The 143,749-nt window shown below is 46.5% G+C and overlaps 2 protein-coding genes and 1 pseudogene across 2 annotated transcripts; 1 reads left to right on the top strand and 2 right to left on the bottom strand.

Annotated features, from left to right (window-relative positions):
* The first annotated feature begins 54,076 nt into the window (after positions 1-54,076).
* CAMK1G (calcium/calmodulin dependent protein kinase IG) lies at positions 54,077-80,351 on the top strand. The gene is made up of 12 exons (XM_060088414.1): positions 54,077-54,143; positions 61,219-61,339; positions 66,953-67,081; positions 70,757-70,831; positions 72,929-73,067; positions 73,703-73,826; positions 75,403-75,478; positions 76,548-76,660; positions 77,420-77,498; positions 78,947-79,034; positions 79,254-79,678; positions 80,261-80,351. The coding sequence occupies exons 1-12, from the start codon at positions 54,077-54,079 to the stop codon at positions 80,349-80,351; spliced, it is 1,527 nt and encodes a 508-aa protein (XP_059944397.1).
* Positions 66,197-66,573, bottom strand: LOC132483166 (small ribosomal subunit protein eS25-like; annotated as a pseudogene).
* Positions 80,352-82,753: 2,402 nt separating the features above from the next.
* Positions 82,754-122,139, bottom strand: LAMB3 (laminin subunit beta 3). The gene is made up of 22 exons (XM_060088413.1): positions 122,112-122,139; positions 121,148-121,302; positions 109,018-109,132; positions 108,420-108,493; positions 101,900-102,091; positions 100,803-100,866; positions 100,260-100,453; positions 98,198-98,318; positions 97,236-97,424; positions 96,045-96,200; positions 95,483-95,679; positions 95,064-95,175; positions 93,949-94,327; positions 92,597-92,757; positions 92,276-92,496; positions 91,797-91,994; positions 91,331-91,475; positions 87,455-87,662; positions 86,910-87,051; positions 86,356-86,532; positions 85,488-85,641; positions 82,754-82,890 (listed from the first exon to the last, which is right to left on the bottom strand). The coding sequence occupies exons 1-22, from the start codon at positions 122,137-122,139 to the stop codon at positions 82,754-82,756; spliced, it is 3,519 nt and encodes a 1,172-aa protein (XP_059944396.1).
* Between the last annotated feature and the right edge of the window lie 21,610 nt (positions 122,140-143,749).

The raw sequence follows: 143,749 nt of genomic DNA, 5'->3' as shown, positions 1-143,749 counted from the left end.
TGTCCATTTTATTGGCATATAGTTGCTTGTAGTAATCTCTCATGATCCTTTTTATTTCTGCAGTGTCAGCTGTTATTTCTCCTTTTTCATTTCTAATTCTATTGATTTGAGTCTTCCCCATTTTTCTTGGTGGGTCTGGATAATGGTTTAACAATTTTGTTTATCTTCTCAAAGAAGCAGTTTTTAGTTTTATTGTTCTTTGCTGTTGTTTCCTTCATTTCTTTTTCATTTATTTCTGATCTGATCTTTATGATTTCTTTCCTTCTGCTAACTTTGAGGGTTTTTTGTTCTTCTTTCTCTAATTGTTTTACGTGTAAGGTTAGGTTGTTTATTTGAGATGTTTCTTGTTTCTTGAGGTAGGATTGTATTGCTATAAACTTCCCTCTTAGAACCACATTTTCTGCATCCCGGAGGTTTGGGTCACTGTGTTTTCATTGTCATTTGTTTCTAGGTATTTTTTGATTTCCCCTTTGATTTCTTCAGTGATCTCTTGGTTATTTAGTAGTGTATTGTTTAGCCTTCATGTGTTTGTATTTTTTACAGATTTTTTCCTGTAATTGATACCTAGTCTCATAGCGTTGTGGTTGGAAAAGATACTTGATATGATCTCAATTTTCCTAAATTTACCAAGTTTTGATTTGTGACCCAAGGTATGATCTATCCTGGAGAATGTTCCATGAGCACTTGAGAACAAAGTGTATTCTGTTGTTTTTGGATGGGATGTTCTGTAAATATCAATTAAGTCCATCTTGTTTAATGTATCATTTAAAGCTTGTATTTCCTTATTTATTTTCATGTTGGATGATCTGTCAATTGGTGAAAGTGGGATGTTAAATTCCCCTACTAGGATTGTGTCACTCTCAATTTCCACTTTTATGGCTGTTAGCATTTGCCTTATATATTGAGGTGCTCCTGTGTTGCGAGCATAAGTATTTACAATTGTTATTTCTTCTTCTTGGATTGATCCCTTGATCATTATGTAGTGTCCTTCTTTGTCTTTGTAATAGTCTTTATTTTAAGTCTATTTTGTCTGATATAAGAATTGCTACTCCAGTTTTCTTTTGATTTACACTTGCATGGAATATCTTTTTCCATTCCCTCACTTTCAGTGTGTATGTGTCCCTAGGTCTGAAGTGGGTCTCTTGTAGATGGCATATATACGGGTCTTGTTTTTGTATCTGTTCAGCTAGTCTATGTCTTTTGGTTGGAGCATTTAATCCATATACATTTAAGATTGTTATCAGTATGCATGTTCGTATTACCATTTTCTTAATTGTTTTGGGTTTGTTACTGTAGGTATTTTCCTTCTCTTGTGTTTCCTGCCTAGAGAAGTTCCTTTAGCATTTGTTGTAAAGCTGGTTTGGTGGTGCTGAACTCTCTTAATTTTTGCTTGTCTGTAAAGCTTTTGATTTCTCCATCAAATCTACATGAGGTCCTTGCTGGGTAGAGTAATGTTGGTTGTAGGTTTTTCCCTTTCATCACTTAAATATGTCCCACCACTCCCTTATGGTTTGCAGAGTTTCTGCTGAAAAACCAGCTGTGAACCTTATGGTGATTCCCTTGTATGTTATTTGTTGCTTTTCCATTGCTACTTTTAATATTTTTCCTTTGTATTTCATTTTTGATAGTTTGATTAATATGTGTCTTAGCATGTTTCTCCTTGGATTTATCTTGCATGGGACTCTCTGTGCTTCCTGGACTTGATTGACTATTTCCTTTCCCATGTTAGGGAAGTTTTCAACTCTAATCTCTTCAAATATTTTTTCAGTCCCTTTCTTTTTCTCTTCTTCTTCTGGGACCCCTATAATTTGAATGTTGGTGCATTTAATGTTGTCTCAGAGGTCTCTGAGACTGTCTTCAATTCTTTTCATTCTTTTTTCTTTATTCTGCTCTGCAGTAGTTATTTCCACTATTTTATCTTCCAGGGCACTTATCCATTCTTCTGCCTCAGTTATTCTGCTATTGATTTCTTCTAGAGAATTTTTCATTTCATTTACTGTGTTGTTCATCATTGTTTGTTCACTCTTTAATTCTTCTAGGTCCTTGTTAAAGGTTTCTTGTATTTTCTCCATTCTATTTCCAAAAATTTGGATCATATTGCTATCATTACTCTGAATTCTTTTTCAGGTAGGCTGCCTGTTTCCTCTTCATTTGTTTGGGCTGGTGGGGTTTTACCTTGCTCTTTCATCTGTTGTGTATTTCTATGTCTTCTCATTTTGCTTGACTCACTGTGTTTGGGGTATCCGTTTCTCAGGCTGCAGGTTCGTAGTTCCCTTTGTTTTTGGTGTCTGCCCCCAGTGGGTAAGGTTGGTTCAGTGGGTTGTGTAGGTTTCCTGGTGGAGCGGACTTGTGCCTGTGTTCTGGGTGGATGAGACTGTATCTTTTCTTTATGGTGGACAAGACCACGTCCAGTGGTGTGTTTTGTAGTGTCTGTGAACTTATGATTTTAGGCAGCCTCTCTGCTAATGGGTGGGGTTGTGTTCCTGTCTTGCTAGTTTTTTGGCATAGGGTGTCCAGCACTGTAGCTTGCTGGTCGTTGAGTGGAGCTGGATATTAGCATTGAGATGGAGATCTCTGTGAGAGCTTTCGTCATTTTATATTACGTGGGGCTGGGAGGTCTCTGGTGGCCCAATGTCCTGAACTCAGCTCTCCCACCTCAGAGACAGGTGTGACACCCGGCCAGGTCACCAAGAACCTGTCATCCATTTGGGTCAGAAGAAAAGAGAGGAAAGAAAGAAAGAATAAAAGAAAGAAAGAAAATAGTTATTAAATTTTTTTTTTAATTTAAATATTATTAAAAATAAAAATAATTTTTTAAAGAAAGAAAGAAGTGAACAACCAAACCAAAAAACAAATCCACCAATGAAAATAAGCGTTAAGAACTATACAAAGGGCTTCCCTGGTGGCACAGTAGTTGAGAGTCCGCCTGCCAATGCAGGGGACACGGGTTCGTGCCCCGGTCTGTGAGGATCCCACATGCTGTGGAGCGGCTGGGCCTGTGATCTATGGCTGCTGAACCTGCGCGTCCAGAGCCTGTGCTCCGCAATGGGAGAGGACACAACAGTGAAAGGCCCACGTACCAGGAAAAAAAAAAAAAAAAACTATACAAACAAACAAACAAAAAGGACAGATAGAGCCCTAGGGCAAATGGTAAAAACAGAGCTATACAGACAAAATCATACAAAAAAGCATACACATACACACTCACAAAAAGAGAAAAAAGATAAAATATATATATTAAAAAAAAGGGGGCCTCCCTGGTGGCGCAAGTGGTTGAGAGTCCGCCTGCCGATGCAGGGGATACGGGTTCGTGCCCCGGTCTGGGAGGATCCCATATGCCGTGGAGCGGCTGGGCCCGTGAGCCATGGCCGCTGAGCCTGCGCATCCGGAGCCTGCGCGTCCGGAGCCTGTGCTCCGCAGCGGGGGAGGCCACAACAGTGAGAGGCCCACATACCGCAAAAAAAAAAAAAAAAAAAAAAAGGAAGAGAGCAACCAAATTAATAAACAAATTTACCAATGATAGTAATCTCTAAATACTAAACTAAAATAAACATAAAACCAGAAACAAATTAGATGCAGAAAGATACAGAAAGTCTACAGTTGCTCCCAAAGCCCACTGCCTCAATTTTGGGATGATTCATTGTTTATTCAGGTATTCCAGAGATGCAGGGTACATCAAGGTGATTGTGGAGATTTAATCTGCTGCTCCTGAGGCTGCTGGGATAGATTTCCCTTTCTCTTCTTTGTTCGCACAACTCCTGGGTTCAACTTTGGATTTGGCCCTGCCTCAGCGTGTAGGTCACCTGAGGACATCTGTTCCCTGCCCTGACAGGACGGGGTTAAAGTAGCAGCTGATTAGGGGGCTCTGGCTCACTCAGGCCAGGGGAGGAAGGAGTACGGATTGCAGGGTAAGCCTGCGGCAGCAGAGACCAACACGACATTGCAACAGCCTGAGGCATTCCATGTTTTCTCCCAGGGAAGTTGTCCCTGGATCACGGGACCCTGGCACTGGCAGGCTGCACAGGCTCCTGGGAGGGGAGGTGTGGATAGTGACCTGTGCTTGCGCCCAGGCTTCTTGGTGGCTGCAGCAGCAGCCTTACCATTTTATGCCCATCTCTGGTGTCCGTGCTGATAGCCATGGCTCAGCGCCCATTCAGGCGGTGCGCTGAATCCCCTCTCCTCACACACCCCAAACAATTGTCTCTTGCCTCTTAAGCAGTTCCAGACTTTTTCCCAGACTCCCTCTCAGCTAGCTGTGGTGCACTAGCCCCCTTCAGGCTGTGTTCACACAGCCAACCCCAGTCCTCTCCCTGGGATCTGAACTCCAAAGCTGAAGCCTCAGCTCCCAGCCCCCACCCGCCCTGGTGGGTGAGCAGTCAAGCCTCTCAAGCTGGTGAGCACTGGTCAGCACTGATCCTTTGTGCGGGAATCTCTGCTTTGCCCTCTGCACCCCTGTTGCTGCGCTCTTCTCTGTGGCTCCGAAGCTTCCCCCTCCCCGCCCACCACCTGTCTCCGCTAGTGAAGGGGCTTCCTGGTGTGTGGAAACTTTTCCTCCTTCACGGCTCCCTCCCAGAGGAGTAGGTCCCATCCCTATTCTTTTGTCTATGTTTTCCTTTTCTCTTTTGCCCTATCCAGGTACATGGGGAGTTTCTTGCCTTTTGGGAAGTCTAAGTCTTCTGCCAACATTCAGTAGGTGTTTTGTAGGAGTTGTTGCACATGTAGATTTTTTTTTTTTCAGCACACAGGCCTCTCACTATTGTGGCCTCTCCCGTTGGGGAGCACAGGCTCCGGACGCGCAGGCTCAGCGGTCATGGCTCACGGACCCAGCCACTCTGCGGCATGTGGGATCTTCCCAGACACGGGGCATGAGCCCGTGTCCCCTGCATCGGCAGGCGGACTCTCAACCACTGCACCACCACGGAAGCCTGTAGATGTATTTTTTTTTTTTTTTTTTTTTTTGCGGTATGCGGGCCTCTCACTGTTGTGGCCTCCCCCGTTGCGGAGCACAGGCTCCGGACGCGCAGGCTCCAGACGCGCAGGCTCAGCGGCCATGGCTCACGGGCCCAGCCGCTCCGCGGCATATGGGATCCTCCCAGACCGGGGCACGAACCCGTATCCCCTGCATCGGCAGGCGGACTCTCAACCACTTGCGCCACCAGGGAGGCCCTGTATTTTTGATGTATTTGTGGGAAGGAAAGTCCACCTCTTATTCCTCTGCCATCTTGAAGGTCCGTCACACATCACATTTTAAATGTTAAAAAAAAAAAAAAAAGGCATTAAACATTAGAATCACACTCCAGGTCTTTAGTCTTTGCAATCTGTGCTACAAAGCACAACACATTATCGTATACACATGTGTGTATACACACAAACACACATTGACAGCAAGGAGTCAGTGGCTTAAAAGTGGCAACTTCCCCTTGAAAAACAAAAATATAAAATGTCATCCCTCTATTCTGTCCTTCGAGTTAGAAATAAGGCAACCAGATTTGCCTACTGCAGAGTGGGATACTAGAAAAGACATTCTAACGTTTAACTTGAGACATGGTTAAAAAAGTACAACCATAGATCCCAGCTCGGACTACTTAAATTTCAGTGTACATGCCTTCAGCCTTCATTTCCACTCCTGCCCCAGTAGCACCATCCAGGGCCTGGGTCCTGATGGCGACCACCCCATGCACTGGGGCTGCAGGCATCCGCCAGGACTGCCTGCTCCGGACAACCAGGCACCCGGCTCCCAGCCTACTGCGAGGCCCTGGTTGAGGGGTGTCCAGGGCTTCCGATGCCCACGACTCTGGCAAGGTGTAGCAGCAGGGCTGTGGACTCCGGCATTTTAAAACTACTGAAAAGTCTCACTGCACAAGTGATGCAGCAGAGGCCGCCACCACCACTCATGTCGCCCAGTCCCTTTCCCCTAGGAGCAGGCCAGGCACCCCAGGTGACCCTCCAGGAGATCAGGGTCAGCTGCTGGGAACATGGAAGAGCAACCAAAGCCACCAAAATGCTGCAGCAAGTCCCGGAACAGTGAGCTGCAGCTTTCCCTTCTCTCCTTAGTTACAAGTCCCCCGGCAGTTTCTGGCACTTACTCCCGGAAAATGAAAAAAGTGAAAAAACATGGAGGTGCTAGAAGTCACTGACGTTTTCCATCGAAGGAGATCCCCTCAGCACCATCCCTTCGGCAGGATTTCCAAACTCAGATGCATCCTCAGCAGAGGTATTCCATGTTGACAGATCTCTCGCCTCCCACAAAATGGGGTGGACAAGGCTGCTACTCTCTCCTCTATGGGTGCTGCCATTTTGTGAGGTGGCAACTCAGTCGCAGGAGCCAAGGGTGTGTGTAATGGTTTAATAGAATGACCTTGATTACTGTAGCTTTGTAGTGTAGTCTGAAGTCAGGGACTCTGATTCCTCCAGCTCTGTTTTTTTCCCTTATGATTGCTTTGGCTATTAGGGGTCTTTTGTGTCTCCACAGAAATTGTAAGATTTTTGTTCTAGTTCTGTAAAACATGCCATTGGTAGTTTGATAGGGATTGCATTGAATCTATAGATTGCTTTGGGTAGTAGAGTCATTTTCACAATATTGATTCTTCCAATCCAAGAACATGGTATATCTCTCCAGCTGTCTGTGTCATCTTTGATTTCTTTCATCAGTGTCTTATAGTTTTCTGAGTACAGGTCTTTTACTTCCTTAGGTAGGTTTATTCCTAGGTATTTTATTCTTTTTCTTGCAGTGGTGAATGGTATTGTTTCCTTAATTTCTTTTTCTGATCTTTCATTGTTACTGTATAGGAATGCATGAGATTTCTGTGCATTAATTTTGTATCCTGCAACTTTACCAAATTCGTTTATTAGCTCTAGTAGTTTTCTGGTGGCATCTTTAAGATTATCTACGTATAGTATCATGTCTTCGGCAAACAGTGACAGTTTTACTTCTTCTTTTCCAATTTGTATTCCTTTTATTTCTTTTTCTTCTCTGGTTGCCGTGGCTAGGACTTCCAAAACTATGTTGAATAATAGTGGTGAGAGTGCACATCCTTGTCTTGTTCCTGATCTTAGAGGAAATGGTTTTGGTTTTTCAGCATTGAGAATGATGTTTGCTCTGGGCTTGTCATATATGGCCTTTATTATTTTGTGGTAGGTTCTCTCTATGCCCACTTTCTGGAGAGTTTTTTATCATAAATCAGTGTTGAATTTTGTCAAAAGCTTTTTCTGCATCTATTGGTTGACCATATGGTTTTTATTATTCAATTTCTTAATATGGTGTACCACGTTGATTGATTTGTGTATATTGAAGAATCTTTGCATCCCTGAGATAAATCCCACTTGATGATGGTGTATGTTCCTTTTAATGTGTTTTTGGATTCTGTTTGCTAGTATTTTGTTGAGGATATTTGCATCTATAACATCAGTGATATTGGTCTGTAATTTTCTTTTTTTTTTGTAGTATCTTTGTCTCATTTTGGTATCAGGTTGATGATTGCCTCCTAGAATGAGTTTGGGTGTGATCCTTCCTCTGCAATTTTTTGGAAGAGTCTGAGAAGGCTGGGTGTTAGCTCTTCTCTAAATGTTTGATAGAATTCACCTGTGAAGCCATCTGGTCCTGGACTTCTGTTTGTTGGAAGATTTTTAATCACAGTTTCAATTTCTTTACCTATGATTAGTCTGTTCATATTCTCTATTTCTTCCTGGTTCAGGCTTGGAAGATTATACCTTTCTAAGAATTTGTCCATGTCTTCCAGGTTGTCCATTTTATTGGCATAGAGTTGCTTGTAGTACTCTTATGATGCTTTGTATGTCTGTGGTGTCCGTTGTAACTTCTCCCTTTTCATTTCTAATTTTATTGATTTGAGCCCTCTCCCTCTTTTTCTTGATGACTCTAGCTCAAGATTTATCAATTTTGTTTATCTTCTCAAAGAACCAGCTTTTAGTTTTATTAATTTTTGCTATTGTTTCCTTTGTTTCTATTTCATTCATTTCTCCTCTGATCTTTATGATTTCTTTCCTTTTACTAACTATGGGTGTTGTTTGTTCTTCTTTCTCTAGTTCCCATAGGTGTAAGGTTAAATTGTTGATATGAGATTTTTCATGTTTCTTGAGGTAGAATTTTACTGCTATAAACTCCCTCTTAGAACTGCTTTTACTGCATCCCATAGGTTTTGGCTCATCATGTTTTCATTTTCTTTTGTTTCTAGGTATTTTTTTGATTTCCTCTTTTATTTCTTCATTGATCTCTTGTTATTTAGTAGTGTATTGTTTAGCCTCCATGTGTTTGTGGTTTTTTATGTTTTTTCCCTGTAATTTATTTCTAATCTCACAGCGTCATGGTTGGAAAAGATGCTTGATATGACTTCAATTTTCTTAAATTTACCAAGGCTTGATTTGCGACCCAAGATGTTATCTATCCTGGAGAATGTTCCATGTGCACTTGAGAAGAAAGTGTGATCTTCTGCTTTTGGATGAAATGTCCTATAAATATCAGTTAAATCTATCTGGTCTATTGTGTCATTTAAAGCTTGTGTTTCCTTATTTATTTTCTATCTGGATAATCTGTCCATATGTGTAACTGAGGTGTTAAAGTCCCCCATTTATTACTGTGTTACTTTCTATTTCCTCTTTTACAGCTGTTAGCATTTGCCTTATATATTGAGGTGCTCCTATGTTGGATGCATATACATTTATAATTGTTATATCTTCTTCTTGGATTGATCCCTTGATCATTATGTAGCATCCTTCTTTGTCTCTTGTAGCATTCTTTATTTTAAAGTCTATTTTATCTGATATGAGTATTGCTACTCCAGCTTTCTTTTGATTTCCATTGGCATGGAATATCTTTTTTCACCCCCTCACTTTCAGTCTATATGTGTCCTTAGGTCTGAAGTGGGTCTCTTGTAGACAGCATATATATGAGTCTTGTTTTTGTATCCATTCAGCAAGCCTGTATCTGTTGGTTGGAGCATTTAATTCATTCACATTTAAGGTAATTATCGATATGTATGCTCCTATTACAATTTTCTTAATTGTTTTGGGTTTGTTTTTGTAGGTCCTTTTCTTCTCTTGTGTTTCTCAGTTAGAGAAGTTCCTTTTGCATTTGTTGTAGAGCTGGTTTGGTGGTGCGGAATTCTCTTAGCTTTTGCTTGTCTGTAAAGCTTTTGATTTCTCCGTCAAATCTGACTGAGATCCTTGCCAGGTAGAGTAATCTTGGTTGTAGGTTCTTCCCTTTCATCACTTTCAATATATCATGCCACTCTTTTCTGGCTTACAGAGTTTCTGTTGAAAAACCAGCTGTTAACCTTATGGGAGTTCCCTTGTATGTTATTTGTCATTTTTCCCCTGTTGCTTTTAATCATCTTCTTTGTCTTTAATTTTTGTCAGTTTGATTAATATGTGTCTTGGTGTGTTTTTCCTGGGGTTTATCATGTATAGGACTCTCTGCTTTTCCTGGACTTGGGTGGCTATTTCCCTTCCCATGTTAGGGAACTGTTCATCTATAATCTCTTCAAATATTTTCTCTTGTCCTTTCTCTCTCTCTTCTCCTTCTGGGATCGCTATAATGCAAATGTTGGTGCTTTGAATGTTTTCCCAGAGGTCTCTTAGGCTGTCTTCATTTCTTTTCATTCTTTTTTCTTTATTCTGTTCCATGGCAGTGAATTCTGCCATTCTATCTTCCAGGTCACTTATCCTTTCTTCTGCTTCAGTTATTCTGCTATTGATTCCTTCTAGTGTATTTTTCATTTCAGTTATTGTATTGTTCACGTCTGTTTGTTTGTTCTTTAATTCTTCTAGGTATTTTTTAAACATCTTCTTGATCTTTACCTCCATTCTTTTTCTGAGGTCCTGGATCATCTTCACTATCATTATTCTGAATTCTTTTTCTGGAAGTTTGCTATCTCCACTTCATTTAGTTGTTTTTCTGGCATTTTATCTTGTTCCTTCATGTGGGACATAGCCCTCTGCCTTTTCATCTTGTCTATCTTTCTGTGAATGTGTTTTTTTCCCCTCAGGCTGCAGGATTGTAGTTCTTCTTGTTTCTGCTGTCTTCCCTCTGGTGGAGGAGTCTGTCTAAGAGGCTTGTGCAAGCTTCCTTATGGGAGGGACTGGTGGTGGGTAGAGCTGAGTGTTGCTCTGGTGAGCAGAGCTCAGTAAAACTTTAATCCACTTGTCTGCTGGTGGGTGGGTCTGAGTTCTCTCCCTGTTGGTTGTTTGGCCTGAGGCAACCCAGCACTAGAGGCTGCAGGCTCTTTGGTGGGGCTAATCATGGACTCTGGGAGCGCTCATGCCAAGGAGTACTTCCCAGAATTTATGCTGCCAGAATCCTTGTCCCCACAGTGAGCCACTGCCACTCCCCACTTCTGCCGGAGACCCTCCAATACTAGCAGGTAAATCTGGTTCAGTCTCCTATGGGGTCACTTTTCCTTCCCCCTGGGTCCTGATGTGCACACTACTTTGTGTGTGTCTCCCAAGAGTGGAGTCTCTGTTTCCCCCAGTCCTGTTGAAGTCCTGCAGTCAAATCCTGTCAGCCTTCATAGTCTGATTCTCTGGGATTTTCTCTTCCTGATGCTGGATCCCCAAGTTGGGAAGCCTGACATGGAGCTCAGAACCTTCAGTACAGTGGGTAGACTTCTGTGGTATAATTGTTCTCCAGTTTGTGAGTCACCCACCCAGCAGTTATGGGATTTGATTTTATTGTGATTGCGCCCCTCCTACCATCTCACTGCGGCTTCTCCTTTGTCTTTGGATGTGGGGTATCTTTTCTGGTCAGTTCCAGTGTCTTCCTGTTGATGGCTGTTCAGCAGTTAGTTGTGATTCCAGTGCTCTCTCAAAAGGGAGTGAGCACACATCCTCTGCTCCGCCATCTTGAACCAATCTCATGTAGACCATTTATAATTCAAGTGATTATTGACATTGCTAGATCAATATCTACCACAAGTTAAACTGCTGTTTGTCACATGTGTTCTTCATTTCTTTTTTTTTTTTTTGCCTTCCCTTCTTTTTCTGTAATCTCTGGTTTTAACCAACCATTTTATATGATTCCATTTTTTCTCCTCCCTTCGTATGTTAGTTATACTTCTTTTTAAAAAAATTTTAGCAGATGTCCTAGAGTTTGCAATATACATTTACAACTAATATAAGTCTACTCTGAAATAACAATATATCACTTCACAGGTACCTTATAACAAAGTATTCCCAGTTCCTCCTCTCATCTCTTATAACATTGCTATCATTCACTTCATGTATTCATATACTATAATCACTCAGTACATTGTCACTATTATTACTTTGAACACTTATCTATTAGATCCATGAAGGATAAGAAATGATTTTATTTTATGTTCACTTGTTCCTTCTCTGATGCTCATCCTTTCTTTTTGTAGATACAAATTTCTGACTTATACCAGTTTCCTTTTCTCTGAAGAATGCCTTTTTCTCTCCTTCACTTTTGAAGGATAATTTCAGTGGTTACAGAATTCTAGGTTGGTGGGTTTTGCTTTTCAAGTAATTCACTCCTCTCTCCCCTTGTTTGCACGATTTCTGACAGGAAGTCCATTGTAATTCTTATCCTTCTTCTTCCATAGGAAAGTATTTCCATCCCTCTAGCATCTTTTAAGATTTTCTCTTTATATTTGACTTTCTGCAGTTTGAATATGAGATGTGAGACTTCCTTGGTGGTCCAGTGTGTAAGACTCTGCACTCCCAATGCAGGGGGCCCAAGTTCAATCCTTGGTTGGGGAACTAGGTCCCACATGCATGCCTCAACTAAGAGTCTGCATGCCACAGCTAAAGATCCTGCATGCCACAACGAAGATCCCACATGCCACCACCAAGATCCAGCACAGTCATAATAAATAAATAAATAAATAAATAAATAAATAAATAATTTTTTTTAAAAAAGGAAACCAGGTAGATTTATGAAGTTGTCAAAATAAGTAATTATAATTTTTTAAATGAGATGTACAGGTGTAATTCTTTTGGTACTTAATTCTGTTTGGTATTCTCTGAGCTTCCTGAATTTGTGGCTTGGTGTCTGTCATTAATTTTGGCAAATTCCCAGCCACTTTTATTTCACATATTTCTTCTACTCATTTATCTCTTTCTTCTCCTTTTGGCATTCCAATTATGTGTGTGTTATACCTTTTGTTCCAACAGATCAGTGGTTCTCAGAGTATGGTCCCTGGACCAGTAATATCAATATCACTGTTAGAAATGCAGTTGTCAGGCCCCACTCCAATCCAGATCCTTTTATTTAGAAACTCTGGGATGGGAGGAATGTGTGTTTGATTAAGCCCTCTAAGTGACTCTTTTGCATGCCAAGTTTGAGAACCATTGCACTAAAGCAAGAAAATGACCATCAGGACATCTGAAAGGGGTGATACAGAGGAAAGGGAAGTACAACAGCTGGAAACATTTAGTGTGTCTTAGAATTTTGCCCTTAATATTCTGGTTTACATATCATTGGTACACTTATTGGAGAGTTTCACAGCTTAAAGGAGACCTAAAGGAAAATGTGAGACTAACTCCAAATGAACTGCCAGCCTCTTTTCCTCCTTCACTCAGCTCCCAGCTAGTGGCTCCCAAATCAGGCTGCATCTCACCCTGAGAGCTCATTTAAAATGAACTCTAGGCCTACTGAACCAGAATCTCCCAGGTTTGAAGCCCATGAAACTATACTAATAACACGACTCCCTGAGTTTTCTGACTCAGCTAGCCCATGACCTGGCAATAGAGGACCACTGCTAGAGCCCTATAACTGAACCTATTGGTTTCTCTTCATGAAAGCTCTGCCTTCATCCAAAAAATAACCCTGATGTGTCTTGGGCCATATTTAAACAGCCTCTGCCTCACCCTCTCTCCTTCCCTCTATCTCTCCTTTCTTCAGGTTGACCTGAAGTCTTCCACACCCTCGGAGATGGCTCCAGAGCTCCAGACCTGAGTGTTGGGCCTCATGTGACACCCCCACTCTCCTTTGGTGCCATCACACACAGGGCATAGTGCTCTCAGTACATAGGCTGACTGTCCTCACTGTCCCCACTCCCACCAGGATGTAATTCTTCCTGTTCCTTCTACCCCATCCAACCCCACTGAGCCTGGCCCATGGAAATATGGTGCCACTCATCAGTTCTAATTATTTAGCTTAGTACCTCAAGTCCCTGTAGGACCTGATCCAACCCTACTACCTAGGGACCCTGCTGGTCTACATGTTTTACTGGCTCTCTATCTTAAGACTGTTACCTGGTTCCATGCCTCAGCCCACAGGCTGGTACCTTGCTCTCTCTAGAGAGGCTGCAGGTGAGGGCTATCCTCCTGCCTATCTCTAGAGTGTTCCAAACATCAGCCATTCCAGATTCCCTAGACCTTCCCATCTGTTGGGACCCTGTCACTCACTGGGTGCCAGTGGGCTCTGGAATCATGCTGGGAGTTCTGTGCCCCTTGGACATGGGCTCATCCAGACAGCTCCATGTGTTAGTGTGAGAGGAGGAACTGGACTCTGGAATCGGGCCTGTTCCTGTAGATGGACTCATTCTAGATCCCAAGACTTCTCTGATCCCTCCCTCCTGCCAGAGCTCTGACTAGGGTGAGGCAAGGAAGGCACCTAGGAAGCACTCACTCCCAGAGTAAGGCAAGTGCAGGGTGGGCACCTGACAGTAAGTGTCTTCTTACATTTTGCACCCTAGACTCCTCACTCACTCTGGTCCCAGCCCTGCCTCCCCCAGGTTGCCATGACTGTGCCAGGCAGGCTCCTATGGAAGACTAAAAATAAAATACTATCAATCCCAAAGCCCCCAAGGAGACACTCAGCCAGTATTTATTATACATCCCTAGGTTACAAACACAAAGAAAGCAGAGTCCCTGCCTATAAGGAATTCACAGCATGTTGGGGAAGGAAAACAGGTAAACAAGAAATGAGAACACAAAGTTGGCTCGCACAGGTGCTCAACAGAGGTGTATGTGGAAGGGCAGAGGAGCCTGGGATGAATTACAATGACAGACAGAGGAGAAGGCTTCAAGAAGAAGGCAATAGTTTTTTATGAGCTTGGAAAATGTACAGGCTCATCTAAGGGGAGAAAGTGGGAAGCTGACAGCAGGTTAAAACAGCATGAGTCAAGATGTGGTGTGTTCTGAGACTAGCAGGTGGTCAGCATCATTAGAGGGTTAGAGACTTGGAAATAATGATAGGAGATGAGGTGGGAGAGGAAGACGGCCAGATTGCAGAGAGCCTTGAAGGGCCTGTTAAGGAGTGCTGAGCCTCCATCTATGGAACATGGGCTCTTGGAAGATTTTGAGTCAGGGGAGGAAAGTAACTGGATTTCAGCATCACAAATAAAGACTCTTTATTTATTAAAGAGGCTGAGGGCAGTGAACAAGATCATCAGGATGGGAACCAGTTGGGAAACTGTTAAGGACAACTGCCAAGTAGTCCATTACTGGATGATTTTCTACATCAGGTCATCAAATACTTGAAGGTCTGTGGGCTGGAGGCACGGGCAGCACCAGGGAGCCAGCCTTAATAGGCACCCATCAATTCCCAAGCATCTGCCAAAGCAGTGACCTCTGCAGAAAGAGAACTTAGTGCCAGGCCCAGATGTTCTGGGGGACAGCAGCTTCCAGAGCCACCTGTTAGAGATGCAGGCAAGACTGGCTTAATGGATTTTGTAGCCTGTCCCCAAGAGGCACTCAAGCTGCTGCTGCTTTGACAAACCTCCCTGAGGAAGAAAATCTCCTCTCTCCAGCCCAGGAAGCAAAGCACCTACCTGTTGTAAAGTTCTTCAGGTTTGGGATTAAACAATTCATTCTGTCAGAAGCTTTAAAGAAGAATGCCCAGATAACTTCCAAGCTACCTTCCTGCCCTGTCAGTCTGTGGTTTGAGGATTCCATGACTATCAGATGCAAAAGCTGAAGATTTTGGTTCTTGTAGCATTCTTTGCTGAAATGATTCTGTGTCTGTAATAGATGTACTCGTATCAATGGTTCCCTTCTCTCCATCCACCCTGGGAACACCCAAGCCCAGCCACCGGCTTCTCTCAACTGATCACTGTTAGAACCTTCTGTGTGGTCTTCCTGCTTTCAGTTTTGCCTCCACTTCTTATTCCATTTTCCATGAAGAAGCCAGAAGAGAATCTCTAAAGCACGTCAATCTGCTCAAGGCATGTCCCTGCATAAAATCCTTCCTGTTGCCTTCAGTGATGCTTTTTTTAATTTTTGGCTGCACCTCGGGGCATGCAGGATCTTAGTTCCCCAACCAGGGACCAAACCTGTGCGCCCTGCAATGGAAGCACAGAGTCTTAACCACTGGACTGCCAGGGAAGTGCCCTTTAGTGATACTTTTAAGGGGCTCACTGAACCCTTCATGTTGCTACCCCACGACCTCTCCCATTCTCACCAGCTGAGCAATGAGAAATCTCTTCCAGTTCTCCAAACCCCTTGAATCTCTGCACAGACCACAGAACATCTGAGCCTCTGCACAGACCATTCTTGTTGCCTAGAGCAGCGCTGGCCAGTAGAAAAATGCCAGAAGAGCTCAAGCCACTTATGCCATCTTAAATTTTCTAGTAGCCACATTGAAATAAAAGTAGAAAGAAACAGGTGATCTTATCATTTATAATATATTTTGTTTAATTCAGTCTATGCAAAATGTTATCATTTAACATGTAATTAGGGTAATTTACATTCCTTTTCATACTAAGTCTTCAAAACCTGGTGTGTATTTTACACCTACAGCACATGCCAGTTTTAACTCGTCACTTTGTTCAAGTGCTCAACAGCTACATATGGCTAGTGGCTACCATACTGTACAGCACCGTCCAGAGCATTCTGCTTCTACTCCACCAGGACCCTGAGCCCACTATTCAGGTCTCAGCAGGAAGGACACTGCCTCTAGTTGCATCCAGGTGCCCTTCTCTGTGCTCCCACAGTCCCTAACAACCCCTGTGGTAACTCACACAGAAGTGCTAAAGCCTGTGTTCTAATCTGAATTCAAAACCATAGGCTCCATGAGGACAAGGACCACGTATTTTCTGGTTTATCATTGAACTCCAACGCTGAGCCCAGCAGCAAACGTATATTGTGTGTACAAATCATTATCTGTTGAAGGAAGTAGAATAATCTCATGTGTCCTCACTCATTACTGGGTGATACTAAGATGCTTTAAGATTTCTTTAAAGATTCCCTACCAGCCTCATAGCACAGGGAGATCAGCTCAGTGCTTCGTGACCACGTAGAGGGGTGGGATAGGGAGGGTGGGAGGGAGACGCAAGATGGAGGGGATATGGGGATTATATATATACATATAGCTGATTCACTTTGTTATACAGCAGAAACTAACACAACATTGTAAAGCAATTATACTCCAATAAAGATATTTAAATAAATAAATAAATAAAATAAAGATTTCCTTTTGCCTCACCCTCCCTTTCTACACCATCTGCATGTACACAAACACATACTCATCACACACTCTCACAAACCTTCACACTTACAAACACTCTTGCATTGAAATACACATACACTCACATACTCCCATACACACACACAAACACACGCACGCATGCCATATGTTCTCAAACTCTCTCACACAAACTCACATTCACACACATATCCACACACTCACATTCATACACTCGCCTACATTGCATACTTACACTCACACATACTTACACCCACACATATTGCAGAGGTTGGTGGGAGGACCAGAGAGGTGTTTTACTTGCTCCAGGTCACACAGCACAACTGGGACAGGCATGGAACCATATCACAAGGTGACCATCTCCATTCGGGCAACCATGCTGCTTCTCTCTGGACAAGCAGGACCACAAGAAGCACAAGTGTATCTGGGTGCATCAATAATGATTCCTGTTTGCTGCCAGCCAGCGAACTAATGCCAGAACCAATCATCAATTAGGTACATTCTTGGACTTTTATTCTGTTAGGACAGATCTCCCTGGATGCACTGTCTCTGAGAGAAACGCTACTGATTCCCAGAGCAAGCAGAGCTTTGCTGACACAACACTGGGCAGTCAGGGAATTAGGGTGGACTTGCCAAGACCTGGCATCTTATCATCCTAGCAGAGCAAGGGGCTGGACATCTCAACAGAAAATCAGATCACTCCCATTCTCCTAGAAGAAAAGCAGGACTTGTAGCTGGGGTGAGGGGAGTTATAGGTGATGTCTTAGAAAAGGAGTCTTAAAACTGGGGCACACAGTTGTGCTGTGTGACCTAAAGCAAATAAAAGACCTCTCTGGGCCTAGTACCAACCTCTGTACTGTGTGTGAGTGTAGGTGTGTGCAGATGTGTGTGGGTATGTAAGGCAGTGTGTGAGTGACCATGAATGTGTATGGATGTTTCCGTGTGTGTGTCTGTGAGTATATATGTGTACAAGTGCAAGAGTGTGTATAAGTGTGAAGGTGTGTGAAAGTGTGTTTGGGAGTATACAAAGGGTGTGTGTGTATGTGTGTGTGTTTGTGGATGGTGGAGAAGAACATTCCATACGTGAGGACTTTCCAAGGGGTCCACAGATGTGGCTAATTCTATCAATTTCAGGTACTCAAATTCTACATACACTACTCCCTGGTGTCACGTGGGTTCCCTTTTTTCACTCCCCCCCTTTTTAATCACCCTTCTCCAACTTTACAAAAGAAAGGTGTTTCCTTCACCCATTCCCAGGCCTATTATGGTGTACTCTCCAGGATGTAAAATCCTTCAGGGCACCAAACAAAAAGGAAAAATAAAAATATTATTTTGGGGTGGGTCTCCTTATTGATGAATTAAGGCACAATAACTCCTTTTTAAGACTTCCATTCCTTCCCTGTTTCATCCATTCTTTAGGTAAGAGAAAGCCACATCCTAGGCAATAGACCCTTTTAGAAGTGGCCTTTAATCAGATGTATTATGGAGTATGGGCGGTGGGTGTGTTGGGGTAAGGACAGCAGGTCTGCGCTCCTCAAGTCTTGTCAAAGAATGCATTGCTTTTGATGGGGTCTGGGGAGAATGAAGAAGAGACAACATTGTAAGGAATAATGAAGACTAAAAATGGCTTTCCTTCTCCCTCCATATCAAAGAAGAGCAATTCTTTTCAACTCTTCTCAATATTCAATCCTAGGATAAGCCAAAACCCAAACAGCAAAAAACAACAAAACCTTTGAACAGCCACACCAGCAGAGGTTTGTAACACTGATTCTTTTAAACACAACTGAGACGTTTTCAGGGGCTACTAAAGTTGCTAAGTTGTACTGGATATAACCCACAGATAAAAGTTTTATGTGATTTCTTTTGAATGCAGTGTGCATTATTCAGTAGGTTGTTAAAATCTATTTTATCAAGTAATATAGTGAGCTATGTATTCCAATTACAATCAATCCTGAGACTACTTCATCTTATAAAATGTTTAAATATTTTCCCTCCTACACCTCCTATTAATCAAGAAAGAAAATTAAATGCTAGTTGCTGGACAAACTCATTTTAAGCAATGTATACCTTTCTCCCTCATTAAAGTGTTAGAGAATTTATCTCAATGTTTAATGAAATTAAAGGAGTTACTTCTGTGTTTTCACACAAGATTCTTTTTTTTTTTTTTTTTTTTTTAATTTTTTTTGCGGTACGCGGGTCTGTCACTGTTGTGGCCTCTCCCGTTGCGGAGCACAGGCTCTGGATGCGCAGGCTCAGTGGCCACGGCTCACGGACCCAGCAGCTCCGGGACATCTGGGATCCTCCCGGATCGGGGCCCGAACCCGTGTCCCCTGCATCAGCAGGCAGACTCTCAACCACTGCGCCACCAGGGAAGCCCCAAGATTCTTATTTAATTTTTCCCAAAAGCTAATTCCAAAGTTCAGTAAATACACATTTACTCAAAAAATGCCACACCTTTTATCATGCTTTTTGTTTCATAAATAACTTCACTTGGGGCATATAACATTGAATTATGACAAACTGATGAAAAACAGCATATAGATTTATTCCTGTTTCCACAATTTTTCATGAAATAGATTAATTATATTATATTCTTCATGATCTCCATCTTGCTTTTAGTAACATTTTTTTACAAGATTAAAAGTAATCCTTCATACTGTGGGTTTCATAATATTCCCCAACATGTATTGTAATGTTGATTTGAATTAAAAATTTGTCACACTTTTTCTTAGAGAAAGTCTGCTTTGCAGACTGGCTTGACAAGAAAAACAGGCTTTGCTAAATAGATTATGCATTTTCCATAAACTGAAAGGACTAAATCTGAGCTCTAAGGTTTTAACCAAAAGGTAAAGCATGCAATAAAATAAAAGCATTTTATTTCTTAACAATGCTTTGGGAAAAGTGGATTAAAATTAACAATGTTTTAATTTTCCAATCTTTTTTAAATAAATTGAACAAGAAAAGGTGAAAAAAATAACAGATGTAATTAATAGTCATTGAATAAATTTTAGAAAATCTTTTGGATATTCCCAGAAATTGAGAAAGTGAATGGTTCTAATTATGGATAATAAATCCCTTAGAAAGCTTTTTCTCTTTCAACAAAATTGAAGAAGAAAATAATTTTTGACGATAGGTCACTGTGTGATTTGGGGCGTTTAACCCAAAATGATTTCAAATAATTAATGAAGTTATCAAAATAAAACATCTCCTGTTCCTATCAACTTATTCATGTTAGCAAGATTTGCCAGTGTTCACATCTATAAAAAACAAAACAAATAGTTTTCAAAAAAGAATAGAATTGACGAAGAACCCTTTGTCACTCTAGCAATAAGTAATATTTGTTATCCAATTGGGAAAATCCCATTAACCTCATTAAGAAATGTACTCACAATAAATTTTTACTATTTAACTTAGTACTGACTAAGTTAAATTTATGCTATAAATTTATGCTATATTTATTTTGTTTTGATTATTTGTACACTGATAATAATTATAATGATCACCCATTAAAGAAGTAATTTTAACATTTAGAACTTTATGAAAATATTTGAATATTAAAAACCTTTATTATATATAACAATGTGTGTATACTTAACACTACTAAAAACAGTTAAGATGATAAATTTCATGGGTTTTTTTGAATTTTTGAATTCTATTTTATTTATTTTTTTATACAGCAGGTTCTTATTAGTCATCCATTTTATACACATCAGTGTATACATGTCAATCTCAATCTCCCAATTCATCACATCACCACCCTCACCTGCCACTGCTTTCCCCACTTGGTGTCCATACGTTTGTTCTCTACATCTGTATCTCCATTTCCATCCTGCAAACCGGTTCATCTATACCATTTTTCTAGGTTCCACATATATGTGTCAATATACAATATTTGTTTTTCTCTTTCTGACTTACTTCACTCTGTATGACGGTCTCTGGATTCATCCACGTCTCAACAAATGACCCAATTTCGTTCCTTTTTATGGCTGAGTAATATTCCATTGTATATATGTACCACAACTTCTTTATCCATTCATCTGTGGATGGGCATTTAGGTTGTTTCCATGACCTGGCTATTGTAAATAGTGCTGCAATGAATATTGGGGTGCATGTGTCTTTTTGAATCCTGGTTTTCTCTGGGTATATGCCAAGTAGTGGGATTGCTGGGTCATATGGTAATTCTATTTTTAGTTTTTTAAGGAACCTCCATACTGTTCTCCATAGTGGCTGTATCAATTCACATTCCCACCAATAGTGCAAGAGGGTTCCCTATTCTCCACACTCTTTCCAGCATTTGTTGTTTGTAGATTTTCTGATGATGTCTATTCTAACTGGTGTGAGGTGATACTTCATTGTAGCTTTCATTTGCATTTCTCTAAAAATTAGAGGTGTTGAGCAGCTTTTCATGTGCTTATTGGCCACCTGTATGTCTTCTTTGGAGAAATGTCTATTTAGGTCTTCTGCACATTTTTGGATTGGGTTGTTTGCTTTTTTAATATTGAGCTGCATGAACTGTTTATATATTTTGGAGATTAATCCTTTGTCCATTGATTCATTTGCAAATATTTCCTCCCATTCTGAGGGTTGTCTGTTCGTCATGTTTGTAGTTTCCTTTGCTTTGCAAAAGCTTTTAAGTTTCATTAGCTCCCATTTGTTTATTTTTGTTTTTATTTCCATTATTCTAGGAGGTGGATCAAAAAAGATCTTACTGTGATTTATGTCAAAGAGTGTTCTTCCTATGTTTTCCTCTAAGAGTTTTATAGTGTCTGGTCTTCCATTTAGGTCTCGAATCCGTTTTTTTTTTTTTTTTTTTTTTTTTTTTTGCTGTATGCAGGCCTCTCACTATTGTGGCCTCTCCCATTGCGGAGCACAGGCTCTGGACACACAGGCTCAGCAGCCATGGCTCACGGGCCCAGCCGCTCCACAGCATGTGGGATCCTCCCAGACCAGGGCACAAACCCGTGTCCCCTGCATCAGCAGGCGGACTCTCAACCACTGCACCACCAGGGAAGCCCCTCGAATCTGTTTTGAGTTTATTTCTGTGTATGGTGTTAGGGAATGTTCTAATTTCATTCTTTTACATGTAGCTGTCCAGTTTGCCCAGCACCACTTATTGAAGAGACTGTCTTTTCTGCATTGTGCATACTTGCCTCCTTTGTCATAGATTAGTTGACCATAGGTGCATGGGTTTATCTCTGGGCTTTCTTTCCTGTTCCATTGATCTATATTTCTGTTTGTGTGCCAGTACCATATTTTCTTGATTACTGCAGCTTTGTAGTATAGTCTGAAGTCTGGGAACCTGATTCCTCCAGCTACGTTTTATTCCCTTAAGACCGCTTTGGCTATTCAGGGTCTTTTGTGTTTCCATACAACTTTTAAGATTTTTTTGTTCTAATTCTGTAAAAAATGCCATTGGTAATTTGATAGGGATTGCATTGAATCTGTAGATTGCTTTGGGTAGTATAGTCATTTTCACAATATTGATTCTTCCAATCCAAGAACATGGTATATCTCTCCATCTCTTTGTACCGTCTTTAATTTCTTTCATCAGTGTCTTACAGTTTTCTGCATACAGGTCTTTTGTCTGTCTAGGTAGGTTTATTCCTAGGTATTTTATTCTTTTTGTTGCAATGGTAAATGGGAGTGTTTCCTTAATTTCTCTCTCAGATATTTCATCATTAGTGTATAGGAATGCAAGAGATTTCTGCGCATTAATTTTGTATCCTGCAAATTTACCAAATTCATTGATTAGCTCTAGTAGTTTTCTGGTGGCATCTTTAGGTTTCTCTGTGTATAATATCATGTCACCCAAAAACAGTGACAGTTTTACTTCTTCTTTTCCAATTTGTATTCCTTTTATTTCTTTTCTCTGATTGCCGTAGCTAGGACTTCCAAAACTATGTTGAATAATAGTGGTGAGAATCGACATCCTTGTCTTGTTCCTCATCTTAGAGAAAATGATTTCAGTTTTTCAGCATTGAGAATGATGTTTGCTGTTGGTTTGCCATATATTGCCTTTATTATGTTGAGGTAGGTTCCCTCTATGCCCACTTTCTGGAGAGTTTTTATCATAAATGGGTGTTGAATTTTGTCAAAAGCTTTTTCTGCATCTATTGAGATGATCATATGGTTTTTATGCTTCAATTTGTTAATACGGTGTATTACATTGATTGATTTGCATATATTGAAGAATCCTTGCATTCCTGGGATAAATCCTACTTGATCATTGTGTATGATCCTTTTAATGTGTTGTTGGATTCTGTTTGCTAGTATTTTGTTGAGGATTTTTGCATCAATATTCATCAGTGATATTGGTCTGTGATTTTCTTTTTTTGTAGTATCTTTGTCTGGTTTTGGTATCAGGGTGATGGTGACCACCTAGAATGAGTTTGGGAGTGTTCCTTCCTCTGCAATGTTTTGGAAGAGTTTGAGAAGGATGGGCATTATCTCTTCTCTAAATGTTTGATAGAATTCACCTGTGAAGCCATCTGGTCCTGGACTTCTGTTTGTTGGAAGATTTTTAATCACAGTTTCAATTTCATTACTTGTGATTGGTCTGTGCATATTTTCTATTTCTTCCTGGTTCAGTCTTGGAAGGTTATACCTTTCTAAAAATTTGTCCATTTCTCACAGGTTGTCCATTTTATTGACATAGAGTTGCTTGTAGTAGTCTCTTAGCATGCTTTGTATTTCTGCAGTGCTTGTTGTAACTTCTCCTTTTTCATTTCTATTCTTATTGATTTGAGTCCTCTCCCTCTTTTTCTTGATGAGTCTGGCTAATGGTTTATCAATTTTGTTTATCTTCTTAAAGAACCAGCTTTAATTTTATTAATCTTTGCTATTGTTTTCTTTGTTTCCTTTCATTTATATCTGCTCACATCTTTATGATTTCTTTCCTTCTGCTAATTTTGGGTTTTGTTTGTTCTTCTTCCTCTTGTTCCTTTAGTTGTAAGGTTAGATTGTTTATTTGAGATTTTTCTTAGTTCTTGAGGTAGGCTCGTATAGCCATAAACCTCCCTCTTATAACTGCTTTTGCTGCATCCCATAGGTTTTTTTTTTTTTTTTTTTTTTTCTTTTGCTGTACGCGGGCCTCTCACTGCTGTGGCCTCCCCCGCCGCGGAGCACAGGCTCCGGACGCGCAGGCCCAGCGGCCATGGCCCATAGGCCCAGCCGCTCCGCGGCACATGGGATCCTCCCAGACCGGGGCACGAACCCGTATCCCCTGCATCGGCAGGCGGACTCTCAACCACTGCGCCACCAGGGAGGCCCTCCCATAGGTTTTGATTTAACGTGTTTTCATTGTCATTTGTCTCTATGTATTTTTTTATTTCCTCTTTGATGTCTTCAGTGATCTCTTGGTTATTTACTAATGTATTGTTTAGCTTCCATGTGTTTGTGTTTTTTATGTTTCTTTTCTAATCTCATAGCGTTCCTAGTGGTCTCATAGCGCTCATAGTGGTCAGAAAAGATGCTTGATATGCTTTCAATTTTCTTAAATTTACTGAGGCTTGATATGGAACTAAGATGGACCTATCCTGGAAAATGTTCCATGCCCACTTGAGAAGAAAGTGTAATCTGCTGTTTTTGGATCAATGTCCTATAAATATCAATTAAATCTATCTGGTCTATTGTGTCCTTTAAGCTTGTGTTTCCTTATTAATTTTCTGTTTGGACGATCTGTCCATTGGTGTAAGTGAGGTGTTAAAATCCCCCACTATTATTGTGTTACTGTCAATTTCCTCTTTTATTTGCCTTATGTATTGAGGTGCTCCTATGTTGGGTGCATATATATTCATGATCGTTATTTCTTCTTCTTGGATTGATCTCTTGATCATTATGTAGTGTCCTTCCTTGTCTCTTGTAACATTCTTTATTTTAAAGTCTATTTTATCTGGTATGACTATTGCTACTCCAGATTTCTTTTGATTTCCATTTGCATGGAATATCTTTTTCCATCCCCTCACTTTCAGTCTGTGTGTGACCCTAGGTTTGAAGTGGGTCTCTTGTAGACAGCATATATATGGGTCTTGTTTTTGTATCCATTCAGCAAGCCTGTGTCTTTTGGTTGGAGCATCTAATCCATGCACGTTTAAGGTAATTATCGATATGTATGTTCCTATGACCGTTTTCTTAATTGCTTTGGGTTTGTTTTTGTAGGTCCTTTTCTTCTCTTGTGTTTCCCACTTAGAGAAGTTCCTTTTGCATTTGCTGTAGAGATGGTTTGGTGGTGCTGAATTCTCTTAGCTTTTGCTTGTCTGTAAAGCTTTTGATTTCTCCATCACATCTGACTGAGATCCTTGCCAGGTAGAGTAATCTTGGTTGTAGGTTCTTCCCTTTCATCCCTTTAAATATATCATGCCACTCCCTTCTGGCTTGTAGAATTTCTGTGGAGAAATCAACTATTAACCTTATGGGAGTTCCCTTGTATGTTATTTGTCATTTTTCCCTTGCTGCTTTCAATAATTTTTCTTTGTCTTTAATTTTTGCCAGTTTGATTACTATGTGTCTTGGTGTGTTTCTGCTTGGCTTTATCCTGTATGGGACTCTCTGAACTTCCAGGACTTGGGTGGCTATTTCCTTTCCCATGTTAGGGAAGTTTTCAACTATAATCTCTTCAAATATTTTCTCTTGTCCTTTCTCTCTCTCTTTTCTTTCTGCGACCCCTATAATGCAAATGTTGTTGTGTTTAATGTTGTCCCAGAGGTCACTTAGGCTGTCTTCATTTCCTTTCATTCTTTTTTCTTTATTCTGTTCTGCAGCAGTGAATTCCACCATTCTGTCTTCCAGGTCACTTATCCGTTCTTCTGCCTCAGTTATTCTGCTATTGATTCCTTCCAGTGTAGTTTTCATTTTAGTTATTGTATTGCTCATCTCTGTTTGTTCTTTAATTCTTCTTGGTCTTTGTTAAACATTTCTTACATCTTCTTGATCTTTGCCTCCATTCTTTTTCCGAGGTCCTGGATCATCTTCACTATCATTATTCTGAATTATTTTTCTGGAAGTTTGCTATCTCCACTGCATTTAGTTGTTTTTCTGGGGTTTTATCTTTTTCCTTCATCTGGTACATAACCCTCTGCCTTTTCATCTTCTCTATCTTTCTGTGAATGTGGCTTTTGTTCCACAAGGTGCAGGATTGTAGTTCTTGCTTCTGCTGTCTGCCCTGTGACAGATGTGGCTATCTAAGACGTCTGTGTAAGTTTCCTTATGGGAGGGACTAGTGGTGGGTAGAGTTGGCTGTTGCTTTGGTGGCAGAGCTCAGTAAAACTTTAATCCCCTTGTCTGCTGATATGTGGCTGTGGATTCCCTCCCTGTTGGTTGTTTGGCCTGAGGCGACCCAACACTGGAACCTACCCAGACTCTTTGGTGGGTCTAGTGCTGACTCTGGGATGGCTCACATTAGGAGTACTTCCCAGGAGTTCTGCTGCCAGTGTCCTTGTCCTCATGGTGAGACACAGCCACCCCCCACTTCTGCAGGAGACCCTCCAACACTAGCAAGTAGGTCTGGTTCAGTCTCCTATGGTCTCACTGCTCCTTCCCTTGGGTCCCGATGTGCACACTACTTTGTGTGTGCCCTTCAAGAGTGGAGTCTCTGTTCCCTCAGTCCTGTCAAAGTCCTGCAATCAAATTCCGCTAGGCTTCTAAGTCTGATTCTCTAGGAATTCCTCCTCCCATTGCCGGACCCCCATGTTGGGAAGCCTGACATGGGGCTCAGAACCTTCACTCCAGTGTGTGGACTTTTGTAGTATAAATGTTCTCCAGTTTGTGAGTCACCCACCCAGCAGTTATGGGATTTGATTTTATTGCGATTGTGCCCCTCCTACCATCTCATTTTGGCTTCTCCTTTGTCTCTGGATGTGGGGTATCTTTTTTGGTGAGTTCCAGTGTCTTCCTGTCAATGATTGTTTAGCAGTTAGTTGTGATTCTGGTGTTCTCCCAGAGGGAGGGAGTGAGAGCACGTCCTTCTCTTGTTTTCTCTTTCTGAATGAAGCAGATTGGTCTGAAACATACTTTCATGTCACTGGATGTTGCCAGGTAACTTTGGGTTTGCTGTAGAGATAGCACCCAGTTGAGTTGCCAGATTCCTCCAAACCTCATTTCAAGAAAGTTTAGTTATTGGTGAAGGACTTCCTGTGTGCTTCCATGTGCCAGAGCAGAGCAAGTCTGATCTTATGTGCTTTTTTAACCAGAATTTAAAATAATTTTTTTAAATTTCTGATACATACATTTTACATAATACATAATATTATTCAGATTCATAATAATTCATAATAATTCGTAATATTATTCATACATAATATTATTTCAGAAATGCATATTCAGTAGTCAATAAAGGATTATCAAACATAAAAATATACTACATTAAAATAAATTTCTGTGAGAAACAAAATAGAAAGACAAGTTTAAGAAAAAGAATGAAATAAAAGGTCTCAGTGTTAAAGAAACAGTTTGCTCACAGGCTTTTCAAATGGACGATGATGGATATCAAGTCACTATGGTATTTAGATTCCACTGAATACATTTAATGAGTGATTATAGTTTCTTTCTTTTTTCTTTTTTTTTTTTTTTTTTTGCTGTACGCGGGCCTCTCACTGTTGTGGACTCTCCCATTGTGGAGCACAGGCTCCGGACGCGCAGACTCAGCAGCCATGGCTCACGGGCCCAGCCGCTCCGCGGCATGTGGGATCTTCCCGAACCGGGGCATGAACCCATGTCCCCTGCATTGGCAGGCGGACCCTCAACCACTGCGCCACCAGAGAAGCCCTATAGTTTCTTTTTAAAGAGTTTCATAGTTTCGTATCCTCTGGAATGATTTCAATGTATGTAGAAAAATTGTAAATAATTACTTAAGGATGTTTGAAGTGCTACATAGATTTTAGGATACATTGGAAGGCACATGAGCAAAATGGAAGGGCACTGTCTTTGAGCCTGGAGGTGAGGAGGGGTCCTGGCAGCAGAGGCCAGTTCCAGGCTTCCTGCAGAGTTGTGATTTCCTAACTTTTTCTTCTACCTGATCCCTTAAGGGCCATTCTTTCTCCTAGAGAAAGCAGTGACCCTGTGGACCAGAGCTATAGAAGGCTTGGGACCCTCTGCATCTCTGTCCACTCAATGTTACAACAGCCTTTCTTTTCAACAGGAAACCCAGTTTGGCCACGTTTTTAATGCATAGTCTGGTTCATTCGTTTAGGAAGGAGAGAATGTGGGGAAACTTTATTTATTGAACATCTGCTATGTGTCAGATACTGTGCAGGATGCTTTATATACATAATCTCATTTATTAATAAAAACAATTAAGGTTATGATATATAATTATTGTTACTATGCTGAATACTTACTATGTACTAGATACTAAGCTATAACTTTATATGAATGATGGTAATCAGTCCTTACTATAATCCTATGAGGTAAGAATTATGATCATTCCCATTTTACAGATGAGAAAAATAAGGCTCAAATACATCTTTCAAAGTTAAACAACTAGTAAGTGAGAAAGCCTGATTATGATGCCAAAGTCTACACTTTTGATCTCAATTGTTGTTATGCCTGCTTAAAATGAAGCTCTGAGATGTTAAACAACTTGGGAAGATCGAAATTGGTAAGTCCCAGCTCAGTCTGATTGATTGATTCTTTCCTTATTTTGTTCCAGAAGAGCATCCAAGCAGTTCCTGATAACTATAGATATTCATATTTTCCTAGAATTCTCCAAATACATTATTCACCATCCTTCTATGTCAATTTCATAAAGCAGACAGAATTGACTTTATTATAATAATTCTTTTATTATAATTGATTTTTAAAATTATCATAATTATATAATTACTATCCCTCACTTTTTTTTTTTCAAATGAGAAAACTAAAACGCCCAGAATCGTTCCTGAGACTTGCCCCTCCCCATCAGCATTTTACAGACTCCTGATCAGAGCATGTCTGACAGCTGTGAAAACTAAACCAAGGCAGCTGATGCAACACCGGGGCCCCCAAAACACATAGGGCTCGCACAGCTGAGCCCGGGTTAGGAAGCCCTTCACACTCTTCATGCTCTTGGATATCAATGCAAGCGAGGACTTCAAACTGACACGTCCCATCAGGAGGGACCTGTCTGTCCACAGTCTCACTCACAGTTTTAATCGGGGAGCCTTTGGGCCCCGGGCCAGGAGTAGACATGAAGGGCCGGGCCTACAGGTCTTCAGAAAAGAGGTGTGTGGGGTTCACTCCTCACTGCCACTCCCTGAATAGGGGTACTTTTTTGTTGCTTCAGAAAGGAAGGATATTCACTGAACTTTGAAAAAGGGCCTTTTTTCACTAATTATGCCCAAGGCAATGGCTGGGGGGGTGGGGGGTGAGAGGGGCATTTAAACTGAATATAACACATGCAAAAATCCAAACAGTGATTTGATCCTGAGGGAGCCTGAGCCGTGGAGGAGCATGCTAACCCCGACAGAAAGGAAGCAAGACTAGACTGCTCTGTGGTTTGCCTGCTGATACTCCCAGAATTCTCCTGCCTACCCCATTCCACTGCTCCCAGGAATGGTGCATCACAAGGAGAAATAAATGGTCTCATATTGGTGCTTTTTTTTTTTTTTAAGGATTAGAAGAGAAGAAGTAGCTTTTGTTTTCTTTTTTCCCAGTTGACTAACCATGACATTCGACCTACAGGCTTAGAAAACAACTTGACTAGCAGTGTGAGTGATTAGATAAGACAACAGCCTGGGGTATTCTCTTATGGAAGGTGGGAAGCCCAGGCTGTCTTTTCTTCTAAAATGTGTGGCAATCATCAGAAAAGAGCAGCTGTCAAACTCGCCTCCTGCCCCACTGGGGCTGCCAGGCTGCTGCAGTCTTTATTTAATTGGTTTATTAATCTTATAACGCAATACAAGCCTCTGTCTCTCTGCTTCCCTAGTTAGCCAAGCCTGGATTTTGTAAATATGTTTAATTAAGCTTGAAAAGCCACAAGCCTTCTCTCCTCTTCGTTACACTCTCCCACCAGGCCAGACCCCATCCAGAGCTGAAATAAATAAATGGCTCTGCTTCCCAGTCCATCTGCCCCCTCTGGGGGGTGGTGATGCGAGGGCAGGACATTCAGAGGAAAGAAATGTCCTTTGCCTCATCAGAGGTTTGCTGCACTCTTTGATGGGAGGGCTGCTGTTTTGTGCAGAAACATAAATTAAGAACTCTAGAGGGAAAGGAGAGAAAAGGACACCATTCAAACTTTTATGTATAAATCGCTCCTTTTTCCAGCCACCCATACTTGTTGGGAAGGAGAGGTAGCTAACAAAGGAGCAGCGCTTCTCTAGGACTCTGTGAATTCCTGAAGACAATTCCCCACCATAGAGAGGAGGGGAAATGTGAGGTCAGGGGGAGAAGGTGGGATTGTCCAGAGATGGATTTGGGGGGAAATGTGCATGCTCTACAACTGTTTATTAACAGCTGTGTGCACATCTGTCTCACCCAGTACATTGTGAGTCCTAGCAGGCAAGGACTAGTACCAAACACAGTGCAAGGCACATAGTTTCTGAACTGATCTTGATGATTTCTTTCCTTCTGCTAACTTTGGGTTTTGTTTGTTCTTCTTTCTCTGGTTCCTTTAGGTGTAAGGTTAGATTGTTTATTTGAGATTTTTCTTGTTTCTTGAGGTAGGCTTGTAGAGCTATAAAATTCCCTCTTAGAACTGCTTTTGCCACATCCCATAGGTTTTGGATTGTCATGTTTTCATTGTCATTTGTCACAAGGTATTTTTTAATTTCCTCTGATTTCTTCAGTGATCTCTTGGTTATTTAGTAACATATTGTTTAGCATCCATGTGTTTTTTTAAGTGTTTTTTCTCTGTAATTCATTTCTAGTCTCATAGTGTTGTGGTCAGAAAAGATGCTTGATATGATTTCAATTTTCTTAAATTTACTGAGGCTTGATTTGCGACCCAATATTTGATCTATCCTGGAGAATGTTCTGTGCCCACTTGAGAAGAAAGTGTAATCTGTTGTTTTTGGATGGAATGTCCTATAAATATCAATTAAATCTATTTGATCTATTTGTCATTTAAAGCTTCTGTTTACTTATTTATTTTCATTTTGGATGATCTGTCATTGGTGTGAGGTGTTTAAGTCCCCCACTATTTTTGTGCTACTGTTGATTTCCTCTTTTATAGCTGTTAGCAGTTGCCTTATGTTTTGAGGTGCTCCTATGTTGGGTGCATATATATTTATAATTGTTATATCTTCTTCTTGGATTGATCCCTTGATCATTATGTAGTGTCCTTCCTTGTCTCTTGTAACATTCTTTATTTTAAAGTCTATTTTATCTGGTATGACTATTGCTACTCCAGCTTTCTTTTGATTTCCATTTACATGGAATATCTTTTTCCATCCCCTCACTTTCAGTCTGTATGTGTCCCTAGGTCAGAAGTGGGTCTCTTGTAGACAGCATACATATGGGACTTGTTTTTGTATCCATTCAGCAAGCCTGTGTCTTTTGGTGGGAGCGTTTAATCCATTCACGTTTAAGGTAATTATCAATATGTATGTTCCTATGACCATTTTCTTAATTGTTTTCGGTTTGTTTTTGTAGGTCATTTTCTGCTCTTGTGTTTCCCACTTAAAGAAGTTCCTTTAGCATTTGCTGTAGAACTGGTTTGGTGGTGCTGAATTCTCTTAGCTTTTGCTTGTCTGTAAAGCTTTTGATTTCTCCATCGCATCTGACTGAGATCCTTGCCAGGTAGAGTAATCTTGGTTGTAGGTTCTTCCCTTTCATCACTTTAAGTATATCATGCCACTCCCTGCTGGCTTGTAGAGTTTCTGCTGAGAAATCAACTGTTAACCTTATGGGAGTTCCCTTGTATGTTATTTGTCATTTTTCCCTTGCTGCTTTCAATAATTGTTCTTTGTCTTTAGTTTTTGCCAATTTGATTACTATGTGTCTCGACGTGTTTCTCCTTGGGTTTCTCCTGTATGGGACTCTCTGTACTTCCTGGACTTGGGTGGCTATTTCCTTTCCCATGTTAGGGAAGTTTTTGACTATAATCTCTTCAAATATTTTCTCTCATCCTTTCTCTCTCTCTTCTCTTTCTGCGACCCCTATAACGCGAATGTTGTTGTGTTTAATGTTGTTCCAGAGGTCTCTTAGGCTGTCTTGATTTCTTTTCATTCTTTTTTTTTTTTTTTTTTTTTTTTTTTTGCGGTACGTGGGCCTCTCACTGCTGTGGCCTCTCCCATTGCAGAGCACAGGCTCCGGACGCGCAGGCTCAGTGGCCATGGATCACGCGCAGGCTCAGTGGCCGCTCCGTGGCATGTGGGATCTTCCCAGACCAGGGCACGAACCCGTGTCCCCTGCATCCGCAGTCGGGCTCTCAACCACTGCGCCACCAGGGAAGCCCCTCATTCTTTTTTCTTTATTCTGTTCTACAGCAGTGAATTCCACCATTCTGTCTTCCAGGTCACTTATCTGTTCTTCTGCCTCAGTTATTCTGCTATTGATTCCTTCTAGTGTAGTTTTCATTTCAGTTATTGTATTGTTCATTTCTGTTTGTTTGTTCTTTAATTCTTCTAGGTTTTTGTTAAACATTTCTTGCATCTTCTCGATCTTTGCCTCCATTCTTTTTCCAAGGTCCTGGATCATCTTCACTATCATTATTCTGAATTCTTTTTCTGGAAGGTTGCCTATCTCTACTTCATTTAGTTGTTTTTCTGGGGTTTTATCTTGTTCTTTCATCTGGTACATAGCCCTCTGCTTTTTCATCTTGTCTACCTTTCTGTGAATGTGGTTTTTGTTCCACACGCTGCGGGATTGTAGTTCCTCTTGCTTCTGCTGCCTACCCTCTGGTGGATGCAGCTATCTAAGAGGCTTGTCCACGTTTCCTGATGGGAGGGACTGGTGGTGGGTCATGCTGACTGTTGCTGTGTTGGGCAGAGCTCAGTAAAGCTTTAATCCGCTTGACTGTTGATGGGTGGCACTGGATTCCCTCCCTGTTGGTTGTTTGGCCTGAGGCACCCCAACACTGGAGACTACCTGGACTCTCTGGAGGAGCTAATGGTGGACTCTGGGAGGGCTCACACCAAGGAGTTCTTCCCGGAAATTCTGCTGTCAGTGTCCTTGTCCTCATGGTGAACCGCAGCCACCCCCTGCCTCTGCAAAAGACCCTCCAACACTAGCAAATAGGTCTGGTTCAGTCTCCCCTGGGGTCACTGCTCCTTCCCCTGGGTCCCCATGTGCACACTACTTTGTATGCCCTGCGAGGGTGGAGTCTCTTGTTTCTCCCAGTCCTGTCGAAGTCCTTCAATCAAATCCCACTATCTTTCAAAGTCTGATTCTCTAGGAATTCCTCCTCCCGTTGCCAGACCCCCAGGTTGGGAAGCCTGACGTGGGGCTCAGAACCTTCACTCCAGTGGGTGGACTTCTGTGGTATAAGTGTCCTCCAGTCTGTGAGTCACCCACCCAGCAGTTATGGGATTTGATATTACTATGATTGCGCCCCTCCTTCCATTTCATTGTGGCTTCTCCTTTGTCTTTTGATATGGGGTATCTTTTTTTGTGAGTTCCAGTGTCCTCCTGTCAATGATTGCCCAGCAGCTAGCTGTGATTCTGGTGTTCTCCAAGAGTGAGTGAGAGCACATCCTTCTACTCCGCCATCTTGGTTCAGGGTCCCCACTCCCACTGCTTTTTAGATGCATTTTCTCTCTTAAAGAGAAGATGATGTGAGCATCACTTTTCTCTCCCCTCTGCCTGCCTGGCTGTTGGCTGCAGTCAATGCAACTTTAGGAAGGCATTCTTGGAAGGGAGGAGGGACACAGGCTCTTGTAGAGTCAACAGCCTACCCTGTTGTGATCCAGTCTCCTCCTCTTAGCCCCAGGACATCGCTCTGGTTACTCCAGGGTACTTTTACACCCCACTGTGCCTATACGTGAATCCAGCTGCCTAGTGCAGAGTGGACACCGTTGAGTCAACAAATAAATGATGAATGAAGTATAAACACTAAGATCTCAACTTAATGAAATAAATGTTCTCTCTCTCCCCCTCCCTTGCTATAGGCCTTGCTACTCAAAGGGCTGTCCCTAGATCAGAAGCATTGGCAATCACCTGGGAGCAAGTTTTCTGGGATCCCAGGTGACCTAGACCCAGATTCTACTCTGAAAAGTGCTCCTCTGTGTTCCTAAGTGGCAGTGGGATAGTAGACAAGATGATCTCTTAAAGACCCTTATGGCCTTACTTGTGTCTCAAATCAACATGGCCTATATTAGATTGCTATGATCATGGAAGGCTTAGCTCAGGGTCATTACAGCTAGAGCACTAGCCTAGGAGGGGGAAAGTGGAATTTCAGCTCTTCCTTTCTGTCTAGCCCTTCCTGCTGTTCTGCTTCTTTGGGGGGCCCAGCTGGCAGATCCGAAACACAGAATGGCTTTGCTCTAACTAATTGCCAACAGTTGGCTCTAGCTACATTGGTTATTCAAAGAGGCTCATTAATCTCCTAATGCCAGTGCAGCCGTGGCTGCTAATGGTGCCTCTCACCTCCCAGCACCCAGTTTCCAGGGGGTATCCTGGCTCTTTCTGTCAGCAGAGCAGTAGGAAACAGCATCCTTCTCAGAAGTCTCAGCTAGTTCCTGGGGATGGGGAGCCAGGCTGATTTGGAACCTGGCTAAGCCCTGCCTCTGGCTAGAGTGGTTCTAGGAGACCTGACCTAATTCTAGCTCACACATGGGTCACAGAGCCTTGGAATGATTCAGGTGGGCCTAAGAATGGATTATAGCAACACTAAGGGGAGGGGTATCTGCAACCTCTTGGATGAGTTCAGATGCCCTCTCACAGCCATATTAAGGAATCTGTCCCTTTTTCCTTTGGATATAGGGATGAGCTCTACCTTGGAAGACCTTGCAGGATGTTTGGAGATATGGAAGAGGTGCATTCTCAAAAGCTCATGATAAAGAAGTCCTGAAGAAGTTCAGAGCCTCTTTCCAAGGTCTGAGTCCAAGGCTCAAACTTGTGTTTTTCCTGTGGCTCAGAGAACATAATTTAAATGTTCTCCTGCCTTTCTTCTCGAAGTTCTGCTTCTGTGGGTTTGTCTTGCCAAGACTGTAAATTCTTCAGGGAAGGGATCTGTTGTGTCTTTCACATCTACCCCCTTGGTCCCAGTACTTGGCCTTGCTAACTCATCAGCCATCCACCTAGACTCACACCAGGGGTAAAGGAGAGAGTGTGAGGGAGAAGGGAGAGAAAGAGGAAGAAAAGACAGGGAAAGAAAGAGAGCAAGGGAGCTCTTGGGGGCAGGTCTCTGAGCAGCGAGAATATGATGAATATTAAGAAAAAGATGCTTAATAAAGATTGATACCAACGCACACATCCAGTGGCTATGGGACTGGTCCACATGGGTGAGCTACTCACTAGCCCTAGGACTGAGGTGGCACAGCGTAGAGCTTTATCTTCTTTCTTCTTCTAACTTTTTTTTTTTTTTTTTTTTGCAGTACGCGGGCCTCTCACTGTTGTGGCCTCTCCCGTTGCGGAGCACAGGCTCCAGATGCGCAGGCTCAGCGGCCATGGCTCACGGGCCCAGCCGCTCCGCGGCATGTGGGATCTTACCAGACCAGGGCACGAACCCGTGTTCCCTGCATCGGTAGGCGGACTCTCAACCGCTGCGCCACCATGGAAGCCCTTCTTCTAACATTTTAATACGAAAATTTTCACAGAGAAAATTTGAAGTATATAGGAAATGCTAATCGTCTAATAATATGGTCGGTATATCGGTGTCTTTTTTTTTTTTTTTTTTTTTTTTTGCTGTTTTTGTTCTTTAAGTGGACCAGACGCTTTGGCCTCTGTCAATTCCATCAGTATTGCCAGCCAAAGCATCCTGCTCCCCACAAAGTGGTTGTTAAAACAATACTGCCCTCTGCTGACCACAGGCTCTCACTTCTCTGGGACAGCTCTTCTGCAAAGGGCTCAGAAAGGGCTGGATCAGATTGTCCCTCTTGTACCTGCCCTTTGCTGAGATGCCTCCTTAGTGCTGTTGGGACCCACCTTAGTGCTGTTGGGGCCCACCCAGGCACAGGGATGAGTACCAGGACTGAGATGCAGCTGAGCTCAGACAATTAAGCAATGTATTAGGCCAGCTAATGTCCTTATATCTTCAATATTCTACAGTCGTTTGCTGAGTACCTGCTTGCATGAGGCCAAGCACCAGGGCTGTAGTGCAAAGCTATGGCTCTGTGCCATGGATAAATAACTTGACCACTCAGAGCCTCATTTTCCTCCTAGGTGAAATGGGGACCATCAGACTGTCTTCCCTGGGAAAAAGAGTGGCTATAGAGCAGAGAGTGAGAAAGAGAGCAATAAAACCCTGTGGTTTCAGACACACCTAAAAGAACTAGAAAGCATTCGCCTTCTTAAGGCAACCATGAACCCATTTCCAAGTGATTTTTTGACTTTAAGTAAAAACACTGAACCTTGATCTGTTTGATGTTAACTATTCTAAGACAGCTGATGCTCAAATATCTCAACCAATGGGAAGGGGTAAAGCAGGATGGACCATCCCAAACTGTGGCCACCTATGGAGTCAAAGTCCCTGGGTAACTGGGAGCTGAGAGAGTAGGATCTCTCCCTGGCCTTTGTCACCTGTTTTATTCAAGATAAGTTAGAGCAGTGGTTCTCAAAATTGACCTGTGTCATATTCACCTGAGGCAGTCGTTAAAACCCAGATTGCTGGTCCCACCCTCAGTCTCTGATTCAGTATGTGTGGGGTGGAACCTGAGAATCTGCATTTCTAACATGATCCTAGATAAGCAGACTGGACAGAACTCCCGGGCCAGGCTGTGCTGCGGTAATAACTCCTGAATCTCAGTGGCTTCACATCATGAAAGTTTACTTCTTGTTCGTGCTGCATATGGAATAAGAGTAGTGCATCTCTGTTACATGAGGTCACTGGAGGACCCAGGTCAACAGATGGCCCATCATCTTTCAGCTGCAATTTCTAGAACATCTGACCTTCTTAAGCTGCTGTGACAAAGGAAAAGGTAGTGAAGAATCAAGTTTGGGCTTTTAACGGTCTCAGCCCAGAAGTGATGACACTCGTCATATCCATTCACATTTCACCTACCACAACTACTCACGTGGCCCTGCCCACGTTCCAGGTAGAAGCCTTCCATGTCCCTAGGAGAGAGAGGTGAACTAGATGTTGGAGCACTTGTACTGTAACCCTGTCACCTAAGCATATCTCTTCTCACTCACAGGAACACATGCAACCAAGTCAAAACGGAATGGTGGTTATGGGGGACACACTTTCAGCCTCTTACCTGTTGGTCATAGAGCAGTGATGATGGTGGTGATGATGGTGATGATGATGATGATAGGCAATAACCACTGAGTGCTTACTATGTGCCAGGAACGGTTTTAAGGGCTTTCTGTGTATTAACTCATTTATCTCTCATGACAACCCTGATGGTAAGTACCATTTACATTCCCATTTTACAAATGAGGAAACTGAAGCAATGTGTGGTTAGGCAGTTTTCCCAGGTCACACAGGTAGTGAGAGACACAGCTGGGACTACAATCCAGCCAGTCCAACACTAGAGTCCATGTTTTCAACCACTGTTCTGCTCCATCATTGTGCAATTAATTTTATTTTTGAAGAGAGAGTAAAGGGGACTGTAGTGGGAAGGCCTGGTTTCTGGATAAGCTGGTAGTTCAGACCTAGTTATTCTAAATATAAACAGTTCTACAGAGAGCAACCCCACACCAGTAACTCTACTGATTTATGAAGGAATTCGCTCAAGCCAGATATTTAAAATGGGATCCAGTTCCAACAGAGGGTCTTTAAGGCCCCTCACTGATGCCCCGCAATGGCCAGAAGGTCACGCAGGTAGTGTCCATGCCTCTAAAAGAACACAATCTTCGTAGTAGTTGATCAGCAATCGGGAGGATTGGACAAGACATTTCTCGACTTTTCTTATAGAATTGCTCCCCAGATCTTACGAGTCCTCCTTAAATGGGCACCCAGGAATCTCCTTGAGCTCTCTCCCTCCATCTTCCCCCCAACCCCTCCCCTTGACCCTACTCCATCTGGAGGAGCATGTCCAGCTGCACTGCCTCCACCTGATATCGCGGCACCTCCTCTCACTGCTGGTGAGCTACTGCCATGTTCTTATCTGACAATGCCATAGGAACAGGTTTTAAGTCTTAGCGTTACTGAGGGGCCACCCCAGTGAGTAGTGACTAAAACACCTCTTGAGGTTAGGGCACCTACATGAAAAATAAGCCTTTCTCCCACTGATAGTAATAGGCTCTCAAAACGTCCATGGGTGATGGTAATGAAAACTGTTCCTTTACTGTGTCTTATCAAAGACCCACACTCGACAAGAAATTAGGAAAGGAGGAGCTAGAAAAAAAAAAATACAGTTGGGAGACGGAAATCCAACGAGTTGGGTTTTTCCGTCATCAGCGGGAGCGGGCAGGACTTAGCTACAGAAAGGGTCTCTGGCTGATCCAAAATGGCCAGCAGAGGGCGCTAGTCTAGTGCCTTAGAGAGCTTCAAAACATGAGCTATTGTGTGTATGTCTCTGGTCACTCCGTGATAATTCTGGAGGAATGTTACATCATCAAGAGGGATTTGTTTAACCCGAAACACAGGATATTCAATGATCCTTGTTAGTGCATCAAAGGGAGTCCGTCTTTGGCCTCAAAATTTCAGATTTCTTCCCTGGGGTTTACAATTCTCTCTTTTCCTGTTTTTCTTGATAAAAGTTCAAAATCTCCCTGGCAATGATTTTGCAACACTACAGTTTTCAAGGCAATCTAAAAATACTGGCTATTTTGTTTAGATAGCTATCAAAGATCCACGGTCAGTTATTCCATCCATTTGTCTCTCTCCCTCTGTCTCTCTCTCTCTCTCTCTCTCTTTCTCTCTCTCTCACACACACACACACACACACACACACACACTCACACAGAGACAGAGACAGAGAGCGAAAGATATACACATCCACATATTCACACAACAGTCACAATTTCTGCTGACAATTCAAACTTTTGTCTGCAACCTGGGGTCTGACTGAGAAGACAAATGACTGGGAATTAACTAAGTGCTCAGATCTGTTATTCTGTATTGAAGGTCTGTATTGTGAAGGGTCTCAGCCTGCCCAGGGGTGTACTTGGCATTCACAAGCCACAGTGCTGTAGAGCAGTGACTAAAGCAATTCTTTCTGACCAAGTCTACAGGTGGTCATAGACATGGAAACATGTCTTTCCTTTCTTGCAGGAGTCAGATGGACCAGCGGTGGGAATTGTGCTGTGAAAAACAAGCAATAACCACTCACTTGTCAGCTAATTTTGACATGTAAAGCATGTTGCATACACAGCTCCTAAAGGACACCCCCTGGGCTCTGACTCCAAACTGAGAATGAAAAAGTAGGAGTTGAGGATTTTACATTTTGACAGAGCAACAAAGGCAGACTTGGGATCTTCCATAGCTTGCATTCCAGCCTGTGTGCGTGAGAGGCAAGCTGATCCCAGCACTTCCTTACTGCAGCACTGCCCAGCTGCACAAGGTTCCTATCCACAGTTCAGTCCTATCCATCTCTGTGAAGGTGTATTAGTTTGCTAGGGCTGCTGTAACAAACTACCACAAACTGGGGGGACTTAAACAACACGAGTGTACTGTCTCGCAGTTCTGGAGGCTATATGTTCAAAATCATGATGTCAGTAGGGTTGATCCCTTCTGGGAGCCATGTGGGAGAGTCTGTTCCATGCCTTTCTCCTAGTTTCTGCTGGTTTGCCAGCAATCTTTAGTGTTCCTTGTCTTATAAAGGCATCCTCCCAATCTCTGCCTTCAGCTTCACTTTCTGTGTGCATATCTGTACCCAAATTTCCCCTTTTTATAAAGGCACCAGTCATATTGGATTAGTGCCCATCCTAATGACTTCATCTTGACTAATTACACTGGCAATGACTCTATTTCTGAATAAGATCACATTCTGAATTACTGGGGGGTTAGGACTTCAACATATGAATTTGAGGGAAATGCAATTCAACCAATAAAAGGAGGGTATACCCTCTCACAACCACCAACCCTTCTGACAGGCCAGATGGGGATGCCAATGTCCAGGGTATAAAGAGAAAAAGAAATAATTCATTAATTAGATTCTAGAGTTAATTTCTTCAGCTTTCTAGCTTATCAGTATAGATTGAAAATCTCAATGAGTAATAACCCAAATGTCCCTATGTCTTCCACCCCACCCCTTGAATTCACATCAAACCTAGAGCCTTCTGCAAAGTTGCCCCAAGTATTACTGTACATCCTCAGGAGCTGTTTCATGTCTTCCCTTGAGCAAGTCTCTCTGCTGCTACTCTGAGATCCCTCGGGATTCTCCACCTGCCACTCTGGTCTCACCTGCTTTTCTCTGGAGCCGTGCAGTTCTTCCCTGATGACCATCACTGATCCACCATGCGCTACCAGCGATGTCCTGACCTTCTCACTACCTATACTGTTGCGCATGGCCAGTTTGAGAATGAAGGAGAGCCAGGTGGAAATGGCTCTTTCCCCTTCATGGAACACTGTTAAGAGGCTATTTGTGCCCTCATGCTTTACAGGGTTTCCTGAAGCAACACTTTCTTGTTTTAGTTCAAATCACTTTTTCTTCTGGAGAGAACATATTAGCACTGAGCCAAAGGTGATTTCAAGTAACTGCCACCAGGCTTACCCCTCCCATCTGACAAGTAGTGTCTTCCCCAGGAACAGGCTCATCTTGCCTCAGAATGACTTCTCCCACAATGTTCCTTGGCTCCCCTGCACACTGGCTTCTATAGAACACGCCTGGTTTCCTAAGACTTGGCCTCTTGTATCTAAACCCCATCAGCAGACATACATTGAGGTTCTTTCCCAGAGTCTACTCAACATCCATGCAAATAGACTTCTGGCAGGTCCACCTGCTCAGTTTCCTAGATGAGCCCAGAAGAATCATTCTCACACTCAGCATTTCTTAAGAATCTACTAAGTTCTAATCATGAACTAAGTAAGAATTGAGGCTACAAAGATGAATATGACACGGTCGCTGTTCTCAAAGGATTTGCAGTCCAGCTGGGGAGATAGTCATTAAGAAAATATTTTTAACACAAAATCATGTACTGAGTGATAAAGGCACATAAATAGAGTGATAGGGTGTCACAGGACTTTTTTTGCCCAATCCAAAGAAGGCTTCTCAAGCAGTTGAAGTCTGAGATGGCTTTTAAAGGTGAAGAAATACAGGATGGGTATCCTAAGCAAAAGGAGAGCACCAGCACGAAAAAGTCCATGAAGCATGAAACAATGAGGTGTATGCAGGGAGTTTAGCCAGATCTGTACTGTGCCATATAACTTGGATTTGATCCTGCAAGCAATGGGGAGCCCTGGGCAGATTTTAAATGAGTGATATGCTCATATTTGCATTACAGATTTGCATTTGCATCAATCATTTTAGCCAGGCTTGTGAAGAATGGGGATAGGAGAGAGACAAAACTAGAGGAAAAAAGACCAATTTAGAGCTCTTATTATAATCCAGGCAAGAGATGATGAAGTCAAACCATGAAGGAATGAAGAAGAAGGGGCAAATTCAAGAAATATTTAGGAAATTAAATCAGCAAGACTAGGAGATTTACTGGATGTGGAAGGGTGAGGGAGGTTGAGGGGTCACGAGGGACTCAGGCTTCCAGGTTGGATGACTAAGAGGATAACACAGGATACAGGTGGAGGATCCAGTATGGGGAGAACATGTCATGTTCAGTTTCCTGGCTCCACCTCACCCCTGACCCTTCCTACTCCCGACTTCACATTAGACATGCTGAACTTGAGGAGACTGTAGGATCCCTGGAGGAGGTCTTCATTCCTGTCCTCAAAGAATTCACATTCTAATAGGGAAAATAGACATGCATGATCTACATATGGCTAGACTCAACTACCTACAATTCCACAACCCTTTATCTACAATTCCAAAATCCAAAAGGCCCAGAAAATCCAAAAGAAAAAAATGTTTTAATAAACTTGAAGTAAGTTCATCTGACAACAAAACTAAACAGAGCTCACCTTTGACCCATCAACTGTGGCCAAGGGTAGGTTCTACATAGACATAATGGCTCCCGTTGGAGCCATGTGACAAGAAAACGAGCATTTCCCAGCAGAAAAGGGGTGGAGGGATGTACCCAGAAAGGGGAAAGAGGGCTGTGTAGACCCCACAGGAGTTATCCACTATGCCTGTAAGAACCCAAATGCAGTCAAGATTACTTACTTACAAATACTTACTTACCAGATTACTTACAATAATTGCAAGATTATTCCTCCATCCTAGAGCTGAAAAAACTGAGGCTTAGATTTATCTGAAGTCACCCCACAAGGACTCAAATCTAGAATGAAAACCTCTTCTATGAGATGAGAATTTGCAAAGGGCTGCTAGGACCTGAACTGTCATTATTCTAAGACCTAAGATTACTTGACTTTTCCACTTCACTTTCTGGTTGTTTTCATGATGATTAAACACCCCCCATAGACATGTTTATCATACCTGAGCTGTAACCCACCCTTCTCCAATCCATGGGTTAGAAAAAGGATCTCTCCCAGGAGGTTTTTCTGGAGCGAGAAACCATGTGATGCTCCCCAAGGGAAGAGAAAAGCCACAGAACTGTTGAATTTTAAAACTAGAAGTAGGCTCTGTGGAAAACATGGACAGGTAGTACGTGCATGGATGGTGCCTCTGCATCTCTGCCAGTTTCGTTTCCACATGTTGCACAGAGCATGTCTGGTATCTAATGGTGGCACGAGGCTGATTCTCTGGAGATCCCCTCAGGTGTGCTAGTGCTGCCTGCTCTGCCCTTTGTGGAGACGAGAGGACAGAGCAATGGTCCAGGTCTCCGGCTTGTTGACTTGTTGATACGTGGCATCATCAGTCCTCCAACTACAACAGAGACCCCTTCAACCCTGTGCCCCCAGCTGCAGACTCAGCCCCATTCCAGCATGGACATCAGGACTGCCTTCCATTAAGGAGCCTAGAAGACCCTTTTGCTCAATGTTCCTGAGACTTGGCCAGCATCCAGCCTTTCTCAGGGTGACTATTCAACTCTGTGACTGAGTCTCCATCTTATTCCTGCAATGAATTCTCCTCCCTGAGTCCCATTTCCAACCTGGATTCCTCTGCTGGGATCCCTGCATTAAAACTCCACCCAGTCCCCAATTCCTCTGGGACAAGGACACTTCCTTGCCTTTGTTTCTACACTAACCCTGAGTTTGGGGTTTCACCCTGACATCCCCCCCACCAAATCTCACCCCCATGCTACCCACCAGCCTGCCTCCCTGAATCCTAATTTATATTTGTTGAATTAATAAATTACTAGCTGCTATATGTCAGGCACTTAAAGACCAAGTATCTACTCTAAGGGCTCAGTATTTCACAAAATACATTAATTTAATCATTTAAAATTTTGAAAATGATGGCAAAATGAATAAGATATTGCCAGACACTGTGGAGAGAGTGAATCACCTTGTCACGGAGGATTTCGTAGAGGGGTAAGATGTGAACTATTTTTAAAGCACAGTGAGTAATCTCATCAGAAAAGGAGAGGACACTCCGGGCAGGGGAGGCGGCCCACGCGAAGGCATATGGCAGGACAGTCTCAGAATACTACCTTCTCACGGACCCCCCACTGCGATTTCCTGCACGGTTGTTGCAGTGACTCCATTACTTCTTGCGGGATGTGATGTACCAGCTATTACCCATCAGCCACCTCTCCAGATACTGAGCTCCATCTGGTCCTTAATCCTTCCATTCTCAGCCAGTTACAGGCTCCCATAAAGTCAACCTTACCTTACAGAGAAATGTCCAGAATGACTGATCTGATACTTCCAAAGCTTCCTAAAGTTGGGAAAGGAACGGGGTCTGCCTTTGGTGCTGCTCTTTCCTTCTGTCCCTGGTATCTGCTATGCCCTCGTCCAGGAGGAGAATAGAAGAAATACCTCCTCCCCCTCGCTCTCCCTTAAACACACCATCTTGCAGGTCTGAGCTCCAAACATGACCCTTTCAGTAGTCTCATCTAGGACATCTGCACCCCAAGGTCAGTCAATAATTTTCTAGTGCTACCGAGTACACTGACCTTGCCACCACTGCAAGAAGATAATCTCTGGTTCTCTTGGTAATCTTTTAGCTTGATTGCTTTCCCCAGGCTTCTGAAACGCCTTGACAGACCATTTTCTCTCTGCTTCCTCCCACCTGTTGGGGGAGGTAGCCATGCTGAAAGTTGAGATCAAAACAATGCATAACCTGAAGTGTCAATGCCAGCTTGCTTCCCATCCCGGTGCTTCAGACTCGCCTCCAATACAAGGTACAGGAACTAGCCTTGGACGTGCAGTGTATTGTGTCTGTTCCCAATGCAGGCCATTGTTCTCAGCCCACAGACCTGGCCCTGGAGGCCTCGTGCCTGCATTCTTTCCCTCCACAAGGTTCTTTCAATGCATCTCCCAAGGTCAAATTTGGACCACAGCACTGCGAACTGTCAGACAGGAGATCTGGTAACTAAATCAAGCAGTTGTTTTCTTCCTCAGGAGTAAATGATTTCTGCGGATTTCTACTTATCATCAGTTCTATTATTTAAATGTTCTATCTCAGGGACAATTGGAGATGAGACCATTTTGGTGGTGATGCTGCCAGCAGCCTCAGGAGCCCTCCTCGTCCTGAAACCTTGGATGGGGGGAGGGGTTCACCTGCCCTCAGCAGGGGTGGAGGGAGGGTCACTGTGGCTACTTTCCCCAGGGGCACCAGGGGTGGATGTGTCCCCAGAATACTGTCTAGCTCTTAGTTCCTAACATTTCAGTTGTTCAAGAGTCCTGGTTATCACTCTCCCTAACCCATTATTAAGGAAAGGTTGGGTCTTTTCACTGCCCTCCCCCTACTTTTGACTAAGTCCATAACTAGGGCGTGTGTTGGACTTGCCTGGGTACTAGAGTGCTCTGGAGGTCCGCACTGCTCCTCTTCCTGGAAAAGACAGTTATCCCAAGAGAGGAGAGGACCTGTCACTGCTATGCCTTAGGATTTTAAGCTGAGACCTCACTGTACATGGAAATCCTCTATCCCAGACATCACTTGCAGGCGTGCACACACGTACCCACACTCCCCATCCATGTGGACACTGCCCCTTCCCCGGCCCCATCTGTTGCCTCCACCCCTCCATCCAGCCCTCTGGAGCTGCCTTACTCTCTGTATTGTTCCCTGCCGTGTCTCAAACTGAATCACGCCCCCAAAGGGTCCACTTCCTGAGTACAGATCGTTTCCCAAGCACTTCACGTACATTATCTCATTTAATTCTTAGGACCCTCTTGTTGAGGAAGGTGTTCCCTTAGGCCCATTTTACGTGTGAGAAACAGACTCAGAAATGTTAAGAAACTTGCCTAGGATCACACTGCTAGTAATAGAACATCCCAAATTCAATCCTAAGTCTGCTCTCCTGTCTGATTCTTAACCTCTTCACTGTAACTCTCAAAGAGATGTATACATATTACAGAATTCCAGCATCTATCAGGGGAGGCACTTCTTAAGGTCAACTATGCATTCAGTAGACAAATTCTTCAATAGGTGGATCCTTCCAGAATGCCTTTCTGCGCTGGGCACTGTGGGGAAAGAGATAATTAGCAGGCTGCCTCTGTGATCCTGTTGGGTCCTTTCAGTGTTGGGGGGCAAGGGGACAGGGTGGGAGACTCAGTTATCATCCCTGGAAAGTTTCCAGAAGGTTGACATCCTGCTGATGACTGGTGTGAGATCTTCTCCTCCTGAGACAGATGAGACAGTGGGAGCGGGCTCCATGGCTGGCACACTTCCCACCCACCATAGTAGATCCCTGACAAATACTTGTTAGTTCTTAGAATAGTATAAAAAGAGCAGCACTCACCACCTATAGCATGAATATGGAGAATTTCGACGCGAGGCTTTTTTGAGGAAGGGTTGGTCAGAAACAGTCCTGCCAGAAAGAAGGTCTGTTCTCTCCATCAGCCAGAGGGGTGGACGCAGTCACCAGGTCTGGGCAGAAGGCTGTCACTAGAGGGCAGTGGCAGCTCCCTCTTGTGACTGAGGAAGCCCTGCTAGCCTATCTTCTCTCTGGAGAAGCTAAGAACAGTCCTGAGCCTTGTAACTCTGCCCGAGGCGGGGGCAGGACCGGGCGCCAGACACATGATTTCAACCGGGAATAAATGCAACATTACTGTTGATGTTTCATACACATCCCTTCATGTCATTTGACCCCAATAGACTTGTGGGGTAGACTGACATTGTTAGTCCAATTTGACAGAGCAGAACAGGGAGATCCTTGAGATTTCGACTCATCCCAGTTTGTTTAGATAGAAAAAATGTTATGGGGACAAATGCTAAGTCACCTAAACCCCTGTCTGGGGAGAATATGTTTGTAAACATGGTGATGTGGGCTAAATTCTTTAGTGAAATTCTCACCATCATAATTTTTCCTTTATAGGCCAGTCTCTTTATTTGTTCATTCCCTGGAGGGTTAGGAAAAAACAGAAAAAGGAGATTGAAATCAAATTGGACAATCAGGTACTTTGTAAGCTGCCTTAACAAAAGTTTGGATCAGGCAAGTGATACTCATGAGCACCCACCCAACACCTTTGCCCCACACCACTGTCTTTCAAGGTCACACAGGTGACCTTGGAGAGTCATGACTGATTCCGCCAGCTATGGATACAGAAATACATGCAGATAATCATGGACACAGAGGAGGAAGGTACAGCAATCTCTGCCGAGGACCAGAAGCAGGTACCCACATAGAAACTGACTACGTCATCAGCCAAAAATCCAAAGCCCAGGGTGACAGGTTTATTCTGCCTCCCATTTCTTCCTGGAACGTGGCATGTACCAAGACTGGGCTCATTGGAAATGTGACTCAAGGCCACAAAGGTGACAGATTCTTCTAGCCATAGACACACAGCAAACACAAGAGGAGGGGATCAGGTGAAAATCTACTCACCTCGTAGGGCATCCAAACTGCAGGATCTAATGCCAACCCGGTCCCACCCAGAGTAGAGCTAGATATAGCTGAATGCTTGCTGAACCTTGGCAGAGGCTGAGTAGGAGAGGAAGATGTGCAGGAAGGGTGTATAGGATGAATCATGGGAAAGAAGAGAAGAAAGAGAAAGTTCGGGTGTCATGGACTGATACCTTCCTCCCTAGGTGGAGGGGCCATGGGGAAGCAGCCAGAGATGCTGACTGAATGGCCCACCCAACACCCAACTCTGCAGACTCTAAAGAAGTTGGAAGATGCAACGCAAACCAGAAGAAGTGAAGTCTTTTATATATTCTTCTGGATTCTGTCAGGGGGAGGGGTAGCCCATGGTAGCCTGTTACTACTGGACTGAATTCCTGCTCCTACTGTTAACGGTGTCAAACTCAGGACACACCAGAAAACTCTCCTTTTAGGTTTTATTCAGCACTTTGATTTTGAAAACCTTTGTGGAACATGCTCTCTGTCAGGCAACATGGTGGTTATAGAGGTAATTGAGGCATGGTTTGTACCCTTAGAGAACTTGTCACTTCCGGGCAACCTTGACATGCATCAGACCAATTTCCATCTCAGTGGAGCAGGGTGGACGCCATTGTAGAGACGGGCTTTGGGAGAACAGAGAGGGTGGTCCATTTTGCCTGTGGACCCAGGGAAGGGTGCTTAGGAGAGGAGACTTTTTACAGGTTCACTTCAAATAAAAAGATGAGCACATCACAGGCTGCAAGAACCATACATATCATGCCTATTCCTGGAAGCACTAGAAATCTGGTGCCTTATTTTTAAAACAAATACTAAAGTAACAAGTATCACATTGTGCCAGCCTGTCTCTGCTATCCTGTCATTTCCATTCTCTCCCCCCATCCTCACTCCCTGTGCCCATTCCATTCTCTATTAACCAACTTCAGTGGGAAATGTGTTATGACATCAATGGGATTTGTTCCTTGGTGGCCCCTCTCCCTCTCTTTATCTTTCCTATCATACTTTGAAGGCCTTGCGTGATTTTCTCCTTTTCCTGCTTCACCAGCAGCAATTGGGGCTCCTCTCTCTCCAGCTTCCACTGCCCAGCCACAATGCACTTCTCTGTCTTTCCAATAGGTATGGCTCCTTTCCACCCCAGGGCCTTTACCCTTGCTGTTCTTTGGTGTCTCCAACTGTTCTTGTAGCTAATTCTCCTTTCTTCTGATTCCAGTTTGAAAGTCACTTCCTTGGGGCTAGTAAGATTTCCCCTATCATATACTTTCTTAATGCCCTAAACTGTTCATAGTATTTATCACAATTGTAATGATCTGTATTTGTTTAAAATCTGACAATACTGCTAGAACACAAGACTCATGAGGACAGAGACTGTGCCTATTGTGTTTATTACTGTATGCTCAGAGCCCAGCTTACTGCCCAGGACAGAGTAGGTGCTCACAAATATTTGTTGCATGAATGAACTAATGAACTAATTGTTTTCCCTTCCCTTTTCCACCCTGGCGCCCCATTATGTCTTGTCATTTCCTATCCAGAAAGCTCAATCTGAGATCTAATTAAATGTAAAAGACAGGGCTTCCCTGGCGCAGTGGTTGAGAGTTTGCCTGCCGATGAGGGGGACACGGGTTCGTGCCCCGGTCCGGGAAGATCCCACGTGCCGCGGAGCAGCTGGGCCTGTGAGCCATGGCCGCTGAGCCTGCGCATCTGGAGCCTGTGCTCCACAACGGGAGAGGCCACAACAGTGAGAGGCCCGCGTACCGCAAAAAAAAAAAAAAAAAAAAAAAAGCAAAAAAATTTGTAAAAGACAGCACAGACCAAGGGGAGGCAAGAATGTGCTCTTTGACAGACCAAGGATTGCTCTGTCCTCATGAGCGTGCCTCCCTTTTCTCTCCTTACCCCAACCACAGGAAGACCCCCTTATTTTGTTTATTTGGGGAATAAGTGTGACCACACAGGAGCAGCAGAGGTGAGGACCTGGCGAGTACACTTAGCTACTTCTCCTTTTGCCAGCATCACCTGTGAAATAAATAATAGCTTGATAAGCTCAGACCCACACCAATCATTTTGGGGTGAAAGGAGGAAGCTGATGGGCAATGGCACCCCCTTCAGGCCACTCCCTTCTTTTCTCCACCCCTGCTCCCTCTTGGTTCCAGCCAGCCCTCACCCCCTCAGGTCTTGGTGACTGCAAGGCTTGCCTGCTGATTTTCCAGTCTCCGATTTTCCCAGCGTCAGGCACATCACCACTGGGTTCCCATCAACATCCTTGCTTAAGAACCTGCAATAATGCTCTACTGCCTTTGCAGGCAAGTCCAAAGCCCTCGCTGCTTCAACACTAGACACTCTGATCTCTCACTGCATTGCAGGTCGTCGTATCCAGCACACATCTTGTATGTTCCAAGCTGTGTGTTTTTCCTAATCCCATCTCACCCACCACACCTCCCAAATTCTGGTCCTACTCATCCTTAAGGCTCAGGCTGACTCCCATGAAACTTTTCCATGAAACCTTTCCTGACATCTCCAGCCCACAGCGGGCTCCACATGGCCTCATCTCTGGTGACAACATGAGTTAATAGCATCCTATTTAGCTATTAATTGATCTCCGATTGTTCTCTGTGTTTTAGTTTATGTATAATAAATATTTGGTTGAATTGTTGATTGGGGGAAACATAGCGATACGGCCATTACAAGAATCTGAACCAAGACAAAATGCAAGCACAGGGGTGTATGTGCACATGCATGTGTGTGCCCGAGTGTGCATGTGTTGTCAAGCCAAAAGCTCTCTTCCACCTCTTCCACCTTGGGAAACATTTTCTAGTCACCTGTACCAATACCGGAGCAGTGGATGCTCCCCGCTCCGGCCTCTGATGTCTGGCATATGACCCGGTCAGTACCTGCAAAAACCCCCGCCTTCTGAATTCGACATAAAGAGGCAACACTTTCTCCTGTGCCGCCCAACATCTGCTGAACCTACTTCTATTTCCACAACTGAGAATTCATTCCCGGCACTGTGGCTCACCAGGACCAGCAGTGTGCCGGTGGATGGGAGGGAAGGGGAAGGAGGGAAGAGGGTGCTGGTGGGTTGGTGCTCACAGACAGTTCCTTGCCCAATTCAAACTTGTAACAGAATACAAAGTACTCTGCATCACAAAGTAACACATTCTGAGTTACAGAGTACAGAGCTAACTTATTCCTTGCACTTGGACAGTAGAAGTTCTATGAGTGTTGAGTCTGAGCCTGGCTTCTATCCTCAACCCCTAGTACATAGTCAGTGCTTGACAAATATTTAAGGAATGAGTGTACATACACATGTGTTGGGCACGACTTCAGAGAGGTGGAATTCAACTCCCTGTGGAGATAAACTCTCTAACATTTGTTGACGTCCATGAGCCTTACTTGACCTTTTCAGGCTGGGATAAACTCCCCAGTTCCTGCATCTAAACAGGAAGAGGACAGCTGCTCGTCAGGTCAGGGATGCTATACCCAGAGAATCTAAGCAAGAAACAAGATGTTGGACCCATAACAATAATATGTTATTATTCTTGTTATCAGTACTAATGAGTTAGCATTTATTGAGTACTTACTATGTATACCAACCATGAGCAAATCATTTCTTATTTATTGGACTCTCAGAGTCCCTTCCACTTCTGGTGGAACCTATCTGGTTCATCACTAAACACTGGCTGAGTGCCTACCCTGTGCTGGACACAGGAGGAAGATTAGGGAAAGGGAGACAAGAGGGCAGGAATAGAGGCGAAAATCACTGCCTTAAGAATTCTCAATTCAAAAAGGGAGACAGCAGTGGAAACACGAACTAGAATCCAAGGCAGAAAAAGATTAAGAAGTAAGGAGAGTTGTAGACAGAGAGTTTTGAGAACAGCACAGAGGAAGGAGTGATTATTTCTAACGGGGCGAAGAAATCATGGAAGGCTTCATGGATGAGATGGTATTTGATGTGAACTTTTAAAATCTATAGCATTTCCATAGGCAGAGAATGAGGAAAGGGTATTCTACACTGATAGATCAGCATAAGCAAAGGTCAGGAGCTTTGGAAATAAGTGGCATGTTGGAAATCAGTGTCTCCTGTGATATGGCTGGAATGTCAGCTGGGTGGATGGAGGGACTCAGGGGAGGGAGGATACTTTTGTACCAGATCCTGTAATGCCTTCAATGATGGGATGAAGTGTTTGGATTTTATTCTGTAGGGAATGGATATTTTTGAGGTGGAGGCAATTTTCTTATTGTGATCATTCTAGCAAAAATGAAAGTTGGAGAGAGAATAATAGTAGCTCATATTTACTGACTACCTACCAAGTGCCAGTCATTGTTCTAAGCAATTTGCCTTCTGTCTCGCTCCACCCCACTAGGGTGTGAAATAAATTCAGTGATTATCCCATTGGACAGATTGAGAAAACTGAGGCACAAAGAGGCTAAGCCACTTGTCCAAGGCCACACACCCAGTTAAAAGACAGCCCAGGGGCTTCCCTGATGGTGCAGTGGTTGAGGGTCCGCCTGCCGATTCAGGGGACATGGGTTCGTGCCCCGGTCCGGGAAGATCCCGGAGTGGGATCTGCAGAGTGGCTGGGCCCATGAGCCATGGCCGCTGAGCCTGCGTGTCTGGAGCCTGTGCTCCGCAACGGGAGAGGCCACAACAGTGAGAGGTCCGCATACAGCAAAAAAAAAAAAAAAGAAAGAAAGAAAGACAGCCCAGGAGTCCAGCCTAGAAGTCTTCTCAAAAGCCTCGCTTAACTATCCCATCACACTACCTCAGCCAGGGACCAATCAGCGTCTAGTCTAGTCTATTACAATAGTACCCAAGAAAAGAGAAGAGGGGCCTGAATTAAGATTGTAGAGACGAAAATATAAAAGAGGCAGCATGTACTTACTGTCTTTTGTGTAAGAAAGGGGCCTAGGGAATATATATATTATTTTGTTTGTTTCTGCATGAAATACTGGAGAGATACACAAGAAACTAATAAAAATGGCCACCTGTAGAGGGCAGGGTAGGGGGAAGGGGTGGGTGGGGAGTGGATGGAGTGAGACACCTCTATGTATGGCTTTCAATAGAGTTCTGATTTCTGACCCACATGAATGTGTTGTTTATTCAAAAAAACACAAACGATAAAAAATGGAAAGGCAGGGGCTTCCCTGGTGGCGCAGTGGTTGAGAATCTGCCTGCCAATGCAGGGGACACGGGTTTGAGCCCTGGTCTGGGAAGATCCCACATGACGTGGAACAGTTAGGCCCGTGAGCCACAACTACTGAGCCTGCACGTCTGGAGCTTGTGCTCCGCAACAAGAGAGGCCACGATAGTGAGAGGCCCACGCGCTGCGATGAAGAGTGGCCCCCGCTCGCCACAACTAGAGAAAGCCCTCACACAGAAACGAAGACGCAACACAGCCAAAAATAAATAAATAAGTAAATTTTTTTTTAAATGGAAAGGCACAATTTAAAAGCTAAGAGTTTCCAGAAGGAGGGGAATGGTCTCCTGGGGTCCAATGGGTTAGAACTGAGAAGAGGATGGTAGATTTGGGGATCAGAATGCTTTGCTTCTGGAAACAGGTGAGAGGGGTAAAACTATGCAGCAGTGGGCCCCCCAAGGGATATCCAAGTGCTTCTCCCATTTTATAAGACACTGAGGGTTCTGTAGTCTCTGCTTTCAGCCAGTATAGATATCCTACTGCTCAGGAAGGTATTTTAAACAACATACACCAGCAACTGAGTGGTTAAGAGGGAAACGGAGGCAGGCAGTCTCTGATTTTCTATTATCACCCCATTCAGGCCAATGGAAACCTTTAATCTGATGTTTTGTTTTTGTCTTTTATGTTTTCCCTCTCTCCATCACACACCTCCATGCAAATACAATCACACACACACACACACACACACACACACACACAGCATAAAAGGGCCCCTTTGCAAAAGGATTTTTCTGGATCTGCTCAGAGGGAAGGAAAGGCAGAGGAAAGGAAGGAGAGATGCAAGCCGCCCTAGCTACTTTTCCTCCCCTTTAAGGCTGCCTGGTTACAGTCCTAGGAAAGAAAACCCCTGCATTCCTCCCCTTTAATTTGGTTTATTGTTGAAGCGCTGGAGCAGCTAATCCTCACAGACCTGTAGGAGCTGGAGTGGGAGGGCCACGGGCACCGTTCTCTCAGATTCCCTGGGTAAGATGAACCTGCTTCTTTATTCGGTTTGAGGAGGTTTCTTTGTTTAGCGGGAGGCTCCTGGCACCAAGAGAGTGAGTTTGAAGAGCCACTCTTGCAAGCAACTTGGGTGTTTATTTCAGCCCCAGTTCCTGTCTTGCCTGACTCTCGAGGTATCAAGGGGAAGTTGTAGCTGCCTTGGAAGATAAGTCTGAATGGGTGTCCGGGTGGGACCTCTGCGGGGATTATCTGGCCATCACTTCAGGATTGGCTTGAGTGGGAACCTTTCGCACTCCTGGGCAAAGAAAAGGGAGCAAAATATCTGTATGTGCCCCTCCTGCCATGCCTGCTTGCATTTAGGGACAGCCCTCTGGGCTCTGTGCCTGGGAGGGGCTGTCCATCTGCAGGGTGTCAGGACCTCCAGCGCCCTTGCACCCCTCCCTCCTGCTCAGCTTTCAGTTCTTAACCTATCAGACCCCATCTGTCAAATGGGGCAATGCCCTGTTTTGGTTCTGCCTACCTGTCTAGGTTGTTGTGAAGATTAGGAGAGTCAGTGGGCAAAAAGGAGGTTTGTAAGCAGTCAGTGGCTCTGCAGACCCAGGGCAGGCAGACCAGCCTCAGTCCCTCCTGGCAGGGTCTGTGGCCCAGTGCCCGCTCCTGTCCCCGACTGCGTTAGGATGCAGAACTCAGCAGGGACACCGCTGTCAGTCACCTTCCCCAGGGGTAGGTCTCTCTCCCTTCTGTCTTTAAACTTCCCTAGTTCAGTTCTCAGGTAAAAATGGTAAAAGGAGGTCTGGACTCATCACCACCCCCGTCCGCACTGTGGCCCCTTCTTTCCACGTAACTTTGACGCACAAACATTAACCCTGAGGCTCCCGGGGACGGCTGCCAGGGCTCTCGCTGCTGTTCTGGCAGCGTGCGTGGCTGGCCAGCTGCTTGTTCTGGAGCCAGATCAACTGATGAGGAGGAAAATCTCTGAGAAGGGTCAAGAGAGTCAAGCAGGTTCCATCTTGGGTGAGGAGGTGATCTTTCCCAGATCAGAGGCTGGAGACAGCCCGGCCCCTGGCAGTCCTACTGACTTAACCTTAACTAGGGCCAAAGACAAGACCCAATAGGCCATAATACAAAGTGCTTAGTAATACCTGATATGGGAACCACACTCTACAGTGAGGAATGTGCTTTTAATTAATCATGTTTAAGACAAGCCCATCGGGCTGGTGGGGCAAATAGTGGTTCCTCTGAGACTCCACAAGGCAAAGCTGGATACTGGTGAAATCCATTTGATGACAATAGCATTTGAACCCAGATCTTCTGACATAATCGGTGACCTTTCCATGATATTACAGATAGCTATGGTGCAGGTGTGAGTGTGGGTGTTTTTATGTGTATTAAGAGCACTCTTTAGAAAGATAGAGCAAAACTTTGGGAAAGAAGCTCAAGGTTAGAGTGAGAAAAGGTTTGAGCTGGAGCCAGGAGCCACTTAGACAAGAGACAGATGGCCAGCCCCAGACTCAGTGTTGAGAAATCTGAGTGTTCCCGGGATCCAGCCTTTCCCAGATCATCCGAGCCAGCCATGCGTTCCAGGGAGAATCAGTTGGTTGGTGGGATTACAGGAGAGCATCCTAAGGATGAGGGCAGAGGTAAGTGAAATCCCAACAACCACCCGCAGGAAAGAGGCAACAGGTTACATGGTGGGGGACAGGGAGACTACTGTTGGGGTCTGATGGACTGGGGTTCATGCCCGGCTCTGTCACTTACTATCTGTTTGATTTGGGGGCATTTTTATTAATATTTCTACCCATCAGTACCTCAACTATAAAATGGGGTTAATGATACCTGATTCCTACCTTGAAAGACATTAAACGAGATAATGGCAGGTAAAGCGCCCAGCACAGGGATCACCCAGGTGATCAGTATGAGGCAGCGAATACCTTAGGGCCTGGGAGCAATTCTGCAATTCTGGCTGCGACTACAAAGAATCCCCTTCCAAGAGACCAGCACCTCCCTGACCCCCTGTGCCCCAGTCACGCACGTACCCGCTGCCAGAACTAAGCTGCCATCCCTTAGTGTCGGGGCCCAGCTGCAGCCTGCCAGAGGCAGTGGAGTGAATGGGCTGCAGCATGAATGGGGCGGGGCGGGGGGCAGCTGTCTGCAAACGGGCTGCGAGCCAGCCCTACAAGTGCTGGTGCATGGCCGTTGTCAAGGGCAAGGGGACTGGGGGTGAGCAGCTACCCCCGTGGAAAGCAAGCTGGTGATGGTGCCAGGGAGCTGCACGGGTTGTGGATGACTGTCACACCCGTGTCCTGGAGCGGGTGAGGGGGAGGGGGAGGGGGAGGCTGGGAACTCAGAGCTTCTTGCCACAGCCATTCTGAGCTCAGCCCGTCCTTCCTCCTGTTCCGTCTCCCCAGGTGGAGGTCCCTTCTCTCACCTTCCAGGGGGCGCAGTACAGTGAGCCTCTTGCGTGGGAGTGGGTCTTAAAGGCAGCGTGTGGCGGACACACAGTTACACCTATGACTCTTGAACCCTGCTTAGAAAGGTACCCCAGTGGAGACCAGCCCATGGAGAAACTCAACCCAGGCAGTGTTAACTCTGTGCTCCAACAGATCTCTGCCTTCTTGGTTGAGTAGCAGATAAAGTAGTTGGTTTGCATTTCAGGGCTACATGTATGAAAAATTATACGTCTTCAAACACTTTAAAAACAGAGTGAGATGCGGGTCACACTTGAGAGGCATGTGGGAGCCGAGACCAGCTAACAGATTCACGACTCCTGCTGTGTGCTCACCTCTATTTAAACTGTTTGTTTCCCCTCTCTCTGCCCAGTGTTTAATCCACGTGCCTATAAAGTGGGCTCACTGCACAGCACTTTAGAGGTTACAGAATGCTTTCATCCCTGTTGATGTATTGGAAGCCCCCAGGAATCCTGGGAAATAAACAGAGCAGGGATCATTAGTCCCATTCAGCAGATGAGGAAAATGAGCGCATTAAGAATAAGTTACACACCCAGCTATCTCCAGTGACTCTTATGTGTCGACCCCTCAGCCATCACACAAAGAAGCACAGAATTCTGGCTTGTCACTGCAGCAGGGTTTGATTAAACTTAAATGTGGGTTTGAGCCTGAAATAAACTGCAGGAGGCAATTGAAAAATGACCTTCTTCAGTGATTTTGGGAACAGAAACTGGCATGCACAGTTGGCCTTGGAGATGCCAGACTAGGGGGAGGGCTGGAGATGGAGCCAGTGTTCCTGGGAGGGTCTGTCCAGCCAGAAGTCTTCAGGAGCTTTTCAGGTCCAGGGCCTGAGCTCTGGCAAGCTGACCAGCCACTTCAGCTGCAGCCTATGAATTGGAAGTAGGTTCTGATGGCACACACAGACCCAGCCACGTGCCTGTGCACCAGGAGGAGAGCAGGGCTGTGAGTGATGACAGCAGGCTGCTGGAAATTTCATCTATTGCTCATTTATACAATCACAGAACATCAGAGCTGGCCTAGTCCCCACTTTCCCCAGTAGGCTCTGAGCAACCATGGATCCTCTGGATGCTAGTAAGTGTTGAAAAAGGAAAGAATTTACAGTTACAATCTAGTAAAGTTGAGGGACACTAGGTTAAAAAGCATTAAGCAGGTGTCTTTAACAGCCCTCAGAGCCTTTAATAAGCTAACACGGAACATGAATCTCCAAGGAGGGGCAGTTAGCAAATCTGCTTTGCTTACAAAGAGTCTCCTAGGACTAATATTCTAAAAAACAAATGTCAAGGAACCCAAATCTAGTCCATTTTCCTCTTTTTACTAAGGAGAAAGGTGGAAGCCCAGAGATGTACAGTGATCTGCCTGGGGCTGCCCACTTCTTGGTGCCAAGCCAAGACTGGAGCCAGAATTTGACCTCTTTCCAGTGTGCCTCTCAATCCAGAGGGTGATGAGAAGTCTAATATAGGCCAGAGTCCAGGAAACTATGTTAGGCCAGACCCAGGAAAGAAAATGTCCCAGCTTTAGTCTTTAGGCTCCTTTATAACCAAACAATTTATGTATTGCCATGATTCTGTGTGCCCCAACCTGGAGACAGGGAGCACATTCTTATATGCTTATAAGACAACTGATAACCTCCTTCCCAAGACCCACAGCCCTTTCTGAGTCATGCTCGCAAGGAATGGAGAACCCCAGAAGTGGTCTTAGGGTGGGCAAATTCCTCTGGGGTGAGTAAAGGAACCACACCTGGTCCCACAGGAAGGCTGAGGCTTGCCCACCATGCCTCCAGTTCATTCATGCCTCCTTGCTCAGAAGCCTCAAGTGAGAGCACTGGAGAAGGCTCTTCCCATAGGCAGAGTTGAGAGCCATTATCTGGAGTTGTAGGCTGCAGGGATGCTACTCGAAGATTCTCCCCTTCCATGTGTCCATCTCCTCTAGTTTACTCATATCCAGTTTAGGAATCTACTGTGGGTTTGGGAAACATACATTGGATTGGACTGAATTGAATGCCTCTGGATTCAAACATGGTGCCCCCGAGATTCTGGGACGTCTCATCAGGTGGGGTGACACTCTGAAGCAATTAGCCCTGCTGATTAATTTTTTAAAAGCACCTCAGAGCAGAGTCTTAAGTGGCTATGACTCAAGATAGTAAACTTTGGCTAAAGAGGCCATGTGGACCAGGGCAGGCAGGAGTGAGTGTCCAGAGAGAGGGTCCTGGGCAGGGTGGGGTCATAACATGACTTGGTACCTACGTAATATGGTGATGGCAACGAGGAGGCCCCTGAAGATAAATGTCATGTGCCTTCAGGTTCTGCCTGGGTCTAGTTGCTGCCCCTGTGACCAGTTGGAGCCTGGGAAGGAGATAAGGACAGCAATGCTCCGTGAAAGAAGCATGTGAAGCGTGCCTGCCTCCTGGACTCACAGCCTGAGCATCTCTCCCCAGCAACTCATAAATAGCCAGGCTGGATGCCACCCGCCTATTCGCAGAAGCTCAGAAAGCGCCACACTCAGGGGTAGCGTCCACCTCGAGGCTGTGCAGCCTGCCCTTTAGGAATAAATTTTCCCTCTGTAGTCTCCTCCCCAGCTGTGAAATATTTTCCCAAGAGATCAGGAAGGCCATCTGTCATATGGAAGACCACACAACAGAGCAGGAACTAGGAGCCTGGTGTTGCCCTGTGGGGGTTACTTTAGAACCAAGTGAGAGCAATATTGGAGTTTCAACCTTCTCGGAATTTTTCTTTTTCTCTGAAAGGACCTCAATTACAGAAGTCGAGAGAGGAGAGGGAAGATTTTCAGGGAAAGAAGCAGGATGCAGTAATAGAACACCCCCGCCCCCCATCTCAGAGCCCACAGTTAGACCCCTAGCACATAGGGCACCAGGGCCCTGAGGTTTCTCCAAGGTCAAGGAGGGGTGGCAATGAAGTGGAGTTTCAGATCAGGGTCCCTGAGCTTTCCATGCGGCTCTGAAGATGGAACTAAATTGTTAGGGCTGAGTGTATGGGAGGAGGGGTGGGCGGGAAAGATGTTTTCTTATAGCCGAGCTTAGGCTAAGAATACTATGTTTTTAAGCTATTTAAGAGCAATGAGAAAGAAGGAACAGTGAGTACAGATCTGCTAATGTGGTGATGATGCTTCCTGGAAAGTGGACCCATCATTCCATAGGGGCTTCAGAAGGGGGAGTGATGCATACCACACTGATGGGCCTGTGCTGGAAAGAAGGCCCTTGATTGGCTCTTTACCTGGAAAAGGGGCATCTACAGCCCAGTTGTTCTGTGGAGGGGAGAGACAGAGAGGGAGTCACACAAACTAATCTTGTTGATAGGCTCCTTTTAAGGTCCAGCCCCTGGCCCTCATCCCCTACATCCTTCAAGACTTCTCAGCTGTCCTGTTTCTATACAGTAAGAAGCAATTGGTCCAAGCACAGCTCTGATAAGTGGAAGCTGCTAGATTTGGGGCTAAGAATCTGCAGAATAGTATCTGGCTAAAGATAGCCCTCTCTTCTAATATTTCATCTTCCCCAAAGCAATCTCTGCCAGTCAGGGTTCATTTGTCTCCACCTTGTAGACTGTGCCCTTGAAGTTCAAGGTCAGCCCACCATTGCATGCCCGGCGAGTCCTCCTCTGGCCGGTGCCTGTGCCCTGAACTGCTGTGGGCCCTCTGCGCTGCCATCCTGCCAAAAGGAACAAATCAACAAATGGGTCTGGAGATATAAGGGTACACCAGATCTACATTCAGCTGTATCGAATGCTAAAGAATGCTTAACATTTCCCACATGTGCTTTTCATAATAATAGCCACCAATTATTATATAGCCAGGTTGCACATTTACACACTAGGCTAAAATGTACAAAGAAGATGTAGCTTCTTTATTTCCTATAAAATCTTCCCCATGAATTCCCACCCTACCAGGCAGCAAAAAGTATACAAAGGGCAACTTTACATTTGAACTTGTCCATTATAGCATCTCAGGTTTAATAAAGAGTCTCATTTGGCTGATCCAGTATCTTTCAGGAAAACACAGCCTTGAGATGGTCTTTTCTCCTCCTGTTCCATTTTCAAGGTAGCCTTTTATGTTATAAGGTACTTACTTGACCTGTTTGTGGCAGGGGAGAAGGGAGCCCCCTACTTATCAGAGACCTCAGATCCCAGTTCTCTGAGAACTCACAGAGGCTGACTAGCGACCTCTGAGGTGTGCCTGGTCCCATCTGGCCCCTGGGGCATCAGGCCGACATCCTCCACTAAAGGCCTGATCCCAGACATTTGCTTCCACGTGAGAAGCCCTGATTATAGCTGTTTCTTCTTCTGGACCCTGGTTGACAGGAGCCCTAGCAACAATATATCCCCTCACCAGGGCCGTGGGCAGAGGTGAGCTGGTAAACGTTTAACATCTGGTTCTTGAGGGGTGGAGCAAGGAGTGGAGGAGAAGCCCTGATGGTAGCATTTGCCTGTTCCTATGGTGTAAATACTCCCACTGTGGTCAATTCCAAGCTAACAACATGAGGCCACTGAGCATGGAGTTTGGTCAGCCGTGGGTCCAGCCCCACAGTCCCTGAGGAACTTCTGGACTCCCTGCAAGTCATGTGACACTGACTCACTCACCTCCCCGTTCTGGGCCTGTCCCATGATGACTGTTAAATGTGTTGAAGTCAGAGTTCCTCCAAGGCTTAGGGTCTCCCACCAGCAGAGTCCTGGGGAGCCCATCCATCCAAGTCCCCGATCTCCCCCATTCCTAGATGGATGTTTACTACAAGAGGGTGAAAGCAAGATGTGTGTTTCTGACAACTACACCATCTGTCTCCCCATCTCCTTCTCAGGATCCACTTGGGCCCAAATCGTCAGTCTTTCCACACCTCTTCCTCCTAGCAAGGACCATCCTTGTGTCACATTCTTCTTATTTCCAGGGTCTTAAGCCTCACAGTTGTCACTTAAAGGCAGAAGAGGTTTCCCCCTGTATCACAGAACCTATTTTATGACGTGAGTCCTCCCCTGACCTTCATCTAAATAAGACCCTTCCTGATTATCCCTCTAACAAGCTCAGGTTTTGTTCTTTTATCATCTACCCACACTTTGTCACTGTATACATGTTAGCTGACTTGCTCGCTTCCTGACCCCTCCAGCCTCCCAGGCCTAGGAAGGCAGAGCCATCACCTGTGTTCTTCACCTGACCACTGGGTTATACACTAAGTACCATAAGCAATTTTACCTTGCAGTGAAATGTAACAGGAACTCATTTGTCTAAAAACGTATTGAAAAACATTAATTAAGACCCTAGAACTTGGTGTCAGGGGGCTAGAATGCAGTGTGATACAGTGAGGGATGCATAGCTTCTGTTCCTAGTCTTGACTAAGAAATCTAGACTGAAAACAATTAGCTCTATAACCTTGGCTAGATTATCTGATCTTCAGATAATCATTCTGAATCATCCTTATAAAAGATTTGAGATCTGCTCTATCTACCTCACTAGAAGCTAAGACCACTTCTCTGGTTCTCCATTTCTCATTACATCAGTCAGGGTCCCAACAGGAAACAGATGACATACATTGATCGACAAGGAGAGTTTACCGAAGGTATTATTTAGAGGAATACAGTCAGGATATATATACGTACAGCCCCTGGCACATCATAGGTGTTGACTGTTGAATAAATATGGTATTGAGAGAACTCATGTAAGCTCAGGACACAATTCAATTCAGATTTTAATGAATAACTGTTTTTCCAGCACTGTGCTAAATGTCATGGGATTTGCAGAGGAAACACAATGCTCATTCATCTAATATTCATTCATTTAACCCATAAGTTAAGAACAGTAATGACTGGAGGTGGCATCAGAGCTGTGATAATAGAAAGAAGGGCAGCTGACCCGGTAGTCTGAATAAATACCTGGGCGATCACTTGGTATCTTAAGAAACAGCCCAGATGCCTTCAAGGTGGATAGTCCCATGTTAATCATTCGTGTATGTCTTATTGCCCTTACGTACGTTTGTACAAAGTGGATTTTCCACTACTAGACTCTAAACTCCATGAGCATGGGGCAAGCACAATGGGCATGCAGTAGACGGTCAATAAAATTTGTCATGGTAGTTTAAAAAGCAAGTGGAGAGAATAAGTCTTATTTTTGCCAATTACTCAGGTTTTGCTTCCAGTCCTTCCTTCCAGTTGTTACACGCAGGATGTATTTTAGATTCTTTTTACAACTTGTTCTCATCCAATTGGAGGAATTATCTGATCAGACCCTTTCTTCCCTTCCTCAAACCAAGCATCCCCAGAAGCTTCAACTCTGGAGGCAATGGGTCGGAAGGAAGAAGATGACTGCAGTTCCTGGAAGAAACAGACCACCAACATCCGGAAAACGTTCATCTTCATGGAAGTGCTAGGATCGTGAGTCCTGGGGCTGAGGATAGGGTGGCTGGGCTGCCTGCTGTGGGGAGTCGGAAAAGAGTCATCCTGGGCCAGCAGAGAATGATAAACTGGGCTGAGGCTGCTGTAACACTATCTCAATAGCTCTCAGGGAATAGAGTAGGGGCTTCAGGGGGTAGATTAGGGAAAGGCACCTTGGGGTAATACAGAGAACAATCCAGCCCTTTCCCCAGGGTTCTGCCTCCTTACTCCCAGAGGCCCCCACCCTGCTTCCAGATCTGTGACAACTTGTGAGTCCTGCCCTAGTTGCAGGAAAGAGGAGTTCTGGAGCATCTCTGGAGACTCAGTGACTCTAGAACCTTCCTGGGCCTCCTCACCCAGCTTCCTCATTTCCCCCCTGCAGTGAAGAGGTCAAACCCACTGTCTGCTATAGACAGAAAAAGGAGCTTCTGAGGCTTGGAGAGTGGATGGGTTACACACACCTGAATCAGCTCCCACCACCACCATCCTTTCTGCTCCATATTTAAGTACTACGCTGTAGCCAAACTCCTACCAGCCTCTGGCGTGTCTGTTCCTTCCCCCTTGACAATGATTACATGGCTGGTGGAGCAGAGACAGCCTGTCTGGAACTGACTCTCCACTTAGTCCTACCCCTCTTCTGAGAGGTCACAGCCTCTGACACAGGCTGGCACCCACTCCAGGCCACCGGCTCCCATGGCCTCAGAACCCAAGCTGGTGGAGCTAATTAGTCTGGGCTAATTGGGCTGGGGACATGAGGGGCCCTTAGTGGGCTGTCCACTCAAGCCAGCTTTCCCTTTAGCCAAATTGGCTAAGTTGAGCCCCCTCCGCCTGGCTAGGAGGCAGTGACCTCAGGCAGCGAGAGCTGCCTACACTCTCTGCAGCCGTGAAGGAGTCAGCTTGGCCCTGAGAGGAGGCCTCTGAGCCCTCCCATCCCAGGCGAGGGTGGCACTCCGCACACAGGAGGATCTCAGTGGCCGCCCTGGTCATCAGAGCCTCCACCCTCCATGGAAGGCCATTGTCAAGATGGGGTTGGCTAGAGAGGGGATTTTGGGCAGGAGAGAGAGACAACGCTCATGAGTGAATCTGAAATGATTTGCTAAGCAGCCCAAAAATCCAGAGAAGGAGAGAGAAATAAGCCCAGGTTGACAAGAGCGTACACACCAACTGCTCAGATTTGTGCTATAGGATTCTGAGAGGTAGCACGTGCCACCCTTACAGAGTTCAGTGAGGTCTGCCAAGCAGCTTCGAAACCCAGGAGGATGTTGGAGCCACCTGGGGAGCTTATGCCTCTGACTTTTAACTGTGAAAATGTTTAAGTAAAGGAAAGGTGAAATAATAGTACAGTGAACTCCGATATACTCACCGCCTAAATTCAATAGTGGTTAACATTTTACTAATTTGTTTTACATACACACGAACACACACGAACACACACTGCATTGAACAATTTGTAAACAACTTGCAAACATCATGACACATCACCTCTGAGTCCTCTGTCGGCCCTGCCTAAGAATGAGGGCATTTTCTTCTATGTTCACAAATATCATTGTCACACTCAAGAAAATGAATAATTCCCTAAAATCATTTTAGTCTAGGGAATTTTTGAAAAATACAGGTTCCTGGTCCCAGACTACTAAGCTGAAATTTAAGGGGCTAAGATCCAGTGGCCAGGCATCTATCTATATATATATATATATTTTTTTTTTTTGACTGTGTTGTGTCTTCATTGCTGTGTGCAGGCTTTCTCTAGTTGCGGTGAGCAGGGGCTACTCTTCATTGCAGTGCGCATGCTTCTTATTACAGTGGTTTCTCTTATTGCGGAGCACGGGCTCTAGGCCTGTGGGGTTCAGTAGTTGTGGCACGTGGTTTCAGTAGTTGTGGCTTGCAGGCTCTGGAGCACAGGCTCAGTAGTTGTGGCGCATGGGCTTAGTTGCTCCGCGGCATGTGGGATCTTCCTCGACCAGGGATCGAACCTGTGTCCCCTGCATTGGCAGGCGGATTCTTAACCACTGCACGGCCAGGGAAGTCCCAGGCATCTGTATTTTAAGTGTTGCTGGTGGCTGTAATGTACCCAGCCCAGCACTAATTTGAGGGAAGCAGGTGGACAAGACAGGACAAGTCACAGCTGTTGCAGCAGCTAAGGCTGAACAAAAACTAAGAAGAAGTCACCTCTGTGGTGCTCAGGATGGGGACAGGCAGCCCCAGGCTGCAGACCCCACAGAGTTACCCAGGTGAGGTGGTCTCCACAGAGGGGACAGCTAGACAGAGCTGATTCCCCTGTTCAGGAAGCCAGAATCCCATGACAAAGGCCCCTTTCCTCTAGTCCTCAGCTCCTCTGGAACAACCCACCAGGGAAAACAGGCTTTTGTGAAATCTGCCCAGATGCCACCCACAATTTCAGGGCCCTGGGCAGCTGTAGGGACACTGGGCAAAACTCGTCCATTTCAGAGGGTACATCACCCAAGTCCCAGGCCTCCTCCTTTCACTGCCAAGGAAGAGATTTTTCTTCTTGGTTCCTCCCTTCCTCCTCCATCACCCAGGCTCCCAGCAAGAGCAGAGAGCTGTTCAGAGCAGGAAACGCAAATCAAGATCTATTGCAGCAAGCGCTTGCTCCTGGCTCTGAAGCCTCTGTCCATCTTGCCTTCTGACCCAAGCAACCTTGGCCACTCAAAACTAGCTCTCTGCTCCCCAGTCTGACAAATGGCACAATTAAGTCTTCTAATCCCTCTCCCCTGTCCCTGCCACACACACACACACACACACACACACACACACACACGCACGCACGCACGCACGCACACACTCCACACCTCCCACCCCTGCACACACGCACAATGCAAGGCAGCCTGAGCCAAAAGAGCAGTAATTACCACAACATTGCACAACCCTAGGAGATACCACAAACTGCAGGATCCCCCAGGAAGGTTTGATCTCATTTTACACGTGGACCCAGAGTGGGTGTCAGCTTTGAAATCAGGGGACCATCCATGTGTGGTTCTAAAGATACAGGTGAAAGGGGAGAAATCTGAAGGTGGATCCAAGAACATCACAGGTGGAAGGAATCTTTAAGGCCATGTGGTTCAACTCTCCTTTTACAATAAGGAAAGCGGGGTCTCAAGATGAGTAGAACACACAGATAATCCCCGTCCAAACTTCCTCCCCATCCATCCATCCTTCCTTCCACCCATCCACCCATCCATCCATCACACAAACACTGACCACTTTCCACATGCTGCCAGGCACAGGACCTGGTGCCCATCCACATTTGTCTCCCCTCGTTCCCTGCCTCACACTCTAGCAAAAGAGGCTGGATTACCGGAGGCAGCCCCGCCTCTCCCTGCTGTCTTGCACCTCTAGGCTTTTTCTCATGCTTCTTCCCCACCCCCACCTGAAACATCACTTCCAACTTGCTTTTTCCCTAGGCTAACTCTCATTGATCCCTTAAAACTGAGCTCAGTGTGTTCTTAAGTCAGAGGGCCACAAATGATCTGCTTCTCCGCCATCCCAAATGGTCAGTTTGGACACATTAGGGAAAAGCGCCCTTTTCTCTAGCTTGCTGTCCAGAGTGAAAATGTTCTTATAATTATTGTATGAAAAGGTACAGTGGCTCCAAGGTGATGGCATCTGCTGGAATTGTACAGTGTGTAACCGCCCAACCATAGCAGAGGCCCTGTCCGAAGTGTCCATTTTCTGTGGTCTCATAATACTTCCCGCTGATCTGTCTCTCACGCTAGATTCTAAGCTAGACCAGTACTAATCCCAGTGCCTAACACGGAGAGGTTCTGTCAGCTCAACAAGCATTCATGTAATGCCTGATAACATTTTTCAAAGTGAATGTTAATTGCTCATTTGTCTGTGCTCTTCACTAATTTACAGGCTCCTTGAGAGCAGAAACACTTCCCTTTTTATCTCTAGTGTCTAAGATTCAGTAGGTGCTCAATAAATCTTGATTAGAGGGACGAGTGAATGAATGAATGAATGAATAGAGCAAGCTCTGAAGGCTCTAATTAACTCAGTTCCAAGTGCAGCTGGGGGAAACAGGAAACACCAAGTATTTTCTAATGCAGATTCTGAATGTCCTTACACAAGCTTGATTGCTATTGGGGCTTCGTGCTAGAATCCCCAGATGGCTGGGGAGAGGATGGCTCAGCTATTTCCTCACCTAAACTCTATCGCCTCTTGTTATGATCAGGTGTTCAAATAATAATAGTACTAATAAGAATAATAGTATCTAGCACATGTAGTTTACTAGATCTCAGGAAAACTTTTATGCACTTATATCTATAACTCAGGTACTCTTCTAAACAACCTTATGAATCAGATACTATTGACATTCTCACTTTTCAGATGAAGAAGCTGTGCATATGGAAGTTAAGTGAATTGTTACCCAAAAAGCTGAGGTTCTAACGTGGGTCATCGGGCTCCAGCATCCACTATTTGCTAACTGCTGTTATGGCCTTGCCTCCAGAGGGCCCCCTTGAACCAAGAAGCCTGCAATTTGGAATCCTACCCTGTGTTCCCATTGGGTTCCATACTTTCTGTCTTCAGACAGCCTGCCCAGAGCTGCTGAGTTCCGTTTTGTCCTCACATATCCTACTGAGCAAGAGGATGCTCACCTCCCTTGCCGCTAATCATTGGTTCAGGGCAATCATCACTATCTAAAACAGATACAAGAGCCTTTTTTCTCTCACTGTCAGAGCCCTGTCTCCCAGTGCTACTTCTAACTGCCACACAGTGACCACACAGCACACCACATTGGGAGAAGCCAAGTAAATTGACTCTGCAGTGGCCTCTCTTTTTTTTTTTTTTGATTTAATAAAGTTTTATTTTTCAAAATGTACAGTTGGTGGGACCTGTTCATGCATCTTCACCAGCAGCTGGGGCATCTCAACCCTTGGTGTTTCTGGTGTAAATTACTTGAGCTCTATGCTTTGAAACAAGCTTAAAAATCCTTTACTAAGGAGCTCCTGAAGGGCTGCCCTGGCCAGGGAACCAGGAAACTTCAGTCTCTCAGAGACCACAACTGGGGTTATAAGCTTCCAGTTGGGAACTTCCTTACGGAGTTTCTCATATGTTGCTTTGTCAAACAAGACTAGGTTATTGAACTTGTCCCGAAATTTGCCTTTGGACCACTTCTTCTTTTTGGCCTTGCCCCTAGATTTGTTCACTGGGCCTCTGTCTTTCTTGGCCCACTTTCCAGCATCTTTCTTCTTCTTGTCGTCCTTGGACGGCATAGTGAAGCTGGGAGAGCAAGTGCTATCACTGCCGCCTTGCTGAGATCAGCAGTGGCCTCTCTTTAATGGGTTTGCCAAGTGGAGAAATCTCCAGAGCTAAAGCAGTTTCTGGGAACCATTCCCAACTTATGGAACTAGGCAAGAGCAGCTGCCTAGTCCCTGAGTCTGTAATAGAATCTTTTCTTTCCCACGTGATAGGTGAAAGAAAGAACACAAGGCCATGTCAGATGGGGTCTGCCATGGATACGGCTCCACGGGGTGCCCACAATGACAATGAAATGACTTACCAGTCACACCTTCTTTCATCTACAAATTTTGCCTCCAGCAATGTTCTCTACCGGCCAGTACTAATTTTTATCTCTTGGTGTCTTCTACTCAGAGGAGCTTTTTCAGAAGTTTTCCTGGTGAAGCAAAGAGTAACTGGGAAGCTCTTTGCCCTGAAGTGCATCAAAAAGTCGCCTGCCTTCCGGGACAGCAGCCTGGAGAATGAGATCGCTGTGTTGAAAAAGTGAGTGGGTCCTAGGGTTGGTCGAGTGCAACCGTGGGATCACAACATTTCCTTCACAAATTACCTTTGAGAAGGCCTGGGGCTGAATTTGCACACCCAAAGGTATTACTCCCTTCGATTGAGCTAATGGGTCAGTTTGATCCATCAGCTATATTAGCCAGACAGCTGTCTTGGCTGATTTTCTTTCTTTTTTTTTTTTTTTCCAGCAAATTAACTAGTGATCAACTGATAGCAGAGTTGTTTTGTGTACATAAACCACGGGGTAATTAGCTCAAAGGACCAAAAATCAATTGAGGGCCAACACCAGGAAGAATCAATAATTAAGGAAGCAGCACAAGATTTGGAAATGAGCCTCAGTTTCTTCCAAAGCAAATGCAGGTTCAGCACTCCGACTATCATGAGGGAGCTGACACGAACAAATCATCAAATGTTTAGAGCGGGACTCATAAAACAAACCCTTGCGGAGCCCCTATGGTGAGCCAAAAGTTTATTAGGCATCAAGACCACAAGGATGAAACCAACAAAATTCCTTACCCTCAGGAGCTCGCGTTTTGTGAACAGTCAAAGGTGCCCATAAGTAACACCAGTCCCATTGGATGTGAGCCACACAGCAAAAGGCAGAGTTCAGAGGAGACAGAGATACAGGTTGCCTATATGTGTGTTTTCACGAGTATGTGTTTTAGGTACATTTTCAAAGAAGACAGACCTTGATGGATGAGTAGAATTTTGTGGAGGCAGGAGGGGCAGTACAGAAAGGAAAGTATGGCCAAGAGTAGCATAAACTTTAACATAGAATCATGGACGGGCAAGGGATGTTAGGGGAGAGTTAGAATTGGAAGCCCCTGTACTGAGAGTGAGTACCGTCAAGGGACAGGAGATGAAACTAAAATGGTCAAGTGGAATCTGATAATAAAGGGTCTTAGATGCTGTGATAAAGAATGTTGACTTTATTCTGTGGGCAAAGAAAAGTCCTCAAAGGATTTTAAGTCAAAAGTCCCATGATCAGATTTATATTTTAGAGCCATCCCTCTTACGCATGGTGGTGGAGGATGGATTGGAGGATGCCAGCCTAGAGGACAGGACACCAATTGCCAGACTTTCTCAATAATCGAGGCAAGGGATGAGGATGCAAGCAAAGGTAGTGGCAAGATCACATGGTGGCAAGAAGACTGGGTTCAAGAAATCTTTCAGAGAGAGAAGTGATCAGGTTTGGGGGTGGGCTGGTAGGAGTGTAAATAAGAAAAGCATTAAAAAGACCCTGAGAAAGTAGGATCTCAAAGAGATATTTGTACACCCACGTTCATAGCAGCATTATTCGTAATAACTAAACCATGGAAGCAACTCAAGTGTCCATCAGTGGATGGACAGATAAGCAAAATGTGGATATACATGCCATGGACTATTGTTCAGTCTTAAAAAGGAAGGAGGTTCTTCAGTTTGCTTGCAACATGGATGAACCTTGGGGACATTATGCTAAAAGAAATTAGCCAGTCAGAAAAAGATACATACTGTATGATCCCACTTATATGAGGTACTTAGAATAGTCAAAATCATAAAGACAGAAAGTAGACTGGTGGTTACCAGGGGCTGGGGGCAAGGAATATCAGGGAGTTATTGTTTAATGGGCATAGAGCTTCAGTTTCACAAGATGAAAACAGTTATGGGGATGGACAGAGGTGATTTTTGCACAATGATGTGAACATATTTGACACCGCTGAACTGTACACTTAAAAAATGGTTAAAACGGAAAAAAAAATGTTTATCATGAAATATATCAAAGTGTAAGTAAAATATATATGTATAATTTAAGTGAAAAAAAAGACCCGGAGATTGAGCTGTTATGTGGACAGTCATATCATTACTTGGGAGTGCAAATGAAAAGGATGTGTAGGCTGAGAGGAAATAGAAATTGGTTGCAATATATTGAATATAAATATCCACCTACCTCTACATATATTGAATAAATATCCACCTCTCTCTACATAGAGGTAGGCGTCTGGTAGGATGTTAGAGATGTAGGTCTGGGCTTCAGGGAGATTAGGGTAGAGACTGTAAACTCATTGAGAGCAAGGACTAAGATGGTCTTTCTTATCATTGCATTGTATCACCAGTCTCTAACAGCATAGGTGCTCAATAAATATTTGTTCAGTGAGTAAATCATCGATAAATTACTGTTAGCATCATCAGATTATAAATGTAGTTGAATCCATCATGTAGCCACTGCATGGGGTCTGTATTTTTTTTAATATCTTAAAGATGCTAGCTACTATTGATTATGTGTTTTCTATTTCCCCAGGCACTGTACTAAGCATTTTACACGTCTTATCTCTTTTCATCCTGATATAATTCTATGGGAAAGATGTACTTTACAGACAAGGAAAGTGAGGCTTAGAAGATCTGAGTAAACCAGCCAAGGTTACCCAGCTAGTAAGTGCCTGAGTCAGATCTGAACTCAGGTCCAACTGACTCCGAGTCTAAGTTAACCCTTGTGCTGCACAGCCTTGAGTAAAACTTCTTAGAGACTTTTCTCCTGGATGGGCATGCACAGAGATGCTGCCTAGAAACCAACCCCACAGCTAATATGATTATTCTGCTTGCCTCAGCCTCTGAGTAATCCCAGACAAAGGTAATCTAGGGCAAGGTTTCTTGACCTCAGTGTTATTGACATTTTATTTTTTTTATATCTTTATTGGAGTGTAACTGCTTTTCAATGTTGGTTAGTTTCCTCTGTACAACAAAGTGAATCAGCTATATGTATACATATATCCCCATATCCCCTCCCTTTTTCATCTCCCTCCCACCCTCCCTATCCCACCCATCTAGGTGGTCACAAAGCTTCGAGCTGATCTCCCTGTGCTATGCATCAGCTTCCCACTAGCCATCCATTTTACATTTGGTAGTGTGTATATGTCAGTTCTACTCTCTTACTTTGTTCTTGACATGTTAAACCAGCTAAGTCTTTGTTGTGTTGAGGGCTCTCCTGAGCATTGTAGGATGTTTAGCAACATTCCTGTCTCTACCCACTAAATGCCAGGAGCACTTCCCCCCTCCCCAATTGTGACAGTAAAAAATGTCACTAGATATTGTCAAAGGTCCCCTCAGGGACAAAAGAGCCCCTGCTTAAGAATCACTGATCTCAGGTATCCCATCGAACTGACCCTCAAAATGAGCATCTGTCTTACTTCGCACAATATCCTGGAACAATAATTTTGTAGCACTTCCTCAGTGGTTACCCATGAGGAGGCTTAGCTAACCAAAATCCCACCTGTTGAGGGATCACACTTCATGTGATGTTTCTGAAGGAGACCTGGATACCCATTTTGTAGAATAACCTAGTGATCGATGCTCCGCTAGCCTCCCTCAGTTCTTTTAACTTTCTCTTTTGGTAAAGTTTAAAGAGATTCCTGGAGTAACAATGAAGTATTTGTTCCCTGAAGGCACAAGGATCAATTACCCATTCAAAAATATGAACTGAACACCATTCTGGGAATCTTTTCTCTGGAATTTCTTTGTGACTGCCTACTTATTAGGAAAGCTTCACAAGGACCCTATCTTCCTAAACATTGTCAGCAATAGTCTCTGAAAGAAATGAAAGTCCAGCTGGGCTAGATCTGCATTCTTTGTCTGGACAACCTGAACCATATACCTTTCTCCATTACCCTTACTCTTCCTCAGGATCAAGCATGAAAACATCGTGACCTTGGAGGACATCTATGAGAGCACCACTCACTACTACCTGGTCATGCAGCTGTAAGTAGAAGGTGACCTGCTTCTCCACACATGTCTTGCGGGGCCTTAGAGGACTAGAAGAGGTTGGTCGGTGATGAGGGAAAGATGGTGATTAAAAGACAAATCAAGAATTAGTGCAAGAGACCCTGAAATGCCAAGAGTTCCTTCTGGTCATGGATGTGTTCTGAGTGGACCGAGGGGTAAAACTAGGGCTGATGATTGAGTTGGTATGTACCAATGTAACCTTACCACTTGTTAAAATATTTCCTACCAGTCAGCAAATAGCTGTGGCCCTAACCTGTCCATCCTTCCCTGCTTCCCTATACCCCCAACTTTCTGGACCTCCCCACAACCCTACAATTGAAGGGGTAATGCCTGACATAGCAGGAGGCCTCCAGAACCCTTCTCTGGCACCATAGCTTGAGTCCATTTTGACCAGTCAGTCTATGTCCTCTTAACCGGGCATTAAATATTTTAACATCCTCCAGGGTAAAATTACCATGGAAGTAGAAGCCACAGGTAGAGAGATATCAATTCAATAGAAAGAATGACTTTCTCAAAAGAGAAGCACCCAATGTTAACAATAAGCTGATATTGTGTGTGTACCCATGTGTAGGACAGAAATGATGCCCCATTAGAAAGGTGTCCATGTCACTGTCATATCCAAATAAGAGCTATGCCTGAGAGTGACTACTATAGGGCTGGTCGGTGCTCCTGAGGGCTCAGCCTTAGGCTCAGAGATGCTTCTGTGTATAAAGTACACACACACACACACACACACACACACTCACACACACATCACCCAGCAATCTCAGCACAGCTGGATACAATGTTTTTGACTGATAGGCTGATTCCTCAGAAATTTTAACGAGCTAACTCAGGCTATTAACTCCTGGGCTCACCTGAGGCCCAGTGAATAGTGGTAGCAAGCAGTCAAGGTAGTGAGCTTGGAGGGGCCCAGAGCAGCACTAACAAGTAAGCAGGGACCATGTGGCACCTTAATGAAGCCAAGTCAACAGAATTAGCACACAGTCATCCAGGTAGAAAGGTGGGCAGGTTTAGAAGTCATCAAAGTACGTCAAGCCTCCTAGAGCACCAGCTCCAGGACCCAGGCCAGTCTGAGTCAGGAATTCATACCTGTGTACAAAGAGTATCTTTCTCATGGGCCTCTAGCTCCCATAGCAGAGCCCAGAGCTTCAGGACAGAAACAAAAGGAGTAGGACTGTGTGCATTTTGATTAGAGAAATTCTACTTCCTTATTGCTGCATGGTGCTGTCACGTGTGCATATTCACAACCAGTGTCACTTGCAGAAACTACAGGGAATCAGGTTACATCATAATATATAGAAATAGTAAGAAAGTGACAAAAAATAAAACAGTCTGTCTTAGGAGGGAGTGAGTTCTCTGCCACTGATGTGTTCCAGTACTGTCTAGAAAAATTGGCAAAAATAGTGGAGAGAACATTCAAAACATGGGGGTTAGGCCTGATCTTAAAGCTCCTCTGAATCCTCAGATACCATACCATGTGAGCCTAAAAACACTATTACTATTAGAGTCACTCTATGACTCTACCTCATAATTTCAGCTTTAGGTAGCTCAACTTTCCAAAATGAAGAAAGAAATCCTGGCATAAGCCCAGTTAGCCTCATCTGCACTTCCTTCTCTTTCCTACTTCGTCTGATTTCAGCTTCACCTCTCCCTTGCATCATGGCTTCCTGTGTCCTAGGCCAGGAAAGACGGCAGCTAAGAAATGTGTCCACAGGAAGCAATTATTGGCTTCCTTTTTTGACGTATAGTTGATTTACAATGTTGTGTTAGTTGATTATTGGCTTCTTGCAAAACCCTAACCAGAGGCATTTTGCATTAAAAAAAAAAAAAAGTTTCCAGGGAGAGGTCAATGGTTGACCCAAATAAATGACTCCCTAGTGATATCATTCCAGGTACCCAAAGAATGTGTTCTGAGGTTGGAGTAGTTCTCCCTGCACCCCTCGAATCACAGTCTGTGGGCACTTGCCTGTTCCACCAAAGCTGTGCCCCCAGGGCTACAGAACAAATGAATTCATGTCCCTTTGACCTGAAATAAGTACTGGATTCCTGCACTTGCCCCTGTGCCTGCAGTGTTTCTGGTGGGGAGCTCTTTGACCGGATTCTGGAACGGGGTGTCTACACAGAGAAGGATGCCAGCCTGGTGATCCAGCAGGTGTTGTCAGCAGTGAAATACCTCCACGAGAATGGCATCGTCCACAGAGACTTAAAGGTGCCAAGGCGGGGCCCTCAGTGGGAAACAGGGAATGACCCTTTAGGAAGCTGCATGAGTCATGGGACGTCTAAGCTCTGTAAAATGAGAGGGTTAGACTAGCTCATCCCTCAGATTCTAAAACAAATCTTGGGTGACTGAACAATCATTGTTCATTTGCACATCAGCCTTTTCCTGAACTTTTCACTAGGCCTCACCCTACTAGGTTACCAAAATAATCCACACATTTCTTGAATTTAGCCACAGTCAAATTTAATAAATACTGATTGAAAGTCAACATTGCAACAGACACCTACCAGACTTTTGAGAGATCAGAGAAAATAGACTAAGGGTTGGTTTCCTCAACAAGCAAAACAGTCTTAGGGTAGTTAGGGATGAGAAGAGGGAAGGGTTAGTACATTAATAGTTATAAAGCTAAGCAAAGTCAGGGCCAAAACCAAAACTCAAGGTGCTGGGTTAGAGGGGTTGAAGGTCCTGTAGGAAGCAGGAAGGAAGAATGGAGGGAGATTAGTCTGGCTTTGAAGTCAGGAGCACAGGATGCAGCTCCCTAAGAAATTATATGACGGGGGAAGGAAAGTGATTCTTGTTTCAGGTGATTATATCCTGTATTACATGATATTCCTCTTCACCCATAGCCTGAAAACCTGCTGTACCTCACCCCTGAGGAGAACTCTAAGATCATGATCACAGACTTTGGCCTCTCCAAGATGGAGCAGAATGGTGTCATGTCCACTGCCTGTGGGACCCCAGGCTACGTGGGTGAGTCTAGGAACAGAAGGGAGGTTGACCAGTTGGCTACATTCCACCACATGGATGTTATTCATGAAGAAGGATTGTTGTAAGGAGACAGGGTTCAATTTCAGGGGTCATCCTGGTAGTACAGTCACTTATGAGGTTTAGGGCCAGCCAATCCATCTGGACCCTCCTGCTCACAAGTCCTACATCTTCAAAGGCATCCTACCCCTGAGCCTTCCCACTCCTCCTGTCTGTACTTTTGCTCTCACTTTTGCAGACAGACTCCCTGCCTTTATCTAGACCAGGGACAGAGAAAAGATCACAAACCCAGAGATGAGTAAATTGCTGAGAGGTTGGCCATTAGACCTCCTTCTACTTTCTCCTAGTCTGGAGAAGACCTCAGCCCCCCAGCTGGTGGTATCCTGGAGGCACAGTATTGTGTTTGAATCTGAGGAACTCAAATATGGGTCCCCAAATATATATACACACAAGAAAATACCCTAGGAAACTGGCAGAAGTGGGGCCTCCTGCCTAACAGCCCTATAGGCTTCCAGGGCCCCCCAAAAGGTGAGAGCAGGCAGGGTACCAGGAGAGAGCATTCATGGGATCTAGGAGGGAGAAAGCCAAAACTCAGAGCATCCACTACTGCCCCTTCCCTCTTAGCCACTCATCACCTGATTGGGGTTGGGAGTGGGAAGCAGAACCCTGACTCAACAGAGGGAATCTTCTCTCTCCCCAAAAGAGAGGTTGGTCACTTACCAGCACGTATTGAGTCCATTGGATACAAATCCCTGGTATCTGGGATAAATGCAGGCAGCAGCTCACTACTGCCCTAGAGCTCCTAATCAGAGGAAGACATGGCCCATTCCCTCACAGAGCTCTTGATCTGATGGTGTAGGCGCTAACAGAGCCTGATGGGACAGTTACTACTCAACGGAAGTCCTCAATTAATGGAACTTCTGCTTTCAGGGAGATCCCAATCTAGTGGGAGAGACAGCCTTTGCCTTGCAGATTTCCCTGTCTGAAAGGAGACACAAGGTCCCTGTACTGGGGGTCCCCCATCTGAGTGGGGAGATATAAGCCCTGCCTCCAGAGAGTACTCAGTCTAATGGGGAAAACATAGCCCTGGAGATCCCCAGTCTGATGGGGGAGTCATAGGCCCTGTCATGGGAACTTTCAGTCTGATGGAGGAAGATTTCATCTGCTGGGAAAGACACAATCCCTGCCCTAGGGGAATTTTCAGTCTTAAAAAACAACACGGGTTTCCCTGGTGGCGCAGTGGTTGAGAGTCCGCCTGCCAATGCAGGGGATGAGGGTTCGTGCCCCGGTCTGGGAGGATCCCACATGCCGCGAAGCGGCTGGGCCCGTGAGCGGCCGCTGAGCCTGCGTGTCCGGAGCCTGTGCTCCACAACGGGAGAGGCCACAACAGTGAGAGGCCCGCGTACCGCAAAAAGAAAAAAACAAAACAAAACAAAACAAAACACTACCCCAGGCGCTACCCTAGTCCTCTTCGCTAAGCTGCTTCCTGACAATTGTCCCTCACCCGTCAGCCTTTTCTCTTGCCCCGCTCAGCTTTGACTCTGCCTTTGGTTTGCTGCAGCTCCGGAAGTGTTGGCCCAGAAACCCTACAGCAAGGCTGTGGATTGCTGGTCCATTGGCGTCATCACTTACATATTGTGAGTAGAAGCTGGCATTGGCTCAGTTCCTGAAGAACCTCAGAGCCTGCTCACCCTTTCTTCTCTCCTCCCCATCTCAGCTCCTTGAGCAGCATCCACCTCCAAAGCACATGCATGTACACACGCACACACGCACATGCGCACACACACACACTTATGCACACAGCTCCAAAGGCTCTTGTCCTGATCTCCACCAGGTTATAAAAACAGAGCTCAGTGTGAACCCACTGTTCAGTCACATGGCACTCCATCTTTAAGCACCCCACCCCCATTTACTGTCTATAAATGTATTGAGTCCCACTCTGTGGAATGAGCAATAAAAGAGGGAGAAGCCAAGCTAAGCTTAGAAGCCAAGTGGCCAAAATGTTCACATCTCAGATTTCTCTCCTGGCAACGTCAGCCCAAGGCAAAATGATGGCCTGGATGAACCCAAACCTGGTCACTGCTCCTCTCCACACGTTCTCAGGCTCTCCCTTCCAAACCTGCTCACCGCCTCTTCCCCAGCATCCCTTCTCACCTATAGCAAATTTGCTCTTAGGAAAATAACCTGCGATTAGTCATTTACTCCTTAGTGTGGATGCATTTCTCTATTTCCTCAGCTTATGTTGAATAATGCTTCTCTTCATTCATCTACTCAACAAATATTCATTGACTGTCTGCTCTGTGCCAATCAGTGCTTTATGTACTGAAGAATGACGAACAAAGGAGCCTAAAAAAGCCCTCATGAAACTCACATTCAAGTGGACATTTCTACCATCCTTCTTAAAAATATTTTATATATCCTCTGAGAGTCAGGGGAAGTATGTGGAGAGGTGGTGAGGGTTTGGGGGATATAATGTTCAAAGAGGCCTTTCAGGGTGGCCTGTTCCAAGCTTTGACTCCTGCATAAACACTTGACAGAACCTGCATCATTCCTGAATCAGAGGCAGACCCATGTCCTGGTCACACTGCTGGTGGGGACCTTTATGTTGCCTGCCTGTGTATATAGCGGGAGGCTGGACAGAGGGGAGAGGTTGGCCCAGGGAGGATGGGGTCGTTCAGCAGCATGTACCTTCCTATTCCACTGCAGGTTGTGTGGGTATCCGCCCTTCTATGAAGACACTGAGTCTAAGCTTTTTGAGAAGATCAAGGAGGGCTACTATGAGTTTGAGTCTCCGTTCTGGGATGACATTTCTGAGTCAGGTAAGACCAGCCAGTGTGGAGGACAAAATAACAGGCTCAAGGCAGAGGCTGCCAAGGGACAAGAGCTTAACAAAGGATGACAGTCCTGGCTCTTGGCAGTCCCTGGGGAATCTAACAGAACAGGCTCCAAGGAAAGTGAAGAAATCTTCATCTGGGCCAAAGGCCAAGTAAGTGATTCACATCTCAGGTTCATGCTTTTGTCTTCCTGGAGGCAGAACCGCAGTATGTCTGGTAACTGCGGAGGAGGTGGTTCAGATGAGGGGCCAGGAGGGCAGAGCCAGGCACAAGGGAGTGTTCCAGGCAGGAGTGGCAAAACCAAGGCTAAGTTTTGCCTTTCACGTATCAAGATCAGGAGTCTGCAATGTCTGTGTGTGGGAAGGTTATCAGTGTTTGTTGTTGGGTCCATTAAGTGGGAATCAGAGCTGGGATAAGCTAGCATTCACACGTGTGCCCATGTGCGGTGCTGGCCCCTGACTGGTGCAAATGTGCACCCGCATGGCATCAGGCACGTTGGTGCCTCATGCCCAGAGATGTATCTACAGTGTTGGGTGGGTGACACGGCTGCATAGAGCCTTTCTGGTGGTTTGTGGTGGGTTGTTGTTAGGTGGTTTGGTTTTTTCTCTCCTTCAAGACTCTTAAAATTGCCTCTTTGGAAGATGAGCTAAAGATGCTTTCAGTGCCACCCACCAGCCTGGAAGTGAATTTCCATCAGTCATGAAATCTGGTCCTTATCTGTTGTATCTTTGATTGCTCCCCCAGCCAAGGATTTTATTTGCCACTTGCTGGAGAAGGACCCAAATGCGCGGTACACCTGTGAGAAGGCCTTGAGGCACCCCTGGTGAGTGAGGAATGGGGGATGGGCTCTAGACCCTCACCTGTCTTTCCGCAAACACCATGCTGACTCGTTCACAGCGTGTTTCCCCGGAGTCTGCTTGCCCTAGCGGTTTACTGTGTGACATCCAAAGGGCACAGACCAGATCCAGCTAGAGAACAAAATAGCATTTAAGTAAGTGGATTCTGACCCAATGGTGGCAGCTGGGTCCTCTAGTCAAGTTCAGGAGGCAGATACAGCTAGACAGGTAACTTTGCCCTGTTCTTAAGAGCATCATTTTACTCTGGGGTCAAAGTCTGTTCCATGCAAAGTGCTTTGAGAACAATCACAAAGCAACCAATTGGTAAAGCAGGTAAATAAAGTCTTGAAACACTTCTTTTTTTCATGCTACACCCCTGCTGGGAAATTTACAAGCTCCCCAATTCCCACCACAGCAAGCCTAGGTTTTCCCTAATCTGGCCTGACCCGTTACCTCCAAATTCATTTCTCAGGATTCCCAGCATACCTTCTGTATTCCAGAAAGGCCTAATAGCTATATTGATCTCCCTGCCCTCCCCCGCCTTCTAAACCAAGTTTTTTCCACATTACACCTTGGGTCATACCATTCTCACCACATCGAATGCCCTGCCTGGGATGTAGCATTCTTCAGGATCCGCAGCAGTTTTTGTCCTTCTCTGAAGCCCTGCCTCCTGCAGTCTGGACAGACCTCCCGTCTTTCCTTATCCATGACACAGCTCACCATGAATTACTCTAGTTCATGGCATGAAACAAGGCTTCCAACCTACACTGTAAGCCCCTAGCGATCAGGGCCATGTCTGTTACTTCTCTGGGTCCCTTAGTACCTAGAAAATACTATGTACATGGCAAGTGTCTGAGGGACACTTAGAGATGGATGAATAACAGGCTGAGGGGACAAGAAAAGGGCAGCCTGTATTGGGTGGCTTTACTGAGGAAGGTTTGCAGGAGAAGGTGGGTTCTGAGCAAAGTTTTGAGCCAAAGGATGGTGACAGCCCAAACGCCCTCTGACATGAGGTGGGGGGATGGGGTCAGTAAACTTTTTTTCTATAAAGTGCCAGATAGGAAATATTTTAGGCTTTGCTGGCCATATCGTCTCCATGGCAACTACTCAATCTGCCCATTGCAGCTCGGAAGCAGCATAGCCCATAGCTGAATGAATGGGTGTGTCTGTGTCCCAGCAAGATCTTATTTACAAAAGCAGGCAATGAGTAGATTTGGCCCACAGGCTATAGGTTGCCCACCCAGCTCTAAAGCAAATTTCTAAAGCACAGGCCCTCTATGACCTGCCCGGCGGAAAGAGGAGCCCTGGCTCCAGCCCTTTCCTAGCTCCGGCAGTCTGCTCAGTTTACCTTGGACCTGCATGCCCAGCCCCCTGCCCAACTCCTGGCTGAGTCCCTGTAACCACCACTAGCCAGGGGTCCCCTCCACGTCCACAGGATTAACGGAAACACAGCCCTCCACCGGGACATCTACCCGTCAGTCAGCCTCCAGATCCAGAAGAACTTTGCCAAGAGCAAGTGGAGGGTGAGTTGTCCTCTCCAGGAGGCGGGTAGGCTGTCTAGGCCCTGGAGGCTGGGCTAGGGCAGCTGGGGGAGGGCTTTCCTGGGGGTCTCCCAGCAGACCCTGGAGTTCCCTGAACCCTCTCTGGAATGAGAAGTGCACACATCGGTTTCAAGAGGTCCCAGGGCAAAGGGAAAGCTTAAACCTCACGGCCCTCTGAGGACTGGTCTCATGTCTCCTCAGCAAGCCTTCAACGCAGCAGCCGTAGTACACCACATGAGGAAGCTGCACATGAACCTGCACAGCCCAGGTGTCTGCCCGGAGGTAGAGCACAGGCCACCCATCACTCAAGCCTCTGAAGCCTCAAGACCCAGCTCCCCTGAGATCACCATCACCGAGGCACCCGCCCTGGAGCAGAGTGTGGCCCTCCCTGCCCTGACCCGGCTGCCCTGCCGGCATGGCCTCCGGCCCACTGCCCCTGGGGGCAGGTCCCTCAACTGCCTGATCCACGGCTCCCTCCGCATCAGCAGCAGCCTCGTGCCCATGCAGCAGGGGCCCCTGGCTGTCGGGCCCTGCGGCTGCTGCTCCAGCTGCCTGAGCGTCGGGACCAAAGGGAAGTCCTCCTACTGCTCTGAGCCCACACTCCTCAAAAAGACCAACAGAAAACAGTACGTAATTTCAGCCAAAGCCCAAGGCCTAGCCCTGCTCAGCCTGGGTCTGAAAGAACTCAGGCAATGGAGCTGAAAGAAATTGACCAAAGAGCCTCTCCCATTTGGGGGCAGCTCTGTAGGGTGGAAGAGCTCTGGATGGGGGGGCGGGGAGGAGGGGATCAAGGGAAATGCCTCCAGTCCTGTCCCCACCCCTCACCAGCTGTGTGGCCACTGTCATTTCAATCCATATCTCTGTTTCTAGTTTGCTCATCTGTAAAATGGGTTGATTGGATCATACCTGCTCAGCCTGCCCCACAGAGGTACTGTCAAAGTTTAGTGAGGCAACAGGGATTATAAATGCCTGCACAAAGCTGGGTAGATGTGAGTGGTGGGCGTTAGATTCCTTGAGTTTCCAGGGCCTCTGTGTTTCGGGGGGACATTGGGGGCTTGGTTATCTCATTCATCTTTTCTATAAAGGCTCGTACTTTCTGAACCTCATAAAGGGAGGGCTGAGCGGCAGCCACTGGCACAGAGAATTATTCCAGCTCTCCTTCCTCCTCAAATACTCCATCATAGCCGGCCGCTCCATTTCCTTTCCAGGAACTTCAAATCGGAGGTCATGGTGCCAGTTAAAGCCAGCGGCAGCTCCCACTGCCGGGTGGGGCAGACTGGAGTCTGTCTCATTATGTGATCCCTGGGGCCTGTGTCTGTGTCACTACAATTTTCAGGTGAGGGAACTAGAGGGAAGAGGGCCAGGGCCGTGGGCTCAGGGGGAAATCGCAGTCACAGAGTCTCAGTGATGGGGTCCGAGGGGTACCAGAGGCGACAGCACCCCCCAACCCTGAACCCCCTTCTTCTGCAGGAGAGATAGCTATTCACCTCTTCTCTGCCTTTCCAAACCTGGAGTCTACGCTGCAGTGGGAAGAAGGGAGAGCAAGCCGAGCAAGGCCTGATCAGGAGCAGCAGACAGCTGCCACCTGGGACAGACCCTCCCAGAAGGCCCAGGAGTGAGTCCCCAAGCGTGGAGGCCTCACCGAAACTGTGGGTGGGAGGAGCGGCATCCGAGGCTTCCAGGTCTCCCTGGCCTGCCTGCTCCGTGCCCCCAACCCTACGTGCCGTGGTTCTGCACAGTGTCCGTAGATAGCTCTCACCCAGGTCTGTGTCGTTTGTTGTGAAAAGCTTAATGGGCTGGCCCAGCTGCGTCACCATCTCCGAGCAAAGCCATGTGGAGCCTCTACCCAGACTCCCCGCTCAGCACACACTGGATCTTGCCTCTCCAGCCTCCGTCCTCGTAGCCTAGAATGGATTCGTTAATGGAGTGGCCTGCGCATCTGCATGAATGACAGGCAGCTTCGTGGTCTGCTTGTGAGCTCTCCAAGTTCAAATCCTAACTCAAGGATTAGCTCCAAACCCGGCCAGCCTACACCCAGCACTCCTCTGATCCACCTCCCTCCCTGCCCCCATCCAAAAGCAGGACCACACCCTCCAAGATGAAAGAGAAAGAAACCCAAGGCAAGGTACCGTAAGGAATTATTATCCTGGCCGGATGCCCTCTACACACACACTCAATTAAGTAAGAGTTGGAAGTTGACTGTTCTTTCCGCCAGTAATTCAAATCCTGGCGCTGCTCCCCTCTCTCTCCCTGAAAATCAGGCACATTGTTCTTGTCCCTTCCCAGTTTTCTGGTCTCCCGCTCCCTCCAGCTTCAGGCTCTGTGTTGTGCTGAATAAAATGAACATATTTTTTTCTATGAGGCTTCTTTTGGTTCTTCTCTAAGTCAGAAGCAGCTCAGGGGCTTCTGGGCCTTCTGGAGTGGAAAATGCATGGAGAGCTTGAGGTCAGGTAGGACCTCGCGACGGTAGGAGTGGTCGGGGGACACACAGTGGGCCAGGCACCTAGTGACATGAGCTACACGCATCAACTCATTTCCTTCTCAGAACAACCCCTTGGGGGAGGTGCCACCGGAACCCAGACAGTCCAGCCCGAGCAGCCATCCTCCTAATGCCTGTAATAGATGAACTTGGGTTTGAGGCCTAGCTCTGCCCTGCCTGCCACATCTGTGACCTACGGGGAGTCACTGAACCTTCTGTGCCTTGGTTTCCTCACTTGGGGACAACAGTGCCACCTACATCATGAGATAATGCAGATGATGTATCTAGCATAGAACTCAATAAATAATCACTCCGATCAATAAAGACCAAGAAATTCATGTAGATAAAATGCTAGCACAGTGTCCGGGCCACAGTTAGCACACAAACGTTCGTGCCATTTCCATATTTTCAGCACACACATTCACACACACACACACACACACACACATCCATTTACAGCTTCTTTTTGATATCTCTAGAGACACAGAGTCTGGTCTTAGTTCTGCCTCTAGGAGCTGTGTGATTTTGAACAGCTTGCTTCCCATCTCTGGATTTCTACATTTTCTTCTGTAAACGAGAAACTGTATAGTTGTTCAGAGGTGAAAACGCCTCCTCTGGTCTCTCAAGTATAGACTCCATCAGTTCCTGGAGCAAAGGGGTCCCGCCTCCCTAAGTCTGGGTGATAAGTCGCTAGACTGAGCAGAGTGGGGGCAGCCTATTCTTCACACACCACCAGGCCTTGGGCTTGAGCAGAGGATCACCCAGGAACCCCAGATGGGAGACAGAAACAAATGAGAAATGTTTACTTCACAGGGAGACAGACCATTTCCCCTCTTTGAAACTCCAGGCCCCTTTCTATAGATTTTTATTGGGCTTTCCACTTGTACATCATTTTTAGTTATGTTTCTGTGTTGGTCCGGGATTCAGCCTCAACGGAGAATGAAGGGCAAGGACACTGCCCAGCCAAGCGCCCTCCACTTGAGAGCTCCCGGTTACAATGATGTGGCCCGCACCCACCATCTCTGTCCCTCAACGGTAGTTGTCCCCTCAGCCCAGGCTCAGCTTCAGCCCAGAGTAATCCTAACAACTGCACACCAGGGTGGTCCAGGCTGTACTTTAGGCCGCATAAAATTTTCCTGCAGCTGGAAAGTATTCCAAGCCAGTCTGGCCCCCAGAAGCAAAGAGGGCAGGTGAGCAGGGCCACAGGCTGGACGCTGGCACATCACCTGCAGGTGGCGTAGTAGAGCACGCGCCCGTTGATGTGGTTCCGGATCTGCTCCACGTGCTTCTCCAGCCCCGCCAGGTCCGCCGAGCGAAGCATGATGGCCTGGCTCCCCCGAAGCAGCTCCGACTCCATGTCTGAGGGAAGATGGAACAGCAGGGGGAGGAAGACGAGCTGGTGAGACACCTGAAGACTCCCAACCCTTCCTTCTCCTCCCACCCACGTGGACACAGCATCTGTGGGAGAACTCACTTCCACCTTGAGGGAGTCTGGCCCCTAAGGCAGCTCTCTCCAGCCTCAGGCCTCTCCAACCCCCATCCCACTCTTAGAGAAACATGGCAGGGGCCAGACCCAGGAAGCCCTTACCCCAAGGATCCTCTGCCTCTACTCTTCTCCTCTGCTGTAGGCAGAGTTGTCCCAAGCTGATGAGGGAGGCCATTGGCACCAAGATTAGACACCCGCTATGTTGGACCCAGACAGCTGCCATCCCACCAATGATTCCTCAGGTGGGCACCAGGGCAAAAGAGCTGGGTGGCCAGAATTCCTCCCCATTGTCTCTCCCCAAAAATGTCACTCCAGATAAATCTAGTCCTCCCCCTCTGGTCCATTCCACATACCACCACCCGATTATGTGTGGAGGATATGAAGGACTCTAAAGTGATCGAGTCCAGCCTGTCCCCCCCTGTCATCCTAGGCAGGAGCCCCCTGTACCACATTCATGAGAGCTGGTACCCAGCCTCAGCCTGAACTTTCCAGGAATAGGGCCAGGGGGCACTGTCTCCCAAGGCTCCAACTTTAGACAGTTCTGCTTGTTAAAAAGTCTTTTCGTTAAGCCAGAATCTGAGCACATCTTGCTGCCACCCAGTTGGCCCAGGTCTGTCTCCTGGGGTGTAGGAATCTATTCTTTCTGTTTCCCACATGGCAGTCCTTCACATGTCTGAGGCCCCATCTTCCCCAGATGAAACAGCCCTAGTTCCTTCATCCACTCCTCATCTGATATAATCACCAGGCCTTCCCTACCTCCCAACCCTGGCCACCCTCCCTCTCAAGTGTGTGGGTTCGTCAATGTCCCTTTTGAAGGTGTAGTAGCCTCCACTGAACTCGATCTCACCTGGGAGATCAGCAGAGAGTAACAGGGTTATTAACATTCTGACATTCAGCCAGTGGGTTCCCACATGGACCTATGGGTTAATAAAATACTGAAATTTTTACAGTTGCTGTTCTGTTCCCCGACCCCCATCCCCAGAGGCTCCTTAAGCATGCTCCTGCCCATAACCCTGCAATTAAAGGTAAACTCCTGCAAGCAGGTAAATGCTTGCTTTAATGCTACAACCTGAGCCTTTCTGGCTGGTAGGTGCAGGACACACCAGTTACTAAATATTTTTAATATCATCCTTGAGCCATTACTCCGCTTATCTTGGCTGCTTTGCATTTATTAGCTCTTTTGGAAGGAGCAAGGCACTTCTGACTTACATCAAGCTTACAGTTACTCAAAACTCTTGGGTCTTTTTCGGGTGAGTAACAACTCATACGTGTTTATCACTAACCGGTTATAAAGTGTTTAGCTACATTATCCACTGAGAAGCCAGACCTCACCTGAGCAGTACTTGTGAGTTTAGGTCCAAACAAGGCCAGAGTGAGAGAGAATTTTTCTCCTTACTTAATTTTATCCTGTTAGTTTCCAGCCCATCCTTTTAGACTTCTGAGACTGCCTTAGAACGCTGGTTCTGTTATCTAGTGTATTAACTACCAGTCATCCTCAGATTTGATTAGCAAATTCTTTATCTTCATACAAGACACTGATGGCCAGGGCCAGGGCGTGCACTGACCCAGCCCTGGACTCCTCCATCTAGGTCAGTTCCTCTCGCCTCCCGCTTCAGTTGTGGCCGGCCATAGTCACTGTCCACCTGCCAGCCCGCCCTTCTCCATAGTGTCCATCTAGCTAGCCAAACAGATTTTTGTCAAAAGCTTTCTCTAAAATTCAAAGAGGCTCTGGCTTTGTCCTTCACAGGGCAGTGACCCCATCATCACATCTCAGAGACTGAGCCTGGAAATCTCTGTTCTCCTTTCTGAGGAACCTCAGAACCCTTCCGAAAGCCTCTTTCATTGTGATTTGCCATATTCAAAACCCTTGGATGGTTACCTACTGCCTCCAGGGCTGAGTCTACCCACCTCCTCCTGGCATCGGGGCCAGCCACGTGGACCAGCCACACTGGCTCCATGCTACTTCTCTCCCACCTGTTCTCTCCTCATCCACCCTCCTCTCCAGTTGCGTGGTCCCGCCTCCATCCTCAGAACATGTCTTGATGTTCCTCCTCACAGCCTCTTCCAGGCTTATACATCCTCCCAGGCCCACCTCAAATCTTATCTTTTTTGAACATTACCTTCCCTGAACATTTCTCTCTGACGTTATTTATCCTCTGAGCCCCTAGAGCTCCTATTATTCGGGCTTTTATCACAGTCCTCCTTGTGCTATTAAATACAGTTTCATGAAGCTGGTGGCCAATAGGAAAAATGGATTGCGAGCCTCCTGAGGGCAGGCCTCGTCTTTGTGAACATGTCCACACGCCTCAAAGCCACATTATATGCCTTGTACTTACTAGGCGCTCAGGAAATCCCTATTGATCTCACTGCCTGAGCACTGCTAGCTCCAAACATTAGGCCTCAGAAACCCTGGGTTGGGAGCAGCCTTCAGGGATGCCCTGAAGTCCAAGCCCCTGGACCACTCCCTCACCTTTCATCCTGTCCATCATCTCCATGGTTTCCCCAAACAGTTCCTCCGCCTCCATCTTGATGCTCAGGATCCGGCTGCCCTGCTTGCCCAGCATGGGGCTCCGACCCAACCGGTCCTTCAACTCAGCATATTTTTGCTTTATTCTCTCAAATCCCTGAAAAAGGAAGAACAGTCTCCACATCATCATCATCATCCAAAGTCCTAAAGACCTTTGGCTAAAGGACTTGATGTAACTCAAATCAGCACACAGAGATGAGGTGCCTCCTGATATCCCCAAGGGGTTGATTCTGCCTATAAAAGCCCCTGGGCCACAAGCCATACCTTAACTTCTGTATTTCCCTCCCTTCATCTGCAGTGCCAGCGCAGGGCCAGGTATACAGTTGTCACTTAATAGTATGCTTGGCAGCTTGGCCATTGTACCAGGACCACCAGTACCCTGGAGACACTGAAACTGGCTCTTCGACCTTCTCTCTGATCTAATTCTGACAGTGATGGGGCTCAGGCTGGGCTAAGTCAAGAGTTTCTGTCTGGGCTGGATAACCATGACAGGGGACAAGCTCTGGCTCAGGTGTCAAGAGACCTCCTTTGTAGATGAGCTTTAGGTCTGGACAGAGTCACCACTTCATCTGTGAAAGGAGAGGGATTGGGCTAGCTGTTTCCAGCATCCCTGAACCAGCTCCACCAAAGGCAGCCAGAGGGAGAATTCAGATGCCTGGCCAGGTGTGCCTTGACCCTGAAGCCCCTGCTGGATATTTCAGAATAACTGTTACTCAAAGTGCTTTGGAACCCATGGTCTTATAAAGTGTACAGAGTCCTGTCCTGCTCCCGCTGGCCATGCTTGCTTGGGCTAACTCTGCCCTCTAGGTACCTCCTGGGCACTCAGTGCCTGCTTGCTGGCCTCCTCGGCCAGCTGTTGGGCCTGGGCTGCCTGCGCCCGCTGCTGCCTGGCCTGGCGGCCGAGCTCCTCCATCCGTGCTCGGAAGCCACCCAGCTGCTCCATCAGGCCGGTCACCAGTCTTTCCGCTGGCCCCAGCACCTGCTGAACCTTTGTGGAAAAAGAGACTTGGAGTTTGGGGTGGGTCTCATAGGCAGTGACCTTCATTCTTCTCTCCTCCAACTCATCAGGCCACAAAAACTCTCTACAAGCAGGACATCACTATCACCACCACCCCAATCCTCTATCTGCCCCCGGCATCCAGGCCTCCCCGTTCTCCAACTCAGCTGACCACCCCCCGCCCACTCCTGCAGCAGCCACGAGAGCAGAAAACCAAAGGCTCGAAGCCAGGCTCAAGGCTCATAGGCTCCCTTCTTCAGGACTCCAGCTCAGTTTCCACCCGGGTCACTTCCTGGCATCTTCTAGGCCTTGTGCCTGAGTCTGAATGTTCATTCCCACAAGTGGGGGAAGGAAGCCATAATGCTTACCTCAGCAACCCTGTCTTGGATAAGCTGAAGGGAGCGGCGGGTGCCTTGCATGGTGTCCTGGGCCTCCTGCAGTGCCAGCGTGCCTTGTCGCAGGTTCCCCAGCACATCCTCTACCTGGCCCTCCACTGTGTGGGCTCGGCTCCTGGGGCCGGGGGAATGGAAGGGTGGGGGGTGGAATGGGTGCACAGTGAATGAAGAGATGTGGGATCCAACTCACTCCCCAGTCCAGAGAATATCCTTTCCAGCCAAGATAAGAAGCCAAGTATTAACTCAATAGCTTTTCCATCCCAGGACCCCACCAAGCAGGTTGTCTGAGGCAGCCTTTGGGGACGGTTTCCAATAAGGAAGACGGGGCTGTGCCGAGTAAAGTTTCAGCTGGATGCGGTGTATCACTTCACCATCCCCCACCACAGTAAGCACCTCCTCCTGTCTCCCAGCCCTCGGCACCCCTCTGACTTGCAGACATTCCTCTCTTGCTTCCAGCAACAGTTCGGGGGCAAAACCCCAGCCCGATCCTGGGAGAAGTTCAGGGCCCAGGGCCACACCTGGCCTGCTCAGCCTCAGCCTGGAGCCTGCGAGCCCGAGCGATGTCCTGCTTGGTCTGAGAAAGCACCAGGTCCACGTTGGGGAGCCTGGCTGCGATGGCCTGGATCTCATTCATCTTCCGCAGGACTGTGGCAGAGTCTGTGGGCAGCCACAGGGCCAGCACGGCCTCACTGACCTCCTGGATGGTGGCTATGTCAGTGTCAGGGTCTGGAAGACAAACCATCCAACGGAATGGGGGAGCTCAGCCACCTCCCCAAAGATCAGAGGCCATCTCCAGGCTGAGCAGCACCCGTGGGCAGCACCTCCATGCCATCTCTGCCCGGGCTGCCCAAGGAGCTGCCGCTCCCTCCCAGGCACACTCAGGCACCCTGCTCTGAGAATTTCCGGGCTCGCTGCCGCGGGAGGATGGCTGTCAGCACAGCTGTGGCAACTAAGTGGCACCACAGGAAGCTGCAGGCTGGGGAGAAGGAGGTGGTACCAGGCAGCTGGTACTGAACAATGCCTGGAGCACAGATATAATCAGCCCTGAAGTGGGGAGACCAGCCAGGGACTGGAACTGCTTTCTTGGCAATAAGAACCCTTCCACGTGCTCCTCCTCTGGGGCAGAGTGATCGCTTTTGCAAAGGCAGATCAAGATTACCTGGGCTTTGCTCACATGTCACCTTCTGAGAGGGGTCAGCCCAGGCCACCCAATCTAGGATCGCAACCTCTACCCTCTGCCAACACTCCTTATCCTACTCATCAGCTTTATCTTTCTCCCTAACATGTATCGCCACCCACGTGCTGGACACTTAACTCATTTATTGGGTTTTCTGTCATTTCCCCACTAGAATGTAAACAACGTGAGGACAGGGACTGGCTTTCATCCACAGCTATAGCCCAGCCCCTAGCACAGTGCACGGCACTTGGAGGCACTCTCTTTGTACATTGAATGAATGATTGAAGGGGCTCCAGTCTCAGGGCTCTTCTTTACTATTCAAGCAAACTGGGACAAGTCAACTGGCTTCGTTGAGCTCAGTTTCCTGATCTGTGAAATGGGAATCACGATGCCCAACCTCAAGGGATGATATGAAACAATCAGTTCAGCAGGAATTTCACAACCCAACTCTGGGTCAGAGAGTAAGGTCAGAAGTACAGAGATGGCATCTCCTCCCCATGGTCACTTTTACAGATTCCACTGGTACTGACATAGTAGGGAAGGGGCCAACCCTCCACCCAGATAGTTTGCCCTGGGACTTAACTCCTCTGGGGCCCACCCAGCCTTACTCTGCAATCAAAAGTTTCCTCACCAGCTGGCTACACAGGTCCTAGACCCAGTCTCCTCCCCATGCCAGGTGGAAAGACATTCCTGGAAGGTGGAAACCATGCCTCTTTATTGCTATGTCCTTTGGGGGCCAGGGTAGCACACCACAGGAGCTCAAGGCATAGTTGTGGCTAAGTTTAATGAAGTGGGCTTTTCCGCAATTACAAGCTTTCACAAGGACCTCCCCATAGAGACAACCAACCTCTCACCTAACCCAGAGTCCTACTCTCAACGCGGCTTATATGTGCCTTCCCTAGAAAGCCTCTTCCGGCAAGCACACCCTCACCTAGCACCTGCCCTTCTTTGTTCTGCTTCACTTCAGCTGCACCCATGGGCTTGGTCTGAGTTACACTCAATTTCATGGGCTTCTGAGTCTCAGGGTGGGCTCAGCAAACATTCACTGCTCCGAGCTGCAGGATGTGGGGAGCTGAGACTGCAAAGTCAGATTGGACTTGGTCCTTGCCCTCATGGAGCTTGAAATCTAGTGGGACAAGGAAGCACAACCCTGAGTGACGGGGGTAAGCTCAGGGTGCTAGGACGGCTGTTACAGGGGCACCTAACCCAGTCTGACAGGTCCAGGAAAGCTTCCTGGAGAATGAGATACCCAGGGGATCCTTAGAGGGTGTGTAGGAATTAGCCAGGTCGGGAGGGGTGGGGCAGGGCAGGGTAGACAATGCAGGGAGAGGACAAACATTAGCGAAGGCAAAGAAGCAAGATGGGTGGCGGGGTGCTGGGAGGTGGTCCCTCTCATAACGCAATAATCTAGAGTGTGGACTCCGGAGTGAGGTGAACACTACCCGTACTCCCTCCAAGCTGGATGCTTTTAGGCAGGTTTCATAACCTCCCTGTATCTGGAGTCCTCACATGCAAAGTGGTAGGCAGTCGGGATTAAATAATGTGAAGCACTTAGAACAGTGCCTGGCTCTTAGTAAGAACTCAGTAAACCTGACCTATTATTTTTGTCACTTCCTTTGATGACCTGAGAAAGATGGTGTCTCCTCCCTCCTCCACCAGCCTTCCACTCTCCCGCCCTCGCTGTGACCCTGCGTGCCCACAGCAGCTGGTACCCATGCTTCCTGCAGCAGGACTCTGGACCTTAGAATCCACAGCCATGGAGACTGTAAGAATTGTCCCAGGTACCTCCCAGGGGCCAGGCCTCTCTCAGGCCCTGCTCCTTCTCTCTGCCCCTCATCCTGTCCAAGGACTCAACCTGAGACACAAGCATAACTGAGGGGACAGCAGGGACCCCGCAGCCCGGCCACTCCCTGCCCATTCATTGGAGCCCACACTGCACCCCAAGGACAGGCTTCCTATCCCACCACCCCCTAGCTGGGGTTGATGCAGGATGGGGGGCCACCTAGCCTGCCTTACTCGGCTTCACTCAGGGCAAGTCTTCCTTATTTGTGAGTCCCATCCCCAAACTCTGGCCTGTCCCTGATTCTCTCCAACCTGCCACCTGCACCCAGGAGGGGGCTCTGGCCTCTTGAAGCAAAGGCACCGCAATAGTAGCCGGAAGAACGACTGTCATTACACCAGGCCGTCAGCTCATGTTAACTGGGCTCCCAGCCAAGCAAATTCCCTGGCAGGGACCAGAAATTTAATAATATCAGTTCATATTCCTGAGGCATCTTTAATTTTTCAAAACACATTTTACATCAGTTGCTTGACACGTGGAATAAACTTAAATACTATCATCCCCGTTGGCAGAAGCGAAAGATGAGGCAGAGAGGAAAACAACTTGCCCAAAGTCCCACAGATTTCCTGAGTCCTGTCCAGGGACCTTCCCACTCCCCAGGTGGCAAGGGAGGAGATCGGGTTCATTTATTCATTCAGTCAACATAGGGTGCTTTTCTGGGCCTGGACTTATGCTAAGTGCCAGGGACACAGTGAATAAGACAGACAGCCATCCCCACCCTCTTGGAGTTTAAGAGTCCAGTGGGGAGAAAAACATTACACTTGTAGACAGGTGAGCTCAACAACCACAGGCTCGGAGTACAGCAGTGAAGGTGAGACTCCAGAGGGAATATGGGGGAGGGGGATGACCAGATGGGGTGGTCAGAAAAGGCCCCCTGAGGGAGATAGTTAAACTCAGACCTGGAGGGCCAGAATCAGCAGCCTTAGAGAGAGCATCCCAGGCAGAGGAACAGCAAGAGCCTCCGAGGCTGGCAAGAGCCTGGCCTGTTCAAAGACAGTTTGTGAGCAACGTGGAGAGGATACAGGCCACACCCAGGAGGTAACAGAGGCCATGGTAAGGAGCTGAGAGTTTATCCCAAGAACAAGGGAAAGCCAGTGAAGGATTTTAGGCATGAGTGGGATGTGACCCCGCTTACACATTTTTCAAAGATGTTTCAGACTGTTCTGCTGAGAACGAGCTAGGAGGGAGCAGGAAGGAGGTGGGGGGTCACCTAGAGGCCGTGCAGCCATCCAGGTGAGGGATGGGGGCTGGTCCAGGGGTATAGAGACCAGGGAAGGAAGTAGCTGACTGACAAATGGGATGAGGGACAGGGAATGGGGCACTGAGAACAGGCAGGAGTCAAAACATCAGCCCAGGGAAAGGTGAAGACCAGCTCACCTGAGAGGAAGTCCCGGACCTGCTGGATGAGGAGCCGCGTGCGTGTGACGTCTTCCTCCATCTGGGAGCGGCTGGTGCTCACCTGCATCTCCAGGCTCTGAGCATCTGACTGCACCTGCAAGGTGTCTTCCTCGGCTGCCCTGATCTGCTGACACACACTACGGGTCAGCAATGATTAAAGCCCCCAGAGGGCCTCTCAGCAGCCCCCGAGGATTCTGGAGGCACCTGCTACCCAAGATCTCCCTAGGAAACTTTCGTAACTAGCTCAGTTTGGCCCCAGAAGAAATGATGTGAAAACGCTGGCCTCAAGCTCTATCTCTCACTTGCTGTAGGGCCACGGGAGAGTCACCTAACGTCTCTGGGCTTTCGACTCCTGGCTGCGAAATGGGAGCTCTGACTTGCTCAGGGATTCTGTCCTCTCTGCCTCCTCCACCACGGGCCTCCACCCCACCTCAGCCACACCTACCATCTGCCGGGTCTGCTGGAGCTGGGTGTTGAAGCCCCGCAGCTGCTCGGCCACCTGCCCTGCCGTCCGGAAGGCCCCGCCTGCCCTGGGGAGAGCACCCCTGCAGTGGGAGCCACAGGCCGTGCCGTTGTCTCGGGGACACAGCTCCCCAGGGCATGCTTCCGAGGTGCAAGCCATCTCCCTGCGGCCCCCACAGAGCTGTGGAGAGATGGGGACATCAGAGGGGGTCCCCAAGCCTCCTCAGTGATCACTCCCCTCCCACACCTGGGAAACAAGCAGCCAGACATCTCCATGGCAACTTGGGCACCAGAAACTTGTTTCCTTGGTAACTGCTGAACACACTACGTGGGGTCAAGGGTCGGGATGGGCGGGGGTGTGGGAGGTCCACATGGCCCCAGGGGGGAATGTGGAGCAACAGTCGGTGAGTGACAAACTGGGGCGGGGGCCCTCTGGAAGTGGGGCTCCATGACAGGAGTCACCTTGTTGGCGGTGGGTGTCAGATCAGGCAAGGAAGCCATCTGCAGCCTTAGGGCCGCGAGCTGGGGGCCACCGGCGCCTCCTGCCTCTCCCAGCTGCTGCTCCAGCCTCTCTGCCTCTCTCCGGCTGTCCCTGAGCTGCAGCAGCCAGCGGGAACTGTCCGCGACCTGCTGAGCAGCCTGGGATGACCGCTGGTGGGCCGCGGTCAGCATCCGGAAGGCTCCTGTGGGAAGAAGAGAGGGAACCAAGCTGACCCTGGACCCGGAGGCCTGGAGACGGAGATGAAGCCTGGCCCGGCATGGTGTCTGTGTACCCCTCCTCACCTGAAGGATCGGCACTGCTTATTTTTTCAAACTGTTCCCTCTTGCTCTGATACATAATGAGGAGGCGATTGAAGCTTCTGTCCAGATTCTCCAGGTCTCCCGGGAGGGACAAGGCCTCCTGCTCTAGGGGCAGATCCACCTGCAGGCCCTGGAGAGTCTGCCTGAAGTGGGAGAGAAGCTTCCACTAAAACACAGGAGGAGGGCTTCCTCCCTAGAGCCAGCCACCCCCTCGGAGAAATCGCTACTGAGTCAGGAAAAAGAGACGCCGTCAGCAAAAGCCACAGAAGGCAGCCTCCGCAGGCTGGAGAGCATCCTGCTGGGCAAAAGCTAGCACAACCTCCCTCCACCCCTATGCAGGCAGATCCATAAAAATCTCTCCCTCCTTGGCGTGTGTGACCCTAACAGTCCCGGCTTTCCGCCAGCTCCCCACGTCGGCTTCCAGGAGGAGCATCCCCTGAGCCCCTCCTCCTCCTCTGCTGCCTACAGGCCGACATCAGCCACCACCTGTACCCCAGGCTCCCGAGTCTCTCTTCTGCAGCCCACACCTCCCCACGGAGCTCCCGTAGCTGCGGCCCACTGGTGGTCTCCACTTGAAGGGGGTCACCTGCCCTGACCCACCACGGCTGAGCTTTCAGATGTTCCTCCCTCCCAGGCCCTTTGCAGCTCCACCCACCACCATTCCCTCCACCAGCCTCGCATTCTCCATGGCTGGGCTTTGCTCAGCGCTTCTGCAAAGCCCCGCCAGGCCGGCACACCCAGCCCACCAACCGCCTGCGGACTCCCTACTCAGTGCTGAGACCAAGGTCAATGGCACACCTAGATGGCTCAGGCCCTCACAGTCAGCAAGTGCTCAGGGAAAGCAAACTCATGAAAACTTCAGAACGAAACCTCACTGAGAAGGCACCTCTGCTGGTAGGAGGGGACCGTGGGTGGGACTGCTCCCATTCCAAAGGCAAACGCACGTTATTTTTAGAGCCCTGCCTCTCAGATGCCCTCCACAAGGTTGACTAATGCAGAGCTGACTCTCCCACGGGCGGCACCGGGCACATGAAAGAACTCAGGACTTGGGCTCGTGCCTGTGCTCCCGGTGCCCCGCTCTGCCTCTCGGTGGCCACGTGACTCTATCATGTCACCTATCTGTGCCTGTTTCCTCATCCGCAAAACGCAAGGAATAACACCCACCCACGCCAACCTCCCAGGACTGCCGTGATAGTGAAAAGAGAGGCGTCTGTGAGAACCCTTGGTAGACGGTAAAGGGCTGTAACCGATGTAAGGAAGGACCAGTGTGCCCCTATGTGGACCCACGTGGAGTTGTTCTTCTGCCACGTGGCTTGGCAGGGAGAGGGAATGACCTGATGGAGACGATGGCATTGGCCACCTGGGCCACCTCCTGCTCCGTGACCGAGGCGCCGCCGAGGATGGCTTGGATCTGCTCCAGCTTGTTCTTTGTGTCCAGCATCCGGGACACCAGGCCGCGGTCCTCCAGGCCCGGCCCGGGCCGCAGGCTGGTGGTGGCATTGCGGAGGCTGCTGAGGCGGAGGGCCCGCTCCCGGAGGCCGGCGTCGTAGGTCTGGAAGCAGGGGTGGCAGGCCACACACACCGGGTAGCGGTCACAGTAGCCTCGCTGGCACTGGTCACAGCGTGGCCCGGTCGAGCCAGGGCGGCAGAGACAGTGGCCCGAGGCCTTGTCGCAGCCTGGTCCCTCCGTTCCCCGGAAGTCACAGTCACAGGCTAAGGTGGGAGAAATGATGGCCAGAGGCCGGGGGGTCAGGAAGATCAGGTGTTTGGTGGGGAAAGCCCGAAGAGGAGGTCTGACCTCAGGGTCTTTCACACTTAGAGTAAGACTGTCAAGGCCAGAATGAAATCATGGTAATGACAGCAAGCCCTTACGTAGCACCTCCGACGTGCCAGGCACTGTTCTGAGCCTCACTCACCAGGCACACGCTAACGTTTCTGACCCTCACCACACACCCTGTGGCAGAGTTAACACGCTTATTTTCCTATTCTCACAGATGAAGCATCTGAGGCAATGTGCCCCTTGCCCAGATGAGGAAGCTGAGGCCTGAAGAGGAGGAGCAACTCCTCCTGAGGTCACAGAGCTGAGAACAGACCTGGGTCTGCGTGCCCTTGTCACTACTTGTCAAACTGACTCCCCCTCAGGACTCACTTTCTCCATCTATGAAGAGGGAGAGGAGGACGTTTCCTGCAGATGGCTTCTGGGAAATGGTTTCTCAGGGAAGTGGGAAGCAAAGCAGCCCTCCTGTCATGCGCACATAGGGACATGGGGACGGCCTGGTGTCAGCCCCGGGGCAGCAGTGGGGAGCGAGCGCTCCTATGGTTGCCAGGGCCCACCCCGCGTGGACCAGTACGGGATGCCCTCCCACACCACAGACCCACGTGTCCCCACCACAAGCCCACCCGAGCACACACCCCCCATGTCCTGCGCGTCCCCACTCAGTGAGCACACCTCGGCATCCCACAGCTGCATCTCTGTAGGTCCTGTCAGGACACTGGCGGATGGCTGCAGCGCTGCAGGTCAGGCCACCAAATCCTTCCTTACAGGGGCACTGCCCTGTGAACTGTGCGGGGAGAGACTGGTCAGGGGGCAGAACTCCCCAGTGCACCTCAAAGCAAGGTCTCCCACGAGGACACAAGCTCTGAAGTCAAAGCCCAGGAGAGCCCTGCAGAAGGTGTGCGAATGTGGCATTGCCAAAGGCTGAGAGCCACGGACGGAGGGACATTTGGTGGCCTCCCCAGGGGAAGATGGACAGAGGCAGCCCAGTCTGACTTTGGAAAGACCCAGAAGGGCAGTGCGGAGGGGAGACAGAGGCTGGTGGGCGGGAGCCCTCCCTTGCTGAGGGGCCCATGGGCCACCCCGCCATGTACCTCGTTGCACTGGGGGCTGAGGGAGTTGTGCAGGTCGCAGGCACATGGCTCGCAGCCCCGGCCACTGGCCAGCTTCCAGTGGTAGCGAGCACACTGGTCACATTTGGGGCCCACCACGTGGGGCAGACACAGGCAGCGTCCACTCTCCTCATCACACGGCATGTCCCGCCGGGCACCCAGGACGCTGCAGTCACAGCCTGCACGGGAGGGAGGGCTGCTGAGCTCGGGGGCCGGGCCACCGAAATCTTACCCCCAGAGGACGTGCATCAGGGAGGGGCACAGCCTGGGAAAAGAACGAGGCAGGGCCGTTCCCTCCAGATAACCTGGCTGACTCATAAGGCCACCGCACTTTCCCACCAGTCCCCACACCTGGCTGCTTGGCCACCTGCCTGCCCTCCCTCGGGAGGACTCTGTCCCACCTTCCACCTCAGGCCTGTGCTGTCACCTGCTGGAAGCCAGTGGCAAAGCACCCGGCACTCAGCTCAGTGAGCAGGACCAGTCACAGATCTGGTGGCCCCAGGCCGCCTGCCCCACGCCACGGCAGGCTGGGCCTCTTACTCACGGTGGCAGCCCTGCGGGTTGGCATAGGTGAGTCCTGTAAATCCCGGCTTGCACAGGTCACAGCGTTCCCCCTGCACTTGCTCCTTGCACACACACTGCCCGGTCACTGGGTCACAGGGCGCTCCTGGCACTGCCCCATCTGGATCACACTCACAGGCTGAGAAACAAAGGCAGCCAGGGCAGGAGGGACAAAGAAGAAAAGCAGAGAGCACATTCTAGAAGCCAGGCTTCCTGGTTCAAATCCTTGTTCCACCACTTCCTGACTTACAACCTTACCACCTTACTTGAGTTATTTAATCCCTCTGTGCCTCAGTTTTCTCACCTATAAAATGGGGGTAATTATACAACATGCATAGGCTTCTTATGAGGAATCAGTGAGTAAGTGTAAAGCAGGTGGAACAGTGCTTGGCACATGTTAAGTACTATAAAAGTTTTGGTTGGCATTATTTACTGAACTGCTACTCTGTGGCCAGCACGGAGCTGGGCACTCTTGCCTGTCACTTTATGTAATCTTCAGGATAACCCTGAGAGGTGAGGATGCTTATCCCTATTGCACAGATGAGGAAACTGAGGCTCAGAGATGTTCAAAGAACACATGAAAGGTCACACAGCAAGCAAGTGCTGGAAACAGAAGTCAAACTCAAGACTTTCTCACTCTTTCCATAAATAGATAATATCAACAGGAAGGGAACCAACTTTCTCCCACCCCAAAACCCAAGCCCCTTTCATGGCTTTCAAAATGAAGACTCTTCCTTCACCTAGAAAGTCTTACCTGATGTACCCCACCCGGATCGGAGTGCTTCTATCTCTTTGCTCTCTCCCATATGAACTCACTGGCCCTTGTGATGTGTTAAGTCACTCCTGGGTGACTTACGTGTTCATTTCATAAACATTCCTGGAGCATCAGTTATTTGTCTGTCGTTGTGCTAGGGCCCAAGGATACAAGAATAACCCCTGCCATGGAGGGGTCCTTAATGTTGGAGGAAGCAGAAAAATAAAGAGCAAACCACACTGACTTGCTTAGAAGGGCACAGCTAAGTTAAAAACAATTGCCCACAAGTCCTGACTCACAACCAAGTCTTCACGCTTCCTGAGGGCCTGTATGTCCTTAGGGACATGTGCTCTGTTGAGCCCAGAACAGATGGGGATTAACAGACAGATGATGCCTTGGGTCCCTGGAGCCCCTACTCACGGATACAGGTCTCCTGAATGGGAGCACCAGGACGCCGGTTCCGGAAATAGTGTAGCTGACACCGCTCACAGTTCTTGCCCTCAGTGTGGTGCTGGCAGTTGTCACACACACCTCCATGTGCCCCCTGGCTGGCGGCAAACACGGCTGGGTCGAAGTGACATGTCTCTGAGTGTCCGTTGCAGTCACACCCTGCAAAAGGAGATCACTAGGGCTGACATGTGACCAGCATCGTTGCCATGTACAAAGCACATTCCACACTAACTCCCTGGCATCCCCAGCAACTCTGCAAGATGCTCAGGTCTGGGAAACAGGGAAACTGAGGCCCAGGGAGGCTTTTGTAATTTATTTCAAGTTATATAGCCAGTAAGAAAGGGAAATAGAGAACTCAGGCCTCTTGACTCCCAGCGTGGGGACTAACCCAAGAATAACACCCATGTTGAGCCAAAGAGAGAGCCCTTGGAATGGTCCCATGCCAACCCTCCCCCACTGCCACCTGCTGGGTCTCCTGCTGGGTCACTGCCCTTCTCTGGGCCGGGGATCTTTGTCGCCCTCATTTATGCAGGGAAGGGCCCTGCCTCCAGGAATCTAATTCCATGGATTTCAACTCTGGAGGCACATCTGAAGTAGAAAGAATGAAACAGGGAACCACGTATGTCCTACACTGGATAGGCCAGAAAGAGGAGGACCTGTGGTTAGCACGAAAGGCACGTGGCATCAGAAGCATGGACCAAATCGTGGTTCCTCCAGGCCTGGCTGAGGAGAAGGGCCAGGAGCGGTGGGAAGATGCAACTCACATACTTTCTCAAATACCCTCTCCTTCCCCAAAGAACAAGGAGAGCTTAAATTACAGAATGCAATTAGGTTTAGATTTAAATAATAAAGACTAGATTCTCCTTGTGTCCCCCATGGGCCAGCACCCCAACCAGCTGCTGCAGGGGAGGTGGGTGATCCCAGGCTCATACTTTGGCATTCATGGGGGTCCTGGTCATCTGCGGGTTTCCAGGGTCTGTTGTTGTAGAAGGGTGCACAGTGTTCACAGTTGGGGCCGGCGGTGTTGTGCTGGCAGGCGCAGACCTCATGGACCTAGGAGAGGGGCCATAGGTTACCATGAATAATTATCACAGGAGCGTCCCAGAGATGGACTTGCCCTCTCCGCTCTGTGCCCAGGGTCCAGCTCAGACCCCAGCTCCTCCAGCCTTCACTCAGCTCCTATGACACTCCCAGACGCCGGCTTTTGTGGTGTGTGTGTGTGTGTGCGCATGCGTGCGTGTGCGCGTGCATGCGTGCACACCTGCACTGCTCCTCCATTTAGTTTTTTAAAAGCTCAGCCCTTGCATTTGGCCATCCCCATGCTGCCCAGTCCAAAGCAGCACCTGTAAAGGGCTTAGACAACCTTGTTGGTAAACTGTGATTCTAGAAGCTTGTGGGCCCTCTGGAGATTTATATTCCAACAATCTATGACTGCAGTTGTTTGACTAATGAGACTGCAATGATGAATTGTTACTAGACTCATTAAGGTATAAAAATAGAATAGCCATTGCGTGCTAATTGTCTTCCATATTAAGCTCACCACCCGCAGGCTGGCATCTAGGACTTGTATTGTGTTTGCTCCATCCTCATCCCCTACTCACTCCTAACAGCACAGCTGAGCTGAACTAGCTGCTCCCAGGACAAGCCCTACTTTTCCCCACCTTTTGGCCTGTACTGATGTTTTTTTTCCTGACTAGAAGTCCCCTCACTCTCTATTCACCAGCAAAATCCTGCCAGCTAGAATGGCATGTCCTTCACCAGGCTTGCCTTTTCTCTCTAATTCCATGGATTTCAACTCTGGATGCACTTCAGAATTATCTGGGGAGCTTTTTAAAAAATACCAATGCCCAGGCCCGATTCAATCCAATCTCAGGGACGAGGCCCAGGCATTGGTACTTTATAAAGTGGTGATTCCATGGTGCAGCCAGATTTGAGAACCACCGGGGCTGGGCAGGCCGTTGCCCTCCTCTACATCCTCATAAGCCAGCAATCCTGCTCAGCCTGTGTTCCGGTCTTTTGTTTATGGACCCTAATGGATGACACATCTCTGGCACTGGTCTCCCTCTGCCTTCTTCTGTAGGCTGGGGCAAGCACTGACCCAGAAGTGGAAAGGATAAAGCTGCCCGATGCTCATGTCACCTGTATTTCCCTCAAAGGTCACTTTACATGATTTCATCGTGCGCCTCTATCACTGGGGCAAACCTCAAGGGTCACTTTACATGATTTCATCGTGCGCCTCTATCACTGGGGCAAATATCATGGTCCCATCTGTTAATAGAAGAACCGAAACCGCAGAAAAGTGAAATGACAGCTCCCTCTGCTTCTTGGTCCGAGGCTCTCTCTCCTCTACTGACGGTTCTCAAGTTTGGTTTCACAGAAAATCCCCTGGGTTGCTTGTTAAGCTGGAGTTTCTCTCTTCCATGCCTGATGCATCTGACTCAACTGCTCTGGGGTGGACTTAGCATCTGTGTTAGACTCTGTTCTCTCACCCTGCCCCATATCTCACCTCTACATGGGACTTTACAGTCCCCAAACCAGTGGCTCTATGGCAGGATGTCAGAACCACCCTGGCAGGATGTGAGAATCACCCGGGGCTTTAAATAACAATAATAAAATCAGTGTATGAAGGTGTGGGTCCGGGCGATGTTTTTATGCTCCCCAGGAAACTACAATGTGCAGCCAGTGCTGAAAATCAATGCCTTAAGCTCCCCCACAAACACCCATGCTTATATTTCTACTTATATGTACGTTTATACTTACACATACTTCTATGTTACTGAATAAAAATAATTTCAAACCATAAAGCAGGTCCAAAAAAGTGCTGCAAAATCTGACCTTTGAAATGATAATCATTTAGACTCATTTTCACCATTGCTAAAATATTAAGTACTCGAGTCTTAAATTTAGTGCCCTTCCTCCTTTATAGAAGCCAAAGACGTCAGTCTGCCCGGGTCTTGCCCCTCCCCTCTCCTTTCCCCCTCCCTGGGCTGTCACCTGCACAGTGGTGGAGGGGCCGGCAGGGGCTCTGGAATTGGGGGCACAGCGGTCAGCATGGCCGTGACAGAAACAGCTCCCCTGCAGGCGCAGCTGGGAAACAGCATAGTAGGCGCTGGGAGGGTGATAGCCCCTCTGGGGCACAGGGGCCAGCCTGGTGAAGTTGACTCTCAAGTTTGTGATCTCCCCCAGCTCTGAGGGGGACAAACAACAAGGAGGGAGAGGGTAGAGATGGGAAAATAAAGAACAGGAAGTTAGAGGCAAATAGAGACTCCTAGGGCAGGATGATAAGGAAAGGAATTCTGGTCGCACCATTCCATCTTCCTCAACCTTCCCACAACAGAAAAGACCCACTCCACCCTGGCTCAGGCCTTTTGAGTCTCTGGGGCCACCACAATACCCCTATGGGCTGAGCAGGGCAAGTGTTCAATCCAACCATGTTGACAGAGGTAGGAAAGACAAGGAAATGTCCATGATCTGGGTTGCAACCATGTTTTGTTCCCCATCCACAGTCCCACAGGCTAGAGGAGTAGCCACACTGACCTTGAATTTTTTGACTTTGAGTTGCTGGGATCCCAGAGGCTAAGTCCATAAGGTTAAGTTGGACCTGCAGAGAGAGGGGAAATGGAAGACCTGAGGAAGAGGTGAACTGTGGCCCAAGCCCAGAGGTCCTCCTTTCCATTCAATGCCCTGACCTTCTCATACTAAGGTCTTTCTTACCTGGAGCCTGAGATGACCATGGATGTGAGGTCTGCCAATCACTCTGGGGGAGGGAGATGATCACTGGGCCTTAGATGAGTTTGCGTGTGTGTGTGTGTGTGTGTGTGTGTACAACCTCTCCTCTCCTGTTGCAAATATAGCTATCCCAAGAATTTCCTGATTTCCTTGGGTCAGAAGTTACAAGTAAGCTATATAATAGACACATAAGGGTTTAGGGGATACTAATTTTCCAAAGACCCAGGATGAATGAGGGGGTCCAGAACCAAGGATGCATGGACATGCTGACCACCACACTCTAGGCAACCCCAATTTCAACTATGCTGTTCTTACTTGATTAAAAAAAAACACTCATTGAATGTGACTTCAGCTGCATATCCCAGGATGAGTTTTCACATCAACCTTCCACAAATCAGGGAAAAGTCCCGTGTTCTGACGTGTGGTCTGGGGCATGTGGTTATGTGGATCTAGATACGGCAGTAACCAAGGAGGAGTCATTGCAGGAAAGGAAAGAGACGCACTGCCTACAGAAAAGGCAGCGCTCCGAGCAGCTCTGAGGGCTCCCCTGAGCCTCAGCCAGAGAAAGGAGACAAAATACAGCCCCCGAGGGTGGGAGCGAGGGAGGAGTAATGAAAGAAATGAAAGGATTTGACCCCAGGTGGGAGGATTCAAGGAGAGAACGGGGTTGAGTTATGTAATACACTCAGTGTGTTTCTGAAACATCCTTCCTGGGCAGCAAAGAGAATGTGCAGCTAAGACATGCCCAGAGGGATCATTATTGGGGAGCTCAGGAAAGACAGCAAGGCTCACTGCCTGGGGGAGGGGGTGGTTCTCATAGATTCTCCAAAGCCTGGTGACCATGTAGCGATGGGATGGGAGAGACCTTTCCCCGTGCCTACATTTTCAGGGTCCCCTCTGCCTACCTTGGCCCCATCCAGGCGCCCGTTAGGCCTCTGGGGCAGAGGCTGGCACCGAGCATCCTGCCAGCTCTGAGGCTGGCCCTGGCGGACCCGGGGGAAGGCAGACGTGCAGTCAGCAGCTAGGTATTGGTACACCTGCCAGGTCTTGCCGAAGTCCGAGGAGCGCTCGATCAGCATGCCAGCAGGCATGGGCCCCTGCAGAGACACACACAGGGTTGGGGCCTGAGTTTCCCCGCAGTGGGGACGCGATCACAGAAAGAGGCTCTTAAAGAGGTGCTGGTGGCCCCTGAGAACCACAGTGAGGAGGGAGAAAAGGGGCTGCATGGGACAAGTGGGCTCAGGGGTACCCGGGTCCAATTCTCCTGACAAACCACCGGCCCCAGCGGGTTTTCCCCAGGGGAGCCGTGGAAAGTGATAGAAGGCAGATCTGTGTTCCAGAAGGCATGATCCCTAGCTCAGCCCACCACCCAGGTGGCCAGGCCAGAAAATTCTCCCACTGCACTTCCCACAGCCAACCATTTTTTATCACCTCTAGCTCCCACTTCTGTCCCTCCTCTTTTTCCTCGCATGGATGTGGCCATAGTTCAGGTCCCAGTTGCACTGAGCCTGGGTTCCTACAACAGCCTGGAACTCAAGCCTAGCCTTTGTCCAGGCTCTCCAAGCCACGCTCCCCACTTCACCTGCAGGGTTATCTGATCACGTCACTCCCTGCATGAGACCCTTCCATGGGTCTGCGTTGACCTAAAGATAAAATGTAAGCCCCTTAGCATGACATACTGTTATGTCCCTCCTTCTTCTCTCAGTGATTTCAACCATTTCTCATGGCTTTAAGTGTTGTCTTTACGCTGACAGGTCCCAGCTTGGAACACTTCCTTGGGTTCATAAGCCAACCTCCACACAGAGAGAACTTTCTTTCTAAAATGTAAAGTGAGCCATGACTCCCCTCCGCTAGAAACCTTCCAGTGGCTTTCCACTATTTTTTTCCCAGCTTTATTGAGATATTATGAACATATCACCTATGTAAGTTTAAGGAGTATCAAATGTGATGACTTGGTACACATATATATTACAAAATGATTACTGCAATAAGGTTAGCTAACACTTCTATCCGCTTACATAATGACCTTTTTGTGTGTCATTTAACAGCTTTCAGGTGTCTAGTACAGTATTATTAATTATAGTCACCACGCCGTACATTAGATCTGTAGAACTTATTCATCTTATAAACCTGGAAGTTTATATCCTTTGATCAGCATCTGCCCATTTCCCCCACCCTCCAGCCCCTGGCAACCACCATCCTTTTCTCTATGTTGATGAGTTCAGCTTTTTAAGATTGTGTATATAAGTGAAGACATGCAGTATTTGTCTTTCTGTCTGTCTCATTTCACTTAGCAGAATGCCCTCAAAGTCCATTCATGTTGTCCCAAGAGGCAGGATTTCCTTCTTTTTTCATGGCCGAATATTCCTCTGTGTGTGTGTGTGTATGTGTGTGTGTGTGTGTGTCTGTGTGTGACATCTTCTTTATCCATTAATCCACTGATTGACACTTACGTTGTTTTCATATCTTGGCTATTGTGAATAACATTGCAATGAACACGGGAGTTACAGATATCTCTTTGAAAAAGTGACTCCAGTTCCTTCCAATATATACCCAGAAGTAGGACTGCTGGATCATATGGTAGATTTATTTTTTTAACTTTCTGAGGAAACTTCATACTGTTTTCCATAGTGGCTGCACCAATTTACATTCCCTCTAATGGTGCACAAGTGTTCTCTTTTCTCCACACCCTCACCAACACTTATCTCTTATCTTTTTTTCTTTGGCCGCACCATGGGACTTGCAGGATGTTCCCCAACCAGGGACTGAAATCAGGCCACAGCAGTGAAAGCCCAGAAGCCTAACCACTAAGCTACCATGGAATTCCTTACCTTTTTGATGATGGCTATACTGACAAGTGTGAAATGACATCTCATTGTGGTTTTGATTTTCATGTCCCTGATGGTGAATGATGTTGAGCATCTGTTCATGTACCTGTTGGCCCCTTGTATGTCTTCTTTGGAGAATTACCTATTCAAGTCCTCTGCTCACTATTTTTCTTTTTAATAGATCTTTACTGGAGTATAATTACTTCACAATACTGTGTTAGTTTCAGCCATATATATACATATGTCCCCATATCCCCTCCCTCTTGAACCTCCCTCCCATCCTCCCTAACCTACCCCTCTAAGTCATCGCAAAGCACCGAGCTGATCTCCCTGTGCTATGCTGCTGCTTCCCACGAGCTAACTGTTTTATATTCGGTAGTGTATATATGTCAATGCTACTCTCACTTCACCCCAGCTTCCTTCCCCCTCCCACCCTGTGTCCTCAAGTTCGTTCTCTATGTCTACATCTTTATTCCTGCCCTGAAACTAGGTTCATCAATACCATTTTTATTTAATTTTTTTTAGATTCCATATATATGCGTTAGCATACAGTATTTTTTTTTCTCTTTCTGACTTACTTCACTCTGTATGACACTCTCTAGGTCCATCCACCTCACTACAAAAAACTCAGTTTCATTTCTTTTTATGGCTGAGTAATATTACATTGTATATATGCGCCACACCTTCTTTATCCATTCATCTGTCGATGGACACTTAGGCTGCTTCCATGTCCTGGCTATGGTAAATAGTGCTGCAATGAACACTGTGGTACATGTCTCTTTTGGAATTATGATTTTCTCAGGGTATATGCCCAGTAGTGGGATTGCTGGGTCGTATGGTAGTTCTATTTTTAGTTTTCTAAGGAAACTCCATACTGTTTTCCAGGTGGCTGTATCAATTTACATTCCCACCAACAGTGCAGGAGGGTTCCCTTTTCACTACACCCTTTTCAGCATTTATTGTTTCTAGATTTTCTGATAATGGCATTTCTGACCAGCATGAGGTGATACCTCATTGTAGTTTTGATTTGCATTTCTCTAATGATTAGTGATGTTGAGCATCCTTTCATGTGTTTGTTGGCAATCTGTATATCTTCTTCGGAGAAATGTCTTTTTAGGTCTTCCACCCATTTTTTAATTGGATTGTTTATTTTTTTGATATTGAGCACCATGGGCTGTTTTTATATTTTGGAGATTAATCCTTTGTCTGCTGTTTCATTTGCAAATATTTTCTCCCATTCTGAGGGTTGTCTTTTTGTCCTGTTTATGGTCTCCTTTGCTGTGCAAAAGCTTTTAAGTTTAATTAAGTCCTATTTATTTATTTTTGTTTTTATTTCCATTACTCTAGGAGGTGGGTCAAAAAAGATCTTGCTGTAGTTTATGTCAGAGTGTTTCTCCTATGTTTTCCTCTAAGAGTTTTATAGTGTCTGGTCTTAAATTTAGGTCTTTAAACCATTTGGAGTTTGTTTTTGTGTATGGTGTTAGGTAGTGTTCTAATTTCATTCTTTTACATGTAGCTGTCCAGTTTTCTCAGCACCACTTATTGAAGAGGCTGTCTTTTCTCTATTGTATGTTCTTGCTTCCTTTGTTGTAAATTAGGTGACTATATGTACGTGGGTTTATCTCTGGGCATTCCACCCTGTACCATTGATCTATATTTCTGTTTTTGTACCAGTACCATACTGTCTTGATTACTGTAGCTTTGTGGTATAGTTTGAGGTTGGGGAGCCTGATTCCTCCAACTCCGTTTTTCTTTCTCAAGATTGCTTTGGCTATTAGGGGTCTTTTGTGTTTCCATACGAACTGTAAGACTTTTTGTTCTAATTCTGTGCAAAATGCCATTGGTAGTTTGATAGGGATTGCACTGAATCTGTAGATTGCTTTGTGTAGTAGAGTCATTTTCACAATACTGATTCTTCCAATCCAAGAACATGGTATATTTCTCCATCTGTTTGTGTCATCTTTGATTTCTTTCATCAGTGTTTTATAGATTTCTGAGTGCAAGTCTTTCACCTCCTTAGGCAGGTTTATTCCTAGGTATTTTATTCCTTTTGTTGCAATGGTACATGGGAGTATTTCCTCAATAGATGCGGAAAAACCTTTTGACAAAACTCAACACCCATTTATGATAAAAACTCTACAGAAAATGGGCACAGAGGGAACCTACCTCAACATAATAAAGGCCATATATGACAAACCCACTGCAAGCATCATACTCAATGGTGACAAGCTGAAAGCATTTCCTCTAAGATCAGGAACAAGACAAGGATGTCCGCTCTCACAACTCTTATTCAATATAGTTTTGGAAGTCTTAGCCACAACAATCAGAGAAGAAAAAGAAATAAAGGAATGCAAATTGGAAAAGAAGAAGTAAAACTGTCATTGTTTGCAGATGACATGATACTATACGTAGATAATCTTAAAGATGCCACCAGAAAACTACTAGAACTAATCAATGAATTTGGTAAGGTTGCAGGATACAAAATTTCTGCCCACTATTCTTGAATAAATCTGAACTCCTGACCATGGCTGAAGAGGCCATGCTCTTGGGCCCTGCTCCCTCACCCCGTCTCATGCCACTGTGCACCTCCATCTCCTCAAGCCCTCAGTCACATTCCCTCTTCAGAGCCTTTGTTCACGTTGTTTCTTCTGCTTGGGATACTCCTCCCCCTCGTGGGTTCCTCCACATCTTTTGTTCTCAGCTTAAACGTCACTTCCTCACAGAGATCTTTTTATACCTGTCTAACATGCATTCTTCTGCCCACACTCTGCCCACCCCACCCCATCATTTCCTATTCCAGGATCTCATTTGTTCCCTTTGTAAATGTCACACAATTTCCAATTATTTATTTGTTGGTTTCCTGCTTTTTATTTTCCTCCTACCAGACCAGGGTTTCCCAAACTTGACACTGTTAATATTTGGAGGTGAATAATTCCTTGCCATGGGGTCAGTCCTTGTCATTTTAGGATGCTTAGCGGCATCCCTGACCTCTTCTCACTAAACGTCAATAGCATACTGGCAGTTGTGACAACCAAAAATTTGTCTATAAGCTGTCAAATATCCCTTGCTTGAGAACCACTACAGTAAACCATAGACCCCCTTGTCTATCTGTTTTTTTTTTTTTTTTCTTGGCCACACTGCACGGCTTGTGGGATCTTAGTTCCCCAACCAGGGATTTAACATGTGCCCTCTGCATTGGTGCAGCGGAAGCACAGAGTCCTAACCACTGGACCACCAGGGAATTCCCCCAACTTGTCTATCTTGTTCACAGTGTACCCCCAGCATCTAGCACATAGTAGGCAGTTAGTACATCTGTTGAATGAATAGATGAATGTTTCATCTACTTTCCTCCCTCCCCATTTACACCTGTAAACTCATCTCTCATCAGTTTGTAGCCTTCCACATCCCTACTTCTCACTACCGTATACACATTTGCCCCACCAGACCCTACGTGCATTCCTTGGCCCCCTCCCCCCAATTATATACCTTCTTGCCTCTTGCCTCCTGGCCTTTGCACTTTGTTGTTCTCTTTGCCTGGAATGAACTTACCTTTCACCTGGATATTACTGGCCTAGGAAGTTTCATCTTCCCCTGGGTGTATTCTCTGATCCACTCCCCCAAAGACAGATCAAGCTGGATGTCCCCTTCCTGGGCTCGCCAGCACCTCTTCTTACCAACATCAGAGCACACATCCCACTGTCTTGCTACTGGTTCTTTGCCTTCCCTACATATACCAAAGCAACTCGAGGATCATGATCTAGTTTTAGTCATCTTTTTTAACAGCATATAATCAGTGTTCAATATGTGTGTAGCAAGAATGGACAAATAAATGAATGGGTGAGTGATGACAAAGCAATGAGACTACCAGTATCCATCCAAATGAATATTGCCCTTAGAAGTTGTCACTGTTAAAGACTGGGCATTTGTTCAAATGGCACTAGAATGTCTCAAAATGCTTTTGACCTATTCTTGAGGGAATGTTCTTAGAGCAACTTCCTCAGTCACATAGGATATTAGGAAAAGGAAAAGAAAAAAAAAAAAAAAAGACCTGTCAGTAATGAATGAAAATGTTCCCTCCAAAAGGCATATCTCCAAAGGCTAGTCTAAAAGCAGAGTCTGAAAAGTAATAGCACTGAATGAGCAGATTGCTCCAAAAGCACATCTTACATGTGGATGGGCCAGTTCTTGGCTGTTTGTTAAACTCAATCTCATCAGCAAAGTTATTAAAACAGAGTATACCAAGAAAACACAACTGTATAATAAGTGGCCAGGCTTTGTACAATTGGTCTTGGCAGAGCTGAATAAATTAGATGGGCTAAGGGTGGGGGATGCAAAGAGGGAGAGGATATATAAGCACTACACAGCCAAGACAGGGAATGTGGAGGCGCCACTGTTCTCCCGGAAGTGGTACCTCTGCTGTCACCATGATACAGGCACAGGGTAAGTGTCACTCCCACCTGGGGAAAGGAGGCCCACCCAGCATGTGGTACCATCACCTCCAGCCTGAGGAGACAAGGACCTTGTGCTCCCCATGAGTTCACGCCCACATAGCCCAGAGTCCCCCTCTCCTAACCACTGCCATGCCCAGGAAGCACACCTTAAAATCCATCATGAGGTCCTGAAGCTGGAATTTCCTGTCTAGGTCCAGCTGCAGAGAGACAGGGCTCACATCTGGAAAGACAAAACATAGAAACTTTAGAGCAGAGGATTTCTAACTTCCCGGGCTCTAGGAAATCAGAAACTCTCTAACCTTGATTTTCCAATTTCCCTCTCAGAGAGGAGTGGTACCAGTATGTTTCTACTTACTATCACCTATTCAGGATCCTATCTCTTCTTGGTCAAATTTCCTTCCCACCATCACATGATGCCCTTAAAACCTTAAAGAGTTTCAACTCCTCTGTTCAACACAAATCTGTTCCCAAAGCTCAGTTCCATCAGTAAGCCCACTGTGAGTAAGTAGAATGAAATTAAGGCATTTCTCTCTCTTCTGACCCTTTCATTAACCTCCAATAAATTCTTCTACCTACAGCATCTGAAAGACCTCAAATACAAAGAGAGAAGGTTCTGCTTGTCAACCACCCACCTCCCACTACCATAAGAAAGCCCTGGGAACCCCAAAGGGCTCCCGGGCACCCTCCCCATCCTGTGGGGGCCTCCACATGTTTGGACCCCTGGAGGCTGTGGCAGGTCCTTACCGTTCTGTGACTGCCACCAGCGCATGGGGCCCGAGGATGAGACCACATTCTCCACTCGGTGACTGTTGTAATTGTGAGGCAACCTGGAGTCACACTTGCAGCATTTCATCTGCCACTGAGGGATAAGGAGATACCAGAGACTCAGAGGTGGGGCCAGTGAGGATTCCCCCCTTGTATCCTGAGAGCCCAGAACATTCTCTCCATGGAAATGCTACCCTTGGGGATCCATTGATTTCATTAATACCCTTGGAAGGATCAACCTCTCAAAACAAGGCTACCGTTCATCTTTTCATTTACGTCCTTTGGGTTCCCCCCAACACATAGCTAAGTAAATAGTAAATAGAGGTTGTGATTGGGAAAGTGGTATGAGGTAGTAGAGAAAAAATAATTTTCGTATCTGACATTGCCCCGAAGAGAAATTTGAAAAGGGTGCTAAGAGCAAAAAGAAGAAAGAAAGAGAAGCTCACATTAATTTAATATCTGCTATGTGCTATGTGTAGGCTAGAGAGTTTTATATCTCATCTCACTTAATTCTGGCAGCCTGGGGAAAGTCAAGTTTCTAAGGATTAGGAAGAGGGGACAGGAAAACAGAACAAGGGAATTTGGGGTTCCAGTCCTAGCTCTCCTCTGTAAATTGAGTGGAGATTTAAGTAGAGTCATTCAATCATTCAACAAATATTTATTGAGCACATACTACATGCTGGACCCTGCTCTGGGTTGAGTTATAATAGTGAACAAAACAAAGACCCAGGGGCTTCCCTGGTGGCGCAGTGGTTGAGAGTCCGCCTGCTGATGCAGGGGACACGGGTTCGTGCCCCGGTCCGGGAAGATCCCACATGCCATGGAGCGGCTAAGCCCGTGGCCATGGCTGCTGAGCCTGTGTGTCCGGAGCCTGTGCTCCACAACGGGAGAGGCCACAACAGTGAGAGGCCCACGTACGGCCAAAAAAAAAAAAAAAGACCCAGCCATCAGGAAGCCAACATTCTAGTAACATCAGATGACCTCAGAGGCCTTCCAGCACTGACATCAGGGACTTGAGGATCTTTCCCAGGTTTGGCATCCCCTACCCACAGGAGAGAAGCCTAGGGTCTCCAAACAGATGGAGCTCTGTAGGTAGGTGTCCTAAAGCCAAGAAGGCATAAGGAAAAGGAAGTTTGCAGTCCTGGGGCTGAAGGCAGAGGCTCTTCCTCATGAAGATGTGGGTCAAAGTGAGCAGCCAAGAAGGAAACAGCCTCACTGGGGAAGTCCCCCCAAAATCTCACCTTCCCTGGCCTGCCCATGCTCTGGAGGGAGACAAGAGACAGAACTGAACCCCATGGGCTCCAGAGCAGGGCAGAGATGACCAAGAAAAAGAATACAGCCAGAGAACATGGCCCTTGTTCTTTCAGTTTGTACATATGTGTGCAAATGTGTGTGCACGTGCGCACGCGCGCACACCTCACAGAGACACCATGACCTTACGCCAGGTCCCTCATGCAACACACATCAAACCGATTTTCTCTGAGTAACCATGGTCCCAAACCTTGTGCCCAGGAGAAAGAACACTGTTCAGAGGGCTCCCAATTGACCCACATGTAAAAGCAAGGCTTGGACGAGAACCTCCCTGACCTGTGAGTTCCTTTGGGTAGGGACCAGTGTACCTCCCCACACCTCCTGCCTCTGCTTTCCCCTAAGCCTCCACCCACCAGAACCAGGGGAAAGCTCAGGCAGCCTTCTCTGAGGCCTTCTAGCCCCTGAACCTCTGTCCTGTCCAGGGAAGCCACTAAGCTAAGGAAGCCGATGTTCAGAACGAGTGATGTCTGCTGAACTGGTGAAGCTGACAGCTCAGTCCCAGAGGGGTTGAGTTAACACGCTGAGTCTGTGCCTTGAGTTATAGAAACTCCTCACCCGACACCACTCTTCCCCCTGCACTGTTGACAAAGCCTGAACAGTGGAGGATGTGGGAGGGGAGTCAGGAGTCCTGGCTCTGTGAGCCTCTGCTTCCCACCCCACTTTCCAGCTCCCACCTCCAATCTGCAAAACGAGAGGATTGTCACCCTTCCTAGTACTTGGAGGTGTCCTCATCATGTCCCAAAGTGCTTTATTAAACAATAATTTTTGGTAGGATACAAATGAACTTACTTACGAAACAGAAACAGACTCAGACATAGAAAACAAACTTATGGTTACCAGAGGGGAAGGAGGGGAAGGGAAAAATTAAGAGTTTGGGATTAGCAGATACAAACTACTCTATATAAAATAGATAAACAACAAGGTCCTGCTGTACAGCACAGGGAACTATAGTCAATCTCTTGTAATAAACTATAATGGAAAATAATATGAAAAAGAATTAAAAATGATTATGAAATATAAAAAAGCAATATTGGGGGGATGTTCAATGCTCTTATAATGGCTGGCACATATGCCTTATATAAAACAGCACCCAGGGCTTCCCTGGTGGCGCAGTGGTTGAGAGTCCGCCTGCCGATGCAGGGGACACGGGTTCGTGTCCCGGTCCGGGAAGATCCCACATGCCATGGAGTGGCTGGGCCCGTGAGCCATGGCTGCTGAGCCTGCGCGTCCGGAGCCTGTGCTCCACGACGGGAGAGGCCACACCAGTGAGAGGCCCACATACCACAAAAAAAAAAAAAAAAAAAGCACCCACTGTCTATCCCTTGCCCTGCTACATTTTTCTTCATAGTACTATCTCCACTTGACATATTGTTCATTTACTGTCAATTTATTTGCTCACAGTGTTTGTACTGTCTGCCTCCCCCTGTTAGAATGTAGACTCCATGAGGGCAGAACTTACTTTCCTTTACACTGTATCCCAGTGCTTAGCAAAGTGCCCAGCACTTAGTGGGCCCTCTATAAATACTTTTTGAATGAATAGTAAATGCTCAGTAAATGCTAGCATTTTCATTTACATTATTACTAGACTCTCCCTTCCTGGGAGTTTAAAAGTAGGGGCGAGGGAGTGAGGAGGTGACAAACATCAGTATTAAGTGATTGGAGCACTTACCATGTGCCAGGTACTGTATCAGGAGTTTCAGTGCAATAACCTATTTAAGCCTCACAACCACCCTACGTGGTAATATTATTCCTATTTCACATGGGAGACAGCTGAGGCTCCAAGAGGCTATGGGACTTTCCTGTTGATTGATAGCCAGCACCAGCCCCAGACAGGATCCCTCCCTACATCTTTCTCTTCTTCTCCTCCTCCCCTCCCCTCCCCACCCCTTCCTTACTCTTCTCTTTCTCTCTCCCTCCCTCCTTCTCTGTCATCCTCTCATTTCCACTAGGAAACCACCTGGGTGCACAGACATTGTGGGAAACGCGGTAAAGGGTGACAATCTCTGTCTCACCCAAAGGGCTTGGTCTGACCCTGAGGCTGACCATGGCAGAGCCTCAGACAGAGAAAGCACTTTGGGAAGAACGCTGGCTTGTCAGGCTAACCTAGTTCAGTTAACTCGGAGACTGCAGATGTGTCAGTGGCTAAACTAAATACCTGAGCACTTAAAATAATCCTGTCTGGGCAAAAGACACCTCTTGCTGGAATCTGAGTCTCCTCCAGAATCCTATTTTGGTCCCTGGCAGCAAGCATGCCCTTCTCCCCATTCTGGCCAGCCTCTCAGAGGCAAAGTTTTCCACTGCCCATCCTCCATCTGCACTCAGCACATGTCCTGCAGAGAGACAAGGGCCAGCTGCCTTCCGGCGACCTGTCACCAGAGACCCCCCTGCTCTGTTGGGAACTGATCCCAGCCTGTTCCCTGGCCAAGAGAATGCCAGAAACAAGGCTCATTTTTTTCTCTTGGGCCATGGGACACAGGAGCTAGAACAGCTCAACCTGGGACTGGGGAAATGTCGTTGATATTCCCAAATGATGCAATATTATGTACCATTAAAAAGACTGTTGAGAGAAAGATTTTCATTGCATGGGGGAAATGCTTACATTATAATGTTTTACAAAAAAAAAATATCATGTTCTCTGAAAAAAAGGTGGGCATAAGCTTGTATACATGTCATGATCACAAATATCTATTCTTGAAGGAATAGAAAATATGTGGAAGGAAATACACCAATATATTAGGTTGAACCAAATGAAATGGCTGATATTCAGCCATCTTGACCAACAAAAATGGCAACTGTATACAGTTTTAACCTAATATCTCTGGGAAATGGCATTACGGGTAACTTTTTTTCTTTGTTTTTTTTTAATAATTTTAAACTTTGATGCTTTGGATATATATTAACTTTTATATTCAGGCATTATTGTAAAGCAAAACAAACTGAAAAGGCACAGGGTACTCAGCATGGGCTTGTCACCCTGCCTCCACCTTGTCTTCACAGCCAGTCTGGGGTATCCCACGCCTTCTCCACCTGCCTTCCACATGCTCAGACAATGATGTAGGGATCAGATGGCCTCATGAGCTTAATATCTACATGCCGCTTATCACAGTAACATAGCTAAAGGAGGGATTATCTCAATCCTCAGAAACAGGCTAAGCCATAAGTCTTGGGACAGGTATTTTAAGTAGCTCTGCTTGTCAACCAGCTACAGGGATGGAGGCCTGAAATAGGGCGGCTTATGGCAGAAGCCCACATGAAGGCAAGCTGCCAATTTCTTCCCTCTCTTCTCTGGGCCTCAGTTTCCCTTCCTATTTTATTCTTGTATGTTTGTAGGTAGTATGTGTATAAGAGTGTGTGTGTGTGTGTGTGTGTGTGTGTGTGTATGTGTGTGTGTATGTGTGTGGTTCTCAACATGAGGCTCCTCCTTTCGTATGTGTTACATTCCTCTGTCTCTCCCAGCTGCAGCTGCCTCTCTCTCTGGGGTCATTTGGCCAGCATCCCCATGGCTGTGCTACTTCAGAGACACAGCATTGTTATCAATTCAGCCTGTCAGGCTTCCAGTCAGTTTGGCTCCTGTTCCCCTCAGTCTGGAAAGACTGGGCCTTTTCCCTTATCCTGGAGCTTTCTAGAAGCTCAGCAGTCTGGCCGGAAGAGAAACCCTCCCAGAGAGCTATGGGGGTGGGGGTGGGGGCAAAGGAGAGAGCAAGAGCCAGTGGGAGCCTGAATCACAGTGGAGAGGGTGGAAAAAGGAAAGCAATGCAAATCAAAGCTCTGTGCTTTTGCAGAACATGGAGCTAATTCTGGGGGAAAATAGGAAAACAGGCTCTGGTTATATGTGGTCCAACTCCCTCCCACAAGCAAGTCAGAGACTGCCTGTGTCTATCTAAGGAGCTGTAGTCAGGGTCATGGCCGCCAGCCAGGGCCAAAAGAAAGCCAGCGCCAAAAAAAAAAAAAAATGCAGCTGCCTACAAGAAAGGCATTTCCTCCACTTCACCTTCCTCACTGGTAAAATGCAGGGGTGGGATGAGATAATAAAGTTCCTTCTTGCTTTAACATGCTATTACAATTCTCCCCCACTCCAGCTTATCTGCTCAGAGGCTAAAGACACTCCAAACAAGAATGCAAAAGAAGCAAAGTAAGGGCTTCCCTGGTGGCGCAGTGGTTGCGAGTCCGCCTGCCGATGCAGGGGACACGGGTTCGTGCCCCGGTCTGGGAAGATCCCACATGCCGCGGAGCGGCTGGGCCCGTGAGCCATGGCCGCTGAGCCTGCGTGTCCAGAGCCTGTGCTCCGCAACGGGAGAGGCCACAACAGTGAGAGGCCCACATACCGAAAAAAAAAAAAAAAAAAAAAAAAAAAGAAGCAAAGTAAGACATTGGCCAAACAAAAGAAGGAAAATAAGACACTGGCCAAACACTGTACTAGAGAAACACTCTTCCCAGCAAAGTGGGCAGGGGAAGAGGGGACCCTCAGACCTTGGTCAGCAAGGCCTCCATTAGACCCCACTATGATCCACAAGCCTTACCATTTCTATGTCAATGGATTTTGCCAGCAAATTTTAAAAATCAAGACCTGTTGTGGTGCCAGGTGGGAGGAGGTCCCCAGTGCTAGGAGGCACTGTCATGAAGTAACATCTTGACCAAAGCCTTAACTCAACAGAGCCCTTATCTCCATCTAAACTAAATTTAGATAGCTCAGTTCTAAAGCTGAAGACAGAGATGATGAATACCACACACCCCAAAATTACACTGCACCAGGCTCTGTCCTGAGCACTATACATACATTATCTCATTTTATGCTTCTAAAATCTCTGAGGTAGGTATATTATATTAAATGGGGGTATCCTCATTTGACAGATTAGGCAAGCAAGTCTTAGAGAAGCTAAGAAATGTGTCCAAATCCACAGGGCTAGGAAGAGAAGAAGGAGGGATTCCTCTGGCAGGCTCTCTGCCTCCAAACCTTCTCATCGTATTCTGCTTCAAGGGACACAGTAGTCACATGGCAACCATGGGAAATTGCAGGGACTAGAGTTGGTTTTCAGCATGTTCCCTCTCTTATCGTATTCTGCTTCAAGGGACACAGCGGTCACTTGGCAACCATAGAAAATTGCAGGAACTAGAGTTGGTTTTCAGGATGTTCCCACTCTTCTCCCCTAGTAAGGGCAGCCTCAACCTCAGCCCAGACTTCTACAGAAACAGAATTATCCCCCTAGATCTGATTGCAGAGAGTTGGTTTGCATTCCTGGACCTCTGAAAGCTCTACCAGTAACAATGATTCCTATAGCCCCTGAGAGCAAAGAAGCAAGGTAGGTCTGCAAGACACTACCCAGAGAGCTTCTAGGGATTTGACCCAAGGAGCAAGGGAGTGAGAAGCCAGGCCAGCAAAGTCATGAGGCCACCCAGATTTGTGTCCAGGTTTCCATCTCACTTTTCCACTCTCTTCCCTCCTTTTAACCCCACAAGCCACAATCCCCAACCCATAACAACCAGGACCCAAAAATCTCACATTTCACAACCCAAGTTTTGCTTCCCTCTGATCCAACTCTTTCTCTAAGTGTCCCTTTTCATTTTCTTCTATCCCCTCAAAACTTACTCATTCTGGGTCTTATTCTCTTAGGGGCCTTTGCAAAAGCCACAGCTAATTTTCTGATAAGCAAACCCTTCCTGAAATATAAGTGATGATAGATTAACAAGATGCCTTCCCCAAGGGTGTCTGCATTTTAAACAAAGAGCTCAACGATGCTTCATCCAAAAGAATAAATCCCCAATAGTAGGAGCTTTGAAAGTTTCATACATTCTAAGAACTTCTGGGAAATAGGAGGGCAGATATTTTGGTCAGAGACAGGCTCAAAGTCCTCTGTGAGCGGAGGACAAGGACCTCAGGATGGATATGAACACATCCTCACATCCTCTGCCTACACATTAGCCATGCTAAACGTCAAGAAAACAGATGACTTTCAAACACAGAAAGGCAGTGGTTGTTGGGGTGTGTGCCTGTGGGTGTGAGTGTGCTTCTGTGCATGTGTGTGTGTGTGTGTGTGTGTGGAGGAGGGGACGTCAACTGGCTACTGCTCCTTAGCTTGTTTCCAAGAGATAAAAATGACAGCTGTTTGGTTTACACAGCTAATTAACCTGAGGAATGCACTGTGTAAGATTGTTATGAAGGCAGCTGGGTAATTAAGTTTTCCCCCAGAAAGGAAGGGAGTGGGGGATAAATAAAGCATTTAAGGGAACAGACACAACATTGGAGAAGACATTGTCAGGAGCAGAAATCAGGGCTGGAAAACTTCCAGGCGAAGCCCACTGGTTCCCAAGGAGCGTGCACCAGCCCAGAGATGACTGAAGGTCATGGCTCAGCCCCTGCCAGCACCCACCTGACAGAGACGATGGCCAACCCTCAGGGTCACATACAGCCCAGCCAGAAGTTGGCAGAGATGTTAGAGCTGAACAAACAAAGGCTGACTAACGCAACTCCTTCATTTCATGAATGGGGAAATGGTGGTCTAGACAGAAACCATGACCTTCTTGAGGTCACGTTACTATTCTAAGTGTCAGAGCCAGGACCAGACCTAGAGAGTCTTCACCCCCAGTCGGGTGACTTCATTAACCACGACCACTTCCAGATTTCCCAGCAGCCCACTGCAAATCAGATGGACAGCGGTCACCTTGGAAGCAGAAAGTGGGCTGGCCCAAGGGCAGTTTGATTTCAATAAGTATGTGAGGGCTTCCCTGGTGGCGCAGTGGTTGAGAGTCCGCCTGCCGATGCAGGGGATACGGGTTTGTGCCCCGGTCCAGGAGGATCCCACATGCCACGGAGCGGCTGGGCCCATGAGCCATGGCCGCTGAGCCTGCGCGTCTGGAGCCTGTGCTCCGCAACTGGAGAGGCCACAACAGTGAGAGGCCCGCGTACCACAAAAAGAAAAAATAATAATCAGTAAGTATGCGAGAGTGTGTCCTGATCCAGGAAGAAGAGCTCAAGAGCATGATTCACAGATGCGGAGGCCCCTGCATGCGGACACATGTCTGGGTAGGTGGGGAGAGGGGGATGGGACATTTAGCATCTTCCAGACACCAGCCCAGTGGTCACTTGGCTCCTTCCTTTATACAGTCCTCACAACAACTGTTTGAAGTGGGTGCTGTCATTACTCCTATTTTTCAAATGAAGAACTAAGGCTCAGAGGAAGCACAGACGAGAATAAGGGTAGGGAGACATCACAGACATTTTCATCCATGCCTTGGGTTTTAGGGAAAAACGGTGCAGTGAGTTTACTCAGAGGTTACCTAGGAGCTGGAAGAGAGGGAACCAGGGGACAGGGTGGGACTGCAGCCTCGGGCCATTTTGATAAAGACCAGCCTGGGTTCAAGCCTGGACAGTTAATGGGTAGTCAAGGCAGGTAGGCCCAGAAGGGCAAAGCTGGGTTGGGGTGGGCGCATAAGGCAAAGCTGGCCGAGTCGTATGTCCATCGTAAAGGCTGCAATATGGACCCAAAACCCATAGAAGCCGGCCCTCAAGGCCAATAAGATTGATCCAGTGAGACAAAATTAGGCAGAAGAGGTGACATGCTAACAGGCTAAGATTGACCCACGAGAAAGGAGCCACACTGAGATCAGGAGCTGGGAGAGACAATTTTGGAACAGGAAGGAGTCCCCACTGTTCCTGAGTTTCTTCAGGGTTGGCAGGGGGCAGCGAGCAATGCTAAAATGTCCAAGAGTCATAAATCTCTAATGCACTTACATTTATGCCATACCAGTAGGCAGGCAGGCAGCAGGTGCTGGGTGACTTTTACTGGGATCAGGGCTCACCATGTCACCCCTGCTTGAAAATAGAACAGAGGCAGTAACCAGAGGCTATGACTTAAGGAAGGTATGTATATGGAGGTGGGAGCTGGTAGAGGGGGATGCAGGGGGATTGAAGGGACAGGCCCTAGGAATGCAGCTCTGCACCACGCCACCTTCCCTTCCAGCTGGGGCTGGCCACTGCACCCCCATCTCTAACTACTCAGAAAACTCAGTACCTATGTGTTTCCATCAGAAGTTTGGGGGTCCCAGCACACATCCAAATTTTCCCAATAGCTCACGGGGATAATAAGAGCCACCTCATGGGGTATTGTGAAAATTAATTGAGATAACTTATATAAAACTCTTAGTAGAGTGCCTGAGACATGTCATATGTGCTTAATAAGTTATAGTTACTATAATATCATTTAATAATAAAATAAACTTCAAAACTGAAATTGGAACTCATCAGAGTTAAATCTGGATTCCTAATTTTCGTCACACAGCTGCCCCTGCACCAAGTGAGGGTTCAGGGTACACCTGTACAGAAGGGTATCTGTGCCTTTAGTGTGTGTCTTCACTGCTGGCAACCAGTGGCCTCTAGGTGGTTAGGTAGGGAAGGGAGAAGGAAAGAGAAATCAGAAAAGGCAGAGAGGAGACAGGTGGGGGAGAGAAGTTGGTTCTCAGCAGGCAGCTCATTCCCAAAGAAAATTGGAGCAAAGAGCGACCTTAAAGACCATTTCTCTGACACTCATTCATGGAAGAGGAAAGGAAGACTTAGAGAGGGGTAATATTTTGCCCAAGATCACACCACAAGTTAGTGGCAGACCTGGGGCTACACACTGCACTCAAGATGCCCTATCCTCCACTCTTCCAAGAGGTTACATGGATTTATTCCCCCTTATAGAAAAAGGAGAAAAAGAACCAATGCTTCTCAACTTTCACAGCACTGAAATAGCTGAGATTTATCCATCCCCATGGTTTCAAAAGTCTAGATTTCTCTTTTGCAAGCACCCAGTTTTTCTCTCAAGGGGCTGCTTAAGAGCAAGGGAAGCAGTTGTCTCCCTGGGGCATTTGAGAGAGGCAGAGGGCAGGTCAGGATGAAGCCAAAAGCCCAGCCTAGAGGGAAAGAGGCTGTCCAGACAGGGCTGTGGCTGAGGAACATCCCAACACAGGGGCCTATGATCTCTCCTTGCTTCCCATCCCAGAAGACGGATCAGCCCAAGGAAGGGAATCAGCAGAGGACTCCCTGAAAATTTTAGACACGGCTCAGTGGCACAAGATTGGAGGATGTGTAGGAAGGCAGCAACTAAAGCCATTCTGTGCCCTGGAAGGCTCAATACTGCCAGGTCCCCTGATGCTTGTGGAGTAATCTGGGCTCACAGGGAGGACTTGCCTGATGCTGGCCATCTTACCCAACACTGTCAAATGGGCTTTCCCACATCCAAGTGGGTGAGATGCAGAAACCACAGCCATCTCTGCTCAGCACCTCCAAAGCCACTATACAGTACCACCTATGATTAAAAAGTGGCCAAAAGAACACTGGGGACTGGAAGGGCAGGGAGGCCAGAGATGGGATCAGATACCATCTCCATGGTCCTGAGGACAAGGACCACCCAGAAAGAGGAAACCACAGACAACCCAAGCCTCCTTCATGGCCATTAATCTCTCTCACTCCCTTTCTCTCTCTATCTTTTTACCCCCAAGAGATGCAGAGGCTCAAGGGAAAACCACTCCCTCACTCTTCCCTTTTTCCAAACCTGTGTTTTGAGGGCATAAAAAATGGCCAAATGAGACAGGCAGCTGGGAAACAAGAAAACACTGAGTGATTTCCACCTTGGTAAACACAAGGAGCAAGGAAAGACCCCAACCTTGTTGAAGGGAAAAAAAAAAAAAAGAAAACCAAAGTTCCTACCAGAAAGGTCCAGAGGCAAAGTAGAAGAAAAATCTCAACGGCTCTTTGAAACAAATCAGTTGCCTAAATAGGTGATGAGAATTGACGTAGGTCAAAGAGTTCCAGTGCCTGGATTTGCTCAGCTCTTTTCCTTATCAGCTGAGCCACTGAACCTCCTTGCTAACCTCAAGTCACTTCCTTGTTTGTCTCACTGATCTGTGTCCTTTAACGGTAATTTGAATATATCCCCCGGGGGAGGGATAAATTAGGAGGTTGGGATTAACAGATACACACTGCTATATATAAAACAGATAACCAACAAGGACCTACTGTATAACACAAGGAACTATGTTCAATGTCTTATAATAACCTATAATGGAAAAGAATCTAAAAAAGAATATAACTCAATCACTTTGCTATACACCTGAAACTAATACAACATTGTAAGTCAACTATACTTCAAAAAAATTTTTTTTAATTAAAAAAAATTCTACAAAAAAAGATGTCTCCCACTTCTCCCGGAGTGGTGGAACATGTGGACCAAACATGCAGAGGCTGAGAGGTAAGTCATACGTGACGACTGCAAAACATAGAAGGATAAACTCCAGCCTATAATCATTTGGTAGCTCCAGCCACACCCTTTCCCCAACACTAGCCAAAGAGATGGCAGCAAGGGAGGGGCCATGGCACAGCTCAGCTCCCCCTTCAGCAAGAACACAAGCCTTGCACACATCCCAGCATCTGTGCTCCACCAGCCTTGACGCTGTCCACCAAAGATGGCACCGTACACCCCACGCACCTAAAGGATCCCCATCTATCTGATTGCTTATTCCCAAGACTTGGAAAACTGTCCTGCCCAGGCCCAGGGGCTGAGAAAAACTCCAGCTTTATCAAGCAAAAGAGAGAAAGGAGCTATTCCGCTAGTTCTGAGTACATTTTCTCTTGCCCAACAAAGGTGAAAATTCCTTAGAGGCAGAGATCTGGTCTTACGCTTTTCTTGTACTCCCCACAGCGCATGGATCTAAGCTGATACCAAGTCCACTCTAAGTATTCAGTGAACAGATGGCAGGCTTCCCCATCCCCGCCCCAGCTCGCCTTCTTCCAGCCCCCCGAGGCCATGGAGGAAGAGCCTACCTCTCCATACTGGACGCAGTAGGTCTCAGGCTTGGCCAGGCCACAGGTAGATGAAGCTCGGAGAAACCGGGTCCTCCCAATGAGCAGGTCCCCAATGGGTGGATAGCAGGCCCCACGGGAGCAGGCTTGCTGGGCACACAGGATGCTGGGCAAGACTGAAATCACAGGGGGTACAGGCAGGGGTGCAGCCTAGAGAGAAGAGGGTCTAGCCGGCCACCCCAGTGTGCCTCATGGAAGCCGACATCGATCAGCAAGACTAGACCCTCTTCTCCACCTTCTTCATGCTCCCACCTGCTGGTTGTGGGAATAATCGCAATCCTGATGCTGTTTGCTAAAAAAGCTGATTTTATAGTCTGTAGCCCCCTAAAAAGAAAGGAGGAGAAACACTGGCAACTAAAAAGCCCGGATGATCCTGAAATGTAGCATCTATATGTGGCTTTTTAGAACAGAGTTGCAGACACACGCTCAGCCACCAGGACATGGCCCACAACTCTCCTCACCTGCAGCGTGGCCTCTGTCAACAGCCCAGAGTAGTGCTGGCTGCTGGCTCTTTGTGGGACACTGAGAGATACCTGCATTCTGTCTGCTTCTTTATCTGTAAAGGTGACCCTGCCACGCTTTGGGAGTACCCAGCTGCAATTCACTGGACATCAAGAACTCAAGCCATGATGGCTCTGGGACCAGCTTGAGAGTGAGAGGATGGGAAATAAACCATGCAGGGCACTGGGGAAGCCACAAACCACCCTCAGGTAGGAAGAAGACATTTGGGAGCCTCTCAAGATCATCTTCTTCAAAGGCCCCCAGGACAGAGAAACCTCATGGACATCCCGGTAGACAAGTGTCCCAAACCCAAAGACCCCAGGGTGACTGGTGATGCTCACACTTTGGTAGACTGTCCTCCTACCCACGGCTGTCCCCTCCCTGGTATATGACAGCGCCTGGAAGGATGGGAAGGGATACTTACCAAAACACAGGAGAAGGAGCGGCCTCATCTTCAGCCAATGGGATGATCCCCACCCAGGACCTCACCTGGGACAGAACAAAGTAGCCTGGGTGAAACCATGCAAACCCTTAGGGTGCACCAGCCCTTTGCTGTTTCTGGACTCATGTTTTCTCAGAAACCTTTACTTAGGGTCTTGACCTAGGGCACTTCTGAGCAGCAGGTGCATCTGTAGCCAAAAACTTGGAAAATGCCAGAGACCTGGCCCCCGTCCCAGCTGGCATGTGACTTCCAGGGTGCCCTGGGATAATGCCACCCCCTCCCTGACTCCAGCTTCCCCCTTTGAAATAGAGAGGAGGAGGATCGACACTGCCCTACCCCACATGGTCAGAAGGACAATGTGGGGAGCAGGAAAGAGCTGGACCCTTTGCAGGAGAAGTCCGGGGCCTTGATGCCTCCCCAAGAAAGAGGAGTGTCCTTTCTCAGGGCCTGGCCCACCTACAGGTGCAATGATGAGTGGGTCAAAGAGGCTGAGGACCTGGAGCTGAGCCCTCTCCTGCTATTGGCATGGTCTTCAGTACTACACAGAGCCACCCCGAGAGTGAGGCTGTGATGGCCACATCTCTGGGCTGGGCAGGTAGTGGAATATGATGGAAAGGCAGGCCTAGCAGTCTTTAAAATTGAGTAAGCAGAGGAATGGATAAAGAAGATGTGGCACCTATATACAATGGAATATTACTCAGCCTTAAAAAGGAACAAAATTGGGTCATTTGTAGAGATGTGGATGGACCTAGAGACTGTCATACAGAGTGAAGTAAGTCAGAAAGAGAAAAACAAATATCATATATTAACGCATATATGTGCAATCTGAAAAAACTGGTATAGACGATTTATTTACAAAGCAGAAATAGAGACACAGACGTAGAGAACAAACGTATGGATACCAAGGGGAAAGGGGTGCGGTGGGATGAACTGGGAGATTGGGATTGACATATATACACTATTGAGACTATGTATAAAATAGATAACTAATGAGAACCTACTGTATAGCACAGGGAACTCTACTCAGTGCTCTGTGGTGACCTAAATGGGAAGGAAATCCAAAAAATAAGTGATATATGTATACGGATAGCTGATTCACTTTGCTCTACAGTAGAAACTAACACAACATTATAAAGCAACTATACTCTAATAAAAACTTTTAAAAAGAAAATTAAAAAAAAAGAGTGAGTGAGGAGTTCATCCGAACTGGAAGCAACCCAAAATGTCTCTAGTGATGGGCTGGGGCTGTACAGGAGACATGGGGGTTGGGAGGCCACAGAGCAAGGATTCTGAAGGAGGCTAGGGGTGGATATTCAAAGGGTCCTAGAGGCAAATGCCCCACCCTGTTCATGCAGTGCCCACCTCTGCCTTGGATCAGATGCTCACTCTGCTCCAATGACGGCCACAAACTCCTCTGGCTGGGATGGAAGGATGGGGGTTTGGAAAGGCAGGGGAAAGGGGGGACCAGGGATACTCCTACATCTTTAAATCTTACATCCTAATGCTTCAAAATCTTTCCTTCCAATCCCCTACCAGAGGAGTCAGGGGCCCAGGGAAGAGACAGGTGGCCTGAGGTGACACAGCCAATTGTGGCCTAAGAGGGAGACCCGTCTTCTGGCTTCCTCCAGCTCTATCTCTGCTCTCCCATCCAGGGGCTGGAACCACACCCACACCCGGAACTAGGCATTCTGGGCAGCCCTAGCTGGGCCAGCCCACCCTCTCCTCGTCTCTTTGTGTTCAGTCCCAACTCTGAACCTGCTTTCTTCTAAGTCACTGAGATGCTTATCAGTTGTGAAAAAGAAATCCAAACAATGGCAGACATTAAACCTAGCCTTCGGATCTTAGCTGGCTCAGCTGAGTTCCCAGGAAGAGGAATGAATCAGGCCCTGCAACCAGGCCCCAGACACCCAGATACACAGCCCTTGTCCCACATCCGGCCCCCACCAGGCAGGTGAAGGCAGGTAACGTACCTCACTCCTTGCTGCCACGGTTCTTTCTCCAGATCGCCTCTCTGAGAGCGCGCCTTGAATGTGGGAGTCCCCTCTCCTGGCTCCTAGGTTTTAAACAACGGCCTCACCTCTGGAGAGGTCCTGGCTGGGCGTTACCCACTGCAGGGCGGGACTCAGGAATCTGGCAGCTGGCACACCCATCTGTAGTCACTGCACCCTCAACCTCACCCCCACCCCCACCCCCAGACAGGACTGGACAGGTGGGTCGGTCTCAGAGGCCTCACAGCAAGCTCGGCAGAACCCGCCTGCCTGTGGGTGCCTTGTGGGGCGAATGTTAGTGATCTTTGGAGACCAGGATTCCTGGCGGAGGGGTGGGGGGGGAAGGACACTGGCATCTGTGACAGGCACTGCGCTTGGCACTTTCCCAAGGCCCGTAGAGGTCAGCCTCCTCTGGTGTCCTGGACCAACCTGGACAGAAGACCAAGCAGAGAACACAAGGATCAGGGCTTCTATATAAGGTGTTATAGCCCCAGACCGGTCACTGAGCTGGAAGGGAAAAAGACGCGAACATCCAGGACCCTGGAAAGCACCAGACCCCTCCCAAGGGAAAACAAAAAAATGGAAAATCACTGCTTCTTGGGGGATTAAAACGCTATGGTTCATCAGGAAGGGGTCAAAGCCCAACTCACCCAAGAAAAGCTTAAGAGGAATAAACAGGAATGAACTCTAAATGTCTCCCTTCAGGCTCCCTCGCAGCCTTGGCAGGGAGCCCAAGGACAGGTAACTACTTGTGAGTCATGGCTCCCAGCTCGGGAAGGGCTGCTCTCCTAGCCCCTCCCACCCTGGGCAAGAATGCCTGCCTCGAGGGCCAGAAGACAGACCTGACCTTCCTAAGGGATGGAAAGGAAGGCTGAGGCATAACTGGACCAACTTCCCCTGGCCTCCTGCCAGGCCTGAGAACACAGCTTCCTTTGTAGGAGCCTGGGCGGGCTCCTGGCTTAGGGCTTTGGGCTGAGAGCTTCTGTAAATGGCCCATATCGAGAGGTTGGTCTTGGAGGACAGTCTTCCCCACCAGGTTAGGGTCAGAAGGCTTTTAGAGAGATCTGGAAAGTCACCCAGTTCAGATCTTGGCCCCAGAGAGCCTACACTGGCCTTGTTTGGACATTATTGCCTCAAAGTTTCTATTTAAAGGAGGCTCTTAAGGAGCCAGTACAACCTGTCAGTGTCTCCTCAGCAGGAAATTCTCTACAATTGGAGGGTTAAGTCCAAGAAACTGGTCTGAGAACGCTTAAGGGGAAAATGTAGGATTTTGTGGATTAAATGGTAACCTGGGCGTTTCTAATCCTCAGATTCTAATGTAGCGGAAGAAGTTTAGATGGGCAGGAAAAATACTATAATTAGCAAATGGGCAATAAGTTGTTTGGATGCAAACGGACATTCCAATAAATGTTAGTGTCTTGACCCCTGTAAACATTCCAGTGAAATCTGGCTTAATGAGTCGGGATAAGTAGCTGGCCCTCCTGGGCCCTGCCTCTGCAATAAGAACACAGAGACACACCCCCTCCAGTCCGCCACAGGGAAAGGTTACTGCTCACACCCGTGAGCTTTGAGCCCACCCATCTATTCTCTTTCTCTCCAACTCCCTAAACGTGAGGCTTCCAGGAATCTTGCCCCTCATGGAGCTGTCCATCCTCTGCCCACAACCAGGAAAAGGATGTGACAAAGAACTCATGAATAGTTAACTCAGCAGAAGAAGCAGCCGTTGCAATGCCATATCCTCAGACCGGTGGGGCGGGAGTGCGATGGGAGGCTGGGCCCTTTAAATCCCCCTTCTCCTCTCCCATTATGAGGCCAGGAGCCCAGGTAAATAGCTGTCTCAGACTTCACAGGCTGGGGCAGGTCCCAGAGCAGTTTGGCTTCGCAGAGGGAAAGGCAATTGCTCTGTGTGGGTCCCTCACCCCACCCCCGCGTTCCCAGCCAAGTCCAGGACGTTGTTTCTGCAGACCCCAAGGAGGGCCCAGCCAACCCACTCCTCAGGGACACTAAGGACTCCCCAGTGGGAATCTAGTACCCCCAGGACTGCAGGGCCCCAGGCACAGGGTTTGAACTTCAGAACCCAGTTTTTTCAGAGACAAGAAGCCTAATCTAGAGACAGAAGCTAGGGTAGGACCTGGCCAAGGCTAAAGGAAAGGTGGGAGCATTGCTCCAACACCATCCCCTCTGTATCCCTTTCCTCTCCTGCTGCCCACCACCCTGCTCCAGAGCTCTCCACTCTCTTTCTCTCCGAGCCTTGGCTTGTTAGAACAAGGAAAGCGGTGCTCAGGAAAGTGGTCATCCTTGACCCCTGTTCCTCTCGTACCTACATCAGTCCATCTTGCAATTCTGTTAGCTCCCCTTTCCAAAGGCAACCTGAATCCACTTCCATCCTCCTGGCCTGAGCCTGTCTACCCCAGGCTTCTGCAACAGCCCCCTAACTCCTAACTGTCTAGTCCCACAACCAGGTCTTGTCACTCCCCTGCTCAGAACCCTGCACCAGCTCCCATTTCAGTCAGAGTCATGAGGCCCCACGTGATCTGATACTGCCCGTTCCTTCTCCACCTCTACCACTACTCTCCCTCACGAATCCTCTCCCTCCAGCCACACGGCCTCCTTGTTCTGCTTCCAAATTACCAGGTTGCTTCTGAGTTAGGGCTTTTGCCCCAGCTGCTCTCCCTGCCTGGGACGCTCTTCCCCCATGTTGGCAAGGCTACTTCTCTTACCTCTTTGAACTCTTTTTTCAAATGCTACCCTCTCAAGGAGGCCCACTCTGACCACCCTATTTAAAATGACAACAAACTTCCCTTCCCCGTCCCTGTCCCCCACCCCTAGCATTTCCAACCCCACCTACCCTACATTATGGATGAGTTGTGTTGTTTTGTTTTGCAGTACTTACCAATTTCTAACCAACTATACAATCTATCTATTTATCATGTTTATTTTCTCTCCCCCCACTGGAATGTGATGTCCAAGAAGGCAGAGATTTTTGTCCATTTTTTTCACTACCGTTTTCCGAGTACCTAGAAATAGTGTCCGGCTCGTAGGAGGTGCTCAATACTTGTGGAATGAATGGATTCACACTCTGTGGAAATCATTGATATAAGTTAAAGAGTTCCTCATGCCCTGTAGGTATAGTTGCATTCTCAAAGGGGACAGTCTGGGCTTTTGCTCACCAGAATGGATGACTAATAGTGGAAATTCCTGCATCAGTCAGCTGCAGACAGCGGGGTGGGGAAGGTCTCTTTGGAGACACCTACCTCCAGATTACAGAAATGGCACCATGTCAGTGCAGGCAGTCTCCCTCTCTGCCTGCTTGTCCATTGTCCCTTACAATATCTCTGACAGGGGAAGGGGGGGTGGCCTGAGAAACTACCATCTCCATTACCCATCTCTCAGGCTCAAACCATCCATGTTGCCAGGGAAATCAGCCAAGATCTGATCAATGAGAGATCAAGGGATAGAGAGAAAAGAAAGGAGGGAAGGAGGGTGGAGAGGAGGAAAGAGGTTGAGAAGTTATGATAAGAGAACCTGGTCCAGGGCCTCCCTGGTGGCACAGTGGTTAAGAGTCCGCCTGCCGATGCAGGGGATACGGGTTCGTGCCCCGGTCTGGGAGGATCCCATATGCCGCGGAGCGGCTGGGCCCGTGAGCCATGGCCGCTGGGCCTGCGCGTCCGGAGCCTGTGCTCCGCAACGGGAGAGGCCACAACAGTGAGAGGCCCGCATACAGCAAAAAGAAAAAAAAAAAAAAAGAGAACCTGGTCCAGGCTGTGGATGCCAGATCCCAGGTGTTGGAGGAAGGGGCGCCAGGTGACTAAGGCTTGGGCACCACCCAGATCCAGTGAGTCATGGCTGAGTCCTCGTCTGTGGGACTGGGTGGGCTCCAGGAAGGGTCCTGGGGATTTGTCAAGTGACTAAAGCTGGCGTGTCTCCCCTTCTGCACAACCACTCGGCTGCCCAGAGAAGCGGTCACTCTTTGTGCACCTCTCCAAAAACGAGAGAGAGAAGGTGGGGCTTTATGAGCTCAGGCAGGAGCCCAGCCTCGGGTGGGGGCCAGGAGAAAGAAAACGGGAGCCTGGGCTGCCATCATGGGGTGACTCTATTCCATAGAGTCTGTCTCCCCTGACCCTCCCCTTCCCATCCTGAATGTCCATCCAATTGACAGCGGTGCACATCAGCCTGGGCCTGAGGTATGGGAGAAATCAGGCAGTCAGCCTAAACTAACCACAGCTAACATTCTCTGGAGAGCTCACAGTGTGCCAGGCACTGTTCTAAGATCTTTATACATATTACCTCATTTAATACTCACTACATCTCTATGCAGTAGACACTTAATTATTCTTCCTTTGTAGATTAGGAAAATGAGGCACACTTTAAAGAACTTGGTCCCAGCTAGTAAGTGGTCATTTGAAACCAGACCAGTTTGCTTGGCACTTATGTTCTTAAGCATTACTTTGGGCCTAAGATGGCCTAAACTCCCTGCCTCCACCCTTGGTAATCCTTGACCAGAGTCCACCAGACTCTGAACTTTATGTTTCCCAAACCTAATCAAGACCCAATAACTGAAAAAGGGTGTTTTGGGGGCACAAATGTCGACTGGAGACTCCTGGGGAGACACTGATGTTATAGAAACATCCAGAACAGACACCATTAGGTGCCTTCCTGTTTGTTTTCCATGTAGACAACCTCTTTTGTGTTAGAGATGGAGATGGATGGAGACGGTGCTGGACTCCAGATGCCCCTTCTCAGAGACTCCAGCAGGGTTTCCCCCTCATACCAACAGGAAGCTGCTCTGAGTGAGGATGTGAGCAACCTACAAGGGGTGGGAAGACAGGGGAGGTGACCAGACAAACATCTCGGAGAGCTGACAAGACTAAACAAACAAGAATGAACATGATGCAGGATGACACAACTTCCCCCTCACCGAAGGAAGGGGATCCCCTCCCCAGAGGTCAGCCTTCTGGGTCAGGGGGCCCAGTTTCTTCTATCTCCTAGGTCCTAGGGTGCACCTCCAAATGTCACCTCCCTCTTGAGGGGAACTAACGCTGGCTCGTGGCTCCCCAGAAAAGAGGGAGGAATATCTTGACCATTCTGCCACTTTCACTGCCCTCCCAAATTCCCGACCTTTCTGGGGGGCAGCCTGGCTCAGACCACACTCCCTCTCTACCATTGCCTCTGGGAACTAGCTTCTTGGGACCTAAGTCCAACCTCTGTAACCCTTGGCCACAACTTGCCATGTGGAGCTGGCCATGTGGCCTGAGGGGAGAGAGACACACACCTGAAGGGGGCAACTTGTGGCCACAGGTGAGGTCAGGAGCATCTGGGAATGCCTGAGAGGGACCTGGCAGCGGAGGTCGTGGTGGGGGGGGTCTGCTCCCCGTGCTAGCGGAGGGCTGCCTCACGGGACTTTAAACTTCCAAATATCATCCCTAAAAGGGCCACTCGAGAGGCAAACTCAATTTCCTAATGTTCTAATTGGCATTTGAGGGCTGAGTATGGAGAAATGAGCCTCCTGTGGTTTGAGGGGGAAGAAGCATGGGTGAGTCTGTCTTCTTGTCTGGAATCAACCCCACCTATCGGCTTTGAATCAGCACCTCCCTGCAATGTTTGTGGCCACATCGTGTCTCTATGGACTTGAACAGCTCTGAAATCCCAGACCTAGCTCCAGCTCTGTTTCTCAATAGAAGCATAAACTTGGGAGAACCCGCCACTGAGCCTCAGTTTCATCATTTGTAAATAAAGGTGTTGGGGCTTCCCTGGTGGCGCAGTGGTAGAGAGTCTGCCTGCCGATGCAGGGGACACGGGTTCGTGCCCTGGTCCAGGAAGATCCCACATGCCGCGGAGCGGCTGGGCCCGTGAGCCATGGCCGCTGGGCCTGCACGTCCGGAGCCTGTGCTCCGCAACGGGAGAGGCCACAACAGTGAGAGGCCCGCGTACCGCAAAAAAAATAAATAAATAAATAAAAAATAAAGGTGTTGGATTTTACTGGTTCTCAACCCAAGCTGCCCTCAGAATTACTTGCACAACTTACAATATCTTAGGCCAGGCCCCAGCCAGAGATTTAATTGGATGGCAGAAAGACAGGGACATTGAAAATGCTTTTAAACCTCCCCTGAAGCCCCCTCCAGCTTTAGGATGCTCTGTTCTCCGGGGTGGGGGGGGGCGCGGGGTTAGGACAGCAGTTCAAAGCCTAGACTTTAGAGTGAGGGAGATGAAGGTGCAAGTCTTGGTTCTGTACTCAGCAGCCACATGACTTAGCACAGCCAAAGCTACTTGCTTTGCTACTACTCCAATGGGAGTAATAACAGTCTACCTCATGGATCCGTGTAAAGATCAAAGGAGACAATGCATATATAACTCTCAGCAGAGTACCTGGATAGAAACGTGCTCTGTGAAATGTCTGTCACCACGTGTGCGTCACACACACAGGTGTTGGGGTATGAGCAGCAGTCTTTGCAGCTGTGCTTAACAGAAAGCAAATGCCATTCCATCCAGATGTCTCACAACTCACTTACCAGGCAGTGGGCCAACCTGGGCTGCCCCCCTCCATCTCCCCCAGGGAGGCCCCAGGTCCCACATTCCAATCAGTTCCTTAGGGCTGCAAATTCCTGAAGAGCAGTGATCTGGATGAGAAGGGAAGAGGGGGCACTCGGCGGGCCAGACTAGCTAAGCTCCTTGAGAGCAGCGTGGTGCTTCCGGCCTACCTGGACAGGGAAAGACAGGGTGTGGGGTGTTTACAGAGGGCAGAGGGCAGAGGAGCAAGCGGAAGCGTGACAGACGTATTGCTTCCTGGCCTCCAAGAGTTAACAAAACCAAGAGTCCAACCCCTGATAAAGAGAGGAGTCAAAGCTGGTCTGGACAGCAGTTTGTTACTTACCTCGGGGCAATTGCCCAGCAAGTCTGAGGGCTATAGAGAAAAGGCACTTTCTTTCCCAGGGGCTTCTGCTTACACGGATTATATTGTGGTCTATATTCTATCAGACAAGGGTGATGAGACCTTATCTAATCTAATTCCTTCCCTTTAAAACGTCATTCAAAATTGACCCTCTTCTGATCTAAAATACTGATAAAGAGGTTTTAATAGCCTGGGCAAATGTTTACGAGATATGGTTTTCTGGGGGGAAAAAATAAGGAAACAAACATGCACAAAATCTACTTAACTCTAAAGACAAAATAATACTCGTGTCCATCCAGAGATGAATGGATAAAGAAGATGTCATATGTATATACAATGGAATATTACTCAGCCATAAAAAAAGAATGAAATATTGCCATGTGCAGCAATGTGGATGGACTCGGAGATTATCATACTAAGTGAAGTAAGTCAGACAGAGAAAGACAAATATTATATGATATCACTCATATGTGGAATCTAAAAAATAGTACAAATGAATTTATTTACCAAACAGAAACAGACTCACAGACATAAAAAACAAACTTATGGTTACCAAAGGGGAAGGAAGGGGGAGGGATAATTTGGGAGTATGGGATTAACAGATGCACACTACTATATATAAAATAGAAAAACAACAAGGATTTACTTAATAGCACAGGGAACTATATTCAATATCTTGTAATAAACTATAATAGAAAAGAGTCAAAAAAAGATTATAAATGTATATGTATATATATATAGGTATGTATATATATATGTATATACACTTCGCTGTACGCCAGAAACTAACACAATATTGTAAATCAATTATATTTCAATTTTTAAAAAAAAGAAAAAATAATACTCAGAGAGAGGACAGGGAGAGAATATCCAAAATGTTACATTTCCCAACTCTTTATATTCCTCTGTGTGCTCTCATCTTCCACAATGAGGATATTTTACTAGAATAATCAATACAAATAAAGCAAAAAGTTTCAGGAGGAGGAGAGTGATTTTTGTCCACCTACAAGTGATTAATCATTCCTCTCTTTGCTCCCTCCTTTGCCCTGAACCTGTCCACTAAACCCACAGACTGCCCCAGAGTTCTACAAGTTTTCTACATCATTGTAGATTTTGTAAGGTGTGGTTTCCCCTTCTTAAGAAGTATTGCTTATTGGGGCTGTTAGATTTATGTCAAGAAAGCACTTAACACAGTTCCTCGGTAAATGTGTAAGAAAGTAAGGCATCACTCTAAACACCACATCTACAATATCTCATTTAAGCATCACAGCAGCCCTTTAAGGTGGCTCTTTGAAAGGACTTATTATTATAACTTTTTTGCAGCCTCAGCATTATTTGATAACTTGTTCAAGGTTTCTGAGTGTTATTGACTGAATATGGACCCCCAGAAATTCATGTGTTGAAGCTCTAACACCTAATGTGATGGTCTTAGGAGGTGGGGGCCTTGGGAGATAATCAGGTTTAGATGAGGTCACGTAGGTAGAACCCTCATAATGGAATTAGTGCCCTTATAAGAAGAGGAAGAGACACCAGGACTCTGTCTCCACCATGTGAGAACGCAGCCAGAAGGCAGTGATCTGCAAACCAGGAAGCCAGTTCTCACCAGGAACCCAAACTACTGGCACCTTGATCTTGGAATTCTAGCCTTCAGAGCTGTGAAAATGAATGTCTTGTTGCTTAAGCCACCCAACCATGGTATTTTGTTAGAGCAGCCTGAAGTGATGAAGACACAGAACTAGCGTTTTAGTCAAGTTAGGCTAGGCTATGCTGCAGTAATAAACTAACTGCAAAATCTCAGCAGCTTAACACAACAGACAAATGTTTATTTGTTGCTTGCACAGAGTACGATGCAGAACAATGGTGAGGGAAGAGGTCTTCTGTTCCACCCAGTCACTCAGGGACTTCCGCCATCCTGCATCTGCACCAGCCAGGACACATGGTCTTAGTGGCCTTGACAGCAAGGTTATAGGGGCACGGAGGAACTCTCCCCAGTTACTCCAGGGTTCACAGTCATGCTGCTTACAACCTACTGGGCAGATCTACTCAGAGGGCTCCTAAGTGACCTTCCCATATGCCCAAAAGAGGAAAATGAAGTAGGACTTTGTGAACACATAGCATTGTCCACCACAACTAGTATATGGTGAAACCAGAATCCAACAGCATATCTTTAAGCTTCTAAAATCCATGCTCTTTCCACTACAACAATTGGCCTCTCAAAATTGAGAGAATTTGTTTTTCATTAAAAAAAATTTTGATAGGATAACGTGTAGAATAAGACTGCTCAAGGATGCTGGTAGGAAAAATGCCCATAGTGAATGTTTTAGATTTGCAAAGCCTAAAGCATCACAAGATTGCCTCATGGAAAACCTTAAACACAGTGAGATCTCTGCAGGTTGTACCCAGAGGGTAAATATCTATGAGACATATACACCACTCCAGTCTTTAAGAGAAAAACCACTGGTGGTGAGAGCAAATCTTCAAGGAGGAGATTCTGGTATGTTGCAAGGTGACCAACCAGCCTAGTTCACTGGGGCTCTTCTCGTTTTAAACCCTGAAAGTTCCACTTCCCAGGACACTCTTCAGTCCCAGACAAATACTTGGTCATCTGCTTGTACATCAATACTTTTTCACCCTGACAACTTTCGAAGGTGTCATCTCAAGTGGCTCAGTAAACTTTGAGTGCAGATGCACAGTGATCTGAGAAAGTGAAGTTGGCCCTGAGCCCAAGAAAAACCTGGGTGGAAATAGCACATGAGAATAAAACTCGCTCACAGGAAAGAGCTCAGGAAGCTCCTGTATGGATATTGGCTCACCTCAGCAAAGTAGTCCTCTTCGAGGACTTGGGGGAAGAAAAGAGTATGACTCTGCTCCTACTGCTGCAGCCTGATGTGCAGGAGGCTTTTGCCAGCCAGATCACATCAAGGACTCATATTGAGTTTATAGATACATTAATACCTCTATCTTTTTCAAGTCAAATGCCATTAAAATAGGTCAGTGGCGTCCTGAATTTGTGCTATTCTTGACATGCATGTACTCACAAATGCACACACACAGAAGGACACACATGCCTTTGCACTTTTTCCTATTGCATTTCGTCTTGTAAATTTTGGCTTAGCACTCCATTTACAAAGTTGGATTTGACAAGTACTTTGACCTATACACTCTCCATCATCTCCAGGTTAAAGTCCAGAGTCCACAGCCAGGCTCTTGGAGTCCTGCTGAAAAAAAAGCTGTCTTTTTGGCCCTAATTCACACAGCCCCGCTTCCCACAAGTGCTCTGATCCTGTCACACTTGCTCTAATCCCTTGACCACACTTAGGCTTCATTCATCTGGATCTGACTGTCTACACCGCCCTTTCCACCCTTGTGTACTTGGCCAAATGCTAAATCCAAGACTCAGATCATATTCCTGGATAGGTGATGGCTTCTCTGTTATTTTCTGTAAATTCTTCCCAAACTCCATCAGCAGACCTTACCGATACAATTCAAGTAGCAACCAGTTCTGTTCTGTCTTGTAGATCCCTTCTACCTCAAATTTACATACCTACAGTTATTCAACATTTAGTTATTTTGTGATTTGCTCCCAAACCTGGACTGAAAACTCCTTGAGGACAGGGGCAACCCTTGGCCACGCTTTTTATCTGCTAATGAGTGCATCACCCACTGTCTGCACATAGTTAAGTGCTCAATAAACACATATTGATTTATTAGTATGAATCCTTGGGGCAAGGAGAAATCTACCAAAAAGTGTTCAAAGAATATGATGCCATGAGTTGATACTATACAACCATGAGTTGATACCTATAACTCCCTCTCAAGACAACATAGACAAAAAATCATCCAGAAAAAGAAATACCTGTTATTTCCCTTAAGAATTAGAACCTGAGAAAATTCATGGTGAGTTGATCCACTGATGAGCAGACTTCCAAGGCTGTGCTCCCAGTCCCATCCACAATGGCTGGTACTTGGGGACAGAAAGGCCAGGAATCAAACTGGCTGTACTTCTGGTGTTTGGAACTGAAATACTTCTGAGGTCGGTCACAGATCCAGGTCCTCAAGATGTTCAAGCTCCAGCTTTTAGAAGCCTGAGAGGTGAGGAAAGGGGTAAATGTGGGTCCAGGGGAGAGGAGGGCACAAATGGAGAGAGAGTCTTGGGAAGCAAGAATTCCTAAACATGACTCAAGGATTCTTGGTCACTCCCAGATAATCGGGAGACGTGTAGCAAAAGGTCTGTCGGTCCTTGCCTGTCCTTGTGCTGCCAATGAAAATGTGTCCTGCTGGGAGTTTCAGGCCCATCCCAACCCTTGGCCAATGAGGGCCAAGCCTGGTACACTAAGAACCCTGTCCCACAGCCAAATGGGTCTAGGTGTATCTGCTTGTCTAAGTCCATTCATTGGGCATCAGCAGTGTCCCAGGAGCTGGCACGAGCACTGAGAGGGGCTTCTCTCATTTACACCCCTCTGTGTATCTGGTCTGCTGCTTTTCTGGCCTTTCTGCCTGGGCCTCTGATAGGACCTGTTCTCCCTCCAGTTGTCCTTGAGGCCCAAGATTAGGTCTGAATCCTCTCAGCAAATCAGCCTGCACATGGACACCCCTCCACCCACAGCTTCTGCCCGGTCCTCATCCTCAGAGCCTGGGCTTTTCTTCCAGTTTCTCCTCACATCTCAGCAAACCCTTCTGACTTCTGACCAAGAAACTCAAAAACATCCCGAACCATTCATTCACAAAATAAATACTTACTGAGCACCCACCCAATGCCAGGCATCCACTGACCCAGTAGTAAATAAGTCAGACACATCCCTGTCCAGAGGGGGGACTACTGTCTAATGGAACACAGACATTAAACACATAATTGCCAAAGAATTCATTAATTATGCAACCAGAATGACCTCAACTTCTTTAGCCATCCAAGTCACTCTTTCCTCTATTATGTGAATAACCCTAATTCTGAGAATTCTAAGGAGATGCTAACAGATAATGCAAATTCATTCCAGTAGCTGCTTGTCCTCAAACAATCCTAGCTTCCTTTTTACCATTTCTCCATGCTGCCCCTGATCTCTCCAGCCTATTTTGGCCCCAAACACAAATGTATGATCCTTTCTCCATTCTCCTAAGAACAAAAGACATAACTGCTGAGCTTGAGAAATCTTACTGAAAGTTTGAAGGTGACACAGGGAAATTACAGCCTAACAATAAATACTAGCTTCCGCTGTCTCCAGAATCCGTCCAGCATCATAGCCTGTTCCTGCTGCCATCTCCCTCCTTAGCTCTAAGCCTTCCCCAGGTTGCTGGAACCAGGGTCCTCCCTCCTGGGGAGCAACCAGTCGGGAGAACTCCCTTTCTGTGAACTCACTTCTCCCATCTCACCCCATGAAGATAGCCATTTACAGGGTAACAACCCAAGCTGGCCCATCTACCTTACAATTAATCTACTCACTGCTACTTGCCATACATCAGCCTGCATTCAGTCATCCTTTCATTTCAGAAATAATTACTGAACATATATTTTATACCAGGCATTGTGCTAGGTTAGGACAAAAATATACAGCAGCAAACGAAACAGACTAGATAGACCCTGCCTTTATGGAGGAGACAAACAATAAAGAAGTAAGCTAGAAACTAACACTGACAATTACAGCTTTCAATGATTTTTATGAAATATTTTTAAAAACCAGGATGACATGATAGATGGGGGTCTCAGGATGTTGGGAGTACCACTTTAGAAAGGATGGGTAAGAGAATTCTCTCTGAGGAGGTGACCCTTGTGATGAGCCTGAGAGATTTAGGGCTGAACATTACAAGGCAGCCTAAACATGTATTTAAGGCACCAGCAAAGGAGAGGCAACAAAATTTATTCTGAAAAATTTTATATCTAATATATTTTAAAAGATATGGCAGGGCTTCCCTGGTGGCGCAGTGGTTGAGAGTCCGCCTGCCGATGCAGGGGACACGGGTTCATGCCCCAGTCTGGGCAAATCCCACATGCCGCGGAGCGGCTAGGCCCGTGAGCCATGGCCACTGAGCCTGCGCGTCCGGAGCCTGTGCTCCGCAACAGGAGAGGCCACAATAGTGAGAGGCCCGCGTACCGCAAAAAAAAAAATAATAATAAATACATGGCAATAGACACCTTGGGCAGAAATAGAATGCTGTATGTCCCCCTTACACATATTTTAAAGTTTAATACCGTTTTTATTTTGATTTACTAGGGCAGATTAGAGCATTCAATCTTTTTTTTAATTAACTTTTATTGAGTATGGTTGCTTTATAAGGTAGTGTTAGCCTCCATTGCACAATAAAATGAATCAGCCATACACATACAGATATCCCCTTCCTTCTGGACTTCCCTCCCATTTAGGTTACCACAGGGTACTAGGTGAGTTCCCTGTGCTATACAGCATGTTCCCATCAGTGGTCCATTTTATACATAGTATCAACAATGTATATGTGTCAATCCCAGTCTCCCAAATTCTCCCACCCCACCCCTTTCCCCCTTGGTATCCATACATTTGTTCTCTATGTCTGTGTCTCTATTTCTGCTTTGCAACTAAGATCATCTATACCATTTTTCTAGATTCCACATATACGCGTTATCATATGATATTTGCTTTTTTCTTTCCAACTTACTTCACTCTGTATGACACTCTCTAGGTCCATCCACGTCTCTAAAAATGATCCAATTTCATTCCTCTTTATGGCTGAGTAATATTCCATTGTATATATATACCACATCTTCTTTATCCATTCCTCTGTCGATAGACATTTAGGTTGCTTCCATGTCCTGGCTATTGTAAATAATGCTGCTATGAACATTGAGGTGCATGTGTTTTTTTGAATTATGGTTTTCTCTGGGTATATGCCCAGTAATGGGATTGCTGGGTCATATGGTAGTTCTATTTTTAGCTTTTTAAGGAAACTCCATACTGTTCTCCATAGTGGTTGTTCAATTTACATTCCCACCTAGAGTGCAAGACATTTTCTCCACACCCTCTCCAGCATTTATTGTTTGTGGATTTTTTGATGATGGCCATTCTGACCAGTGTGAGGTGGTACCTCATTATAGTTTTGCTTTGCATTTCTCTAATAATTAGTGATATTGAGCATCTTTTTATGTGTTTGTTGGCTATCTGTATGTCTTCTTTGGAGAAATGTCTATTTAGGTCTTCTGCCCATTTTTGGATTGGGTTGTTTATTTTTTCTGATATTGAGCTGTATGAGCTGCTTGTATATTTTGGAGTTTAATCCTTTGTCAGTTGCTTCATTTGCAAATATATTCTTCCATTCTGAGGGTTGTCTTTTTGTCTTATGGTCTCCGTTGCTGTGCAAAAGCTGTTAAGTTTAATTAGGTCCCATTTGTTTATTTTTGTTTTTGTTTCCATTACTCTAGGAGGTGGGTCAAAAAAGATCTTGCTGTGATTTATGTCAGAGAGTGTTCTTCCTATGTCTTCCTCTGAGAGTTTTATAGTGTCTGGTCTTACATTTAGGTCTTTAATCCATTTTGAGTTTACTTTTGTGTATGGTATTAGGGAGTGTTCTAATTTCATTCTTTTACATGTAGCTGTCCAGTTTTCCCAGCATCACTTATTGAAGAGGCTGTCTTTTCTCCATTGTATATTTTTGCCTCCTTTGTCATAGATTTGGTGACCATAGGTGGGTGGGTTTATCTCTGAGCTTTCTATCCTATTCCACTGATCTATAATTCTGGTTTTTTTGTGCCAGTACCATACTGTCTTGATTACTGTCACTTTGTAGTATAGTCTGAAGTCAGGGAGCCTGATTCCTCCAGCTCCTTTTTTCTTTCTCAAGATTGCTTTGGCTATTCGGGGTCTTTTGTGTTTCCACACAAATTGTAAAAATTTTGTTCTAATTCTGTGCAAAATGCCATTGGTAGTTTGATAGGGATTGCACTGAATCTGTAGATTGCTTTGGGTAGTAGAGTCATTTTCACAATATTGATTCTTCCAATCCAAGAACATGGTACATCTCTCCATCTGTTTATGTCATCTTCGATTTCTTTCATCAGTGCTTTATAGTTTTCTGAGTACAAGTCTTTTGCCTCCTTAGATAGGTTTATGCCTAGGTATTTTATTCTTTTTGTTGCAATGGTAAGTGGGATTTTTTTCCTTAATTTCTCTTTCTGCCCTTTCTTTATTAATATATAGGAATGCAAGAGATTTCTGTGTATTAATTTTGTATCCTGTAACTTTACCAAATTCATTTATTAGCTCTAGTAGTTTTCTGGTGGCATCTTTAGGATTCTCTATGTATAGTATCATGTCATCTGCAAACAGTGACAGTTTTACTTCTTCTTTTCCAATTTGGATTCCTTTTATTACTTTTTCTTCTCTAATTGCCATGGCTAGGACTTCCAAAACTATGTTGAATAAGAGTGCAAGAGTGGACACCCTTGTCTTGTTCCTGATCTTAGAGGAAATACTTTCAGTTTTTCACCACTGAGAATAATGTGTGCTGTGGGTTCATCATATATGGCCTTTACTATGCTGAGGTAAGTTCCCTCTATGCCCACTTTCTGGAGAGTTGATATCATAAATCGGTGTTGAATTTTGTCAAAAGCTTTTTCTGCATCTACTGAGATATCAGATGGTTTTTATTCTTTAATTTATTAGTATGGTGTATCATTTTGATTGGTTTGCATATATTGAAGAATCCTTGCATCCCTGGAATAAATCCCACTTGATCATGGTGTATGATCCTTTTAATGTGTTGTTGGATTCCGTTTGCTAGTATTTTGTTGAGGATTTTTGCATCTATGTTCATCAGTGATATTGGCCTGTAATTTTCTTTTTTTGTGATATCTTTGTCTGGTTTTGGTATCAGGGTGATGGTAGCCTCGTAGAATGAGTCTGGGAGTGTTCCACCCTCTGCAATTTTTTGGAAGAGTTTGAGAAGATGTTTGCTCTTCTCTAAATGTTTGATAGAATTCACCTATGAAACCATCTGGTAATGGACCTTTGTTTGTTGGAAGATTTTTAATCACAGTTTCAATTTCATTACTTGTGAGTGGTCTGTTCATATTTTTTATGTCTTCTTGGTTCAGTCTTGGAAGGTTGTACTTTTCTAAGAATTTTTCCATTTCATCCAGGTTGTCCATTTTATTGGCATATAGTTGCTTGTAGTAGTCTCTTATGATCCTTTGTATTTTTATGATGTCAGTTGTAACTTCTCTGTTCTAATTTCTAATTTTACTGATTTGAGTCCTCTCCCTTTTTTTTTCTTGATGAGTCTGGCTAAAGGTTTGTCAATTTTGTTTATCTTCTCAAGGGATCAGCTTTTAGTTTTATTGATCTTTGTTATTGTTTTCTTCATTTCTACTTCATTTTTTTCTGCTCTCATCTTTATGATCTAGAGCATTCAATCTTTTCAGGGATTAGAACCTCTGCAGTCTTACTCAAGTCCTAGGAAATACCTGAAAAGGGTGTTCCAGGCAAAGAATGAGCAAGTGCAAAAGTCCTGTGGCAGGAAAGAGCTTAGCTTCTTCTACAGGTAGGAAGAAGGGACAGGAACAGTATGATTGAGGTAGGAGCTGAAATGGGTGGGACATGTGGGCAGGGGCCTGGTCTCAGACAGGGAGTAGTTTTAAACACTGGTTATGTAGGAGGATTCCCTGATTTTTTTTTTTTTTTAATTTCTGATGCCCAGGTCTGACCCCAAGAGAATTAACTGGTCTGAGGTGGGGTTGTGAAACTGGTATTTTTTAAAGTTCCTTGGATGATTCCAACTTGCAGCCAGGATGAAGAACCACTGACATGGGGCCTTATAGACAGTCAGAGAGACAGAAAAGTGAATGGTGAAGAATATGGACCCTAGAATCAGACAATCTAGTTTTGAATCCCATTTCTGCCACTGACTAGCTGTGTGATCCAAAGCACATTATTTAAGCAAAATGGGGACAGTAGTTTAACTATTCTGTAGAGTTATTTGTAGGATTAACAAGCTAATACATACAACGGTCTTAGAAAGCATGTATTAAGGATGCAATGACTTCTAGCTTTGGCTGCTCTATGTGAGCGATAATGGCAGCTTGGCCCAGGTTGGAGGCACTGGAGGTGAAAAGACAGAGTCAAATTATATATTTGGAAGTAGAACAAACGGGACTTGCTGAAAATTGGCTGACAAAGATGAGGAAAAGAAGGGAATAGCGGGCTTCCCTGGTGGCGCAGTGGTTGGGAGTCCGCCTGCCGATGCAGGGGACACGGGTTCGTGCCCCGGTCTGGGAGGATCCCACATGCTGTGGAGCGGCTGGGCCCGTGAGCTATGGCCGCTGAGCCTGCACGTCCGGAGGCTGCGCTCCGCAACGGGAGGGGCCACAGCAGTGAGAGGCCCATGTACCACAAAAAAAAAAAAAAAAAAAAGAAGGGAATAAAGGATGGTTTCCATGTTCGGGACTTTAGCAATTGAAGTGGTAACATTTTACCAAGATTGGGAAGACTAGGAGAGGAACAAATTTTGAAGAAGAAAATCAGGAATTTCAGTTTTATGTATTAAGTTAAAGACACTCTATTAGATATCCAAGAAGAGATACCTATTAGACAGCTTAATATGTAATCCTGGAGCTCAGGAGAGGAATAAATTTCAGAGTCATTAACATATAGTGCTGTGCTGTCCAATATGCTAGACAGTAGCCACACTTATAAGGTTATTTGATTTAAATTTAGATTAATTAAAATAAAATTAAACATTAAGTTTATTAGACACTTTAGTCACATTTCAAGTGCTCAACAGCCACAAGAAGCTAGTGGCTACCGTCTTGGACAGAGCAGATACAGAACATTTCCATCATTGCAGAAAGTTCTATAGGAAAGTACTGAGTCTCAATCCATGGAACTATAGGAAATCATCTATGAAGTGGTTCACAATTCTGGCTACACATTAGAATCACCCCAGGAATTCAGAATCAATTCATCTTGGGGAACTCCCAGGCAATGGTAGTTTTTAAAAGTTCCCAGGATGATTCTGAAGTGGAGCCAGAGCTGAGAACCACTGATCTAAGAAAATAATGTTGGTAGGGCCCTAGGGTACCCCAATATTAAGAGCAGTGATTCTCAATCTTGGCTGAACATTGGAATCACCTTTAGAGCTTTAAATATTACTAATGCCTGGGTCCTGCTTGGAGAGATTTCTGATTTAATTGGTCTAGTGTGCAGCCTGGTCTTCAGAAATTTTAAAAGCTCCCCAGTTATTCTAATGGACATTCAAGGCTGAGAACCACTGATTGATAGAGGAGAAAGGTGTAATGAAGAAGAGCTAAGAAGAATAAAATAATGCAATACGATGAAAAACAAGAGAGTGCAGTGTCCCTGAAGCAAAAAGAAAAAAAGTGTTTCTAGAAGGAAGAAATGGTTCTATCTGTTGAATACTAAAATTCAGTTCATTTAATAAGCATCCCATTGGATTTTGTTGGGGTAGTGCTAATGGGAGCCAGATGGGAGTGGGTAAAAGAATGAATGGTTGATGAAGAAATAAATACAGTGATTATAGACAACTGTTAATAAACAGTTTCAGTTATGAAGAGGACCAAAGAATGCTGGCAGCAGCGGGATAGTGATTTGGGGTCATGGACTAGGTTTTTTAAGACACAGATATTAGAGTATGTTTGTATGCTGAGGGATACTATAATAAAGGAGAAAATGATTATTCAGGAAAGAGGAAGGATCTGGCAGGAAGTTGACTTCCTATCCAAAATCCCTACCCTCCTTCCTCCTTGCTTAAAGATCCCCAGTGTTTTTCAAGTCTTCAGGGCTGTTGTCCTTTCCCCAGTTCAAAGATTAGCCTTAGCCAATGGTTCTCAAACTTTAGCATGTGTCAGAATGACCTACAGGACTTTTAAAAACACAGCTAGTCCTGCATCCAGAATTTCTGATTCAGTAGGTTTGGAGTAGGGCTCAAGAATCTGCTTTTCTCACAAATTCTCAGGTAATGTTACTGCTCTGGTCCCAGGAAGAATCTTTGAGAACCACCGGTCCAAGTTCATGAAGGTTATCCTTTCCTTCATAAGTAGTCTTAAGGATGGGCATTTAATGCAGTTCTGGCCAATGAAAGGAAGTCTCTAGGAAGATTCTAGGAAAGGTTTCTTTGCTGATAAAAGAAAAAAAAAAGTCTCTCTCCTTTCACCAGATGTTATCATATTGAAAGCAATGCCTAGAACAGTGGCAGCTATCTTAGAAACATCATGTGAGCCAGACTGTGCCAATCTCCACAAGATGCTGAAGATAATAGACTAGAAAGATGGAAAGAACCAGGTTTTTTTTTTAATAATGTTACACTACTGAATTAATCCTGGAAACCCTGTCTTGTGAAATAATATACTTGTCTTATTGTTAAATCATTTTGAATTAGATTCTTACTTGCAACCCAAAGCAACCTAAGTTTTGTGTAGATTCCCAAGACCTTAAATAGTTGAGTCAGGATGAGATGTAGGGGCACCTCTATATAGAAAGAATGGAGGATGCTTCCTCCCTAGTAACGTGACGGAAGGTAGAGAGTGTGGGTACTGATGCAGATAGATTTGGTGGTTGAAAAATGAAGTAGCTCCTGGCTGATTCCTTCTATCTTACCAGGGCAGGAGGTATCAGGGAAGAAGAGGATATACCCTGTTTAAGAGGTGGGGAGAAAGTGTGGAAAAGTCTTTTTAGAGAATAATAAAAATAACTGACTGGGAAAACATAAGTTATAGCTAACTGCTTATTTGAGATTTGTGATCTTAAATTTATAGAAAATGAGCAGTC

The sequence above is a fragment of the Mesoplodon densirostris genome, chromosome 2 (genome assembly GCF_025265405.1).
Source record: "Mesoplodon densirostris isolate mMesDen1 chromosome 2, mMesDen1 primary haplotype, whole genome shotgun sequence".
In the NCBI taxonomy this organism is placed as follows: domain Eukaryota; kingdom Metazoa; phylum Chordata; class Mammalia; order Artiodactyla; family Ziphiidae; genus Mesoplodon; species Mesoplodon densirostris.
The sequence above is the reverse complement of the archived record's forward strand: the minus strand, read 5'-3'. Positions and strand labels throughout refer to the sequence as shown.

Excerpts from the sequence above, each read along its gene's own strand:
- CAMK1G (XM_060088414.1), top strand. The coding sequence starts at position 54,077 with ATGCGTTCCAGGGAGAATCAGTTGGTTGGTGGGATTACAGGAGAGCAT. Across the intron at positions 76,661-77,419 it reads GGATGACATTTCTGAGTCAG|CCAAGGATTTTATTTGCCAC; the intron begins GTAAGACCAGCC and ends TTGCTCCCCCAG. Across the intron at positions 77,499-78,946 it reads AAGGCCTTGAGGCACCCCTG|GATTAACGGAAACACAGCCC; the intron begins GTGAGTGAGGAA and ends CCACGTCCACAG.
- LAMB3 (XM_060088413.1), bottom strand. The coding sequence starts at position 122,139 with ATGAGGCCGCTCCTTCTCCTGTGTTTTG. Across the intron at positions 108,494-109,017 it reads CTGGTGGCAGTCACAGAACG|ATGTGAGCCCTGTCTCTCTG; the intron begins GTAAGGACCTGC and ends TTGTCTTTCCAG. Across the intron at positions 87,663-91,330 it reads GGTCCGGGACTTCCTCTCAG|ACCCTGACACTGACATAGCC; the intron begins GTGAGCTGGTCT and ends TTTGTCTTCCAG.